Genomic DNA, 140667 nt, shown 5'->3' with positions numbered 1-140667 from the left:
TTCGGTGGGTTTATGCGAGCAGTTTTGCTGAAAACAGCTGCTTGCTGCACCTGGAAATGAGGCTGATGAGAGTGAACTGAGACAGTGTTGCGGGTTTGTCATTAGGAAAGACTTGTTTTGCATTACACTCAGTGGCAGGTAGACACAAGTGTTCTATCTACTCAGTGACACTATTATCAAAAAAGTGCTTCGATCCACACATTATGTAGTGACAACATCAACACCATGTATTGAAGTCTTTTCATCACCCTTGAGTGGGTTTAGAGACGTTCACGCCCGCAAGACATAACATTCCCTCCCCATCTCGTCTTTATTCAATTGATCTCCGTGCATAATGCATCTATTACAGTGAGTGACCTCCCTGCCAGCATGCTGCTCTCTCGTCCTTGATGAGCTCTTTGTTTTGATCCCCCGACACCAAATTCTCATCAGCTCTGCCTGCTTAGTTTTCTCTCTCTGCATGTCACTACTTCCTCCTCTGAAGCAGCTTCCCATTACTCTTATCACTGCTTTTCTCTCGGTCTTGCACAAACTCAACACTATTGTCTGCCTCTGCCTCGCCCACCACTTCCGCTCGCTCCCGGTTGCTCTCCCTCCCTCCCTGCATTGCTCTCCTTTTGCTTTGGCTCTTCTTGTCTCACAGCCAGGTTCATGTCAGTATAATGTGACGCTGTTTCTACCCACAGCTGAAAGCCATTTCCTTCTGCTTTGCTGTAATTCTCTTTTATATTGGCTTGTCTCTCACTTTTCTCTCTCTAATGCTTTATCCTTTGCTGTCTCTCACACAACGGAACAGATCGTGTCTCATTATGTTGACAATGATTTTATATTATACTCGGCAGCAAAGCAAGCTTTCTCTTTGCAGTCTGCAAAGAGAAATGGTCCTGAGAGGTGACACCCTGCGAGTGTCAGGGGGTTCGAGGTGTTGTGAAGCAGCGGTCGCTCCCGGCGCACAGTACAAATTATGAACGACAATGCAATCAAATTAAAGCTTGCATGCTTATGGGGTATGCTTAACTTTATTGTACATCGTCATAGTAAAAATCTACCTCATTGATTTGAATGCACCTGCTGGCCGGCATGCTAAGTGACCAAAATCAAAAAAACCTTGATGCGTCCTCAGGTACAAGCTTAGCTAACATGCTGCTGTCTGAGAATATACTGAGACTGAGACTTAATTGACGAGCTCAGTGGGACAGAGAGGCCGATTGGACTGGCTTTACTGGGACGGAGAGGCTGAGTGGACAGATTATATGTATAAAGTGTGAGTGAACGAGCAGAGAAGTTGAACCTGGAACCTGGCTGCTTTGGTGATGTTTTATTCTGCTTTTGATTCTATAAAAAAAAAAAGTGACAGGCTATGGTCGGTCCTTTTTGCTTCATTGTCTTTTGTCTTTTCTGATGAGTAAGGCAAAAACAGCTGAGGGAGTTGTTTTTTTTAATTATAAATGATAATCAGTTATGCTGTATGAAAAGGCTGAAAAGTGCCATCAAAGGATTAATGGGCTTTTGTTGCTGATGTTGTTCCAGTGTAGGCCTATCCTCCCTCCCTCCTCCCTTTTTAAAAATATAAATGTAACATAGTCATTTTTACTGAGAGTACATTTTAACTGACCGACTTTCTTTTCTTTTTTTAATCAATCTAAGAACATTTTTACACAAGTACTTTTACTTGAGCAATATTCTGCAGGATAGCCACCGCTTAAACACTTACATCTATGCAGAGAACACTTTATTTTTAGCTTAATATTGCTTTAACTTGAACAATATTGTTACATGCACATCCATACTGGACAACGTCGCAGAAGCACTGGGACAGATCTTCAGCACTTTTTGTGTGTTTTCAGAGGTTCCTCTCTGATGTCCTTAATGTTTCAGCTAACTGATGATATTACAAACACCCGTATGACCTCATTGAATCCAGTACAATAGACCTGCAACAAAGTATGCCTTTGCAAAATTAAAGTGCATTTTATTTTTTGAGACTGTGACACAGTGCGTTGCATAATGAATCTTCTGCCCCCCCATCCCCACATTGTTCTCTGCTAATTGCCAGACAGTGACATGAATGGTGTGTATGGTGAGGGACTATCGCTTGGAGCGTTCAGTAGAGTATGTGTCTGAAAAATATCCTAAAACACTCAACACTGTTTTGTAACTGTTCAACATAAATTGAACATTATAAGCTTCAAATGGAATCGCTGTAGGACCACTGCAGTGGATTGCATTTTATTGTGCTGGTGTTAGTGACACTGGGGGTTTTGGAAATGGTGTCATTTCGACTCAGCAGGAGCGGTTTCTCACATACTGACACACTCATTTTGCAGCACATCAACAACACTATGTTAGTGGACTAACAGAGGGTTCTATAGACATATTTCCCTCAGACATGTTTCATCACCAGTCTTTCGCTTTTCATTCAAATACATCATCCTGCATGGCAGCTCCTCTGTATCTCTACTCTGCACTATTTTCAGAAGTGGTATATTTTGATGTCCTAATGGATCTCAACAAGGTGTGAATTTACAAAGTTGCGCATTGTAAACCACTTTCCCAGGCTGCCAAATGGGGGAAAGGAAGATCACAGAGGTCACATGAGCTGAATGGGCATAATGGAGCCACTTGTTGGTTTGTTTTAGTCATAGATAGCTACATTACAGAATGAAATGTAGGGGAGGAGGGTGAATGAATGATAACATGTTCCTTTATTTATTTATATTGTTTGCTTTACATTCTTTCTTGCTAAAAGGGGGTAAATATCTATTTTGAGAAAGCATCTGAAGATGAGTCAGGTCTGAGTGATCGCTGTGTACTGTACCTCTTCTTCTGTCGCTCTTTCTCTTCAAGAACAAAACCCACATTCTGTCTCTATGAGTGTTCACGAGTGGAAAACTGAGCGCGATTGACGTCAATAAGATTTACAACTCTATTTCTGTCCAACTAGCCGCACGGCTAAATAGTACATTGATGAAATAATGTGAAAAATTGTGGAGGAGGCTAATTTGGCGACGATACAAAATACGGTCCAGTGCCAGTGGGTAGATATATACAGTGCAGGTGTGAAACTGTGCGACCTTGTGGTACCAATGAGCTGACCTGCCAGTGTGGCTGACAGTCTCGTGAAGTGTGTATGTGTGGTTCCGGTGTAGATTTGTTCCTGGATTGTTGGTGCACCAAATGAATGCAGATCCCAAATGTCTCTCATGTCCTGCTGACAGTCGGGATGAGCAGATCAATACCAAAAAAAAAGAATAAATAAGAGAAAAACGTTTTGTTATCTTCTGACAACACTGTGACATTAGGTCTTTTTGTTTTGGCCCTGTAAACACACTTCTTAGAGCATGCACTCTGCTGCTAACGTGTGTTCACCCTCATTAGGTCAGAGTGGAAACATTGTTTGGTAACACTACTTTAACCACTACATAAGTAGTTTAAAAACATCTATGTTTTAGATGCAATAGTAGAAACTATTGGAAAAAGGATAATGAATGACAATATAGTAAAACATATACATGTGTAAGTTGTAATTATTACGACTACATTATGTTATAAAATGGTTATTAAATGTTTATGTAGTGCTTGTAAATGCTAAATAGGGGGCTTAAAGTAAAGTTTGACCCATATGGATAAACCATATAAATACTGATATAGCCCATTTGAAGGGCATTTAAACCAGTTATTCGCCTTGTGTGAAGCCTTTTCCACAACTACAGTCTTGGTCAGCCCACAACAAGTTTTAACCCTCTCCATGAAATCACAGAACCACTTCCTGTTGACTCTGTTCCACCTTGAAATAAATTAAAAAAACCCTGCTAAAACTGCTAAAACTGCACTAACAATTCAACACCCACTGCAATTTCACTCGTCTGATATTTTAAACATTGGCTATGAATACTTTTGGCCTGAATATGTGCCATGATTTCAAAATAATTTGGCAAATTGAAAATAAGACGACTCTCAAAACACCTCTTCACTTTCAGTGACGTATTGCAGTTTCATTCAAAGTTATTTAGGGCCTGTGGGTCTCCGGAAATGTTGCATATGGACTTGTAATGATGGAACAGTTTGTCTTTTTGATGAAAGTGTACTGTTTAGCTTGTGATCAAAAATTCTAACTGTAAAAGAACCACAAACTCCTTCACACTGTTTATCACTTGCATTCACTTTGAAATTTGGTCCTCAGACATACATTATTAATGAGTTGATGACCGAATGTTAAGTTTATACTTTTATTCATACCTGTGATTTTGAAACTGAGTTCCATATCAAGTTATTTGAGAAATTATAGTTAATTTACTCAAAGTAGATGTACACAGCTCATATATATTAAAACATCTTCTCCCTGGTGAGCATGTCTAACAGGCAATTTCATAGAAGTTTTGCTTTTCATAGCATTCTCTACTGTTTTTGTGTTGTTAGGAACATTTTTTATCTATTGCAGTAAGTGGATGCGAAAAGCAACAATAGTTCCCAACTTACTGTGAATCAAAGATGCTGGTTTTACATTAGCTTATTGATCAGTTAGAAATATTTCCTCCTGGTCCTTTTAATATTTAGAGCAAGTTCACCAATAATATAATTAAATAAGAGAAAGTACTTTTTTACTTGGATGTATAGTTTGGTCATTTGGATTGTCTATACTGTAATGTTATTATGTCAGTCTATTCCGTACTTAACATCTATTGAACGGCTGTCATCGTGGGAGAGGGATCCCTCCTCAGCTGCTCTTCCTGAAGTATCTTAAAATAGTTGTAAAAGTAAGTCATTGTTTGCAGTTTTTGACAAGTTGCTTTGAGCAGAACTTTGTGTGCATCTCCAGTTGTAGTAACTGTATATGTAATGCAGCTTTTTTTACAACAATTGACTCAGATTGTTGGAGACTGTAAACGTGTTCCAGTTTAAGGGTGACAATTCACGATTTTAAATTTTTCTCCATAAAACCACTTTGCAGAATGGAGCACAATTAAGTCCAAGATGCATTCATTTATTTTTCTTGTTACTGGCAAGTCCATGTGTGAATAAGGTCGGGGAGATTGTGTAAACACTGTCACAACAACAAGCAGTTGAGATGGTACGGGATGATAACAGTGCAGCTGAGACTGAAGGTTTGCTTATTCAAATGTCAAAGATCATTTTTGTCTTTGTTAGATACCCACATCACATACAGTGGGCTGGCAGTCTGATTAAATCTGACCTTTGATGAATAATCAGCTGATAAACAAGTTGATGTTTTGATCATTGTGAACTGAAGGCTCTCTTCGTCTGCATGTCAGAAGTTAGCTGTGTATTAGTTTTTTAGTGTGCAGGATTTTTTCTTCATCGTGCTAGGATTTGAGCTGAGGGTTATTCTTATGATCGTGCATGTACTATCATGGAATATTTATTTGGAAAATAGAACCACAACCATGCTATTCATAATTTGAAAAGGCAGCGTAGTAAGCGGTCAAGATTTTTCTCATATGGTCCATCTGAACTTTTACAAATGGGGAGGGTAGAGTTCAGCCTGAGAGCTGCAAAGAATTACTCACTGGTGGGAGCAGATTGGGTTAGAGGTGTGTGTGTGTGTGTGTGTGTGTGTGTGTGTGTGTGTGTGTGTGTGTGTGTGTGTGTGTGTGTGTGTGTGTGTGTGTGTGTGTGTGTGTGTGTGTCTGTACAAGCTGTTGTGCACATATGCATGTTCACACATGTGAAGGTCATACTTGCTCTCACACACACCCATCATAATCTGCCACATACAACGCTATACCCCCCCCCACACACACACCCGACTTACATGTACAATCACACTCTCACATCAATGCTCAGGCTATAAATTATAACTTCCCCCATACACAGTTTTGCACTTTCACATACACCATTGTACCCGCTTGTAGTACATGTAAGACAAAATTGTTCAGCATAACTTAGGCCTTGGTTACAGTCTTTTCAATGGTGCATTTGTGCTCGGATGCACCAGATCAGAACTCGGATGTGTTCGTATATGTGTGTCCACCAGGACGGAACCTCAGGGTTTGAGGAAGCCAATACGGAAGTGCTTTAAACTCCTCTGGTTGCAAAAAGAAGAAAATTACCCTACTTCTCACTTGATATTTCATGTCAGTAAACATTCGTTATCGTCTCAATCGCTAGATTCAAGTCTTCTTCAATACAGCATGATGTTGATTTAGTAATTTATGCTCCCATTTAGAATATAATTGACGATAGATGAGGATATGCACAGTTCCCATGTGTTTTCAGTTCATGAAAGTTAATTCCAACATTTCTGTCACCTAAAATTGTCTTACTCCGTGTTCTGTTGTACTTAGCTCCACCCTCTTGTGTCCCTTCTGGTTGCAACAACAACAAAAAAAGATAGTGACGGCCAAAATGCCAAACTTGAGGCTTCTTCAGAACCCTATGGGTGACGTCATGAAGACTATGTTCATATTTTATACAGTCTTTAAACTACACAAGACTCGGACAGCAGGTCTCAGCTGTTCTTCAGCCCCGGTTTTCCTCCTCTCCCTTCTTTGCTATTGATGGGAGAGGATGGGGGAAGATGATGAGAAACCAAAGTTCGATATATCATCCAGATTGTGCCCACGTCCTATCCACATCTCACTGAGCTCTGAACTCAATGCCACCTCGGCATGTGGTCTGAGATTTCAATTTGAGGAAGGACATGCATTCAACAGTTGAGAGAACTTTATTGTCAACCCAATCCATATACATTTTTGTATTTGTGAGACCATTGGTGCTACATTTAATATTTAAGCGGCGCAAACAAGGCAGACAACAGCAAAAGGGTAACATGGGTAAGGTGCCGAGACAAAACAAAACAAAGACAATGCAAGAAAAGACAATATAGTGCACACACAATGTGTTTTATTACAACACTCTCAATGTAGACATTAACATTTGTTTGTTTCAAGACAACCCCACAGGACGCCAATAACTAAAACGAAGGGTGGTTTGTTTGAACAAGAAGGTTCAAATTCTCAATTCCTCACAGACATTTTGCTCGACAGCCTGCTGGGAACTGTCTGAGTCAGATGAACACTTAAATCAACCTACAGCTGCTTTTAAGGATCCCTTTCTTTCTTTTATTCACAACCTTTCAAGAATGTAAGCCAGCCAGGGACCTCATCATATGAACAAATTAAACATCACCTCTCAATATAATCCTTGCTCATTTTCTCATACTCTGCTGGTATATGGGTGTTTTTAATTAGTGTTGTGTGTGCTTATAATTGTGATCTATGGCCCAAATGGTTGTGTGTGTCAGAGAGTAAGCTTTTGCATGTACTGTAACAGTGAAAGTCTTAATAAATTGCTGTTTTAAAAGCTTTTTATTGTTTAGTGAGAAGTTTGCGTTCAAAGGTTTGCTTTAACATGTTGAGGACAGATTGTGCTCTAATGGGTTTTATGCCATCTGTATCCTTCACAACTGCAACCTCACATTGTTGGTCCTACAGACCCAGATGGACAGGAGGTATAGGAGACGTAATCTCACTGACGAACAGATCAAAAGGACAACACTGACTGAGCATGCCTGCCAATTCTTTGTTGACACAAGTGGCCTTCACCTCACCAGAATACTCAATCCTGCAGCTCCTTCATGCAACCTACTTGTTTCTCTTATTATTTTGCTCATTCAAGGAAATATAAACTTAAAAAAAAATGTCCAAAGCACACGTGATTTCATTTACAAATTTCTTCCGGATGACTCACAAACTCATTTCAAGAGACAAGCTGTAAATTCTGTTTGCATGGTTGTTATGGAAGTTGACATTTCAAAGGCTGACTTGTTAACATTTCATCTACATCCAGTTCCTTCCTATGTTATTTTAGAAGCATTGACAATGGGGAAAAATCGACCATATCCCACTCACTAAGTGATTCATGCATATTTATGCATATTTATGAGGGAGTAATCCTATTAAACGTGGCTGTAATGCTCCACTGAGCCATTTTGAATGTATCACAAAGGGAAAAAAAGCTGCTTTTCTCTTAAAATATGCAGCTTTTTGAGAGTGAATACAGTTAAAGGTATCCGGCTGAGATATGACACTTGGCAGGCTTGGCAGACATTATGTTAATGAGAGTAGATTACAAAACAAACAGTGTTGCACTGTTGGATAATTTAGTTGTCAACTCAATTACAACTCCAGAGGGATGATTAGATCGGCAAGCAGGTCTCCACAGGGAGATTTTTAGCCCCTTTAATGACTTTATCTTCGAGCTATTCATATTATTATTTATTGATATTTTCTGTATAATATCCGTCCATGTCACTCACAAGAAAAAAGACAGTAGTGACAAAAATTCAATTATCCAGCATTGTTACCTGCCCACAATTTAGTGTGGCCTGCAGTTCCACAGTCATGTTGGATACATGCACATTTAATATTGTGAATTATTTATACACAATTATACAACTTATTAGCTGCCAAAACACCCTTTGCAGCAAAATGACTCTTTTGGAATAAGTGTGCATTTACAAATAATACAGCAAATGTGATTTTAGGTGTCAATGATAATCCGCTGTTGTCTATGTGAAACATTGAGACAGGGTGGTGCGGTGTAGAAGGAGAAAGTGTTGCTGATTTTGTAGCTTTTGTTGTTGGTCAACGTTACTGCATAACCCTTTAAACAAATTATTACTAAAAAAATAATTTACTTTACTCTGAAATATTTCATGAAAAGTTGTCTTAAGGTCGCAGTACATCTGCCAAAAGAAGGATGTGCGTAACTGTTTCAACTTGTCTGGCTGTATGCCCACGCCAGTGTTGAGTAATTTTGTTGATATAGATCTTTTAGTCTAAATGAGTTGGTTTAGTGTATATTTGAACATCTGTATTGGATGCTCAATTAATTCCAAAATGACTAATTTTTTGCTGCTCTGGTCCCCTGTCCATAAAACACAGTTCTTTTTATCAAGTTTAGCCGAGTTTAGACAAACATCAATACTTTGAAACAAAACTGATAGTGTGAGACTCATAATGTGAGCCTTACTTCTCAACGAAGTGACCAAAGATCTTTTTTTCCTTTGAGGACCTTGACTCTTCGCTGGGCTGCAAGGTTGTTTGTCAAGAAAACATAATTATGGATTATCTAGACTGTTTTGACAAGCAACCAATCCTGTTGAGGTAATAATCTATGTTTGCACTTATTATAAATTGGCCTTTATCTGCAATAGTTAGAAGGAAACAGAAATAGAGATGTAATTTAAGCACGACTAAGTTTAGTTGTTTTTGTCTCACTTATCTTTATCATTCCCATTGGAATATGAATATCACTAGATGCATGCCAGCTCCCGCTATGACGCATGTAAACTCCATAGAGCAGTTGGGGGTTGGCAGGCTGATGGTTCCCAGGCTTTACGTGGTAGCCTGATTCGTAAAATGTTACGCTATTTCCAGTCGCCAAACCCAGACAAAGTGCGTATGTGTGATGGTTTAAGGGAGATGATGTAAAGATGTGGGCGACAATATTATGTGCTGGTATTGGCTAAAGCCAATATCCTCTTGGCTGCTAGTTGAAAGAGACACTAAATAGTAAATAGGATGGATTATGAGGGTGGTAGATGATACACAAAATTGTTGTCAATTATTGTTTTTTTCAAAACTCGTAACTGGAACAGCGCCCCTGCATCGTTTTCAGTCAGTTTGCACTTTGCAGGACTACAGAAATTTCAATGACAGCTCAACAGAATAGATGATATTAATTTAACACAGCAACCATATAAAATGTGTAAGACAATAAAATAGTATTGCAATCCTTAATAAAAGAACCAACAGAGGTTGATGTGTCAGGGCTTAAGGACCCTCATTAACCAAACGTTGATTTATACATATATATACATATATATATACTGTATATATATATATGTATATATATACTGTATATATATGTATATATATATTATTATTATTATTTTATTTTTTGTTGTGTGTGTGTTTCATCGTTCCAAGCTGTTCACAAACATTGACAATGTATTTGTCAATGTGTGATGAAGTCGAGGCAGTTTAAAATCCACATATTTATCAATTTTAAAATATTTTTCTCTAACTGTCGTTCAAGAGGCAATTTGAGGCAAATGTATCCCAGCTGAACAAAATGGGGTAAAATGGAAATCAATAAAGTTGTACACAATTGATCTATTTAAATAAGATAAACAGGAAGAGGGTTCCCCTGAGTCGCCATGTTGAGCTAGAAGTAGTTGATCCTTGTTTTGTTTCTTAATAAGTTAATAAGTTTCCTATTAATATTCATCATGTTACTAAAATAATGTCAATTTCTTCTAATGTGGAGGTTTTAATCACTTACTCTGCATGTTGCCACAAATAATTAAGTGAGTTATCATTTGAATTTTGAGAGAGAGTAAAGAACAATTTTCGATATGTTAAGTATATTTAGTCAGGGCTTACTTTGATGTTATTATCTAGTATGATGTACAGCATTAGATAAATATATATCCATAAGAAGAACAGTGACTAAGTCTGTTTGTAAATGCAGGTCAGGTTTTTTATTGAGTGTTTAGATCCAGTGCAGAAGATCGATCGAAGAATGATTCCAGTTGATGGCGATCCTCTCAGTTGGATTTCCAGGAATCTGGACATTGCCACTGGAACAGCCGGATGAACTATCTGCTTTGTGGTGGGAAAGTAGCAGGTGACTGAATTCACTTGTTATGGTTGTGGATATTGCACAGAAAATGTAGCTCCTTGAGAACCTAGAGCGAGGTGAGTTACACAAACAAAATACAAACAATTACACTGATGAAAACAGTCTAAAAATACAAAGTATGACAATGTAGGGAAAGAATAATCAACTCAACATTCCAACCAGGATTATTGTGGTCTGCGCCAGGCTTTATTTTAGGAATTTACTGTTCTGACCAAAATAATTATTTTCAGCAGAAAAGATCCCCAGGCAGCTATCAGTTTCTTTTCATTGCAGCACAGGATGATCTTCACTTTTTATTAAACAAAATCTTGTCTGATCGGTGCATCATGTTCAAAAAGAAACCCATCTAGTCTCCTGAAATCAATCCATAATGCATCCATTTGGACTTAATTCACTTGGTATTGTGCCATTTATTACATGGCAAATGTACTTGAAGCTATCCTTACATATATACAACTGCCTGAGTTACTTTGTGCAGAGTGACACTTTGCAGTGAAATGCTGGTAAAAGGACTCAAATTGGAAAATGCCAAGAGAGTTTTAAACAGTTATGATCAAGGCAACAAACTGCTGATTGTGATAAAGTACCAAATGTCAAGTCTCTGCATGTTGAATTTATTGGCACAGGCTTCAGGTCAACATGGACAAGAAGTCCTTAATGAAGTTGCTGAGTGAAGACTGTGAGAAATTACATTCATGCACAAATTATCAGAGGCCTGGATATTAGTAGTTTTTCATTAAAGGAGTAGGTTGACATTTTTGGAAGATATTTACTTTCTTGCTGAGAATTAGATGAAAAGACCAATGCCACTCTCATATCTGTCTTCTAAATATGAGGCAGGAGCCAAGCTATGATTAGCGTAGCTTAGCATAAAGACTGGAAACAGGGAAACAGCAAGCCTGGCTTCATCCAAAGTTAACACAATTCATCCACCAGCTCGCTGATTAACATGTTATATCTTGTTTGTTTGATCTGTAAAGTTGTAGTTTCACAGTTGATTTTGTGCAGGAATATTTATTGGCCCGGAGCAGTGACTTCCTGTTAACTTGTCATCCTAATTCCCCGAGTATTATATCACCTCACTGCTCCATGCATGTGCTAATGCTAATCATGAGGAAATGATAACTGATCTTTTTGTTCAACTGGAGTCTCTTGCTTTGATCTCGGCACCGCTGACCCTCCCTCCCCTCACACTGGTTGATCCTGCGATCCGCCTTGTTGCTCCCCTCCCATCCTCCGCTCTCTCCACTTCACCCACATTGAGAGCACTGTAGTTCCCCCGCTTCTGACTAATCACACGGCCTGGTGTGTGAGTGTGTACGAGCAGTGAGTATGCATATGAAGTGTCTGTCAGGGGAAGGATCAACGAAGTCCACATGGCTGCCCACTCTTTGTTATTAGGTTTTGGTCTCTTATTGACCCCACGGCAGGAACATTACCGACGGGTTCCTCTGAGAGATGCTTGGGTTTCATCAGGCTGGACAGCAAAAGATAATGAGAGAGACCAACAAAAAAGTGGCAGAGAGAGTTGCAAATTCGAAAAGATAGGTAGAAAGAGAGGTCACATTAGAATTGAGAGGAAGGAGAGAAAGAGATGGATAGTCAGACAAAGTGTTAGTCACTCTGTGCCCCCTCTTTCACAATCATAATCAGGCAGGAAAAGTTGCATAATGAATATAAATTGCGGTGGAATACATTAAGGCAGCCCATCTATCCCACACACTGCGTTTGCTGACGAGACACACACACACACACACACACACACACACACACACACACACACACACACACACACACACACACACATAATGATGACAAGAAAACAAAGGTAGTGGTCTAGTGTTTTGTTTTGTCAGGCCAATGAGCATGTTTAGGGTGTGGGAGTCGGACATTGAAGAGCCTGGTCTTTTTGATCCATGTGTTACACAAATCATGGAGCCTTCAGCAAAGTTCTTTCCATTTTAATGGCATTGAATGCGCTCACCTCTGCAGGCTGAATGTGCTGTTGTGCGTCAATTAAAAGCTGTTAAGGCACGTGTTTTGGCACCATTTTACACTCGGTCAACAGTTTTATGCAACTTGCGTCTACATTGAATCTTGATTTGATTTGACTGCATTTACACTCGGTGTCAGATGCATCTCCACTTAGCTAAATTACAGTAGTGTGATTGCTAAGTGATGTACTTGCAGCATTCAACTCGATCAACTAGTTTGCTTTTCTCCTTTTTACACTTTCAGCAAATTCACCCTGCCAATCATCACATACCCACTTCCTGGTTATTATCTAACAATTCGCTACTGTACCCCGACTCAGCTTGTTTACCACCATGCTTACCGTGCTCTCTGAGAGATTATCATCTTCAATTTGGGCCATCTGCTTTCTGTTCATCTCCACCAAAACCCTGACAGCCTGAGCAGACTTTGCAATGAGCTTCAGTGATTAACAAAGGTTGAAAAGTAAACAGGTCTTGTGTGTGTATGTGTACAGCTGGAAAGACTGTGTTCATGAGGAAAAGTGTGCATAAACCCATACATGTTTGAAAGGCAGAGAACGATGAAACGCATGAAGAGGTCAAGCAAGTCAGACATGAGGAGTAGAAATGAAGGCTATGAAAGATAACAAATTGCATGATCACATTTGCATTCATCCACAGTTCAGACTGACGGGGTCCTTTACTGTGAGTTTTCGGCATTAGTCTGAGGGTGGGAAGGGTGTTGGTTCTACATGTGAGTGTGAAGGTTGAGTCTACTGAGCATTCGGTGAGGCTCTAGTCACCAGGCGGAGTGTGAAGGTCTTGTGGGAGTGTCCAGATGTTACTGCGAGAGACTCGGTCCAACTCACCACATTTTCTAGAAATTGTCTTGCATGACATTCAAAGGTCCAATAAGCATTTCTCAAAGGAAGATGATGATAGTGATTTAAAAGGACAAAGACGTTAAAAAAGGATCCCAACGTGATGTGTTAATGTAACAGTCTCTTTGTGTAAATTATTGGACTGTCAGCAAAAAAATTCACTGGTGAGACAATATATTACAAAATTCTCTAGAGAAGCAAGGCAAGCCCTCAAACTCACAATTTTAATTCAGTGGCAAAAATTTGTTGTAGAACCCATCAGTTATGAGAGGACAGTAAACTCTTCTTTCTCTATCATTAAACGTATCAACTCACCTCTGTTTTCCAGACAAATATTAATAGTATGTGAAAATTTCTGTAAATACCATCAGCGTTTAAATAAATTCATTGGGAATATTTATGTAAACGTCACCTTGTCGGAATTACAAAGAGCCATAACTTTAACAACTAAAGCAAAAGCAAGCAATGTTTCATACTCCATATCTAGGGCATGGCGTCATTGTTTACACACAATTTCAAGAAAGGCATTACCTGAAAACACTCCCTGACAGTGACAACTTAGAAAACGTGTTGTACTGTAGTTTGTTGGGATTAGCATGAATTTCCAAGTACAAAAAGGATACGAGTTGATGGCTCTTTGTGCCATCACTGAGACTCTAATTAAGAGGGATCCACTTGAGGAAAAAGGTTACATAGCCAAAGGTGTCAAAGAGGCCCTTGTCCACCTACAGACTCCCTGAGACTTCCTTGTCAGGGACCACAACTCATCTGAGAGTAAACAGTCTCTGATTACATATGTATTGCTGTTTGATGAGAGGTTCATTTGCACCCAGGCATTGCTTACTGGTAACAATCACTGTCCACACAGTAAGGTGAGCAAGCAGGGCGAGAGCAGGTTTGATGGATAATGAAGGAAGGTGGAAAATCACTGTCTCCCATAAATCAACGGTCCCTCGTCTCTCACTTTCCACACATTGCATTTATTGTAGACCAATCAGGAATAAATTATTTTAAAGGAGATTAAGGGAGTGATAGAGAAACAAATTGACTTTTTCATTATTAGTCCATAAAGGATTATGACAACTCAGAAATTTAAACTTTAAAAGCGGGTCAGAGTAGCTGAGTTGTTTGTTATTGATTAGGATTGAATGAATAGCTTGGAAATATGCCGGCCACAGTCATTCCACCACTGGTGATAAACGAAGTAATCAGAGCAAAAAAGGACTGTGATCCTTTCATATCCTGTTGCTGACTCTCAGTTCATAACCTGATTCAAGCTGAAAGACAAGCTTTTCTTTGAATTTCAAGAAGAGAATATTGCTGTGAGGCTCAGGGAACTGGTTGACGCCATTCCGACGCAGGTGCATGGCGTTGTCATGACAATAAAGGGATATCCTGTTCCCGAGCACAGCACATATTACCATCTGATGAGCTCTGCACCCCCACAGGTGATCCCCGGAAAGTCACCTCCTACGTTCACATGCAGATAAGAGCCCTTCAACACATGGACAATCCCAAATAGTTGTCATGAATGTGAGCGCATTACCTTACCTCCTCCCACTGCAGTCTGTTTGGCAAGACCGAGGGCTATTCATTAAATTATTATTTGTAAGCTTTTGCTTCAGTCATTCCTGGTGAAAAAAATTATAATCATTCACCACCATTTGCTGTAAACTCTGATACCTCTTCTAACAACGAACAACCCACTTGTAGTACCCACTTTTATGCAAAAGTAAGCTGTCATGTACTGTGCATAAGTGATACAGAAATATGAATCTAACTCTATAAAAAATTAGGGTCAGCAAGGCCAGTGTTGGAAAGTAACAAACTACATTTGCGTTCTTGTGTTTCCGGGAGTAAACTGTGTGGCAAACTTCTCTTTCTGCTGTTAAACGGGTTAGACCCAGCGCTACACCAGCCACACACACACACACACACACACACACACACACACACACACACACACACACACACACACACACACACACACAGGGAGTTACCCCGCACTGCGTGTCGCTTTCTCAGTCTTCAATCCACAACTCAAAATGTATTAAAGAAGGTAAAAGTCATATTTTCCAAAATTCACAACATGTTTTTATAGAACAGAATATTCTTCGTCAAGCCATATTTGTTTGCGTTTAGCTTTTTTAAAAAAATTGAATGGTGAAAAACCATTTTCACCACAATCCATAACAGTTTACTTTCCCACTTGCCACTTACACACAAAGGGAGGCACACTACTGTATTAACAGACATTCGAAACATCATTTGAAACCTCAATAGAAGCTTTGAATGTAAAAAAAAATAAGACGATACAGCCCTAGTGGCTCGGTCCGATCCACTTTTTCCATTAACCGAGTTAGGGCACACACCAAGAATATAAAATGGCACATGGTGTTATTTTTACCAGCTCAGAGTTTCTAGTTGAAAGAGTTTGTTTGAAATTTGAGAATTTTTGCCCTATCTGACATCCGTACTAACAGTCTAATAATATAATATAACACTGACAGGATTTTGAAATGTAGGACTTATAATTGTGTATTTTCAGATTTGTTGTATTTTATTTGTTGTACCCCCTCTGGCAATACTCCCCGCTTATGGTATTGCAATAGCTGGGCTTACTGCATCACATTATTGCAGTGCATTTCTCAAGTAATTTCAGTTTGTTTCAGCTTTATAAAACAAAGCATTCTAAAACCCAGATCGTTTTATATTTGTAAAACCATGCCCCTCTTTTCAGAGAAAATGTTATTGCAGTCATTATCCTGGAACAGGAAGTGAGTTATGCAGCTGGATGATACAACCAGTATTTTTCTTCTCTATTTCTTAGCACTAAATCGTAGTAACTTAGTAATAGTCACTCTGAATAATAAATGGTAATACAGTATTCTGTATTTGAATCCATCTATTGGCACATGTCACAATTGGTAACCAGGCCATACAATTACCGTTCCTGACTGTGCAACCCCAAATATTTTGCTGCTGCTCTTATTTTGTCATCCATTCATGTTTAACTGAGAGGAAAAAGCCTCCTGTGACATTTGTCAGTCTTGCATAAGTATGCTAAAAGGCCAGGGAGGCGGTGTTTGTGGAGTTTATCAAAGATGTTGACTTTGTGCCTGTCAGGACGTAGGTGTTAGCACCATGTCTGGTGCCATCAGATCAGAAATGCTGAAAATCAGACTGTGAATCCAAACACGTCTCTGCAACCTCTCACACAGGCGCAGACATTTTATTCTACAAACACAAGAACAACTAATGACCTGGCAGAGGCCAGGCCTGTCTTTCTGCCTGGTGTTCTCATCAAAGGCCTTCTCGCTTTGCCTCTGCTTTTTTCTTTAACACCTTCATATCTCTTTGGTTCCTCAGTAAACACAGTCACAAAATTTGTTACACAGTCCTGCCCTGGTGTAAACACACAAGGCTACATTTAATCAATTGTATTTGAGGACAGTTTGTTGTTATTTGAATGAACATTAACCAATCTTGTACGATGCATGGTTTACTCTGGTTGCTTTTATCATAAATTAAGTTCAAGCGGCTATAAGAGAGGATCACTCCTAGTGACAATAATCAATTATCAGCTGACTCTGCAGTCACCAGCTTTATGGAGCTTTTTTAGCATCTCTCAGCTCATTGTTTTCATTTTCTGGGCCCACAACACCTGTTTTAACCTCGCAGCCATTTACGCAAGAAAGCTCAAAATAAACCTTCTGTACACTACATGCCCAACACCTAACAGCAGACAGATAGACAAAAAGTGATTAACTCTTGAACACAGTGCAGCATTTAGCAGCTAGAGAGCCAGGTATTTACATCAGGAGTTGTGGAATTCAAAACAGAGTTCAAAGAGAGTTATTATTGAACTTATTCATCAGGTGACCAGGAACATAATCATTTCCAATGTTGTTCTGTATCTGCTGAATCTCTAAATAGGCAACTAGTTGCTAACATGTTTATCATATGAATACGATAAGGTGACAATATGTCAATTTTGCTTTGGCCAAAACATAAATGAAGGCAGAGTTAAGTTAAGTTAAAGTGAATTTTCCATCACGTAGATACAATTTCATTAAATCCTAAACAGTAACGTTACGTTAACATTTAGTGCAAACTACCAAACTGATAAAGCATATTAAACTAACCTGGCAATTAATTTCACAATATTGTAAGAATATGTTAGTGATGCTAACTGGAAGGTACATTTCACCATCCACTACATATCAAACACTGCATCATTGGATATGACTGTGAACTATTTTAAAGACTCTGCTGTAAATCAGACATTAAAATCCTTAAACTCTAAGGTAGCAGTGAAGCGGAATGTTTGAAGGGTGTACAGTTACAAGTAGGATTTAAATCAAATCCTTCGCATTTAATTGGACCGCTGAAAAGTGGGCGTGCTTCGAGTTTAGTGCAATTCGAAGCACACCATCCTCGCCTGTTGTGAGATCAGAGAGGACGAGGGAGAGATGAAAAGGGAAACTTTGCCTATTTTCAACCGGCTCTGTATCATTGCAACATTGTCAGTTAATGCAGATGAAAGGCTCCATGGCCTCCCTCCATGCTGGCCAAACTCCATCGGTCTTATTGCATCATCTTCATGTCCTGCCCGTGTTGCAGTGACAGAGACGATTGAGAATCAGCAATGTTTCCCTTTTAATGAATCAGTCATCAGCCACATTGTTCTGTAAATGGCAACAACGTTTTTGCCCACCGATAGCTTCCTATCTGTCCATACTGCTCCGTTAGCTATACTACGAGCCACAAAGTGCAGCTTTATATGCCTGGTGTGGCTAGCTAGTCGCCCAAAGTCTATATGATAAGATGAATTTTTTTGCAAACGCCCCTGAGCGCAGGATGAGTCAGCAAACATTTGAAACAGTTTTACAGAAAAGAAAAGACAGAATTTGATGTAAAAATACTCAAATGTTTGTTTCTTTGTTGCTGTTTTTTGGGGTTTTTTTTTACAATTATTTGGCATATAACAAAAGTTACATGCCAAATAATAAATTAACAAATGAACAATTAACACAGGAACAAAGGATTGAAACTAGAAAAAAATATGTATTTCATTTCACTGAGACGTTAAAGGCTGCAGAGTAATATCTGCTTTTTTCAAAACATTGCAGACTGGCCACCACCATTAATGTGTCAATGCAGGTGTTTTTGTCTTGCAGCTTATACATTGATTTATCGTGTTTGACTTAAAATACTTTTTTTCCAATTTGGAAGCTGGACTAGGCTTTCGTCATTTTGGATGGACACGTCAGTCCCCATGTTTACTTGGACCTATTCAAAGCGCTCAAAAGTAAGAAGCATGGAACCTTTCATAGTTTTTTATAAGCTAACTTTGCTGTTCCAGGAAGCTCTCCTGCTGACTCACCTCGTCATCAAGTTTTATTTTTACATTATTTTTGTCCCGGTTGGCGTAGCAACTGGATAATGAATAACATCCCAGCAGTTATTTTTAATGGACTTACCCTAATGGTATTATCATGTTGCTTAGGAAGAGGTTTATACAAGAGCCAGCACATCATGTTTTGCTCACCAGATGAGATCTCTCAAGAGTCTCAAGTTTCCAATTGATACTCTTTTGTGTCTACCAGTGCATCTAATCAGCTCTGTGAATGGAAAACCCCAGATCAAAGAACTTTGACGCAATTCATTTTTGAGACCAATATCTCTATTTCCTCCAAGTCCAAATTTAAACACTGTATCTACTAATGGTGACTGAAATGGAAGAAATAGATGCATTGTTACTCAGTACTGTTCCACTTCCAGCAAGGAAGGCGGGAGCTTAAAGTTCTCCAGGGCTGATTGGAGGATGAAGCTCTTCAGTCCTGTCCAGTCAGTGGATTATGTAATTGTAGGGATGGACTGAACTGACATTTTCATTTGTCGGATCAATTCAAATTCAAGTATTTAATGTATATAGTATATAAGCATATACTTTAATTAGGCCCCATTGCCACTGGTACCCAATCAAGCTATTTTAGTCAGTATCGGCATATCAGTGCATCCCAGGTCAACTGTGCTGCACAAAGGGTTACAATGACTGAAAACTTTAATTGTAAACTAATATGTTGTGTTACTCGTTCCAACAAAAAGTAACTTTGTTATGCTTTACCCCCATTTTGATAACTCCACCTGCTGCTGCAACAAGGATTATATTTTGGTGAGCATAATTAACAGGTTGCAGTTCAATTACAAAGCAAAAATGAAAGTAGAGATGTGATTGCACACCATAAGGCAGTACGAAATGACTTGATAACAAATCAAATGCTGGGCACAACAGCTTCTAGGGACAAACAGCCTAACACCTTTGAAGAAAGCTGCTATTAGCAGATCAGGGGCTTTTTAACTGTTTTTAAAAGGAAAAGCACAATTCACACATGATCCCCTTCTGATAGATATGAGCTGTGAAGGCTACTTACTCTGAGATGCCTTCTGGTTCTTTCCCACCACAGGCTGCCAGGAAAGAACAGAAACTATTAATTCATACTGTAAACTTGCCAGTACCTTTGAAAAATTGCCATGCATAAATCTTGTGAAGTTGTCATGGCAATATCAGAAGAAAAAGATGAACTTTTAGAAATAGAATAGGAGTAGAATGGAAATTAAACTCTTTTCCATAGTCATTTGACCAGTACAAAAGAAAATGGCGTTTGTTCATAATTGCTATGCTGTCGCAGCTGGGTAGGAAGAGAGCGGACCTAGCTCCGAGGAGAAGGGTGGCTGGCTAGTCAGCTAGGAAGCTTGTTCTTCTCCAGAGCGGCGGGGAGTGAGGCGGAGGCACCGTAGACTACTCCTATTCTATTTCTATGGATCTATGGACTACTGCTTTGCATTTAAACATGTCATTGTTCCACATATAGAACATTGATAACAGATATCAGAGGACAGCGAAGGAGGTTGTTTTGAATGAATCACCAGGAAGCTTCCGCTCTGTTGTTGGCTGTAATGTTCCAGTGCTGCGAGGGCACACTGTGATGTCAGGAAGATGACATCACCAGGAGATTCCATGGCAAACTGCTGAAGCTCGTCCCCCCCACAGCCTATCTGTCTCGCTTTCTCTGTTTCAAGTGGTGCTCCACACTACTTCTGCTCCTCCACGCTGATTGCCACATTAGAGCGTAATCACTGTTTCTCAATGTGGCCCTGATCATGAAAACAATCGAATAACCCTTTCTCAGTTTTCCTGTTTTTCGCTCCCTCACATTTGTAGTCCAACCTCCACACATTGATATATGATAAAAATCCATGTATTCTTTGTAGTAAGCTCATACTGTAATATCCTGGATCTGCTGCATGAAAAATAGGATACTCTTCAGTGTGTGCCAGCTGACCCCGTCACCTGCCCTCTTCCCTCTTCCCTCTTCTCTTCCGCTTGCCGCCTGCTTCAACCCGCTAGGACTTTGCCTGCCCTCGCAACGCACAGTGGGCATCTCATGAAGGCGACCCACACATAAGCCCAGTTATAGTTAGCACACATCTATGACGAATCGTACAACAAACATAAAGACACCTCATGAGAAATGTATGAATGGAGGGTGAGAGGGAAAAAAAGATGCATCACCCTGGAATTGATAAGAATTTGTGTGAGCCGGATATCTCTTTGTATGGTTGAGTCTCCTACACACATTCTGCTTTTGAATGACTCGCATGCGAGTGTGTGTGTGTGTGTGTGGGGGGGGGATTCCTAAATGACTATTTTAGGTATGTGTATCAGATAAATCACCAACTCACATAATTAGAAGAAAAAAAACAAGCAGGCTGAGGCATGTTATGTAAATGATCTGTTGACCTGCAGTGAGTAGAATGTCATGAAGGAAACATGAATGGTGCACATTCATCAAGTTTGCTTTTTCCAGGCCACACCAAAGACAAAGAGCAATTTTGCCCCCTTGAGAATACAAGTCATTTTGTTTATTTGTGCTAAATCAGTTTATGTATTTCTCATTTCCCTTGGTGAATTTGATGTATAAGTGTTTTTACAGTTGGCATATAATGAGAAAAAGCAGATTGTAACAGAAAGAGCTGGGGTGTGCATGTGTGACTGTGATATATAGACTAAGCTGTGTCTAAATTCCACAATATAGGTACTAATTCTAAGCAGCATACACTAGGAAACTGACCAAATTTAGTATGTATAGACCATTTCACAGCTGTAAAGATATAATGTGTCCCAGTTTGTTTCCTGTTGCACTCTCATAGGGTCATAGGCTCATCAGCTGACAGGAAGTGAACAAGGACCCAAGCAGTTGCCTAGCAAAGCGATTCTGTTGAAATGGACTGTACATAAAAAACAGTTATCATGCATCCTAAAAAAATATTAATTTTTGAGAAGTGCTGTAGGTGTACCCAATTGTCCTACCATGCAATGCACTTAGGAAAGGGGGGCATTGTTCACAGCTGTGGATGGTGGTGTGAAAAGTTTAAAAAGACCTTGAAAACTAAGATTGTTTCAGCTTCTGAAAAACATTTGTCTTTTTTTTTGTGAAGATTGACCGGTAGTGGTGTTCTGAGGTTTTATAAACAATATTGACACAAAAACACAAAGAAAGAAATTCAGTCCTGGATGAGATGACCCAATAAGGCCTGCACTGCCTAAACCCTGGTATTAAGACAACTTCAGCAACTCTTTTTTTAATGTGCATCTTCCCTGTTTGTTCTTGGGTCCTCCATGATGCATTTGATACAGTCAGACCCATTATGAGTTATTTGCCAATCACAGATGCATCAGACGTTAATTTGGCAAGGACAAATGAAATTGAACTCCCAACATTCATTACAAGAATGACGCATCATGTTCTCATAATGCCACAGTCTGTGGTTTACTGCTGGTTTAAGCAGATTGGGGAGAAGTAACACTGCGCACTTGTCTGAGCATCGCTTGTCCCAAATGGCAAATTTGTGTTCTCTACTCCCACAAGTGTGAAAGGTGTGACGTTTCTGACACAACTAGGGAGGAACTTAGCAGAAGGATAAGTGTGGCTCAGAATGGACTCCTATCTGAGGTCCCAGTGCCGCTATAGACCGCTGCTTAATTTGACATAATGGAATGGGCCATTTATGTTTTGATCTTTTACACTTTACCTTTCATTTATTCACATGGAAATTACTTTAATTACATAAAGGCCTGTTAAGGCTCTAAAATGTCAAGATTACATGGTAATGCTGGGAATTCATTACCTTTTATTATTGTCAACAAATCCCATGAAACAAACAAATCTGCATTGAATCTATCTTACTAATAAGAATCCACCGTAAAAGAGAAACACATCTGGTGACATAATGCTTCATTACAATGGACCTGAGCACACTGATATTTGGCTCACATACAGCTGCTCGACAAAGAGGAGAGTGTAACAAAAAAACAACACAGACCATGTTTATTGTATTTAGGGAATATATCACAAAATTCAACAATATAGATTGTTTAATGTTTTAATTGATGGCAGTGGAGTCCATGGCTTTACCTGTTTTGGTAAAGCCATGGACTTTGGTTGCACAAAGGATATGTGTAACCAGGATTAAGTCATTGTTGGTTTTGGTCCACTTAGGGTTTTTTTCTTCTTTTTTTTGATGAAACAATACAAAGTAATGCCAGCCTGATGCTTTAATAAAGAGTTATGGTTGTTTTTGTCAGTTAATACACATACATTATTTTCAAATGTGTGGTGACTGAGCCACGCAAGTCATTTAGAGATCAGATAAGCTATTTATCAAAACTGGAACAAGTAAAGTCATCCTTCTAAAATAGATAGATTTTACATTTCTTTGTTGCACTTTCCCCTCTGGGTTAAGTTGAATTCACCCTGAACAGGGTGATAATGAACGACAGACTTATTATCCTTATATCAGAACTGGAGTCAAACGCTGGGAGTGAGTCAAGGTGGCAGCAGATGTGAATGACTCAGGCACTGGTCCATGACACATTATCATGTTTGCTACCGCTGCATATTGCTCCCTCATTAGCTCTTGTTAGGACAGACTTGTTTTGTCAATTGGATAGATCTCAACACAATGATTGTACGTCACTTATTAGGGCTTGGCAGTTGGTTTGGTGGTGCATTGATATCAAATATGGAAAAATACAGCAGCCAGGACAGGATGGATGGTACCACTAGTAATGCTCTAAGCCAGGGGTGTCAAACTCATTTTCACTCTGGGCCACATCAGCATCATGGTTGCCCTCAAAGGGCCGGTTGTAACTGTAAGACTGTATAAATATAACTACTCCCTAACATATTGTTAAATAACTGTCTCTGCATTTGATTGTTGTTTATTCAAGTGTAACAATATTGTACATGCAGTTATATAAATGTAAAAATATTTTTAAGCACATTTCTGTTATTATAACATAAATCATTTTAATTTAGGCTTAAGAAACCCACATTTCTCTATCAAAGATCAAACTTTTAAAGAAAATAACAAAGACAAATATCATCAAACACAAGTTATTACATTCACTTTGTTCAAAGCTATTTTTGTCACCTCTCTGCATCACTAATGTCCCCGTCGTCGTCACATTCATGCAGCTACATCCAAGAGCTCCTCACTGATGGTCAGGTCTGCCTTCAGCCTCTTATAAACACTGATAGATGATGTATGATGTATCCGTGTTGTCTGTGCTTTCATCAACAGCTAATGAAAAAGACAAGTACCTGCTCGTCTCTTCAGCTAGCTGTGTTGTCAGATTGCCTGCTAGTTCCTGAGCTCGGTCTGCGATGGTGTTTCTACACAAACATTCTTAAAAGTCTGTATCTGGTCGGAGCTCACCTGCTCACATACCTTTAGCATGCACTGCTTCAAAAATGCACCCATTTACCCACAGATTTCATCTGTTGTAAAGCCACGTTTAAAGTAGTCTTCAGTGCACTCACAATTCATTTCTATGTCAAATATAGGGTAACCTATGAAGAGCTGCTTCTATGACTGTGTTAAAGTATCTTATATTTTTGACTTTCTATCTCATAATTTTGACTTTCTATCTCATAATTTTGACTTTCTATCTCATAATTATGACTTTCTATCTCCCCCTTTCGACCATGGGGATATTTTTATTATCAAATCTAACTTTTAATTGAATTAAATTTAAATTTTTTTGCTGGCGGATTCGCGGGCCACATAAAATTACGTTGCGGGCCGAATCGGCCTTGAGTTTGACACCTGTGCTCTAAGCCATGTGCAAAAAGGGGCACCAGCCTTTGTTTTGTTTGAGGAAACTGTCCTATTTCCACATTGACAAAACCATGATGACCTTATTTTATCGTGCTTTTATTGAATCGATTTTATCTTTTTCTTTGGTGTCATGGTTTGGAAACCTATCTTTAATTAAAGAACAGAAACTCTCTGCACCAAATTGTGAAATACCAATCAGCCTGCTAGACTGAGTCACAGCTTAACCCAGAGTCCCTGTACACCAGACAGTTAACAACGGATAACCGGCTCCATTTTAAAGGACGACTCCCACCCTTTGCACAGGGAATTTCAGCTTCTTATCAGATATATAGTCCCACGGTGTAGAACAAAGCGGTATAAAAACAGCTTTGTTCCAGCAGCCATCACTCAGGTGAACAAATTATAGCAACAATGCACAGATGTTATAGAAGCAACATTTGTGTACTTATTTATATTTTTAACTGATTTGTAGCCTTGTGTACTTTTATCATGTTTGTCTTGTTGTCTGTGTTGATTGTAATGTGTGTCGAGATGGATGCCTCGCCTTCTATTGTACAAATAAAAGTAACCTGAACTGTCACTAAATTCAGCTAAAATCAACGCAGAGAGTACATTATTGCTGATATATTGCTTAACTCCTAGATTGAAGGTCATTAAAGCAACAACTTTCCAATAAAAAGCTACAATCAATACCTAAACCCTTTAAGAAAAAAGAAAAAAACAACCACAACCGCTATCATCACTATTTAAGACCATCGTCAGAACTTCCCATGGAAAAGTGGATCGTGATTCCCATTCGGTAATAAACAACTCCATTACAAAAAGAGCGTGTGGGCATTACAAAAAGACAGAAGTCACGAGTCTGGCAGAGAGTAGGTACCCAGTTGTCATGTCAGCACTGGATTTGATATCAGCACCACGACCTGTAATTTGAGCACAGAAAAGCAAAACCATTACAGGTAATCTTAGTGTAAAGCTGAGGCAGTCGCCCTCTCAATGTCCTGAATACACTGACTTCACATTGATTGCATCTTCTCATCTCGGAAAATAAAGGTAATTACTGGAATTATCGGTCCTGAGGTTATTTAGTACAGCAATTACTATGTACCACTAAAAAGAAAAGAAAAATATTTAATTTCAGGCTCAGTTTTGAAAGTAAGCTGTTGCAGATTTGAAGGACTTCAGTTTTTCAGGCGCATTAACCAAACCTGCTTCATTATTTCGATTAGCGTCTTAAGTAATCCATCCTACTACATTATATCTATGACCCCAGCAAATATGAATGCATCTCGTTTTACAGAACGGTTGGGAGAAGCTTCTTCGATCCACATCTCAATTATGATTTTAGCGACAGACGGTAATCCAAGGCAGACAGACAAAACAGACACGGAGCAAGAACAAGAGGAAGAGCATACAAAGGCCACCAGCTGTGGAAGAAGCCGTAAGGATTAAACAGATTATATTCCTGAACTGAGTACAACTGCTTCTTCTCCCAACAACTGAATTAAATCAAAGTCTCTACAGCGATGGCCTTTGAATGTCTGCTTCAGTGTTTGAGTTTACTTTGTACTCCGTGTGCGTGGTTGGTTGCACAAGTGGGTGTCTGTGATTCGTGGAGATATTTGAGTGTCGGTATGGAGGTGTGCACAGGTGTGGGTGTGCAGGTTGTACTTTAGCATGCATCAACCACCTTTTCTTTTTGCACGACAACACCAGATATAGTCAGCTAGTCCCTTTAGCAAAGGCGGGCAACCCAGCTAAAGGAAAACAAGTGGACTATTTGTAATTGGTAGACCCTTACAGTTAATTCAAACATACTTTTGGAAGGATTGATTGCACTGTTGGACACCCAGACTGCTTTGAGAGTCATCCTTTTAGAGGAATAGTAGGACATTTTGGGAAATACACTTCTATGCTTTCCTGCTGAGAGTTGGATGAGAAGATTGATACCACTCTCAGAGAGTGGTATCAATCTTTTCATTTTAGTCTTGACAAGAAAGTTATTAAATGCTTTTACAGAAACTATTTAATTTGTGTACGTGGACTATTTTCTATATATCTATCAATATGGATATTACATGTTCATATTTGTGTAATTTTCCGTAGCATACCAGCCTCAGAAAGTTCTACATCCTGATTGCGTCCCAAAGCGAGAGCAGTAGGTGGTAAATGAAATAGCAATAAATAAATCCAGTTCAGGTCCCCCAGAAGACCACGTTAATGACTGCATGAATACTGAACACAAATACCATCATGATAAACCGTAGGAAATACAGTGGGTGGCTCCCTGTGACGTCTTGTCTACTCAAATGAGTCCATATTGGAGCCACCCTTAGTGATTGTGTGGGTGGGAGGCCCCGGCCATTGTGTGCCAAACCCACTGATGATTCAGCCCTTATGGCACTTTCTGCAAGGAAGACGACTAAGTTAGAGTGGTCCCTTGTATCAGGGACCTGCCAGTCGTCAGCATCCAGTTCTGGGCATTTGGCCGAGTTATCAGTCACAAACCACGTGTACGGACCGATGGGTGCAATGTATCATACAAGTGGTATTCTGGCTGAGATGGACAGCGAGTCAGGCCTGAGCCTTGGACAGTGTGGGAAGAGGTGTAAACTAAATCATTTACTCCCCGCTGTGGTGTTTCATCACCACACAGAAGCTCAAGGGGCAGACTATTTCGTCACTGGTTGTCTGAGCAACACCTCACAGTATGGTCATGTTGTTATTTTGGGCCGTGGTAGGATACCATTTACATACTGCGTAAATAAACATGACAGTAAAAAGGAAGAATACACATGTAGGATGATGGTGTAAGGAGGGTCAGAGTAACTTAGGACGTCACAGTGCAGAGAAAACAAATCAAGGACCACTGAGTTCAGTAAAAACAAAGGTAAGCTCAACACAAACCCTTGTCTGTACACTACCTAATGGGTAATAAAACAGTTAAAATGAATGACTACAGACTTGATGGCATATTAGAAACTGCAGAAACCAACATTTATTTCAGAAATATTACCAAACAGAGAGGATAAACACCTGCCAAAAGGGGTTTTAGCAAACTGGTAGCCTAATGTTTTTGTTTGTTTTTTTGCCAAGAGTTGGGTCTCAACTTTTAGCTTTATCCTGTATTCATGTGTTTATTTGTATAAGTGTTTGCATTTCCTGTGTCTTTGTGTGTTGATGTTGTTGTTAACTTTTTCACCGGTTGCTTGCAGAGCAATTGCATCTATAACAACGTTAGATAAAAAAACAGCACTCATTTCGTTTGCACATTACATAAATACAAATACTGTATATTGAGAACAACTTCTGAAGTGTGCCTTGGACCACAAACAAGTCCAAAAATACTCGGCCCCTGACTGAGCTGTGTGTAATTTGCCCTTGACCCTGCAGAGAGCAGACAGCAGCTTCCACTGATTGGAAACACTTGACCGATTGCGCCAAAACAGAGACAAACAATCCATTCTTTTTTCTTTTTTTTTTGACGAGGGGTTGTGAGGGGAAAGAGTCCTGCGATGAAATGTTGGTCTGGCCACATCTAGTACTTTTAAAATACCTTTAAGTTTTCATAGAGAAAGGTTCAAGTGGTTGGATTTGATATCCTTGACATTACAAGCAAAACATACTAAATTCAAAATATTGTGACCAAGTAAATAAATTCATTGAAATGGCTGAAAAATAACGGTATCCCACTGTACTCGGTCTTCTTTTTTGTAAATATTTTTCTCCACAGGTCCTTTTGGCCTCTTTATCTTTCTTCAGACCAACCAGAAAGGACATATTGTTTTGTTTTATGTTCTGTTCTTCATAAGTATGTAAAAGGACATCTATCTATATAACACATTTGATACACATAATACATAAATATACATTAACCTAACAGTGTCCTTGCGCAGTTGTATTGAGTCTGGGAATACGACTTGATCAGTGACGTGCGATGAGGTTGGTGGCTGGTGAAGTACTGACACTACATAAGTCAGATTTACAAATATATGAACCCAATAGAGAAGCTTAAATCACCATTCAATTGGCAGCTTGCACATTGACTACTGGTTGTTTTTCATATTTCATATCAGCATTCTTTACACACACATAGGTAAGGTACATATTTGATTCCACCGGGAGCGTTTCAGAAGCGGAGCGCTCGCGGAGAAGAGAAGTGTAGAAGAAGAGCAACGACAGAACAAGCATGAACCTGACCTGTGGGCTCTCGTACGCCCCCTTCAGTGAGGCAGAGGTAATGTTTGCCTCTCTGTGCTTTTTCACTGCGGTTTAATGTCAGATCAGCAACACTAAATATGTTCTACACAGACGTGAAATACATTACCTATTCTATGGAACAAAAGGACATATAATAAAAGTGTCTACAAATATTACAGTGTGACAAACAATGAGAAAGCAAAAGGCACGCGCTCAACCCAGTTTGTGAGGGATTCACAATCTGAGGTGAGGCACAGCTCGTCGCTGCCTCACCTCACGTGTCTCCTCTGTTTGAACAGGACATGCGCTAATTCAGCGATTTTGATTATAAAAATGCTTGAAATGATTGGAATCATACAGAAATTACATTTATAGCACAGATCAGTAGAGAAATATTAATTTTTATTTTATTTTATCATTTGTTTTTTACTTTTCATGATGACAGGAGAGGCTCTGCAATATTTAAGATGATTCTTTAGCATTTGTTAGGGTGCTTTCACACCTGTAGTTCGGTTCTTTTGGTCCGGACCAAGGGGAAAAAATTATACATTTTAGCTCCGGTCTGGTTCCTGTTCACGTTGGCTTTTTACAAACCGACCAAGAGGAGTAAACATGAAGTTATACAAACTGAAAGATATCTTGTTGGTTGGACAGTTTTGGCAATTGTCATCCTGCATGATGGGGCATGTGGAGAAATCAGGTTCTGCTCAAATCAGTGTTGCAAAGCTCATGAAGAAATAATTGATTATAAGCATTAAACGCATTTCCCATATGTGAATGTCGGCATGCATGAGGCGTATTACTATGGAATCGCTGTCACAAACTTTTTTTTATTGGACTTGATGATCAATAAGATCGCTTCCTGAACAGATTTCACGATCAGCAGATGGATTTTTTTGTAGTTCAGCAAATCAAAGCAGGTTTAAATAGACCTTTAAATAGAAGGAAATAATGTCAGTTATTCACGGGACTTTTAGACTTTTTGGGATATACACTTATTCACTTCTTGCCGAGATTTTCATCACAACTGTAATGTTGGAATGTTGACTATGGAGCTACACAGCCAGAAGTAATTTAGCTTAGCTTAGCATAAAGACTAGAGCCAGCCTGAAGTTCAAAGATATGCCAACCAAAACCTCTGAAGCTCACTAATCAAGAAGTGATATCAACCTTTTTTAAATCTGTACACCTAAAGAAATGTGTGGTTTTACAGGAAGTCAAGAGCTGTAACTATTTCTTGGTGAACAACAGCTGGGAGCAGTGATGGCTCGACAGATGGATCAACTGCTGTTCCTCAAAAACACCATACAACGCATTCTAAAAACCCACAAATCATCATTTGCAAATTTCTATTTGGAGCCATTTGGAGCATCGCTATTTTGATCGTAGTCCTGACAAGAAAGTCAATATGCATACTCAACAAAATGTCAAACTATCTTCTGATAACATCTCTTAACTCTATATTCCTCAGTAAGACATAAGAAATGAGTGAAATTACATTTTTATTAAAGAAAATGTGTATTCTAATGGCACACACACTTCAGATTGACAATAAACCTGCATCACATCAGTAACAACACACCTTCTGCTGCTCTCTCAAAGCCTTTTGGATTCTAATATATGCATCTTAATCTTTTTTAACGTGACTGCATATGTGATTGCACTAACCACGACGTCAGTTGCACAGAGAGCACTCTTTCCTGACTGTCAATTACAGGCAAAGAAATCTGCCCTTGATGGGAAGTCATGACGCACATTTCCAAGAGCCAACGGTACCTTCAAACAGGGACAGTCATGATGCGCTACATCTGAGTGCTGAGGTAAATTCCCTCCTTGGCTCATTTAAATATCCTGTCGTAGTACTTATTGCTTCTGCTTCAATCAGGGGGTTTAATGGTCATAGCGACTCTCATTCTCTGCAAGAGTATGTGCACATAAGAGCAACTATGTGAATCAGTGAGGGAGTGAGAACGTCTCTGAGCCAGGAAGTACACTCACTGACAGTACAGTATATCAAAGGGATTTTCTAAAAGTGATTTCTTCTGCGTATGTAAGTGTCAGTGAACAAAATATCAGAAATACACTTCAATTTAATTGCTTTCAGAACACCTGACAAACTGAACTGTTTGTATTACGGTCTACATAGTCCAACTTAACTGAATGCAAACGTGTGTGGACTGCTGTACTTTTACAGGTATTTTGAACAATGCAACTTGTACAAAAACGTTATACCACGCATCGCAAGTTAATGCAACCCTTTCTGCTGTACTCAAAGATTCCTCAACTTTAAGCTTCACTTCTCTGTAGAGCTTGGGCATGGCTGTGTCGGTGAAAAAACGCTGCGACGTTGTCACATACCTGGGTTTGTTTTCCACAACGTTGTATGGACGCAGGTCTTTGCACATGAAGTAGGTGATCGATTGTGTTATTGGAAGGGAGCTTTGTCAAGCTAAGTGTGTCCAGTGTTGGTTGATTTTTCGGTGGAGCTGATTTAACGTTGGCTTGGCAGTCATTGGTTAACATTATCTCTGGATGGTGGCATGTGAGGTGAGCCCTCATGTTCATAGTATTCCCAGAGTATTTTATTTTCATACAACACTCCTTGCAAATCGCATGTCATGTCCATGTCCTTCTTCCCTTCCTTGTCAATAAATCCAAAATTCAGATTTCTTTCTCCGATGTCTCCATCTTTGTTTTGACCAACTTCCTACCAATCACGCTGACCCAGGACCTCTACTGACCTCACCAGAGAAAAACTCAGCACCATCTAGTGGACTGAAAAAGCAATTGATTTGTATTATTCTAGTACCAAAAAGTTTATTTTCTATTTGCAATATTAATAATTTATATAATAAAAGATCGATACTTGGCTTCCGTGTATCAATACAATATTGCCACGCAAAATATCGCAATACTATGCTGTATCGATTTTTTTTTTTTCCCCACCCCTAATATTTTACGTAAAGGTCATGAGAGGATGTGTTCAGTATATTCAGTATATATGGAGATGTGAATATGAGGTCTCTGCTGCAAATACCACGAGACAGCAATAATCTCGACAGAAGACAAAAAACATTTTATTAATCAGGTAAAACTGAGTTTTTGTGTTTTTTTTAACGAACACTTTGTGTTAGATCCTCACTCATCCTGTTGTTATGTCAGGTGATTCAAATAGGCCTCATTAATAAAGATGCCGCTGCTGTGCCACGTGGGTAAAATGCGCAGCCGCACCTCTCTCAATGTGGAGACGTCGATGCTCCTGGAAAGACCGGAAGCAGCTTATTTAATGAACTCGATGAGAAAAGAAAACGACATATAAACAGTAATGATCGACATGAAGTTGCAGTATGGACGTGAAGGATTCCACGGTTGTTCCAGAGGTCAAGAAAAGTTTTTTTAACAAGTTTCAGTTGATGATTTCATTCAAATTCTCGCTTCTACTGAGGACTTGTTGCATCCTGACAAAGACTAAAGACTTTGTAACATAAGGTTAATGTTTAGGCCTATCTATTACAAACTATAGGACTATAAAGAAGGACATAGCTTTATATTTATTAAATAGTTGTTATAGTGTAGGCTATAGATCAGTTTTTAACAACCGCTTTCGGGCAGCGATTGAAAAGGACATGTTGCTTTTCTCCTCTCCCTTCAGCGTGGACCCTGATGATGCTCCACCTCACCTGCAGCTGGAGCTGATTGAGCTGCAGTGTGACAACGAATGGCACAGCTGGTAACAGCATCTCTGTCTCGTGCATTTTTACCGGCAGCTGAATGAAGGCAGGTTTCCGGAAATGCAAACAATTGCAAAGAAAATGCTAAGCTTGTTTGGCTCCACATATTTGTGTGAGCAGACATTCTCTGTTATGAATCTAAACAAGTATAGTGTGAAACTGGGGGTTCGCATGTGCCTCACACATGTTAACATATCAGTGCAAGTCTTTGCACACATGCTACACGATATCATCTTGCTTCAGTTAAATGTCTTTTGTTAACAAAGATGCATTTTCAGCTTTAATGTGACAAAAGGAAAACTTGTGACTTATAGAACAACAAAGTCAGTTATTGTGTTTTAGCTAAACATGGCAATACTAAGCTAATACAACAATACCATAAGTTAAAATAACAGACTTTCCTATGTGATGAGCTGATTACGTTAGGTGAAGAAATTAAGCTAAGACAATGGACCACAATGGACCAACGTTCAACAATAAAATTAGTTTGATCTGGTTTTAATGTTGCTCTTGGAATAACACACACTAACGTTAGTGTTAGCATTACCTCAACTGTTCATCATCTTGAAAACTTCGACAATTTCTGGTCCGCTCTCCATTTTAATAATCGTCCCGTTTGCCGTTAACTTAACTTGCTATGCTGTTAGCTAGCTAACCTTTCTAAGGCTACTTGAGCTCGAGCTAGCTAATGTTACAGAGTTAACGTTAGCTCCACCAATATTAGCAATCTAATTTAATGAAACAGACCAAGTGAAACATTATCTGAGATGTTAACAGTTCAATAATCATGAAGACAAAACAATAATGGAGAACTTTGAATTTCGGATGATAAGCATAAGTTACCTTGGCTCCTCGGTTGATCTCAACATGGCTGCTCAGAAGGATGAACTGAAGCGTTTGTGTCCAGAGTCACGTTCAGGAGCAGTCGGTCACGTCTTGTCACTCAAAAGTGACTTGTAGGCAATGAGCAGTTTGAATAATAAAAATCGTCATTACAGACACATTAACCTACAATAGACAGTACAATGTAGATGGATCGTGACTCGCTGAACTTGTATAGTTGTATCCACCACTTCACAAAAAATACTGTATTATGCTGATACATTTACAGTAGTCTGCCGTTATGGTTAATTGACGGCATTAACTGTTTACATGCGAGGGATGAACATTTAACTGTATGTTACTGTACAATACTGTAATACACCATTGAAAATCCACCATAAATGTACAGCAATTCATTACAGTGTATTAAATCAAAGACAAAATCTGCCAGCCCTCTAAGGTCAAATGGGTTCGGTTTGCCTTCACTTTGATTACATTGTGTTTTTAAAATAACTTCAGTTTAATGCAGGTGACTATGCAGGTTTTAAACAACAATATGTGTTTGATTAATTCTACATTTGTTAGGATATTTGCACCACTAACAATATAAAATTAAGCTGAGTCCTGCATTATTAGCTAATTTTACAATTCCATCTTTTCTTCTCAAATGGGAAATTTAGTTTTTAGAGCATTATTTTAGTTATTTTATTTATATTTATTTATATTGTGCTAATGTGAGGCATATTCTGGAAAAAGTTACAAACAAATTAAGTATTCCAGCATAGGAGTGCACTGGTGGTTGCACTGAACTAACTGGGAACATGGAGGTCACAGGATACATACACAAAAAGGGACACACTGATTGATATGTAGCTTTTGAACATTTCAACTTTAGCTTATCTCAGTCATACTTAGTCATGTCTTTGCTCCGGAGCCGCTTAACAGGTTCATCCAACCATGGGTTTCAGTATTCACTTTGAAATCTGCGTCTGAAGACCTTAATCTATTAGATCACATTGCTGTATGCTGATGCTCAGGCTAAAAACCGCAATTATATCATATGCTTTGGCAACCCTGTCTTCTATTAAAAATGTCCTCTCCCACTCTTTCTCTCAATTTGTTCTCATAGCCTGAATGCAGGCTGTGATTAGATTGCATTCACAATGCGTCTTTATGCTTCCTAACATGTTGAGTGATGAAAAGCTGTTTTGAAATTAGTGTAACAGTAACGACCTAATAAATGCAATTATACTAATTTCAAGTGAAATTTGGTGGCCCGGAGGATTTCAAAGGACTCTGACGTGTTTAAAAAAAACAAAAAACTTTATTCTCAGCGTTTTCTTTGCTTCAAAATCTAGTACTCTAGAGAGAACAAACAAAACGCAGGGGAATCGTTCCCTATTATTTCACAGACAAAATAATGCTGAGACAGAGGATCAGACAGACAGAAGACCTTTGTTAAAATTGGATTAATCCACGATGCCACAGCATTTCCACATCCAATACTGGCTGATTTAAGAGACAGCCGCCACAGCCTTGTTTTTCTACCAACAGCCCCCCTTGGTGTTTGTTTTCTTATATTCTTTACCTCACAGATGCTGTGTTGATGTCCTGACACTTTCTTTGTTTTGTTGTTTTTGCATCTTTTCTGCACACTAAACATGTTATTTGAAGTACACTGTTTCAAGGAATATGTTTGGCTCTGAAAAATGAGTATACAGAGTAATTGATTTGCCACCACTCTGTGCCATCAGTGGTAATGTTTGTTTTTACTTCTGAAAATAGTCAGCAGAACATTATGGAGAGTCCAGATAGCAAAGTCAAGTTCATTGTGTCTAAACTGACCTTGGTTGAGCCATTCAGATGTAAACAAGTCAAATGAGTCCAACCTTACTTTTGCATCTTTTGCACTCAAACTACTCAAAGTAGTAAAGTATATTTTTCAGCTATAAATGGTAAAAACTACAGACAAATAAGTCTTTTTATGTTTTAATGTGCATCCTTCTCCTTTTTCACTCCCTATGTGTGCAGATTTATAGCTAAGTATGTGTGAAGTTTGATACGCAATTTTATTTTTGTCTTTGTAAAAAAAGATGAATTGCATAGACACTCAAGTTAAAAATGGAAACAAGGAACTTTATGGGGAAAAACATGTGATGTAAAATCAATCTATTGAAAGCCACAATAACAATAAACCCAGCTGAGCAGGAGAAGGATGACAAAGACAAAGCAGGAACATGATTGGAAAATAAATAGTTTGGCTTTTTCAGCAGTCTTTTCTCTGCCACCCACTTCACACCAGTCTCTGTGGGTGGGTTTGGCAAGCGGCCAAGCCAAACCAAATTATATTTTTACCACACAGACGCAATATGATCAGATGACTAAATGCGTTATCAAAATGAGTAAAATGATGGGTGAAAATCCACAATCAGGTCTTCAACTTTGTAAATGTGTTTGTTACAGGCTGTAATACTGTGTAGTACAACAGTTTTGAGTAACCTACATGTTGAACAGCCTTCTACTATTCTCTTAAGAAAAGATTGTGGTTTGGGTTAAAATAAGTACGCATGTTACCTAAAATAACTGTGTTTGTTATTTTATTACTACACGGCTAAGCCAGTGGAATAAGTCTACAGATGGAATGTCTAACAGTAGACCTCATACAACATCAGTGCAAACATAAAGGTCACAAGTACAAAAAGAAAATAATATATCGTACACAACTCCACACATACAATTACCATTAGGCCAACTTTTGTGTATTGAACAACTGCATGGCCTTGCTTTTACTCTTCGGTCTTCAAGTGTCTCCATTGACAAACATCATTAATTAAACCTCTTATTAGTCATTAAGACCATTGTTGAGTCGTTTTTCGTCAGGAAATCAGTTCCAAAGATGAGGTTGAATCTTGGAATTCTGTCTGAGAAAGCCTATTTGAATTAATCTGGTTTAAAAAGGCATGTTTTTCAAAAATTCTCCTGTAGCTGTGCCTACGGTGTGTGTGTGTGTGTCTGTATGTTAGTTAGTTAAGTGATGGTGGGCATGGGACACTGCCATCAGTGTATGAATGAGTGAATAATGACAAGTAATGTGAAAGCGCTTTGAGTCGTCGGAAATACGAGAAAAGCACTATACAAGTACAAGTCCATTTACCATTTAATCTAGAGCCAGGCTTAATCCCTGTCCTGAACTGGCCAAAGACTATTTGAGTGAAAGATGAATTAGGAGTATACAAGGACTAACTCTCTCTCCAAGATTACAGTAGCCCCTTTCAGAGCCAGAATCAGAAACAGTTTATTTCCAAGTATTTTTGCACATACAAGAAATTTGACTTGGTGATTGATGCATAATAAACACAGTACATTTGTATAAAGACTAGTGCTGGGCAACGATTACAATTTTGAATCGCGATTAATCGCATGATTTCTTTGCGATGAACCGCATTGTTATGCACAAAGTTCAATAATTAATTCAAAAGTAGTGTATTGCACAGTTTTATTTTAAAAGTACTGCTATATGAACAAAAGTGCAATAATATTTGGTTTGCAAAGACTTTAAATAAATAAGGTGCTTTTTAACAGCAGTATTCCCTTTACACAGTAGCAGTTATATTTCTTGCACTATCTGTGCTCAGTGTGCTGACTTTATTTGAAACGTTCCACTGCTGTGCAACATGAATAAAATGTTCCACACACGTTTCAGCAAAATGTATGTCTTCTGTTTTCAGATTATGTGAATGCAGCTCCCACTGTTCATCAATATAATGCACCGGAAACGAAAAATACACAGTCTTGTTTGTGTGCATCTGTGTGTAAACATATAGCTTTCTTTATCTGTGGACAAATATATGAAATAAAGCACATAGATCAGTACGACCTTAGTGCTCAGAACAGTTTGGTCACATTGTGAGTCAAGATGTGAAAATGTGATGTGTTGGTACAAAAGGCTTTGAATACTTGATGTTTCTCTGTAACTGAACGAAATCTGTCAGTCTATTTAGTTCTCTGTTTTCTCCTTCCTTTCATTTGTTATGTCCACTGTGTGTGCGCACAAAATGTGTTTTAGTGTTCTTTAAAACATCAGAAATATGGCTTACCATCAACAAAAAAAATCAGGTTGGCACAAATTGATTCAGTAAATCTGATTTTAAAAAAGGGAACATTAACAATATGGACAGCCTGTTATTTTTGTTTTTCTTATCTGCCTAATGAATGGAGTGATTCTGATTTTGAATCAGTTTTTAGCTTGTGTTTATTGTAACGATAGATTTATGCATGCATGAGTTTACATCTGTTTGTGTGTGTGAGAGAGAGAACACTTATGCATATTATCATGCCTGATCTAAAATCCGTAAATGTTAAACGTTCCCTCAATAAAGAAATGCCCATGTAAATGTGGACCAGTGTTTGTCCTTGTGATGATAAAGACACCTCGTTGCTCGAATTAGAGGTCATTCTTCTGAAAAATCACACAGAAGGAAAGAAAAAGTAGAAAGGAGCTCATATTGTCTCCGCACTGTCTGCTTCTCTCCACTAAACAAGTGCAGAAAAATGGATTTCCGGGCAGCCCAAATATGGCCAAGCAAGGATGAGGTGTGCAACAGATGAGTCATCCTTCAGACTCCCACAGTCCCCGGCCTTGCATGTGTGCAAGACAGAGAGGTAGAGAACGCAGAGTGAGACAGCAAGAGAATAAAAGAATAAAAGCTCTGCAAGAGCTGTGTAGGGCTAACCTGCTCACCAAGTAATGGTGTTCACATTATGACAGCCGCACATTTTCACTGAGGAAATAACAAGATCAGAGAACAACTGCAATGACTGAATAACATTAGTCTCTGCACACAAAACAGCTGCCTATTGGTCCTTTGTTTGACTTTAATGTGTCATGCACTTATGCAGAATAGAAAATTAAAAGTCTTTGGCCATTTGTGCAATCAAGACTAAATTAAAATCTCATGATCATTCAGAGTCACATTTTACCACCTTTCCCTGTACTATAGATTTTTAAAACTTAAAGTTTGATATCCAAATGCAGTAATGATAACTATGACTATGCTAGCGGCCCTTTGAGAATGGTAGTCTGCACACACTGTAAAAAAAAAGGCTAAAAAAAATGAAGATGTTTCTTTTATTAGATGGTTAGCCAACAACAAGAGGGACAGAAACTTTCAATCTTGGCCTGAGTGACGAGAGAAATAAGCTCATTATTGGCTAAAACTAGCATGCTAACAATTAGCATTTGAACAAGTTTACTTTCATAAAAAAAGTATTTTTCTTCTTTAACTTTTCAAAGAAAGAACAAACCAAAGTGTGTAAACATAGTTTTACAGAGGGTTATGTGACAAACTACTTCTTGGCTTAAAGCAATAACTTCCTGGGATCTTCCCTCTGAAATTGATCAGATGAACGGTTCGCGAGAATTTCGAAGGACATACCCAGATACGGACAGACAGACAGACTGACAGAGATTCCTTGATTTAAAGTTATAGAACCCAATGCAAACAGAAGGTTAGACGCTCTGTAGTATTTGTTATTCAATTCAATTTATTTTGTATAGCCCAAAATCACAAATTTCCCTCAGAGGCCTTTAGAATCTGTACACATACAACACCCTCTGTCCCAGAACCCTCGCATCAGTACAGGAAATTATTTTATGAAATTCAGTGATACATTACACAATCAAATTATTGCCACTAATCATGTTGTAACTCCATTTAACTCCCAAGACTTGTGTCACTCTTTTCAAGAACTAGAGTCGCAGCATCGAGGTCAGCCTGGCTCAGCTTTTCACTGCTTTCTCCAGTTTCCAGGGACTTACTGGACTAGTCATCCTCAGGTAACACCATGTATGTCTTTCCTGCAGCCATATCAGTTTCTTTCCTGGGAACCTGTTGTTGAGAGGCCTTCCTCTGGCACTCACTGTATCGAAACTCCCGTGAGTCATTCTGCTACATGTCTCTCTCTCTCTCTCTCTCTCTCTCTCTCTCTCTCTCTCTCTCTCTCTCTCTCTCTCTCTCTCTCTCTGTCTCTCTGTCTCTCTGTAAATCCACACCTGCCCCATCAATTCCTAGTGAATGTTGTTTCTTTCATAGATGTGACAGTGACTAAGAACAGTGTGTGCTTTTAGCTTGCTGTTGTTGGTGAACAGCAGGGAAGTGATGATCAGCAGGGAAGCCGCCACTGGATTAAAATGGGCTTTGTGTTCTTGGCAGAACCCTTGACGTCCTGATATGAACCAACACAAACAAATATGAAGCATTTGCCTGCAGCCCTGATTTTCCCTGTTGACAGGAATGAGTTTACCTGACCTGGCATGGTCAGGTAAACTCATTCCTGCTGTCAAGAAAAAGTCAGGGGGTTCATGTGAGCTCTGCTGTGTGTTGCATTAGAAGAAATCAATTTTCTGCCTCAACTGAAATGGCAGCATTTTGGGGCTCTTTTTTATTTCAATGCATCCGTATTGATCGCCAAAACAATTGCACTGCCATCCAGGATGTTCAGTAGAGGCAGCATTACATGGGAAACTGAGATAGTGGCAGAGTTTATTACCAGCTGATGAGCCCTGTGGGACATTGATTATAAGAGTGAGACTCGGTCTCAGTGTCTGTCCAGTTGGGTCTGAACTATATGAGTGAATCTGAAAATATATGAATCTTTAGACCTTTAAAATGTTTATAATGCTTAAGACACTATGCCTCTGCCCCCTAGAAGTTAAGTTGCCCTGCAGTGACTGTGGCTTCACTTGGATAAGAGATGGAAGGTGTCTTAATATAATTTGGACAGCCTTTTGAAGATATTCTCTTCTCTCTCTTTCTCTGGCTCTTCTCTCTTTCTCAGCTTTCGTCATTAAGAAGGCCCCCTTTCGTCGCTGAATGTCTTTAGCTTGTATTTGTAAATACATTGTGCCTTCTATTCTATATTGTACAGTTCCCTTTTATTTGTACAAGTAAGGTAGTTATGAAATTGGGTCACCTGCCCCCACGTTCTGCTCTTTCAGGAGAGCTCTAGGAGTGAAGAAAGAGGGCATCCTGTACCCCTAATGATACTTATAAACCTGTTACGGAGACTCCTGCTTCATTGAGGGTGACTGCAGGTGAACAGAGGAAGGAGGAGCAGGTAATTGTAAGCGAAATTAGGTAGTGGTTAATTTTCTGCCCGTCTCTTGGGATGGAAAGAGCTAGTTTTTTTTTTAATTGGCCTTCACCAGTGAAAGTAAACAAGATTGGAAATTCATTTTCAAAAGTGAATATCACATCAAAAAATATCACAAAAGATGTTTTAGTAGCATTTTAAATCCATGCAAAGCAAAGTAAAGCAGTTGGAGGACTACAGGACCTCTCACGCCTGCATGCCTCACCCACCTAATAGTTCTGTTTTTGTCTTTTGTTTCACACTTTGTCTTAAATCGTTGCTAAGATATCTCGGCCAACACTTAACGTAAAACCACACATATACACAACACACAAAACAACACATGACAGGTTCTTCAAACCTTGACATCAAACAAACTAGACATCCTGGAGCTCAACCCGATCTCATGGAAAAGCATATAAATAGCATGACATTTTCCGACATTTCCACGTGTCATTAGTGCGCATTTTTGGCTTTTAGCGTGTCATTTAAACGCCACGTGGTTAATGTGTCACAGTTCAGTCATCCAGCCAGTAATTTTCCATTGATCCTGCCTCTGCCCCACTCAACCTGTCAGCCACGCCCACCTCGTCAGTTCACTCCACTCACCTGTGCACACAGCTGCCTCTCATCACATGCAATCAGCCCAGCATATAGTCACCAGCTCCACACTCACTCCTTTGCCAGATTGTTCTTTGCCATGCGAGTCTTTCCAGCGTTCTCCTGCCTGTCTTCCCGGTACCGACCTCGCCTGTCCCTGATTCCCTGCCTCGTCTGCCTCCTGGTTATTCAACCTAGCCTTCCGTCCCTGACCAACAACTTTGCCTCTCTTCTCCTGATTCCTGTTTGCCGGTTTCTAAACCGTTTGCCTGTCTGCCGGAGTCTAAGTAAAACGTTGAACTTTTTACCTCTGTCTTCTGAGTCCTTTGTACTGCAATTGGGTCCATACACCACCCGTTACATAATGTTGGGAAATGGGTTATTGCGCGTCACTCAACGCCACGTTGTGACCGCGAAATGGTCTCTGTCATTGTTTCGTCAATAAAACTAATTGTTAGGTTTATGTAACACAACCACTTAGATGGGTTTAGGAAAAACATCATGGTTGGACTTAAAATAACTACATGAACTAAGTGAAATACGTGCATACGTATGTATCAACTAAACATAATTAAGGAAAAACTAATTTAACTTAAAAAAAGAACGTGACTTTGAGAAACCGGTCTCAAACACCAGTCTCCTGTGTTTGATTGACACAACCAAGCTGCAAAATTCACGAGAGGGGTATTTACTGACATATTTTATATTGTAGAACAAAACATTCAAATCTCTTAAGCTTGTGTTAACCGCAGACCTTTTTTCCAGGCATCCAACCAAAATCCCATTCAAATAACCCATTGACTTCAAGATGAGGCAAGCGAAAATTCTAAAATGTTAACTCATTTCTAGGTTATAGAACTCATTCGTGCACCACTCAAATGCACAAAAAATTACTAACAAATTGTGTCATTCATATGCCATTTGGTCAATAACATTCGGTAGCTATTTGCCAGTTGGATGGGGTGATGTTGGATAAAGCTGTGTATTGAATATGTACATAATGAGGAGGCTGTTAATTTGATCAATGATATTAAATATTAATGACATTAATCAGAATAAATGTTAGGAAATTGGTTAGTATGCAGTGTCTGGGAAATGACACAGGTTCATTATGATGTGTAACAGTCTGCACTTAAGTGGGTAATCATTATCTATATTTAGTTCCTTTATTGTACTGACAACTGGACTGAGACCTCTTAACAGAGTGGAGCTCTGCCTTGTTGGCGAGTAGTGATTTGCAGACACAGGTCAAGGTAATTGTTTTTTGGACAAGCACCAACTTGTTCCCCTTTTTCCCCCCTCTACCGTGTTTGCTGTATTTCTGCTCTTTACTGTTGAAAAGTGAAAAAAAATTTTTTATATCAAATGTGAATTCAAAAAATCCTCTGAATCACTCTTCCGGTGACTCTCCCTCAGTCTCCCTCTTGCAGACTACCGGTCATATTGAAGCTGTAGCAGGTGTGCAGTATGAAACAGTTGGACTTTAAAACAATCTGCTTCTTGTACATTTCATCACAGGGGTTCAACACACTGACACAGTTGAATTGGTTATGCAAGCACCTGTAGAATACACACTTTGCTACCCTAGATGTTCTACTATTAGGTCGACGGCAAATGGAAAAATGTGAGTGCAGACTATAACCTGAACATCAGTTACTTTAACTAGGCATCAATATTGAGGCTTAAGCTTCTTTAAGTCTCTTTGTGTTCCCTTAAAGTGCAGCACAGAGTGCTTCAAATGCTCTTGTGTCAAACTGCAGCCATCTTGTGCAACATATTTGGTAATAATCCCCGCAAAATGTTTTATTTCTCACTATACTCGCCATGCAAGTGACCTAGATTCTGCATGTAAAAGTAAATTTGTACATCTTTGTATTTCAATATTCTTCTTCTTCTCCGTACTTAACAGTGTATGTACATGTGAGGGAACAGCCAACTGTGTGTTTTTAAATGTTACTATAACTGTCTGATTATATACAGTATACATATTTGTTAATTGCTTTACGACAATTTATTTCCATATTCTATATATTGGTTTCTCTCTCTGATCAAGTAACTCTCCTCTCTGCTGGTTTACACATGAGCAGAACACAGGCACAACCTGCAGCAGCCTCATCACGTTGGGAAGCATCTAAAAACAGCACCATCTAGAGTCCAGATACCCTCATAGCTGCAAGGAACGTGGACCATGAAGGCAAAGCAAAAATGAGAAATTGTATCACTTATTTTGGTATAACTCAAGCACAACACGTACTGAAGGAGTCACAGACAACACGGGCACATTGTCAAAAAATAAAATAAAATGAAATGATGGAGAAACAACTACTTAGTCTTACTACATAGTCACCGTTATGATTGTATGAGCCTGTTGCCGTTTTTACACCAAAATCAAACAATCCCAGAAAGTCTCTCCCACCTCATGTGAGGAAACTACATCCTGTGATTCAGCAGTATGCGGGGATTTGCCTTTTTCTGGGTCCTTGAGTGCTTCATCCTGCCTCCAAAATACTTATGTAGTGAGAGGGCTGTCCTGGCTCCTGTGGAAAGGAGTGTGGAGGCGAGAGGGTCAGTGGTGATTCCTCAAAACTTTTTTTCTCTTACACTCACTTATATGGGCATTTGTTTATATAACTGTGCCTGCAGCGGCCCACGCCTCCCTCTAAAGGGAGCGCTGATAAACCAGAAGGCCTTCAATGTTCAAATAAGCAGGTGCAATGATTTTATTGGAATTATATTCATTTTTATAAGCATGTTGTGTGTATTTGGTAATTACACTCACATTAGCTGCATGCATTACATGCTCACACCCATAGCTCTGGCTACTGAGCAGCTCTGGTTCAGCAGTTGAAGGTTAAATAAACGGCAGTTTAGCAGTAGATGGTGAGCAAAGAGAGTAATTTCCAGACTGTCTGGAAATTTTCCCCCAGAGTGACTACCACTGTTTGTCCAGTTTATCATAACAAACATCAGTTTATCGTCACAACTCGTTATTACTCCTGGTCCCCTGTGACCCCGGTGTCAGTTCATCTGATTACAGAACTAAACCTACATCCATTGAGAAGCTCTCTGCTGAAACAGCGGAAGAAATAAGGAGTGAGATGTGAGCTAAGATTTAAGAGGATTTCTTCTTGGGGCCACAGATGATACCTGCTAGTTTGGGAGTTAAAGACATAAATGAACATGCCACAGAGATATTATTAAGGGTATGAACCAGTATATGGGGGGAGTCGCTTACCAGATTACACATGGTTTTGTTGATTGATAGATCTTTTCTACTCCGCAAGCTGCAAGAAACACCCAGCTCACTAACAGAGATGGTGATGTGTACATTAATGACTAATGTCATATAAAAGCAGGGTAATAGCAGGGTTAGAATGAAATGAAAAGGATTGTAAAGTACAGTAGAAATGTGTGGGATCAAGTCATTATTTGTGACAAGCTGCTCTCCGTATGTAGGACATTACTTATTGTGGAATTTGTTTTATAGTGACACATTTTACTCTGAGGCTGTACACACGTGTGAAGCATTCCCAGTTTCTCTTTCTCTGATGGTGCCAACGTCATAACCCTGCTTGTTGACTCCAATCCAAATGACGAATGCAATTTTGCTGCAGCTGTTCTCATAACTCATAACAGTGCAACTCACTGAGGGGATTTGGGTTGGCTGTCTGCTCGTTGAAATATCCACGCTGTGAGGATGGCAATAAGGCAACAAGATGGAGTAGTAACTCTACAAGACACATTTACTGCACCAGTGTGTATGCGTGTAAAAGAGAAAACTTTGAAATGATTTTTCATTGCTTAAAGTGACAGTGGCAGTTTTAATGATTAGAACAAGTGATATCTATTAATGTTAATTATCATAACAATAATACGTTGTGTGTGATGTGATACAAACCAACATTAATTCAAAGATAATACCATGGGGGCTTGATTCATTGTTTGGACTGTAATCACAATTTGTCTTAAAAAGATTCATGTTATGTCTGACCAGCAGTCCATAAACGATGGATATCCAATTAACAATGATATAAAGCAGAGGAAAGCAAAAATCTTTATCTAATGAATTATCAAAATAGTTGATGATGAACTGTTTCAGCAGTCAAAGAACGCACAATTCTACATTTTATTTACTTTTGAAGGTAATTCTTAAAGGGTTTTTGTTTTTTTAAAGAGCTTAAGTGGACACCAACTTGACTGAACTTCTGAAAATATAGCAAGTGTTAAGGACACTTAATGCAACTGTCCCCAAACGACTTGTACAGCCTTTGTCATACCAGGTAGGCTTCCCTAAGAACAGATGTAAAGGCTTTTTTCTGGAAAAGGAAATGTTCATGACTTCAATCAGGAAACAATTGTGTCTCAGTAATAGCAACCTGACACTGTATGTGTGGAGTGTCCAAATTTGGTAAATGTGCTGAAAATAGAGCATAATTTCCAGTCCTGCTGGTCACCGTAACTACGAAGCTATTAGGTGAAGAAATCCCCTGCCCGGTACAAATACATGCTCTGAATCTAAAAGTACATATCTTTAAATACACCAGGCAAACTAATTAATGGAGGAGGAAATTACTCTTTTCATGTTGATGTTGCTAATTTCCCCAGCAAGTAGGATCTAAAAATTCCCATGACACCACAGCACAGCATGATTCCTAACTCCCACCAGCTCAGTTTTCTTGAGGAGACTGTGGGACAATAATGAGGAGGAAGGACAATGACTGATGATCGCTCATAATCAGTTCCTCTGTTTTTCTGACTCACGTTGTTTCAACAGTTATGTATTAATTCTAGATTGTTTTCTCCCCTCTCTCTCTCTCTCTCTCTCTCTCTCTCTCTCTCTCTCTCTCTCTCTCTCTCTCTCACTCTCTCTCTCTCTCTCTCTCTCTCTCTCTCTCTCTCTCTCTCTCTCTCTCTCTCTCTCTCTCTCTCATAGCTTAGGTGAAGAGGAAACGAGCCAACATTATACAAACAGGCAGACGCCCACATTAGGTTATCCCTTTCACACTTTGAGAGAACTACCCAGATCCGCCCACATCCCAGGAGAGAGAGTATGGGGTGAGAGAGGAAACAGGGAGGGATGGAAAGGAGGGTGTCACCATAATTCCTGTGTGCACGTGTTAATTTGTGTATGTGAGTGTGTGTGGGGTTTTCTTTTTTTCTTTTTTTTTTCGAGAAAGCGAGAGAAGACAGACAGACAGACAGACAGACAGGCGGAGTGAGGGAGTGTTTCCTCTCCTGCATTACTGAACCGTCGGCGCCTCGCCTCTTTTAATTGGACGAGGAGATACGGTCACGATGACAGCCGCCGGAACAAGGAATGCTCTCTTCACAGCCGAGTTTAGAAAACACTCCAACATGACTATTCAATAACTCTGATTGCCTTTTAATTAACCCGAAGGAGAGAATCCCTTCAATCCCACAATTAACTGGCGAGTGAGCCAGAATCTAACAGTGTCTCAAAATGTATGTGTGTATTAAATTAAAAGCACTTCTCAATTAACAAATGAGCTATACTATTCATATTTCACGATTAATGTATCATCAAGTTGCCAGGGCTGAGCAAAGCTCTCTGTGCAGTGTTCGCAAAATGTAAATCTCACATGGCACTTGAACAATGAATAGTCCCTTGTTTCATCCCCTTTGAACAGACTGCTCCCCGATTCCGCTGATCCTCTTTCCGGTACCTTTGGCTCTACGTTGATATCTGCGTAGTTTGCTGTTCATAATCGTTTGTCTCTGTCTCCCTCCCTTCTCTTCACATTCAAAGCCCCTCCCCTCCCTCCCTCCTCCGTGCGCTGACATAGTCACTCTCACACTTACACACGCGCGCGCTCGCGCGCACGCAAACACTTCTCCCCCGCACACTCCCCCCGTCTTGGTGCTGTCTCATTCACTTCAGTACGCAATCCACGCACTGACTCCGACTTGGAGCAGGGGGGGCGGGGTTGGATATATACCTCGGAGAGGAGGCCACAAGCTACACTGAGACAGGACCCACTTGCAGTGCAAAGACCACAAGCAAGAAGACTCCGAAGCCGGGAGTAGAAGTACCAACATTTATCCTGGAGCCTAGATAGAAAAGACAAGCGAGACCACGGCGTTTGGTTTCACGGACTGTCTGCTGGAGCTCCGATACAACCAATTTGTCACTTCGCTATTCACCAGTTTCTCTGGACATAGCAGCTAAACAACGTTGGTAGTAAACTCTTTGGAGTTTGGTTAGAGTCACTATTATTTCTTCGCTTGTGAGAGTGGACTGCACTGAAACTTGGGATCGACCCGTCTGGGGTCGGGCTTGGACCTGGCGCATCCTTTTTGCGGCATTGAACACTGCGAAAGTTTTGGCCAGATCTGAAGACTTTGAGTCGAGTCAGACTTTTGAGTACACGCTCAGCAGCTGCTACCCGAGCCCAGCTCCAACACACCTGGGCGACCGGATAGAGAGCCACTGACAAGACGTCCAAGAAACGTTTTTAAGGTAAGGAAAGACGACCATGCCTTTCTTTTGTGTCTTTGCTTTTACCTGTAAATGTCGGTTTCCTGTGAATACGGGTTTGTATGTTTAAGTGTTGATGGACGAAACATCGAAAGTTACACAGTGAGGATGAGTGATGAGTGTATGCATGTTGTCCTGCAGCTTCGGAGTTTGTTTCAGCAGATTTGTCTGTGTGAACTCGTCTGTCGCTGTCCGTGGTGCTGAAATTCTCTCGACCGGCTTCGAGCAGCGTGCATGTATTGCACACATGTGAGCTATCTGGTCACCATAATGTCTGTTTATTTTCAGATTTTTTTGTAATTCTTTTTTTTTTTATCGATAGTTCCAGCACCATATCGTACCATTACTGTAGTGCTGTAGTACGTAGTGATGCCGATATGTGACGATTTCATAGCTCTGCAGCAAAAAGTTAGAATGCAGCAACAGGTTGCTGTCTAGAACTTTCTGATTTTCTCGTATCACTTAGATTATTTGACATATTGGGCTGCGGTTGTGGAAGATGCTACAACGTTATGACCTGTATGATGTGAAACCATAAAGTTTCATGTCAGGCATCTGCTGTCCAATGAGGATGCTTTTGCAATGATGTCTTGGAACAACCTAGAACAACCTTGTAGGTGTTTAAATTAAACACAGTTTTAATCAAGGTTTACACAAACTTGCACTGCAATCTGTTGGCAGACTGGATTTTAATTCCTTTGCTTGTTTCCCGTATCTTTAAGGAGGGAAAGAATCCTGCATACACCACAAAGATACCCATGATTCATTTTAATGTCTCAAGAGGCATGGAGTGTCTGTCAGCAATCTGCAGTGATTTGTTTAGTTTTGCTGCTTGTTGTTTTTGCTGTCACATGGATTTGCAACAAAGCTACCAAGTGGTCCAGTTTCCTGCACACATGTGCAAGTATCTGCACCGGGCGCAGTAGAAGAGAGCGTGAGCAATTTGTAGATGAAGGATGACCTTTAATAGCTGTAAACTTGGCTTTTCTTATGTTTTTTTCAGCAAAAAAAGAGAGCATTCTTGCAAAGACAAGAATGAAGTCATTCGGACAGATTATCTTAGTTGTCACAATTTACCAGTCTGGCTGGAAAAATCATATGACTCATACCAGCCTTTCAGATGTATGTCTATGTTTTCACAGCTTTCTGGTTCAGTCATGCACATTACTTAACAATCTGCACACAGTTATCTGCAGCCAGAAAAAATATCACATCTCATCAAATGCTTGCACATTTCTAATTTGCAACTTCTTTTTCTTGGATATACACCTAATATGAATTGTGTATCTGTGCTGAGACAGGCTACTGCAAAACTGTGCACGGCAGCTTAAATGCAGAGCATGCCGCTGATGACAATTTTGCAGTTCTTTACTGCTTTTCACACAGAATCTGCAAAAAATAAATCCTGTCTCCATACAACAAACGGCCCACTTTTTGGGCTGCCTGCTTTGCAGAATTGTTGTTGACGACAGCAAATGGATAAGCAAGAGAAAAGGACATAAAGGTCGGGAGGGAGGGAGGGAGGGAAAAGAAGAGCAACACAGAGTTCTCCTACGACAGCTGGACCTCTTTCTTTTCACTGTGTGCCTCATCAGATGCCCATTCATGGAGCTTCCGGTTGTTGAGAGGCGGGAGAGCACCTACACAAAGCAGAGGTCTTTGCTGTGTTGCTCACAGAGAGGCGAGGCAGAGAGGGAGGGAGAGATGTGAGGAATGTAATTATGAGTTCTGTGCATGAAAAGTGCAGGTGCTTCTCACAGTGAATGTTGATGTAGGCATCAATTGTTCTGCTGTGTGCAATGCCCCCTCTCTGTGATCGAGCCTCACATACAGAACACGCAGGCATTTATTGCTGAGCATTAACTAACATCTTCCTTCATGCAGACATCACTGTCTGTTTCACTGACAGAAATCAGTGACAAAGGAAAGAATAAAACAGAAAACACAAAAAGGAAGAATCCTGAATGCCTGTGAAAGATGTTGCTGAGCAACAGTGTTTCCTCCTCTCTTCTGTGCTCCAAGGAGCATCCAACATAATTTCAGCCAGTCCAGTCAGGTACAGAGATCTTGATATTAACTCTGCTCTCTCTCTCCAGACAGGGCTAGTCATGCCGAGTTTCTATGAGATTAAGGGAAGTCCACATAAAGCAAGTTTGCAAGTTGAATTTTGGGCTTAAAGATGCATCATTTGAGTAGGTTTTAGTGCTGCATCTTCGTTACCCTGCATGCATTTGAGTTAATATGCAAGAGTGACTGTCATTTGTCACTCTAGATGCATATTTCATTTAACTCTGCTCTCTGGTATGCAATGCAGGAAATATTTCCAAAGCAATTTGAGGCACCACAGCAGTGTATGCACTCACACTGCGCAATGGATACAAAGTAACCATTTCTCTAGTTTACTGCTCAAAAGGGGAGTGCATTGCACAAATAGTGGAACTAATAGGCGTCTGTGGTTGCCAGTGGCAATGCTTCTGTGGACGTCAGACTGACGCACATGATTCGCAGTTCGGTGTGTGGGAGGAAAGAGCAAGAGCTTGGAAATACCAGCCTGCTGTGAAGGACTGTAATTGCAGTGCTAGAGCAATTATGTCCCCGAAGAACGGGGCATTTTAGATCACTGAATCTGCCCCGAAACGCTATGATACTGATCAGTGGTAAATCCCTAATGTATAAATATCAGTTCAACAATAGGTCCAATTAAAATGTATCTCATGAATATTGTGGGGAAAAAATGCATTTCATTTGCAGGGCTCATACTGATGTGTAGAGTTTTGTTTGGATTATTGAGATGTTGGAGCACTCTGACAGATTTGTTTCTTCTTTTTCATTCTCTCTTTCTGTGCAGCTCCCTCATTGATACAGACTGTCTGATTCCCTAAAGCCTACAAATACAACAGTTCTTCAGAGGGGTTTCATAGATACATCAAAAGATCGGAAACAAGTGCAGTAATTTGCATCAAAAAAGACCTTGTCAAACCAGCAATCAAAGAAACAAGAACGACAGCGTCCTCCATATAAGCCGACCCAATGGCGTGGTCAGCTCTTACCGGCCCCTGTGTGGCCCTCGTACTGCTCTTCTTCGGTTTGACCTCCTGCACCCCCTCCGGCCCAGCCTCTGCCACCTGCGCCACCCTGGAACAGAGTCGCTTCTTTGGCGTGTTCTCCTCGACGTCCACCCTGCACTCCACGCCATGCTCCTGGACCCTGCAGAACCCTGATCCTCGCCGCTACAACGTCTACATGAAAATCACCAAGCCGACCGACTCCTGCGTGCCCCGCCAGATCAAGACCTTCCAGTTCGATTCCTTCATCGAGACCTCCCGCACCTATCTGGGCATGGAGAGCTTTGACGAGGTTGTGAAGCTGTGCGACGCATCCACCACTGTCACCTACCTGGAGTCCAGCAAGCAGTTCCTGCAGATCCGCAAGGTGGCCGCGAGAAACGGCGTGGAGATGTTGGAGGGGCAGAATGATGTCAGTGAGTTCAAGGCTGAGTTTCTGGTCGTGGGGAAGAGGAACCCAAGCATGCCTGCCTGCCAGATGCTGTGCCAGTGGCTGGAGAAGTGCCTGTCCAGTAGCACCCATGATTATCCCTGTGGCATCATGAACACACCCTGCCAGTGCTGGGAAGCCCCAAAGAGGAAGCCAGGGAGCTGCTACAGAGGCGGCGTCTACGTTGAGAAATGCATTCCTGTTCCCCGTGACAACGGACGCGATGCTGAGATCATCAGTAAGTTTGTAACATGTTTGGTTATTTACCTCTAGAGTGAACTTAAGTAAAATCTGAAAGACAGTGAAAGAAAAACTAAATTCTCCAAAAATCTCGCCTTTAAAGAAACAAACAGAAAGTCTTTTCCCGATCCATTTGCTGTGTTGATGTAATGACATCCATAAGGCTGGATAAGGGAGATCATGTTCTCCAGGACACCACAGCTCTGCTGGTGGCCTCCAGCCCTGTTTTCTCTCCGTGTTTGAGTGTTAGGAGATGCTGAGGGTAATGATCCATGTCTGTAGAGCAAAGACACAGGCGGAGGATGTGCACTCCGCCGCCACAAACTAATGAGAAGTAAATCAAAGGTGTTAGAGTAATTGTGCGTCTTCAGGCCTCATTGGCGAGACTGCCTGAACCGCACACATCACCGGTTCTTCATTTTGTAGAAGGCATGCATGTTTCATTTAACGCTTGGCAAGGAGTCTGGGTTTTGGGGAGGGATAGAAGGCATGTGTGTTAGGTCGGGGAGTGAGAAAGAGCACAAAGACCTCACAGTCAGCTGGCAGCGGAACTCAAAGTGCAGCACTTGTGGTCGTCATAGCAATGCACCTGTCAGCCTTACACACCACTCTGCACCGGTTTAGACCAAGTGGTTAAAAGGAAACAATCACCATTTCAAATGCATCATCTATCGAGTGCTCGTTCTGCTCACAAAGAATCGTCCTTGCTCGTTCACTGCACATAGAAAAATGAAACTCACTTCCTGTTCTTATATTTGAAGTTATAGAAAGAGGATATTTGCTGAGTCACTCTTTTGTACACATAAAACTGTATTTTTTACTTTTAACTGGGTAACTGTAATTCCTTGTAACAATATCAGTATCCAACCTCGCTCAATATCTCTCCTCTTCTTCTCCCTTCCCGCAGAGGGCTGGGCAGGTTGGGGCCGCTGGTCAGTATGCAGCCAGGAATGTGATGGTGGAGTTCAGGTGCGCAGCCGAGCCTGCCAGCCCGAAGACGTTGTGTGCGAGGGAACCGTTGAAGAGGGACGGGCCTGCAACCCTCAGCCCTGCATTGGTAAGCCCACCTGCCATTTGGTCATTAGATTGGGAGCACTCGGCTGCAGGTGGCTCAGATTCAGTGCAATAATCGTGCAATTTTCTAATTTTCTCAGGCAAAGAGCGCAACAGGAGCCAGGGTCTGCGAGCCATCGTCGGTTTGAAGAGAGACAATGCTGATGATTCTAACCATGGAGTTGTTGCAACCCAAACAGGTGAGAGGAAGGTCTCGTTAATGGATGTTTTACACAATATCTGCAATGCAACTGTTGAGGGCCTGGTTTGCTGACCCTGTAATTCATGGTTTTTTGTTTTTTTTAACAGTAGATTCTAAGACAGATGAGTGGTCCCCCTGGAGCGCATGTTCAATCACCTGTGGAGAGGGCTGGCAGAGCCGCACCCGCGTCTGCGCCACTTCCTCCTTCACCACCCAGTGCACGGGACCACTGCGTGAGAACCGGCCCTGCAACAACACAGCCGTCTGCCCCGGTGAGTGCCTGGTTCCTCCTCTCAGATTTGAGCATGACAGGGGGAGAAAAAGAGAAAAACAATTTCAACAGTCTTTGAAGTGCACAATGGAAGCAAAAGCCATTATCCCTTAATGATTTCCCTCAGCACCAGTCAAAAGGGGAAGTAAATGAAGAGAAGCACTTAGAGAGGCATTTTTGAGCTTTCACTAACTGAGATTTGGATTCTGGGAAAAAAGGCTGCAATTCAAAAGCAAGTAAATCTCCTGTATAGTTTGTGCATTTTGTGTTAGAGACCATGTGAAGGACTGCTCTGCCTAGTGGAGAGTTTGAACAATGTGCCTGTTTGTGTGCAGCCTGTAAATTAAAAAAAGTAGTTGCACTTCTTAACTTCCATCTTCATATTATCCCTCTGTGTTACCCATGTGTAGTGGATGGTGCTTGGGATGAGTGGACCCCCTGGAGCCTGTGCTCCTCTACATGCGGTCGTGGTTATCGTGATCGTACCCGCACATGCAAGCAGCCCCAGAATGGAGGAGAGCCTTGCCGCGGCCCTACAAGACAAACCAAGTTCTGCAACATCGCTGTCTGCCCAGGTGAGTCATGAAATTCTTCTTATTGCAGACTTGTGGTTTGATGATATACAGTATGAAAAAATCACATTACTTTAAAAATATATATATTAATATTGTGTTTCTTTTTGTACTACCATGTTTAAAAATCTATGACAACTGACTCTGGCTACCGCACTAGACACTTCAGCTAACTGATTCTTAAAGAGTGACAATTAAGCCACTCATTGGCGTCCCCGTCATTCCAAACAGCAACTGCAGTGGCAGGTTGACATTACATCTGACGCATTGACAGAATAAAAGCCTCTTTGGGCATTAGTCAGCGGCTTTGTAATAACCACAGGTGACTCATGCTGTGCTCATGGTCACCCAACATATTAGAAGTTTTCTTATTCTGCCACCTACTCTTGTGCGGAAATGATTTGACTCATTTTGAAGTCACAGCTGCAGTTTTTGCAGTTAGTTTTTTTCCCACTTTTTCCTCACCAAGTTTGGTAGTTCCAAAAAGGGATTTCTCTATCTATCCAACAGTATCTTTCCTTGTTGCAATTGCATGTTACCATCAGCAGATGTCTCTCTGCGCTACAGCTGAATTATTGTTAGTGTCTGAAAGGGAAGATCTGCAAAGTCATTACTGAGGGATGATTACGCTTTTCATTTGAAACTGAAAGGCTTACAAAATTGAGTCGCCCATAATGGCCCTTTTAGCGTGATAGCATTTTTTTCATTTTGACCAATTTTACTTTTTTTTAAGACTTTGCACTTTATTCCATCTAATTTACCATCTTACAAGGTAGCATTTACTCACAATAGTGATAAACTTTTTTATCTTTTCAAGGCTTTTATTCCTCCAAATTAAATCTGGAATATGAAAAGTGTTTGCATGTGATCAATCATTATTCCTTCACATTTGTTTCTATGCCATTTATTAAAAAAATTGCCACTCTAGAGTTTATTATATTGGTCTGTTGGTCCATTAGAAAATGGTCTTCTCAGCTAAGTCAAGTGCACTAACCAATGCTCATCATGACATAAACTTGATTTTAGTTTTGAGCATAGTGGATCTGAGGGTTAGAAGCAAATACAGTCATGCTTGAAGGGCAGATAACCAAGCTCTAACTCTCTGTTTCACATAACCTTGGCTTATGTGGGTCTTGTGAATCGTTAATAGCATTAGTGAGTGTGCGGAGATGCCTGTGGCCTGAAGGTCCGTCTTGAACTTGCACTCACTGTAACACTCTTGTGTATTTGTGTATCCTCTGCCTCCCTCCAGTGGACGGATCATGGAATGAGTGGTCTATGTGGAGCGCATGCACCACTTCTTGCTCCAACGGCACCATGCAGAGAATACGGGAGTGCAACGGGCCATCCTACGGGGGCTCCGAGTGCCACGGCAGCTGGAAAGAGTCAGCCACCTGCTTCCTGAAAGAATGCCCTGGTAAGAAAAAAAAAAAAGAAACAAAATTCTCTTGTTCAAGAGTCACTCTCCAAATAAAAGATACATGAATTGAACATATAACAGTGCAGAGTTCATGGTGTGAAATGTTCTCTTTAGTTGATGGACGCTGGCATGCATGGAGCTCTTGGGGCAGCTGCAGCAAGACTTGCGGTGGTGGCATACAACAGAGACAGAGAGTCTGTGAGGGTCCCTTCTTTGGTGGAGAGCCTTGCCCCGGTGAAAAGGGAGAGCAGAAGCGTTGCAATGAGAAGAGATGCCCTGGTTAGTGACTCCATTGCAATGCATAAAGGTGGCCACACCACAATACTATTCAAGAAGGAAAGAGAGTACTTATCCTTCTACTTATCCTTGTTACTTTACAGAGCCCCATGAGATCTGCCCTGAGCAGAACACCGGAGATGTTGTGTGGAAGAAAACCCCCGCTGGAGACATGGCCGCTGTTGCCTGCCCTGCTGATGCTTCAGGTACAGAGACAGCGAGGATAGGGCTACACTTTGTCTGTTTTTCATTTGTACATGTGAAACTGTTTGTCATCCCCCTTTATGCCAACTACAAGTTTGTACTTTCTCTCATTAACAGGTCTGATTTTGCGCCGGTGCACACTGGATGCTATAGGTCTTGCCTCCTGGGAGAGCCCAACTCACATCAAGTGTGTCTCCAAGAACTACGAAAACATTCAGATGCTGGTATGCCCCGTATACATGGACCCTGATTAAAATGCTAAATGCCTCATCTGTTGTGTCCTCATACGGCTAATTTCCCAGTAGTGAAGTCAAACCAGCAAATGTCAAAGATTCAGATTAACCTCTCGACCTTTCTTCTGCAGTCAAGGGACTACAACTCCAAAGCACAGATGGGGCAGAGTGTGGATGGGGTTGCCGAGGTGATTTCACGCCTGAGATTCTCCTCCGATGAGGGGGCCAAGTACAGCGGAGACCTCTTGGCTGTCATGGAGGTCCTGAAGAACACCACTGAACAGTACAAGGGAACCAGACTGAGATTGAGTAACGCTGATGTTGAGGTAAACTGAAAAGTGTAAATATCAGTGAATAATATAATACAGCAGTCTCTGACACGTGCTTCTCTGACCAAAAATAGTTTCTAATTAAGCTGGATTTGGTACCTTCTTACACCTTTGCCTCCATTTAATGATCTGCAGAACTACGTCCAGACAATCAGCAACTTACTGAAGGAAGAGCATCGTGACAAATGGGAAGAGGCACAGCTGGTACGTGATAAGAGAGTGTGTGTGTGTGTGTGTGTGTGTGTGTGTGTGTGTGTGTGTGTGTGTGTGTGTGAGTGATCCAGAGTAAATATGAGCAGAGGAGAAAATATGTTTTTTATGCTAGCTTTCCTGCGAGGGGATGACTGTGTTCAGGACAAATTCAGGGAGAGAATTGTCAAGGTGTGCATGCAAAGTTTGTGTGAAAAATGTGAGCGTTTCAATACTGGTACGCTTGCAATGATTAACACTCCACCAAGTGCTAAAATGATCTCAGAATAGACAAGTACACCATTAAAAGCATTAAATTACATGTCTGATGCTCAATTTCTTATCTAGTTCTACCTCTTTATTTAGATTTGTTCAGTAGTTATAGTTACAACAGACTAAACATGACTTTGACTTGTTCGACCACCTGTTGATGTACTTTCTTCAAATCAAATTAGTGTTAAGTTCACTTAGGTTAGCGCTTAAGTTCAGTGCTAACAGTGCTAACAAGTGTAGAAAAGTTAGACAAACACATATTTGTGCACAAATTGAAGACTGGATTGCGAGTTTCGAAGGCCTCTGCGACAAGAGAACACTTCAAGGTGAAAGGGGGGGGAGAGAGAGATAAAGAGGGAGATTGAATCAGGGAAAATCACTACACCCACTTTGCAATCTGTGAGTCTCTATGTCATCCCACATACCGATGGCTGTTGTAAGGAGACACGGACAGCACATCGCATACAAACACACACCTTGCGCCCACATCGCTGCAGTTCTGCGTCAGAGGCACACACGTCAGGCAGCCCTCCCTTCCACCGAGCGAGAGGGAGAGGACAAAAAAACCGAGTATGATTCAACAGTCTGCCCATTTATGGCCTCAAGGAAGTTCTGAGGTTGCATAGCAGCAAGCAGTGTGTTTTTATTTTTTCTTCTTTTTTCACCCCACTGCTGAGTGCACTGAAAGTACAAGCTGGACTGACATGAGAAAAGGAAATCTAGATATGGGCATGTTATCAATAAACGGTAGTCTTGGTTAAGGGCTCAGTTATGCTAATTGTGTAAATTGCATATCATGGATGAGCCCCTGCTGCTTTTTACCCATTTTCCCTCTTTCTGACTTCTCCTCCTTTCCCTTTCTTTTCTTTTTTTTCTTTTATCCAGATGGGTGCCAACATCAAGCAGTTCCTCCGCCTTGTTGAGGACTTTGTGAACATGATCGGTATGCAAATGAGCGGCTTTCAGGACATTTACGAAGTCACCGAGAATTTAGGTGAGCCCTAACTTCCCCTGCCAGCTGCTCTCTGCTCATGTCTAGTCAGGATGATTTGTCCCCTCACCAGCCGGAGAATGCATCAATCTCAATCTTGCTTGAGAATCTGAGTCCATATAGGCAGCAGCAGAATGCATCAGTTATCACTCTGACAGTATATCAGCTACACCATATTACTTGTGCCATCTCCAAAATGTTGTGCAAGTATCTTTTGCATTGCACACATGGCTATAACACAAACCTATCAATCTGTCAAATACTGCAAATAACTGTAAACTTCACACTCTGAGCCTCTCTCTGTGACTTGTGTGACTGTTTGATCTCAGTGAAGGTGACATTCTCACAGAATGTAATTGAGAATGACTACCCCCCCCCCCCCCGCTCAGACACACACATGACGCATCAAACCAAAATGTCCTTGGCATTAGTCGACTCTTCAACTAACACAGTGTACAAAAAAGCTGTGACCTCTAAGTGCTGCTCACTAACAAAGCCCCCCTCCCGTCTCTCTATCTCTGTCCTTCTCAGTGCTGAGCATCCACAAGCGCCCGACAACCACAAGCACCAACTTCACCTTCCCCGTGAAGGGCTGGAGGGGCATGCTGGACTGGGTCAGGACCTCTGAGGAGAAGATCTCAGTGTCCCGTGATGCTCTGTCCATTGAACAGGCTGGTAAGATTAGACAGACATCATTTTTCTGCGTCAACCAATGTGCAGTCTTGTGAAATTGAGTCTAAGCAGACTTTTTGGTCTTTCCAGATGGCAACGAGGCTTTTGTGACCGGCATCGTCCTCTACAGAAACCTCGCCTCTATTCTGTCCTTCCAGAGGTAATTTGATTACTCTGCTTTTAAATGTATGCAACTGGCTCTCCATGAAATATATTATATCGTCACCAGATGGCGCCTCACTCACTGCACATTTACTCCTGTGTTCTCACTTACACTTTTTTATTGTAAGGCCCTGCAGACAGCTCATGTCAAACCATGACCATATTCCTTCAACCATAATGACTCACATGGACGACGCTGACTGTGTAATGTTCTCTTTCTCCGCAGCAACACCACCCTCCTCAACTCCAAAGTGGTGACAGTGATCGTCAACCCCACCCCGGCTCTTCTGTCCACCCCCGTTGAGATCGAGTTCCCCCACCTCCACAATGTAAGTCCCTAATGGTTACCCAATCTAATGGAGCCCTACGAAAAATATCAACCCCCCCTCTGGGTGTTTGCTCACCGCGGTACACGGAGCCTGACATTCTGTTGACATTTGCAGTGACACTGTGACTTTTACTTATACTTGTGTCGGTTGAAACCCGGCAAAGATCACAGCTGAACCAAACGGCCAGTTGACGATGATGAGAAATCATGCGTAGTAATTAGTCCTTGCAGCCGAGAACAAGCTGTTTTTAGTTTTGTGCATGCATTACAGTTAGGGTGGCGAGAAATGTGGGCAGGTGGCTGGCAGCAAGTTGTTGCATCTCGCACGTTTCTAGTCCGCCACCCCAACCTACACATTTCCCTTTTCTGCAGAGACTCCTCACACTGACTTCTCCATCTGCCTCTCTTTTTTTCAGGGCACCATGAATGAGACATGCCTCTCATGGGACGAGAGTGAAACGTAAGTGTTGACCACAGTTGTTTTTCTTCTTGAACGTGCATCCAACCATCTATTTTCTGTCCCGGGTGGCCTTGTAAGCCACTCCGGCGCTTGTTGTTTTTTGGCTCCTCACTTGTAACCGACGTCAGTCATGCATCTGTCACTGCACATGAACATGCAAACCCCCCCCCCATAACTACACTCACCGGAGAGAGAGCAATAGTGTTTAATCCTCGGCTGTCTGACATACTTAATGCATGACACACAGATGCAAATGAATGACAACCTCAGTGATCCTCAGTGGTTCTCATTGAGTGGCACTTCACTTCGATGTAGCAATCTCCCGCATCGCATTAAATGAACCACAACCTGCGGCGGGAAAAACACATAGGCATCACTTTGAACCTCGTCCCATACATCAGTGAGTAAACCCATCGCAGCGTACGTATAGGTCACACTGCAGAGTGTCAATCTAAAGACAATGACAGCCCTCCCTCCTTCGCCTCTAAGTCATGTTCATACCTCACCTCCGGGGTTAATGGCTTTGGCACGTGGGAGTTTTTAAAGATGCTTAGATACATTTGAACAACTTATGACAGGAGCTCCTGCTGGCCTGGATCAATCAGCCCCAGGCCCACTCTGCCCTCCTGAAGAATACACAGGTGGACCATTAGCATTTAGATAGTTTTGTACACTTGTGGAGGACAGAAATGAAAATGCAACTGAATACCCCCCACCACCACCACCACCACCACACACACACACCTTTTTACATAACCAGAGTCCAAGCATAAGCAAAAGCAAAAATGAATTGAGGGAAAATATATTATACCACTGCGTGGTGGGAAGCGTGCCTCCAGTCAAATTAGATTCATTTTTGACAGCGGATGTGAACAATGGGAGGATAGAGACAGTGGAGAGGAGGAAGATCTGGCTGATGGCAGAGTTTGGGGTCAACGCTTCTTTGCAGAGCCGCATATGTCTGATAACAGGAAGTGCTCCATTATCTCCTCCGCCAATGAACTTTAACCAGATGGATACAGATAAAATGCTCCGCAGCTTTTTGTGACAAAAGATATGGAGCCATTTACAGGGCCACACTTCTTTTGGCTTTCTTTGCATCATGCAACATTTAATCCATCTGCATGATACGACAGCGCGAACATAACACACATTAAACTGTGCAGCCAAGCCTGCTCAGACGCCATTCCAGTTAACCGCCACGATGCCTTTGCCCCAAGTCTGAGCGCCCCATGACACTCTGCACCAGGCTGGCTCTACTGACTATGATGCCCCTCTGTATTCACCAGTCAGTCAGAGCCTGAGGGTGCCGCTCATGGCCTCGACCTCCTCTGTGCTCACTAGCATCTGCTGCCAATGCTGTTTACACACAAAGTCAGATCTCAGTACAAGTTCTGAACAAAATTTTTTGGATTCAGTGATTTGTAGAAGCTGATGTGTCACCAGACTACAAGTGCATCTCATTTAGAAGATGGCCTCAATGAAGCACGTATTGATTTTACTTTTTGCTTGTAAGGTAATCATTTTTGTCTGATCAGGCTTGGCACAGTATTATTGAGGATAATCGTGACAGCTGTATTATGTGAAAAGTCATTTCTATTTTGTTATAGACTGCATAAATACAAACATGAATCAGTTGGAGTGTAGATTGTGGAAGATTTATGGAAATTAGATTATCTTCACATTCCCCACCATCTTTTTCAAAAGAGGGAACATGTTGTCCTTTGTCCCCCCAGTGCACAGGCCAAGTGTTGCCAATCATCTCATGTCTGCTGAGGAAAGATTGCCTGTGACAATAAATTATCCAGATTATGCTAATAATGAGATTTATGAAGGCCTATCATCATTAATCATGGTGCAGGTGGCTATTAATCACATAAATGTGAAAAGCCATCATCAAGGCTTTCCTGCATTAGATGCAGTTAATTGGAAATAATATTTATTTTTCTCACACTGGATCACAAAATATTTAAGCATTGCATTTGTATATAACAATGTGTGCTTGTCTGCGCTGGGCTAATTAACATTCAAGTCTTATGTTCTAAATATATGTTTTCCACCATAAAGCCCCAAATGAGAAAAATGTGACATTCACATGAGAGATTTGTCAGATCTCTCCTTTCCTTACCCGTCCTTTCCCACTCCTTCCCTGTGCAGTTCTTCTCTGCTTGGGTCTTGGTCTGCTCGGAGCTGCAGAGCGGTCCCCGTTCATTCATTCAGAACCAAATGCGTGTGTGACAGCCTCTCCACCTTCGCCATTTTAGCGCGCGTCAACTTCGACTCGGTAAGTCTTCTGTCTTTTAACAATGTGATCGTGTTTTTCTTGTCAATCGTTTGTCTTAAATGTTTCGTGCGGTGTTGCGTGTGAATGCGGTGCATTGTGAACGGACAGGACTTGTTGTTTTCGAGCGGTTTGCTGTCGCGCTGCCTGCCAGCAGCTCTTTGTCTCCGTGCAGGTGCTGCCGATCGGAGAATTACAGCCTGGCTGTTTATATTAAGGGGAAACAACCGAGCAACATGTTGATATGGAGGAATTGCATTTCGGTTCTTAAAACGAAGACGTAATGAATTGCATATTGGCGTGTCGATTGTGCACGACCGCGTTAATTGGTGCTTATTGCTGGCAATCAGCTGCATAATCGACTAAATAAATATTATCGCAAATATGGGAAATAGCGAATGCAGTTGCTTGCATGAAAAATATGAAACATTGAACCCCAATTTTTTTTTTTTTATTCAATCACTCAAAATGACTTTTTAGATTATTGTGCAATCAGGGTTTCTATTTAATTTCCGATTATGCATGCTTTTTGACCAATGTATGTCAGATTAAGTAAACAGTGTCTGTGCAGGGGGAACTTGTGTGCTCCGAATGCTTTTATTTACGAAATGTGTCATTACGCATCGATGTGTTTCATGCGCAAAGACAATGTGTAATGTTCCCCCGTAGACTGTGTTGGCTCGAGAGCTGCTCGTTCTCCAGTTGCCGTGGCAACGGCTTCTGCAGCGCAAACTCGGCCTGTGTGATTCTTGATAACTGAGATTCTGAAGACACACACACACACACACACACACACACACACACACACACACACACCATCTCTGAACAGCCCCCCAGCACAGAGGAAATGATCTGTCCATCTCCGCTGTGCATCTGACTGCTGCTGCACACACACACAAAACAATCAACAGATGTCTGTTAGTTTGAGGAAATGTACATTTTAAATGTGCATTTTGTTAATTGTCTCCTTTATTTAGTGTGCTGTGAGTGGCAAAACAGCTCATGATTATGGACTGCAGTGTTTTTCTGCTACTAAGCCCATTCTACTGCTTTTCTTTCTCCCCAACCTGTTGTTTAAATGTAGGATTTGATTTGTCTTGCTGTTGCCAGTCTGGACAGCACCTCCCATATTTGTTATATGCTGCACATACCCCCTCCTTTCAACCTCCCGCAACAGTAAAAAGGCAGCTGCGCCAATCATTCCAGTCTGCCAGTATCTCTGAATTCTCGATTACATCCACCCCCCCAACCGCCCCACCCCCCTTATGTGTTCCTTCGGCCACAGCAGAGAGGCTGAAAATGCCAGAGAGGCGGACCAATGAAAGACAGGCGTCTGGTGATGCATAGATGGTTCCTTCCACCTCTCTAGCCATCCTTTGATGTGTGCCGGGGACATTTTCAATAACGTCGTTCTACACGCTGTATGAAGAACACCAGCGAGAGACAGACAGAGAGAGAGAGAAAGGAGGTGTGAAAAACAGTCAGATACTGCAGTGTGTTAGCGCTCATTCGATATGGTCTGATTTCAGGAGTCCTGTAGCCTCATGTGTATTGGAAGCATGATGGTCCAGTGGGAGCATCCCACACAGTTACAACAGATGCCCTTGACCACTGGGTTAATCAATAAAAAAACCAGCAGAAAATCTGTGTTGGTTACGGGTCTCTCTGCACATTTGTTTAAAATGAGAACATGTGATTCGGTCAAGGACAGGCAGAAGACAGGCTTCATATTTAGGTCAAACTGGCTGTCTGAATTTCACTCAGAGGCCCATGGTGCAAGCATCAACCCAGATACAGAGATTGGGAAGAGAGGGAACAGAACATACTGTATCGCCCTTGTTATTTTGTTTCTCTCCCCAGACTCAGTAAAGGCTGAAGCAAAAAGACAGCTCACCGCTCTGCTATCTGCCATCTGTTTTTGGGCGCTTCTGATGTAGTTGGATAGATTTTGAAACAAATTTGCCACACTAAATTAGTCTTTGGCTGCCGTGGGCCGGACTTCACCAGCTGTGCTTGGGTATCAGAAAAGCCTATGTGGAGCACATATTGAGGTGGAGAGAAACAGTCATTTGAGGCTCAGTATTGCACCATGTAAATTCTCTATTACAATGGCAAACGTAGTTGAAGCCAAGCTTCACATACGCTTGCAATATGAGGATTTATGGCCATCATGAATCAAATGAAGGCCAAAGCACTGTCCGTTCCTTCCCCCTCTATCCGTGCTAATTTGATACCTGCAGATTTATTAGATCTGAGGACATTTTCTCACTCACCTTTGGAGCCACTTAGCCCTTTACCCCTCTTTCCACCCTCAATGCATTATCAAAAATATAATCACACATTTGTCAATTATCTGAAGCCTGAACCATTTTCATCCAGCTTGCACGTTTTGCGGTGATGACAACATGATCAGAGGTGTTAGATTAACTCAAAACCGTATTAAAGCCGCGAGAGTAGGTGTGAGACGGATGAGATTATGGGCGCAGTGAAACCACACAATTAGCTGCTGGGAGTTTGTAGGTGTGATAGCCAGGCGGCGAGTGCTTTGTGAAGTCTCAAGGAGCTGAGATTTGTGTGTGCAGCAGTGACCCGTCGACCCTCCAGGTGATTGGGCAGCAGGGAAGCAGGGCAAAAGACAATCCCTCCTCGGTTTCCTCCCCCAGAGATTCAGTGCAACGGCTGTTTGAAACATGGGACGGTCACCACCGCTGGCAGTGGCAGGCACTAAGCTGCTGTCAGAGATCAGAAGGGCAGGTGGTGGCAGATTAATGCCCAGGTGATAATGGTCCACCTGTCCACTCCTGCAGAGACGGGCAAGGAGCGGCTGGTCGGCACAGAAACACCAGCCTAGCGAGAAAAAGCTGAAACACAGCTAAAGGCAAGAGAAAAAGAGGCGCTCAGGATGTCCGTCTATGATTAGACGGCTGCTGTAGCAGCTCATACTAATGACTGACCCCCCCCCCCTCTGAACTGCCCCTGGGAATTTAACAACCCCCCCTCTTTGCTTAGTGGAGAGAGATATATGTGCAGTATCCTCCTCGCCTCATTTGCTGACTCAAAAGCTCACTGGAGATATGCAGTGACCCTGACCATTGGTTTGGTTTGCCGCTCCATCTTTCTGACACGTTCACCTTGGGGTCACCTTGCCTCAGCCATGGCCTGATTGTGCCATTCAATGGTTTGCCTACAGGGAGCTGTCTGCTCTTCCAGATAGCGCACACCCAGAGGCTTCGCTAGTGCACGCATGTGTGTGTGTGTGTGTGTGTGTGTGTGTGTTTGTGTGTGTGTGTGTGGATCTCAGTGTTGGTTTCCTCTCTGAATGAATGCGTGTGTGTTTGTAATCAGCTCTAACAGGCATATTTGGTCTTGTCTCCTCTCTGTAGATCATGGACAAGGCACTGCTCCCGTCCGTGACTCTCATCGTTGGTTGTGGGGTCTCCTCTCTCACCCTGCTGCTCCTCATCATCATCTACGTCTCCGTGTGGAAGTAAGTAACCCTACCAGCAAAGTCCGCCATGTTGGCCTCTAATGTTATATGCTGCACCCTCTGGTTTCTCTCTCCTCTACCAACTCATCCCTAATCTTTTTCCTCTCCCTTTTCAAAATCCCAGGTACATCCGCTCCGAACGCTCCGTTATCCTCATCAACTTCTGCCTCTCCATTATATGCTCCAATGCCCTCATTCTCATCGGACAAACTCAGGCTCGCAACAAGGTAAGGCACTCTTCCAGCCTATCCTAACCTCTCTTTTAAACCTCTCTGAAACTCACTGCTTTGGGGATTTTGGAAGCAGCAGCGCCAATGACACAGATTTCTCATCTTTCCTCTCTATCCCTCTATCCCTCTGGGCTCCCACAGGTGGTGTGTACTCTCGTTGCTGCTCTCCTGCACTTCTTTTTCCTCTCCTCTTTCTGCTGGGTGCTGACAGAAGCTTGGCAGTCCTACATGGCTGTCACTGGTCGTCTGCGCAACCGCATCATCCGCAAGCGCTTCTTATGCTTAGGCTGGGGTAAGAGCACCTGTCTTTCTGTTCATCTCTTCCACCTCTGTTGCATCATTTTTCTCGCAAGCATTTTATCTTCTCAGGCTCTAACGTCCCCCCCCTCCCCCACCCTTTGCATATTTTCTATCTTGCAGGCCTTCCCGCGCTGGTGGTGGCTGTGTCTGTCGGTTTCACCAAAGCCAAGGGATACGGCACTGTCAACTAGTGAGTCTAGTCTCAACCTTTCCCTTTTTGGGCTGTCTCTTTTCTCTGCATTTATTCTGAAAAGCTCTTCCCTTAGCACAAACATTAACATTCTCCCTTCTTCTCTTTTGTAGCTGCTGGCTGTCTCTTGAGGGCGGACTCCTCTACTCCTTTGTTGGCCCTGCTGCAGCTGTTGTTTTGGTACGTTTTCTGACTTTGACGTCCCAATCCATCACAATACGTAGTCTGCTTGTATAAATGCATTAACTATTATTACATTGTCTCATCCATTTTTTTCCCCCTTGCAATCACAGGTGAATATGGTCATTGGTATTCTGGTCTTCAACAAGCTGGTATCCAAGGACGGCATCACCGATGTGAAGCTGAAGGAGAGAGCAGGGTAGGTCCTATTGATCTTCTCTGTACACCAGAGTATTGCGCTTATCGCCCTCATCAGTGCCATTACAGGTATATTGATGATGTGCTTTGATATCAAGCCTCACAATCAAACAACAGGAGGGAATAGAGCTCTGGCAGCAGAGAAACAGAAGTTTTTTTATTCTAATCTGTTGATTTTCTTCCTGCAGAGCATCACTGTGGAGCTCCTGCGTGGTTCTGCCTCTCTTGGCCCTCACCTGGATGTCTGCCGTACTGGCCATCACCGACCGCCGCTCTGCCCTCTTCCAGATCCTCTTTGCCGTCTTCGACTCTCTGGAGGGTTTCATCATTGTCATGGTTCACTGCATCCTGCGAAGAGAGGTAAGGAAAAACATTTAGACGAGATAAAGTAAATAAAAAGGAATGTTGGTTCTAGTTGTTTGTTTTTCTTGATGAAGTCACATGAGCTGTGATCTGAGTGCAATTTCCTGAAGTTTTCCCTCCGTCCATTAGGTTCAAGAAGCTGTAAAGTGCAGAGTGGTTGACCGCAAGGACGACGGCAATGGAGACTCTGGCAGTTCCCTTCACAATGGCCACAATCAGCTTATGGTAAATTTCTTGGCTTATTGCCTTTTTAATGTCTTGAGTGCCTCTTGCATTTTATCCCTAAATGAATATGTGCATACATTTCATGCACTGATAGAATGTTTTTATTCTTTTATCAGCAGTCTGACAACGAAAAGGATGGAGATTCAAGCAGACAAGGTGAAGCCCCTTTTACGTCAGCGTTTTCCTCATGCTCTTAACCATTTTCCATTTGCATTTAAATTTCTGTGAGCCTTGCGTTTAAAACATCTGATCATGCATAAAAAGAGAACATATTTATTTGAACAATTTTTCAAAGGTGGCGTGGTTCTTTATTGTTTTTTAACTCTCTCGTACCATTTCTTCTAAAAGGAATGAAGAGCTCCTCTGAAGAGAAAATGCCTCCTCCTCAGCTGCCTCTTCCCATGGGCTCCAACTTCCACACCCTGCCATCCAACCTGAGTAAGAGCCACATGCAGGCAGTCCCCGAATATTCCAGCCACACCCTAACCCTGAAGAGAGAGAAGAGCCGACTGGCGGGAGGAGTTGACCCATCCTGCGGGAAACCCGTGTACGTGTGCGAGGGAGAGCTTTTCAAGCAGCTGGACGCCGATCTCGCTCGGGCTCAGGCCGAGGGAAGCATCTCCGATGGCAGCAGTTACGTCCTCATGCCCAACACCACCTCCACCCTGAGGTCCAAGCCCAAGGATGACCCCATGAAATACAACATCAGCGTGGAGCAGCTGCCACAGGCCAGACTGATGCACCTCAGCGGGCCCTTTGCCGAGCCCCAGGCTGCCTTCGGTATCAAGTCCATCCCCCTTGACCAGGTCAGCGTGTCATACTCAGAGAGAGACTCGCCCATCCAGAACATTCACAACATGTCCAGTGAGTCTCACATCACCCACAGCAGCCTGGAGAACACCTTTGAGTCCATGAACTCCATGATGTCCAAGAGTGAGACCATCTCCACGCTGTCCATGAGCTCCTTGGAGGTAAGAGGAGATGGAATAGTGTGACCTCTTGCAGAATACTTGTTTTATGCATTTGTGTGTAATGTTTCTAACATCTATCTGAAACTAAACCAACTTTCTTTGTCGTTTGTTGTCTTTGCAGAGACAGAAATCCCGCTATGCTGAGTTGGACTTTGAGGTAAATATTGTTTAGAATCTGGCTTTGAAAAACATTATGAATGGAATGTGATGTATATTGAATTTGTCATAGCAAGCATTTATATTTTGAGAGTAAAACGTTTTCTTTTCATTGTCTTCTCCAGAAAATAATGCACACAAAGAAACGCCACCAGAACATGTTCCAGGACCTAAACAGGAAGCTACATCATGCTGAGAAAGACAGGGAGTCACCTGCTTCTGACAGCAAGGTAACATATCATTATATGATGCTGATCATCCATTTGCATAGGCATTCATTTTCAGGAGATGCAGAACAAAACACGGGAAACATAACAGAGGCAATTCTAATGTTAAACAACATTTTTTTGATGTAATGACCTTATAAAACAACCAGTGATTTGTGTATTAAACTATGGTTGTCATTACTTTGAGGTCATTTGATTAAGGATGTATTCTCTTCCTTCCTTCTTACAGTCTGTGAGATGGAGTGTGTCTTCAGGAGGAAGTGACAAAACGAACCACAGTGTGAGTGTTTATATACAAACTCACAATCTCAAATTTTACTGCCAGACACACAATCAGATATTACACTTTGCCTCAAGGAGGAATAATTTCCCCAAATCACAAAAATTACTTTCATTATTAGAAAATCCCCTCTGATGTAATGAAGCCCATTTCATTTTGATTAAATCAGGAATTTTCTATTGGCTGATGGCTGACACCAGTGTTAAAGTGCCTCCTCTTTGTACCTCAACAGGACAAACAGCAGGGTCCTCTGGAGAGACCGTGGGAGGGAGTCCGGGGAATACAGCAGTCGCCCCCTGCATGGGTGCGTAAAGACCTGGAGCCCCTTGCTGCCTCGCCTCTGGAGCTGCACTCTGTGGAGTGGGAGAAGGCCGGCACCACCATCCCTCTGGTGGGGCAGGACATCATCGACCTGCAGACAGAGGTCTGAGGGGGAGGAGGGGGGCTAGAGAAGCCACCTGATTTTACCTCGTTCACCTTTTTGGTTTAGGAATGGGATCCTGTATGGATAGAGTAGAGGAAACCGAGGATGGGAGAAAGTAGGTCCCAGAATCAATGTCTTCAAACCCTCAACCAGAGCAGGAAGGAAGAGAGAGAAGGAGGGCTGGAGGAGTGGATGTGGTGGTGATGGGATGTTTAATGTAGCGTCTCTGTGTGGACTTAGAGCATCTTGTGTTGCTCTGAATGTCAAAGGGTTAGCAGAGCGATCAGTGGTTTCCATTGACCGGGACTGGCTATGGTTCCATTAAAGCTTCCCTGGGAGTTTCCTGATCTCTTCAGCCTGGGTTCGGAAGATGTGGTCAACATGTCTGTGCTTCTTTTTTCCTTCAACTGAACTTTGGAGAAAAATGTGTTGATGTAAAGCGGCGTGTCCTCCCCGCTTCTCGGGAGGAACAACCGTAAACTCTTGGCTGCTCCTATTCCAGCCAACTTACCTTCCAAAATAGGACAAGGCAAGAGAGCATAAGGGACCAGTTTCATGCTTGGAGTCCAACACACTGCACTTTGGTAGAAGGGCACACATATTTTGGTTTATTTGTTTGTTTGTTCTGCTTCACACCTGGAACTGCTTCAAACAGCCTAAAATGAACCTCTTCCATGAGACTCTCTGTACTGAGAAAATGACTCTTCTTCTGGAGAGCAGGCGTAATCATATGGGTGGAGCGTCTCACTGCTGTTTTTGCCATGGTTATTATTATTATTATTATTATTCCAATGATTATTTTCAGTGTTATGATTAGCATTGTTAGTGTCATTATTGAGTATATAGTCTATATTTAGATTTTTCTTCCCCTTCATGACTGTCAGGCACAATTTATATTGTTGTTGTGCTGTGACCCACAGCATTAGGCTCCAAAAAAAAAGAAAGATTCAATGCATCTTTAATGTGTTGTGAGCCCATGTGGACTGCATCGGGACAAACATACTGAGCGGTGATGGAGTTGGTTAGTTACCCAAAATGTTCTGGTTTCTCCAGCATTCTGCTTCAATACCAAAACACCAGCACCAGGATGAACACAGACTCTCACACAGGAAGAGCAGTGCACTCTGGGGAAACGCTGGGTCGAAATGTGAGGAGGTGTGGGGTGGTTGGAAACCCAGCCCCTCTCAGCTGGCACAAGATGCAGGCTCTTCCATGTCATACATGTGGATTCAAGGGGTCAGCGAGACCTTTCATCAGTGCCCTTTTGTTTCTCAGCCTTGCAGGACTCCTGGACCGAGCAGAGGTTCCTGGCGCTGATATGACTTCCACTGCAGCGCCAGGTCCTCGAGACTTCAACACATTTGTGTTTTCCGCCATCAGTGTGAAATAGTGCAATATGATGGGCGCTTGATGCTCAAGCAAGACTGATTTAATGATTTAGGCAGAATTCTTTCTTACCAATGTTTCAACACTTTTATACCATCTTCCTCATATTTACAGAGCATATAGATGCATTCTGAGAATATTGTATAACAAATCTGTATTAGTAATTCAAGGAATTTATTCACTAGGAGATTTGTTAGCGCAAGACTCCATATTTGGAGCTCTCTGTGGCAGGTAGATAATTGTACTTATATAGAATGAATGATAGCCTATGAATATAAACTGTGCTTCAGGATATTTGTTATTACTCTCCGCCTTGTAGCGATGAGTAATTGAACCTTATGTCTCTGTAACAGTATGTTTTTGATAACCTTGTCAGTAACTCGATAGTATGTACTACCAGCCAAATTCCCTGCCCCATCAAAGTCCTATGTCCCAATCATACCTCGAGTTACTTGTACTGAATACCCATTTGTATATCCTTGTCACTACATTGTTTGTGTTCTGTTTTACCTCCTGTATTGGTACAGTTTTCACAGCACAAAATGAATGTGACTTGTTTCTAATAAAAACAAAACTATATTACATGAAGAATCCGATCCTTGATTATAATGGTGAAATACAAGTTGAAATCACGGCTTTTCTGAAGTCCAATAAAACAAACTTCTCCTGCAAATATCTAAAACATGAAAATCAGATCAGCACCTAAAAATAGAAGTTCAAAAGTGGAATCACAATCATACAAACAATTTGTTTTTCTTTCTTTCCAGTCCACCTTGCAAATAAACACAAGTTTCATACGGCAATATGCATAAAGAGAGACATTACAAGTATAAATGATTTTGAACCCATGCTGTTTTAAAGCCTCTGGCAAACATTTTGCTGTCTAAATATAGTCATGATTTGCAGGTACAAAAACAGCAATCTCTTAAGATGATAAAAGTGCAATTCTCCTCTGTTCTATTTTCATGCTTTGCAGGGAGGCAAATCATTACAGACGGAAAAAAACCTGTGAAGTTGAGTAATGAGAAAACAAACATATTTGACAGGGGCCAGAATATGATTCTGACCTCTTTAAAAATAGGACATGTTGTCGACAGTATAAATTTAGTTTTGTCTGCAGTATTGCCACTTTGCTTTCTCTCTCCTCCATATAATCAGCTCTCATTCTTCGTTTTTATTTAACCAGTTTGCTGTAATTCTGCTGCAAGGCATATGCAAAAGGAGATTTACATCCTGCATTTGTTTAGCGCAGCTCATTTTGTGAAGTCAGCTGGAGAGCAGACTGGCTTGTGTGCAAATTATGCTTTACTGTTGATGCCATCGTTCACTGCATTTCACTGCGTATAAAGCTATATTATATATATACATTTATGGAACATTTTGTGCTAATTTATTTTCACACCAAAAGTGTGAAGTCTGCACAGCCTGCTCATGGCAAATCAGAGCACTATTGTGCGTTTTGGAGTCAATTTTGCAGCATCTGAACTGTGACTCCAAAATAATACCATCGGAGTGACTGTGGCCCTTCATTATTTGTATTTCCTTCATGCCATGACCTGAAGAAAGTTGCAATCAATGAGCAAGAAGGCAGACTGACTGAAAATGGATGAACTGGAGACAGACATAATAGATAACATGCAGAAAAAGGGAATTTACAAGTACAATCTTTATTCACCAATGTTTTGTTTTTTATTAAAGCATGAATCTGCAGCCTTTCTTCATCATGACACACAACTTCCCTTCAAGGTTCAATTGGTTGCAACTGTCAGTTATAGTGTATACCAACATAAACACACATAGACAGTTTGTTTGCAGCTACAAAGAGGACTATTGCATGTGTAATATCTATAAGGATGCAGCCTCTCTCTCCTCAACAGCCATTAGAAAATCAAATCCAATCAAAATCACAATAATTAGTATATGCAAATACTGTCTGTCTCTCTTTCTGTGTGTGTGTGTGTGTGTGTGTGTGTGTGTGTGTGTGTGTGTGTGTGTGTGTGTGTGTGTGTGAAAAACAGACTCCCAATGCTAATAACATCCTAAAGCTGATGACTAACCACCCCCCATCATCTGACACACACACACACACACACACACACACACACTCACACATACATACATACACAAAACTCATACTTCTCATCTCAACCCCCTACCCCTCGCGACGTGAAATCCAGTATCAATTAGCACCTTGCTGGCAGTAACAGCGAGGTCCTGGCTGTTTCTTAATTGAAGGCTGTTGCTATAGAAACAGCAGATACTAATCCTTAAGACAGGCGAAGAAGAGAAGGTCTTTAAACTCCCAAAGAGAAGTGAAAGAACAGACAGAGAAGGCGCCATTTCTTTCCACCGGCAGCAATGTCCTGTTAATGATTGTCAGCAGTACATGAAATTATTATAATCATCGCGTAGAGCGCAGCAACAAGGTTGAACTCTGAATTGTTTTCATCTCCTGTGGTTAATATAATTATTAAACTTGAGGAAATTAAAAACAATCAAAACATTATCGTTTTAGTTAACTCTGAATAACAATTTGTAATTTCATAGGTGGTATTTTAATGTATTTTAATTTCTAAAGAGGTATTTATTGTTATTACAATACAGCACAATGACAACAAGAAGAGGCTGAGGGGAGCAGTGAAAGTAAATATAGCTTTGGCTCTTTATGCATGAACCCATTAATGCTGCGATCTGCATGTCACCTGTATGACATTGTGAGGTGACATTTTATCTGAGATGCTGGACAGAATCAGTAATTAGAGACAGTTAAGGATTGGTTTATGGATTAAAGCTCTGGAACCAGTCATGTCTTTTATATTATCAGTGCAACCTGTCAACAAGCAAGTCACTGAAGTACCACCTGCTCACTCAACATCAGCTTTATGCTTGTATATGTTATGTAATATACTATTATTTACATGGAGGTGTGAACACAATAAAAGTATCACAAACTACGATTCCAGCAATAACATTTAGAAACAGCAATAGGTTCTCGTCACAAGGTCCATTTAGTAGCTGTTTTGGAGCTTTCAATCACATGACACAGTCTTTGTCAGCAGATCGAATTTGTCAGCATTGTCATGGAATTGTATGTTCAGACATTATCAAGTCTGGTACCTTATAAAAAAAAATTGACGATAACTGGGAAAACTCCTGAATATGCTGAAGAAGATCATGTGATATGAACCGCTGCTAAATAGAATATAGAAATTGTTTTCTTGACTCTTAATTCTTTTGTACTCCCATATCATAAGAACTATCTTATAATCCTATAAGGTTATATATTCATATTATTAATATTGAAAGTATGAGTTTAAAATGTATAATATTCATAATTACACCCCACAGAAGTACTCAGAGATAACCAGTCTTAATAACAAGGTACTGTGTCCTGCTGTGTTTGTTACAAAACTGTGGGTTTCATATGCTTCTTGGAGAACAAAATTTGAGCTCTGAAGATTAGCTACACCCATTGTTTTCAGCTGTGGCACAGCATGTCCTTCAACTCAAATGATACTCTTGTTTCCCAGAGCATAACAGATCTGAAAGCAAGGCTTGTCTGCTTCTCTTGACTGTCAATACATATTTAAAGCAATCACGGACCACTCAGGAAATCAGCACAGGGAGCAGGAATGATAAGGACTGTGGGGCTGATTTTATATGGTCACTCACAAATTTGAAATCAGCACTTACACATATCTAACACTATTGGTGTGTCTTTCTCTCTCTCTTTTACACACATTCTCTTTTTCTCTCACTTTCCCTCCTGATGTGGCTCCTTTACCTCTGAATGACAAGAAGTCAAATATGGTGGATTACAGCTGTGTCTGTGCGTCATAGCTAAATGCCAACAGTCTCTTGAGAGTGGTTTTTTTTCTGTAGGGTATTACCACTAGTCTTACCTTCAGACCATATGCTAACTCCAGGGGTTGAACTGCAGGCATCTTAAATATTGAATTGTGGAAGCCATTTTGTCCAATAAAATTATCTGGAACCAAGAGGCTCAATGTGGTCACAAGAGACAATAGTGAGTATGTAAAAGCGGTCTGCAGTTAATTTTAGTTAATCCACACATATTCATACCCCCTTCAGGATGTTTGTAATACTTTTCTAATCCCTTGACTTCTCATTAACACCATTTTCAGGTCAAGATGACCAATTACCATAGAATGTTGACATCAGCCCCAATTGTAGCCTACTTTATGTTTAGTGCTATTTAGCAAATGTCAGCAAGCTAAATTAACACACCAAATTGCTCTGAAGTAACAGAGTAGGTTGCATTGCTGTAGAATATAGAATATTATAATTTATAATATACATGTTTGTCTCATCACTATTCCAGACAATTCTGTGATTGTACATCATGGCCAATTATCAATGTAATTAGAGTGCAAGCTTTAACATTATAATGCAGTTATTAATGAATGCTACAAGCCCCAGGTGTAGTCTACTTTGCGTAAAGTGCTAATCAGCAAATATTAGCATGCTGAGCTAACACGCCAAATTAAGACGTTGATGATGGTATACATTATACCTGCTATGTTAGCATAGTGACATTAGCATTCAGCACAGAATTATAGCCAAACCGAGCAACTTCATATACATGTGTGTCTCACTATTACAGTCAATTCTGTGATTGTACAAAGTGGCTAATTATCAATGTTATATGATGCAAAGCTAAATCTATTAGTAAATGCTACAGCAGCATTTTTAGGGAGCAGTCTGAGTCTGTGCTGCCAAGTTGGGGAAGTTGGACAAACTGATTGTCTGTTTGTGGACGCACATTAAACACCTTGTAATCAGTTTACTAAATGAGTCAATTCACTGTTAATTATTGCAAGGCTGCCTGTGAATCCGGTAAATAGCCTAATGTCCAAAAGACCCTGTGTGTACACAACACAAACAATCTGGACCCCTTTATCAATCCTGATAGTCGCCATGGCAACAGTGGCAATATCCAGGCTGCTCATGAGGACGATTAGGAACAAGGAGTTTCAGCTCTAGCAGGTTTTGAGAATTAGACGAGCTGAATGCACATAGATGAAACCAAGAAGTCTGAACACTTTAAAATACCAATAAGGGTTTATGCTTACAAAATAGCAGTGTACCTTTTCCTGCATTGCAATTCAAATTTCCATTTATTTGATTGTTTAAAAATGTGCTCCACAGGCATCTAGGATATTAATGTATTTGTCATTCCAGTACCTTTCTAAAGTGACTCAAAACCAACACAGTGCTATTAACTCAGCAATAACCCTTTCCCTTACATCCCCAGGGGTATCAACGTGGATTTCAGATAAGAGCTCTTTTCAATACAATTATTGATAGTGCACTGGTAGAAGCAGGCACATTAAAAGCATTATGCATGACATCCAAACATGTGGATATTAAAAAAAACTGAACCAAAAAGTCTCTTAAATGGAGCCTTGCAGGAATAATGTGTGTTCCCACCAAATGTTATACGGAATAATAATGCAAAATTGCTGAAAGCAAAATATAATATGACACAATTATAGTGAATTTCTTGCGAGCAGAGGCTATGAAATGAGTTGTTCAGGAATATTGTACCACATCTTGTTGTCTGCATGACCTTACTTTGTCTTTGCTCAGGTTAGTGCTGTTGCCAGGATACTATTTCCTATGGCAACACTTGAGCCTGCGAGGTGAGCAGCTCTGAAAGGATCCAGTTAACTGGCTGCTCTGAAACCAGTGGACCGGAAGTCCATACATGACCGTAGAAAAACATGCACAAACGTGCACGGCCACACACAAAAAAGTCCCTTAAAAGTTCAGTTGGCCTTAGTGTGTTAGCTGATATTTTCTCCCAGACGCGACAAATGGACTTCCGGTTCTACTCAACAATAATTCATTGTATACTCAGAGGTAAGAGGTAATTTTACATTAAAATGTATTCAAATAGGAATAACGTGTCAAACGGTTTAGGATCAAGGATGCGGCCCTCATTACTCTTATTATCCTTTTTGAAAGATGTATCAGTGATTTTGTTTTCTAATGCTGATATGCAGCACAACCAACAACCTCTGTTAATATTGGATGAACATATATATTCAATGTTCTATGTGAAACTCAATTTTTACCCTCATTTGAAAGCAAAATGAGTGCAGCACATCCATTACAAGTGAAGTTATACATGAATGCTCTATGAAGCTTATCACACTGCAAAAGCGTGGCTTGTCTCCATCTGTACGAGGGTATACTGCCACCATTTGTTGCAAGGGTGTTACTACCTCTCTTGTGCAGTTTTCTCTTACTGATGTGCAAAATGTAAGGTAATGTCCAAAATGTATCTTTAGGTATTCAAATCTAACCTGGAAAAGCAAGTAACCTCCTTGAGTGTTTTCTTGTTGTGCACACGCTTTCATACTTCCCTTGTCTTTGTTTCTTATCTTCATATTATTGACCAAGGCTGTTGCATGGCAGAACACAGTGGCTCAACAAGTATGCTTCTTTTTTCACTGGAGCTTCCGGATCATCATGGTCATTGCCGAACTTAAACAAATTTGACAGGATGCAACACGTCATCACAAAAGCGCGCCTCCTACATTTGCTCATTGACCATCAACTCTGAAGGATTCAGACGGTGAAAGGGGAGTGACAGGCACCAAAGGTGAGCTCATACGACACTGTGCTGGGCTGTGCATTGTCTAGCAGGGAGGACTCTTTTTCAATGGGACTCCATTATGACTCATCTGTACTAAACACCCACTGACCTCCCTTTACTGTGCAAAGCTTCTCTTTGTGCTGCTGAGTGTGCCTCATCCAGCAGTCCACAGATGAGCACCGGGTCTTATCCTTTTTTGTTATAAGCCAACAACACAACGATGTCACAGGTCTGCAGACAGTGCTTACAAAATATGAGCATGAAATTAATTAGATAGGTCTGTGCAGCTTTTTAGTAGTGATAGAAAGATAAAAAATGACTATAATTTTGTGTTATGTATTGTTAAAAAGCTTAGGTAACGTTCTGTATAAGACAGGCTTTTAAATCAGTGAAAGCCTATGGCGTGTGCTTGTTTTCCTACTGTTTGCATGGTGCCACACTTATCTTTCTTGGACTTGAGACCTGGTTTGAAGATCTGTTTATGCTGCTAGGTTTTGAAACAGGAATCATTGGTTGAAAAGGGGGGGGGGGGTGAACAATTCTCTAGCTTTACATTGTGCTTATTCAGTTCCATATAAGTGCTGTGTGAGAAATATGGAATATATAACCGAAATAATCATAAATCCCACCATGGAATATATAAAACATTCATACTATTTGGAAATGTTTCGAGGAAAGACCTATTTAATTTATTGCTAATGACAGGGGAAATGGCAATGCTGAATTAACATACTTCAAATTAATAATTATAATGAATTGCTTGTGATAGCCAGAGAACATTTCAGTCAGTGCAGAGCAGGTCAGTTGAACATGTAAAAATTTTATTTTTATTCTTTGGGCAAATCATTCAAAATAATGAATTATCCAACAATAAATGAGTATGGGCATTTTACTTATATGTATGTTGTATTTCAAAGAAAACAATCTATTTACTGGCCTGTGACAACAGAACAAATATCATTTACAAATATAATTGTATCTAATCTGCATGGTTTAATATATTGCGGTTAACTAATTGGCAGTTTATTGCGTGTTTGCAAATGCTGCTGAATAATCCCAGCTGCAAATTTCAAGTGTAGCCTATACAGCTTTGTGCAGAGCCCACTGCACATAACTCCTGCAGTTCCTACCCCTCGCCGCCTGGCGGCAGCCACAGGCATTCAGGAGGGCTGGTCTTCATCTATACATCCATGCTTTCCACACCCACATGATACGTCTATTTAACATTTCCGCATTTCGAGCTAGGACAGAAGGAAACACCAAAGTGGTCTGTGCCCTGTTGCAGCTGCAAATAATAATATCAGCACAATGTCAAGGTTTCTTCTTAGAGGAAACATACGGAGATGCGTCGCCTCTCAGATTAGAATGGCGTCTGATCAGGTAACACAACGTCCAAATGCATTGGTGACAGATGACTTCTTGAATGTTAGCATTAGCTTGCTGATATCAGTAAAGTTGTTGGTGTCGGACGAAGTTAGCCCCGGCCAGCTAGTTGTTAACGTGTGCGGTCAGGGATCAACTCATTGTGCGGGGTCATTGATGACTTGTCTGCGTTTGCACGTCGAGGCTGCAGCATGTTGCATTGAATACAATGTATCGTTAGAAACGTTGCTAATCATCCATTCTCATAAAACAAGCTTCTGTATTACCGGTAACTGTTAAATTATGAAAGATTCCCGTCACGGTCTGCTGGCTGTATTCACACACAGTCCTATCTGAATGAGGCGCAAACAAAGTGGCTCGCACCGACCAATGAATAGGTTGATTATCAGTTATAGGTTTGCATTCTACGGCAGAGGCAGCGTAAAAACGCAATGAATTAATAAGACATTAAATGTGCTTCACCTTGTCTTCCGAAAGAGCGATGAAGTTGTTTCCTATGCTGTTGCAGAGATTGTTTAAGGATTGCATAATAAAGAGTCAAAGTTTAGGAAAACTTAATTTTTTTTTCATTTATAGATATATTCCCTAAACAGATAAATAACTTCAAAGACTGTCATCAAATGTTTTTGTTTTATTGTTAGTATGAGCAGATGGAAACAATACCATGCAAAGAGAAGTCTGTACAACCTTTTTTGAGTACCAACAATAAATGCATTGATTGTGTTTTAGGTTTTCTCAATGAGTGAATAGGATAAATACCTTTTTTATATTTTCTAATTTGTTAAATATGTTTGGTAAATGGACTGCACTCATGTGACACCTTTCCACTTTATTACACAAAGTGCTTTACACATTGCCTCTCATTTCACCCGTTCAAACACACATTCATACACCGATGGTTTGCGGGCGGTGAATTGTGAGGATTCATTCTGCTTATTCCAGCTTGGCGAGTTGGGCAAGGGCGCAGGCAAAGGTGGAGGCGGAGGAGGCGCTGTGAGGGCGGCAGGTGGCGCATTTGGAAAGCGAGAAGTGGCAGAGGAGGAGCGGTACTTCAGGTGAAAAATTATCCGTTTCATTTTGAAAAGTCAGCTTTTTAAAAACCAACATGGCTCAGTTCAAAATTTTGTTACGTTAAGTAACGGGAGCACAGTCAGGAGTGCAAACCAGGTAAAGGTTTGAGATCCCCCCCCAAAAAATGGGAAAAGGGTCCCCCGATGGCCACTCATAGGCATGTTTTGTAATGACAACTATAAACCCCCTTAAACCTCCCATAAAGGCTTTATACAGTGCACCAGCCCCCCCCCCCCCCCCCCAAAAAAAAACAACAACAACAATAAAAACAAAACTAGACTACTGTACAGTGTATGACAGCTGGATACCTTTTAGGACACTCAGATAGCTACTTGTATCTCATACACATTCACAGATGTTGCTCAGCAGGTAGAGCAGGTCGTTTACTAATCAATCCCTGGCTCCTCCAGTCCCCATGTTGAAGTGCCCTTGGGCAAGACACTGAACCCTAAATTGCTCCAAGCATTGTTCTGCACCATCGGTGTGTTAATGATGTGATTACAATCTGATGTGTAGGTGGCACCTTGTAGGACAGCCTCAGCTGTGTGAATGAAGCGGTGCTCTATAAATGCAACTTGATTTACCATTTTAAAAATGCCCTGCCTCGATGGAGACCCCCAGAGTCTAAAATTGCCACTGGTGAAAAGCATGCCGTTATATTAGTAGTAAACTGGTAATAACCAGTTTTTCCACCTGCAGGCAGAAGGAGAAGGAGCAGATGGAAGCGCTGAGGAAGCATCATGTGGAGGAGATTGAGCACCACAAAAAGGAGATTGAGCGCCTACAAAAGGAGATTGACCGTCACAAGGGCAAAATCAGAAAGCTGAAGCATGATGACTAAAGCTGGGAAGCCTGTTGAAATTTCTCCTTCCGATCATCTGATTGCCTTGTCAATCGTTATCCAATATTGATTTATTTACTGCTTGTCAAGGCAGGTCCTGTATGACACTTCATATTGACATCATAAATATCAATAAACCAATAAAGCCCTTCATTTTTGACATTTCATGAAAACTAATGAACATGTCTGTGCATCTTTGTATACCTCTTGATTATCGTCAGTTGTGTATTGGGATTTGAGTAACTGTAGTTGTTCGAATAATTAGGCTGGACCTGTACATAGACTGCATATATGTAGTCGGATAGTTGATGAGGCGCTCGCTTTGATTCACCACGCTTCCCGCAGCCACTCAGCTGGGATGTATCTTTAAAGTAAGCGTATATCTCATACATGTCTTTGTGTAGCCGCTAAGATTGTGCTTGTGTTGTATTTGGATCAGCTACGTGCTCAACATAAAGCCACAGAAGTCAGCCTCGAGCACTGTATGAACAATGAGTCAAAACGAACCCACCCGCCCCTCAGCGCGTTATTGTTCACATCTCGCGATGTTTGCTAAGCGGTTGCGTTGTTCGGGCGAGCCGACGACGAGACCATAGCTGTCTGGAAATTTGTCTCGTGGTTTAGACTAAAACGTATTATTCATATTGGACATTTTTTTGTACGCGCGACAAGATAATCGTTACACATTTTAACACACGTCACTGTTAGTGTCCCGAATTAGACCGGTGAGTTTTGCTAACTATCTGTTTGCACCTTATACGGAGCGTGTGTTTGTGTGTGTGCATGAAAGCTGTCTGCACGATGAGGCCTAAGTAAGAGCAGCTAGCCTGCTAACCACTGTTATTGTTAGCTCAACATAAAACATGTTTGAGAGCAATTTTGCTCTGAAATTTGTTTTTGTTTTTAATGCATTTGACGTTTGAAAACTGCGTTCGCCATGTAAGACCCTGTGCATGTAGATGTGGAGATAAATGTGTCCTCGTTAGCTAGCTGCATGTGAGGGGGGCGGGACGGTAACGTTAGCTGTCTGCTTTCTTTAAGTGACCGTGTTATGTTACCGTGCGATAGCTGTTATCACATCTATCAGGAACTGTGTTTTTAACTAATACGATTACTGCTAGACGGGTGTTACGGTTTTTAGAAATGCCTTCTATTGTTATTTATTGACAGTAACAATGCTTGTAAAGTTATATGGGCCATCAACTAAACATCACATCCATGCGTTTGAAAACAATTCGCTTTATAGCAGTTGTATACAAAAATAATTTAAACACATTTATTTTTGGATGATGACAATGACGATCCCAGTATTTGTGGATCTGTCCTTATCAAGAAGAATACATTCTTATGTTGAACTGAATACATTGTATTTCTTCATATTACAGGACGATGGCTGCTGCGGAGGTGAACGGCAGCTCTGCTCCTGTAAAGGAAGAAGAGGAGCCCATGGATGTGACTACAACACACACGGAGAACTACCAGACGCTCGTTGACGCTGGGCTGCCCCAGAAAGTAGCCGAAAGTCTAGATAACATCTTCCAGACAGGTGGGTGATAGTTGTTTTGACTCACAAGAGCTGCCGCTGCTGTTGCTGAGCCTGGTAGTGAACATGCTTTGTAATTGTAGGCTTGGTGGAGTATGTTGACCTAGATGAAAGGGCCATTGATGCACTGCGTGAATTCAATGAGGAGGGAGCACTTACTGTGCTGCAACAATTCAAAGAGAGCGACCTGTCCCATGTACAGGTAACCACATGGATCAACAGCATCTCTTTTTGTTTTTGATTGGATTTGTATGTCTGTGTACACTATAGGTAACCTAATTTGTTTTTATTTTAAATGTAGAATAAAAGTGCTTTCCTTTGTGGAGTGATGAAGACTTACAGACAGAGAGAAAAACAAGGAAGTAAAGTGCAAGAGTCCACCAAGGGCCCAGATGAAGCAAAAATAAAGGTAAACAAAGTCATGTGACTGAGCTTTGTTGTGCATGAATGTCATATAAACATGCCTCTGCAGCCATGCAACCCAGTTCATGTTTTGTTTGTTTGTGTTTTTCAGGCTCTGTTGGAGCGGACTGGATATACCTTGGATGTCACCACAGGGCAGAGAAAATATGGAGGTCCCCCACCTGAGGATGTGTTCAAAGGAATACAACCAGGGATTGGAACTGAGGTAGATACAGTGTGTGTGTGTGTGTGTGTGTGTGTGTGTGTGTGTGTGTGTGTGTGTGTGTGTGTGTGTGTGTGTGCGCTGCAGTAACATTCAGAGTCCTGCAGAACATACCGCATATTGGACTTAACAAATCCTTACACTTGCTCACCTGTTTCTCTCTTCTTCATCAGGTGTTTGTCGGAAAAATCCCGAGGGATTTGTATGAAGATGAGCTGGTGCCGCTCTTTGAGTCTGCTGGTCCCATCTGGGACCTCAGGCTAATGATGGACCCTCTCTCTGGTCAGAATAGAGGCTATGCCTTCATTACCTACTGCAATAAGGATGATGCACAAAAGGCTGTAAAGCTTGTAAGTAGAATAGCACGACTTTGGAAGAAGTATCTCAAACCATATAACAACAGAGTTCGTTTTTAAGGACTACTCTAGACATTTTGAAATTAGTCTGACTTGATCTCTGGAGTGTAACTTTAAAAACAAGAATAATTCAAGCTTCATATTGCTTAATGCTTTACGGAACTGTTCATGTACAATGAATTTCACAGTTTTTGGCCTCCGTTTTATTTTCAGTGTGATAACCATGAAATCCGCCCTGGCAAGTACTTGGGAGTGTGTATATCTGTTGCAAACAATCGCCTGTTTGTTGGATCAATTCCAAAGAACAAGACAAGGGAAAGCATATTGGAAGACTTTGGAAAAGTTACAGGTCAGTTTCAAAAGAGACAAATCCGTCTCAGAAACCCATTAAAACAAATCCTCAGTCATTAAGGGTGATAGACATGACAACTGTTTTGGAAGTTAGAGATGGTATTGTTGTGTTGCACAGAGGGTCTCCAAGAGGTGATATTGTACCACCAGCCAGATGACAAGAAGAAAAACCGTGGCTTCTGTTTCCTGGAGTATGAGGATCACAAATCTGCAGCGCAGGCTCGCCGCCGTCTAATGAGTGGAAAGGTCAAGGTGTGGGGGAACCCCGTCACTGTAGAGTGGGCCGACCCTGTGGCTGAGCCAGACCCGGAGGTGATGGCCAAGGTTCGTCCTATGTCTTCCTCTTTAAAGGAGCTGTATTTAACATTCTAAACATTAATATAGCAGAAAACAACTATTTATGATGAGATTTGGTGGAGTTATGTCTAGCTGAGCAGAGAATGAGGTTGTTCTCCCTCTGTGTGTGTTATCAGAGCGTTCTTTGCTGTGCTTACATAGCCGGACGGGCCGTGCGTGCATGTTGGTGCACACAGATGTGCATGTTAGGGACTGCTAGTGCATGTGAGCGTGGCTCACGGTCAGAGTAACAAACCGCCTGTTTTTTTGTCTTTATAGGTCAAGGTGCTCTTTGTAAGGAAACTGGCCACAGCAGTGACTGAAGAGCTTCTTGAAAAAACCTTCTCTCAGTTTGGAAAGCTGGAGCGAGTGAAGAAATTGAAAGACTACGCTTTTGTCCATTTTGAAGAAAGGGATGCTGCTGTAAAGGTGGGTGTTTTCATGCTTTTGACAAGATATTTAGCATTTCTGTTGATTGTTATGTATGCTACAGTTATGGATTGTTTTATTTGTCTAGGCAATGGATGAGATGAATGGGAAGGAGCTAGGGGGAGAGGAAATTGAGATAGTCTTGGCAAAGCCCCCAGACAAGAAGAGGAAAGAGCGCCAAGCAGCTCGGCAGACCACCAGGAATTCAGGGTGAGGGAGACATGTGACTCGTCAGCTGCCCGACTTCTTCTCTCATAAGGAACGCATTAAATGTAGCTCTATCCTCCCCTCTGCAGGTATGACGACTACTACTACTACCCACCTCCACGCATGCCGCCACCTGGCCGAGGCAGGGGTCGTGGTGGCCGAGGGGGCTATGCCTATCCACCAGATTACTATGGATATGATGACTACTATGATGACTACTATGGCTATGACTATCATGACTACCGTGGTGGCTATGAAGACCCGTACTACGGCTACGAAGATGTGTACAGCATGAGGGGCCGTGGCACTCGTCCCAGCAGGGGTGGACCTCCTCCGCCTAGAGCTCGTGGAGCACCCCCGGCACGAGGTCGGGGGGGCTACGCCCAAAGAGGGCCCCCCCTCGGTGGACCAAGGGGCGGCCGAGGAGGGCGCGGAGCCCCTTTCCAGCCGCAGAGGGGTCGCGGTCCTCGCGGGGCCAGGGGCAACCGTGGCGGTAACGTCGGCGGAAAGAGGAAGGCAGACGTGTTTAACCAGCCTGACTCCAAGCGCCGCCAGACCAACAACCAACAGAACTGGGGGTCCCAGCCCATCGCCCAGCAGCCCCTGCAGCAAGGGGCCGACTATTCTGGTAACTATGGTTACAGTAATGACACCATGGAGTTTTCACAGGATTCTTATGGGCAGCAGTGGAAGTAGATGCACCCAAAGGTATTTGGCAAAGTGACAAAAAAAAAGAAGAGAAAAACAAGTTAAAAAAAAAAAACACAGGAGATTGGCCACAATTTTTTGATTGACTTTTTATTCTTCACCCCTCATGAAAAAAAAATCTGTATATATCTGAGAAAAAACGGACAGACCCCAGAATTGGCTCGAGGTGATTGGCTGGAAAGCCTTTTGGCTGAAGAAGGGAACGTAACCGTTGTGGTGAATCATTTCTTACTCCTACGGTTACTTTGGGACATGTGTCTTTAAAAAAACAAAAAAAAAAACACACACAAAACACTTTTATTGTTACGTTTTGTTCCTGATTCTTTTAAAGCCAACAATGAACATTTACAAAAAAAAGTGGACATTCGTTCTCAAAAGTCTGAGAGGACATTAAATAGTGATATTGCCTAGCAGGAAGTTTTTTCCCGTGCCCCTTTCCTCCTTCCCCTTCTTGTACTCCCTTTATTTGTGGTTTCTCATAGTTGCTTAGGGACTTGCTTGTAAATAAATGCATATGGTTAGAGCTTCATACTTCATTTTTTGCAATGGTGGAGAAAAGAATCCACAGGAAGGAAGAAATCAAAGTTTTGTAATGTTCAAAGTGTATGCCTAGCATTTCTAGAGATAGACAAATTGTGTTTTTTTTTAAACTGATACCATAACTTCCTATGTTTTCTTTGAACTTGCCCAATAGAATTTGGTTTGGCTTACCTTAAGAGCCATAGCAGTTTGTTCTGATGTTCTTTGTATTTATAACTTTTACGTTTGTTCCGTTTCAATAAAACTAAGCTGAGCATCAGTCAATTGTCAGATACTCAAATTCAGTGTTGTCATTCGGTATTTGATTATCAATTCCCGTATCTGGATGAAGATCTTCTTTTCCAAGTCAAAACGGATAATTACAAAAGACTGAAATTGCACAAGAGAATTTGAAAGGTGTTTGGATGAACACAGGATTTTAACCCTTTAATTTCCAGTGCATGTTGCATCAGACTACTGTCATTTCCTGCACTCAGAATTTAAATTGTGAATATTAAAGAAATTTAAACAACTGTTAAAGGACCAAACTTTTGGCAATTTTGGCTTTCAGTTACTCAAGATTGTACCCGTCTTTTAAAATTTGTGTGCACAGGTAAACAGTGTATGCTTTAGTAAATGTTAGCTTGCCCTCACTAAATGCTGTTCTCCGCAGTTCATGAAGAAAAGGAAAACACTGAGTGCTCCCTAGAGGTGATTTATTTTTGTTAAATTTGAGAATGCTTCAAGAAGAGTAGTAATTGAGTAGGAGAACCCATGGATTCTTTTCACAGGTGTGAATTTGCTGTGCCTTGTTTGTTGTTTTACACCTTTTTAACCTGAATGGTGTTTATTAAGGCAGGTTGACATTTACTGAAGCATATACTATGTTTACCTGTTAACGCAAACTTTACAGGCATGGACAGTCCTGTATAATGGTGAAATGTCACTTGCACTGGTATGGTCCTGATACTGACACCCTAACAGTTACAACACATTTGACTTTGAATGGATTTGTACTTGTGTGCCGAGTTGTTTCCAATTTTTTTAATTTAAAAAAAAAAAATCTGCACATCATCTCAACCATCTGCTCTCCTTTTCGAGGACACCAAGGATCTGACCATCCAAAGGGGTTAAAATTCTAAAAATGTGCCTTCTGCCATAGCAAGCGACCACCTGTCAGAATCTGTTTACTGTAAATCGTGTTTTTGTCTTTTGGTACCATGGTATCATTGTATTTTGTTTCATGTGTCTGTCCTCTTATTCCAACCTGCCTAGGTGGAGAAGCAATGAGAGCGGCACCCCTAGAATGAGGAACTCACCTGAACGGTACTCAAGGGTGAGCTAGCCTTGCACAGAGTACTGTCTCCTCTCCTGTAGCACTTGTAATCACTCGAGTAACACTAGCCATAATTCTATTTTGTTCCTTTTGTTTCCTTCCTAATTTACTGCACTGCGAATCGAGCTTAGTAGTGGGATTTTTTTCTTCCAGGATATGAAGAACACGAGTCACTAAACTTGACCCGAGAATCATTGGAAATGTTGAAATTAATTGTTTCCAGCATGTTTCTGGGGCGTAGAGAACACCGGAGCGGTGCATTTTTCCTTCACAGCAGTGCATATGTGTCCCTGTAAGCCAATTGAAAAGTCAAACACTAATTTAGAGCCAAATGGCCGTTCCTTTAGACTGGATTAAGCAGCCAGAAGGCATACAGTCAAGGATTTGGTAAGCGCTATAAACCCCAAAACCCTGCAAACATCTGTTGCCTGTCGTTGCTCACTGCACCAAAACCACTCCTCAGCTGTCTGCACACATTCTGTGAATGGAGGGTGGTGGCGGGCATTTCCCCTCCAGTGCCGCTAGAGGTAGCAATTCCACACCCAGCATGACTAGAGATCCATTGTTCCTTTATCCTTTACGCTGCTTTTATTGGCCATTTTGAGCTGAGCTGGAACGGTGTTAATTAATACACATATATTAAGTAGAGGAGCTGTTGTTGAAATTGATTTAAATAGTAGTCGGGATAGTAAATGAAAAACGGATCAAATTGGCTGATGTTGGAACAATGGCTGTGCATCAAAACAGATGTCTGTACCCCTGAACGCCACACGATGGCAGTAGTAGTGCTACAGTGTTCATATTGCACAGGTAAGACTGAAACAGGGATCACAGTATTGCATCAGAAAGCTTATTGTATCGCACATTCTGGTTTGTATTGAAGTGCCATCAAATGCTGGAGTTTCCTTTACATTTTCTCACTTCAGAATTGTGTCTTTTATATGTTGCCTCTTGTCACTAGGCAGTAAAGGAGCTGCCCCCATCCATGTGAATGAGTTCACACAAATGGAAGGGACTGATTGGTAAGATTGTTCATTATCTGTACTAATGCTCAGAAGGTCTCAACATGTTTCTCCTTTTACTTTTTGGTATCATTTAGAATGTTATACCTCTTTGCTTCCCAGAGACAATTTGTTCTGTTAGGGTTAGTTTTCAGAATATTAACTCTGCATCAAGTCACAAGTCTGGCTTCTTCTTTTTTTCAGTTACAGATACATTACATCATGTTAAAGACGATGCAGTCCTCTGGTCATGTTGTTGGTGTCAATGGTCATGTTGATGCTTGGAAGCTGTTTGACCCAAGATTTGTCAACATGCCCTCGTCTGTGTGGCCCTTTTCTAGCTCCGAGTCAGGAGACCGTCCTCAGCGAGCTGCGAGCCAGCATCGTCACAGGGTCCACACTTACTGGACTGTACACTTGAGGTCCGGTACTCATAGGAACACAAACTGGCTACCATGTTCCCTGCTCAGCAGACTGAACAGGTGAGGAATCATTTTTGGATTAGTGGAGCTACGTATGTGTAGGAGAAACTTTCCAAGTCTCAATCAATGTAAACGTCATGTTAAAACATTTTTGGATTTGATTTTTCAACAAAAGTTGTAACAACTATAACTGGGAGTCATAAGAGGTGTGAAGAGTAGTGCATTAGTCTTGAAATGCCTTTATTCTAACGGTTAATGTCTTTCCACTTACTCCAGAAGCGTAGGAGGATACAGTTGATGGACATGTCATAATCAAGAGCTCCATCCAGCAGACTGCTCCTTCCTTATCCAGTTTAAATCAGTATTCATGTAAAGGGAAATGATCTGTTGCTCTTGATTGTTCAATACATGTTATTACCCAAGTAAAAATGTGTGTATGTATGTTTATTTTATTATTATATTCACATGGACCTAGTGATATGTAATTTAAAAACTACAGCATGTGCACAACTTCTACTAGAGTCTTCAAAATGCAATGTCTTGGTGGTTCCTATAGTAAATGATGAACATGTTTCTCACCAGTCAAACAGATGGAGATGTCAGGTGGGCATGTAAACCTAATGGGTGGACTACCGTAACTGTCAGTGGTCTGCCTGTACCGATCTTCATAATCATGGTTTATTTAAAGCTGTATACAGGGTCAGGGCTGTCTCGGGGATTGCAAGCCTTAAAATTAGGATTACATTTTTTAAAAATAAAGTAGTAAATTTATGCCAGAGAAAACACAATGCAAGCCTCGCAAATTGATATACTCTGTAAAGTTTAAGTTGATAACAAATGCAGCCATATTGTGCATAACGCGTATTATCGAGCCATTCTAATGCAGCATTGAGTTTATATTAATCCCAGTTAAACCGATAGTTAAAATATTTTTGACGTAACGACAACGTTAAACTCATTCATATAGATGTTCTTCTGTATAGAGCGTGCACTGTTAGACGCTTAGCATTAAGGAGACCTCATGGTCACGTGATGCTACAACGTCACATGTAGATCGGGGGGGAAGATGGCGGCCGCCGGAGGAGAACCTTCTACCGAAAATGTGTCGGATGAATTGTTTCAAAACTTTTACACGGAGGTACGATACATCTTATGTGAGTTTATGTGTTTTTAAAGTGTCGCACGCTCTCCGTGCATCAACTGAAGTTACGCAACAGCTCTCGAGCTGAACACCTACAGGCCTCGCAGACATTACCTTCAGCTAACGATAAGGAGCTAACGTTTACTGAGAGATGTTGTGTGAGCAGACACGTCTTTCTGGGGTTATTAGGACACCGCCAAAGCTCGTCTCTGTCTTTTAGTTTCATTTTCTCTACCGCCACCAGTCACTTAATGTAAAATGCTTCTTAAGGCGGGTGATTTCAGCCCTCTGTCTAACGGTAGCAGTGTCGAGTGTGTCTGGCGTCACACAGTTTCATAGATATCAAATGAATGAGGTCTGACTCCCAGAAAAGATGCAGAGCAACCTGCTGTTTGATCAGATTTCACTCCTGAATGCTGGATTAACTAGTGCATCATCAGGACAACGTGCTATTAGCAACAGCACCAGTAAATGCAGCTGGACTTTTGACTTTGGCTGTATTTTGAAAGTTGTCATTGTCTTTTTAACAGGTGAAGCAGATCGAGAAGAGAGACTCCGTGTTAACCTCCAAGCAGCAGATTGAACGACTGCTCAGACCTGGCGCATCCTACTTCAACCTCAACCCTTTTGAGGTAAGTGTGCCACCGATATAGTATTTTTTTTTCTCATTGATATTTGTATTTATTATTTTGTCAGTTTATCAATGTCATTTAGCATGTTGGATGCCGATCACAAAGTTACTAGACCCAAAGGTAACTTTGATCAATAGGCGAATAACTTTATTGATAATGTCATCAAATGTGAGGAAAACAAACATCATATCTCAAAAGTAAAAATCTTTATTTAATAAATGACTGGCATGACTGATCAATGCAGCAAAACTGTATTGATTGAAATTAAATTCTTGACTTAATATGTCAGATGTCTTTATTTTTGTTGTTACATGATGTTGCAACCATGTATATTTCCCAATACAATATCGGAAAAACAAATAACTCACATGTTGACCTTTTGGATGGATTTGATTTACAATATGCTGACAAATATGCTGTTGTCGAGCCCTCACAAAAGTATGAGCCACTATTGCTCTCGTAACAATTTGATATCAGCACAATAACTATTAGATTCTCTCTTTGGATAATATACCCCTGTTGAATAAACATACCAATGTTCACAACATTTCCAGGTGCTGCAAATTGATCCTGAGGCAACAGATGATGAATTGAAGAAAAGATTTCGAGCGGTGGGTGAAAAATTCCAACCCAAAACATTTTATCAGTCTCCTCTGTGAAGAGGTGGCATGCCTGCTGATTTGGTGATAGTGCCATAATGTTATTTTGTTTCCTAATTCCTAATATTTGCTCTCCTTTAACTGTGCAGTTGTCCATTTTGGTCCATCCAGACAAAAATCAGGATGATCAAATCAGAGCACAGAAATCCTTTGAAGGTACATCCCTGACTACATTTATGTTAATAATATACATCTGCTGTCTTTAAACTGAGGAGCTTGTTTCATGTTGCCCAATTTGTGTTTTGGATGATGTTAATCAACACTGTAAAAATGAACTTTAATTTCCCCTGAATGTCTCTCTGTTGTAGCTGTGGACAAGGCATACAAACTCCTACTGGAACCAGAACAGAGGAAGAGAGCCTTAGATGTGGTCCATGCGGGACAGGAGTATGTGGAGCATAACGTGAGTGTTAAACACATTTCCTTACAGTTCAAATATTCAACGTTACTCAGCTCTCCTGAGCTGTATTTGTCTTAACGTTTTATATTCTGCCAATATGTGCTCCCGACAGGTAAAGGAGAAAAAGAAACAGTTGAAGAAGGATGGGAAGCCATTGGATGTGGAGGAGGACGACCCTGAAATGGTAAGTCAACGTTGTAGAAAAACACACTGGGACATTAGTGTTGAAAATAGATATTATTTAAAAAAAATTATATTTTCCTTCACTTTCAATTTATATTAGACTTAATTTCAGTCAAGATAGTAATTGGTTTTATTGGATATGCAATTGGTTATAGCGGTCAAAACATTAAAGCATTGTGTATTTGTCATGCTACCAAATAAGTGTTACACAAGACTTAACTTGTCCTTTTCCAGTTTAAGCAGGCCGTGTACAAACAGACCATGAAGCTGTTCGCAGAGCTTGAAATCAAGAGGAAGGAAAGGGAAGCAAAGGACATGCATGAAAGGTAAATGACACACAGTATGTTTACAACCAGTTTTTTGTCCTTTAGGATGTAAAAGATGGTAACTCCCATTCTCCTCTTTATTTAAATGTATGAATCATGTAAATTGTGACTCTAATATCTGATAAAAATGTCATCACAGATTTCACTATTGAAACAGAAAAGCACTTCATTCAGAATATCATGAGTTTTTTTAACCCTTACAGCTGTGGTTGGAAGCATTATGTTTTCGGTTTGTTCGTCTGTACGTACCTCTGGCCTGAAGGGACATTCTTAAAATTTGGCACAAACATTCATTTGGACTCGAGAATGAATCGATTAGATTCTGGTGTCAAAAGTAAAGGTCGCTGTGACGTCATGAAACCCGTTTTTGGCCATAATTCAACAATTTAACACAAATGTCTAGTTAAGAGGTACATGATGAAGTAATGACATTTTAGACAGACATTAATTTTAAACTGCAACTTGACTGGTTGGTGCATGCGGAAACTCTAGTTTATTCTTTTATTCCTCTTCATTTACCAGGAAAAGGGCGAGAGAGGAAGAAATCGAGACGGCAGAGAAAGCAAAGCGGGACAGAGAATGGCAGAAAAACTTTGAGGTGTGTTCTTGTCACTGTGGTCACTTTTAAAGTGAAACACGATTGCTTTTCTCATTCCTTAAATGACCATTTTTTGGCAACACATTTTGTCAGGAAACAAGAGATGGGCGTGTGGACAGTTGGAGGAGCTTCCAGGCCAAAGGCAAAAAGAGCAAGGAAAAAAAGAACCGGTCCTTCCTCAAGCCCCCGAAAGTCAAGATGGAACAGAGGGAATGATGCTGTAAAATGGGACTTTTAGATTAAACCCACTGTTATGAAAAACCCCAGTTCTGTGTCCTCATCTCGTCGTCTGCAGTCCACTGTGAAGTCGTCATCACAGTCATTGGGATACTTGTCGTGCGAAAACTTCCTCATCCTGACAAACGTAGTTTTGTACTTGGTTTTTCTAATGTACATATTTGTGATCTGGACCCAGAGATCATACCTGCCTCATGTAAGAAAGAGAAATTATGGATCTTCCTCTTCCGTAACTGATGAGAAAAATGTGGTTTGTCATTGTTTTTGTTCTTTATTTTTTTTTTTTTAACTAAATAAAGCTTGGTGTTAAAAAGCCTACGTTACACTGGTCTTCAAAGCGGAGTCTAACGTGTAGGTATGACTACATTTAGATGTCTAAAAGGTATGTAGCATTCGTTTTGAGAATTTGGTTGCAATTACAGATGCTACCAAGCAGAGCCAACACTGACCGGTTTTACACACACAACCTTGAAATATGCTGTCAGATCGGAGCAGAACAGGAAAATATTTGTGGACCATCCTGCAGTTCACAGAAATAAGTCAAAAGTACAAATGCAGGTTTTGCATTTTGTGTCTTAGTTCTGCATGTCTTAAATGTATTAATTTAAATACTGTCAATGAAAACATCTGACTGGCGTTTGTTGCACAGAACCTCCAATTTATGTTGAATAAAATCCAATTGCCTGTTTAGTTTCTGCTTTGGATTTCAAATGACACAAAAGCAGCTCAGCAGTGAGAACACTGGACCAATACAATTCCAGGCCAACGTGTCAGATTTGCTTAATTGTATGTATTCTTTTTTCAAAAAGGAGACAGACATTTTACAAAGACTAATGAAGTGCATTGCAAAACCATCAAGGAATCCAGAACAAAAAGCAATATTGTCTTTAGTAAAAAGAAGAAATGAAGACAGGAAGCCAAATCATTTTGCCTTTCCCCTTTGTCTTGGGTTAGGGTTTTATTTTCAACTCAAAACACCTTCCCTCCATGAGCCCTTTGTCCTTGAGCATTAGGATCATTTGAACAGTCTGATTGTCCTTAAATGTTCCTCACATAACTTTGCACTGATCTCCACTAACAGCAGGCATCGAGGCAGCGGGAGACCCACTGCCGTCTCCCAGCAGTCCATCCAGACTGAGGCCTTGGAAGGCTCCGAAGAAGGACTCGTCCTTCACCGGGGCTGGTTTTCTGGCAGTGGTGGTCTGCTGCATGTGGAAGAGAAGGTGATTGTAAGATTTTATATACTGACAACCAAACGTCTGTCATTTTTGATTTTTTTGTTCCCTTACCCTTGGGAGGCAGTGGTGGCTCCTGAAGTGAGTTCTTCTAACTGTCCTCTCTGCGTTCTTCTTGGCCAGTATGGCTTGCTGACGTTTCCTTTGGCAAACGGCGCAGAGCAACGTTAAGAACAGCACATGGGAAAGCAGCTTATTCATGTAAGGCACAGCCTTAGCCTCAATCCAAATGTGGCCTTGCCAAGAGTCTCAGCTGGATAACAAGACAATAACTGAATTTCTTAATGAGTTGTCACACTGTCAGAAAAGTATTAAAACCCATTCTTTAACAATTATTAGCACAAAAATGGATAAATCACTGGATGACAAATTATCAGTTTGAGACTAGAATGCCTGTTTCAAAGCGGATGACTATGAATAAACGTGTTACCCTATACCTTTCTCTCTTCAGGTCATCCTGGTACAGTCTGAGCCAGGAGTCGGGGACTTTCTGGTTGCTGCAGGGAAGGCTTCTCCTCCTACTGACGCTCTTCCTGCGGGTGAAGCTGAGTCTGCGGACAGACTGGCTACCCTTGGCCCCTCTCTTGGTGGAGGTGCGCTTCCCTGACACACAGCTGGTGAACTGCTTCAGAGGGGCACCCAGCGACATTAGGGAATCCATTTCAAGAGTTGTCCCGTGTGGAGTAGCAGGTGGGGTTTCCCAGGCTTTGTAATAGCTCACAGGATGATACGCTGAGATTATGACCTTTTCAAAGTCCAGGACCAAAAGTCTGCGTTGTTGCTTTTCTTTACTTTTAAACCAGGAATGAGGTTTTTATCTGCAACAAATAATCACAATTATGGCCACTTACAGCAATATGTTCTCATGTTGTCTTCATTTCATTTTTTAAATGTCATGGAAGTAAAAGCACCTGAACGTCATCTACCTAAATTTACAGTTAGCGTCTTAAATCAACTTATAGTCTTCTACAAATCCGTCTTGTTTCTGTGCAAAAGTGCAAATGAACACAATTCACTGTACAAGCCTATAATAAAACAATGGGACTCACCTGCAAGTGGTATCTCCTGTAGACACAATCAGCTGATAGTATCCATTCGTTGCATTGCTTCAGTACATGTAGGCTACACAACGCTGTCACCGACTGGTCTTATGGGGATTTGACTGATGACTCCCTGATCCTCAAACAAGATTAGCTGAAGACGTAAGAGTTTATCTCATTAACAGCTGTCCAGGAAAACAGCCAGTTTGTTTAAATTAGACCATTGAAATAGCTCTCATAAACCTGTTTACAGTTGGAGGTTTGACTTCTAATAGGCTGGCTGGTCTTAGTTCAAAAGTTACATTCTGAACATCAGGAAAGTCTAAATTCATAGTACAGTATTAAAAAAACAAGTGCACTCGTTAGCAGGAAACACTAAAGCTGAAAATATAAAGTCCAGCGCAAAAAGTTGAAAAGCCGTTAATCTGACAGCTGTGCCAAGATTGTCTATTTTTTAAGTATTTCACAATGAAATAGCCCTCTGTTTAAATCCTTCTTTCTTTTTGCTATACTATCACTTGTTGCCAGAAAAGAGATAGTATAGTGTCATTCAAAAATCAAAAGTTGTGAAAAGCCACAGTATAGCTTGTCACATTATGTAATAGTATAGTATGCCATAAAAAGTCAGCATAATATGACAGAAAGTTATAGTGAAGTGTCCATTAAAATGTCAGTATAGTATGTCATTAAAGAAAAGCCATAGTATCATTTGCCATAAAAAGTCAGAGTATGTCAAAGTATAGTACGTCATGAAACGTTTAGTGTTTCAAAAAGCCATACAGTGTATGTCAATGTCCTAAAAAGTCATGAAAAAGACATAATGTAGCATGTATAGTATGCCAAAACAATCGTTATACAGTGTGTCATGAAAGTCATAGTATTGTATGTCAAGTCATAGTGTAGTAGGCATCAAAAGACATAGAGTCATAGTACAGTAAAATAAGTCATTGAGACCTCAGAGTATAGTATATCAAAAAGTCATACTATAGTATATAAAAAGTTGTATATTATGCCATAAAAAAATGTTATCATAGTAAAGTAATTAATATAAATAATGATAGTAATTCAAATGTTTCGTTACGATCGTCATACAATAGTATGTTATAAAAAAAGTATTTGAGTAATATGCCACAAAGTTAAGAGTAAACTGTCAGTCAAATTCTAGTATGTTATACAAAGGTCATGGTATAGCATGTCATAAAAGTGGAAAGAATTATAGAAAAGTCATTGTATTGCATGCAAGTCATACAAAAGTCTTAATGTATAAGGACATATATAGTATGTCATAAAAAGTGATAGAATAGTATAGTGTATTTAAAAAAGTCATAAAAAGTGATAGTATAGTATGTTGAAAAGAGTGATACAAAATGTATTGTGTAGTAAGTTGAAAAGTTAAAGATAAATAAATCTTATAAAAGTGTAAGTATGTCAAAAAAATAAACTATACTGTCTTTTTCAAGTACAATGTATAATATGTTGAAAAAACTATACTATGACTTTTTTCAACATGCTATATGTGTACAGCTTTATGTACACAGAATATTTATTATTATATTTTACTGTATTACTTTTAAAGTTGCAATATGAATGCTGTGTACATAAAAGTGATATGACTTTTCGACATGCTAAACAATGATTTTTTTGACATGCTATACTAGGACTTTTCACAACATGCTATATACACTGACATTTTTCATACTATGAAAGTCTTTTTATAATATACTGTCGATGTCGAAAGAAGTTATAAAAAAGTCATATTATAGTATTTCGAAAAAGTCCAAAAAGCCATAGCATGTCGAAAGTCCTAGTATAGCATGTTGAAAGTCATAAAACAGTCCTAGTATAGCATGTTGAAAAAAAACATATTATATGTCAAATAGAGTCATAAAAGTCTAGTATAGCATGTTGAAAGTCATAAAACAGTCCTAGTATAGCATGTTGAAAAAAAACATATTATATGTCAAATAGTCATAAAAGTCTAGTATAGCATGTTGAAAGTCATAAAACAGTCCTAGTATAGCATGTTGAAAAAAAACATATTATATGTCAAATAGAGTCATAAAAGTCTAGTATAGCATGTTGAAAGTCATAAAACAGTCATAGTATAGCATGTTGAAAAAAAACATATTATATGTCAAATAGAGTCATAAAAGTCTAGTATAGCATGTTGAAAGTCATAAAACAGTCATAGTATAGCATGTTGAAAAAAAACATATTATATGTCAAATAGTCATAAAAGTCTAGTATAGCATGTTGAAAGTCATAAAACAGTCATAGTATAGCATGTCGAAAGTCATAAAAGTCATCGCATAGCACTTCGACAAAGTCATAGTATAGCATGTTCAAAAAAAAAAGTCATAGTTTAGTATGTCAAAAAAAGTCCTAATATAGTCTAGCCATAGTCATAAAAAAAGTCCTAATATAGCATGTCGAAAAAGGACAGTTTAGTACGTCGAAAAAGTCATAGTATATGTTGTACTAAGTCATAAAGAAGTCATACTATAATATGTTGAACAGAGAGATGATTTGACAGTCCGTTGTTGAGTTCATACAGACGCTGATACAACTGCTAGGGGACTAAATCATAACGGCAGTTAGACGTTATTGTGATGTACCGGATCTTTGCATGAGGAAATTCTCTCTAACTGGACCTCATTAAATATTAATTGAATACCCCTGATATAGTATGTTGAAAAAAGTCATAGTATTTCGAAAAAAGTTATAGCATAGAATGTAGATAAACGTTTAAAAAAAAGTCATAGTATAGAATGTCAAAGATTTTTTTTTTTGGTATAGTATTTTGATACAAGTCATAGTACTATGTCGAAAAAAATTAAATAAAAACAAGTCATAGTACATAGTATGTCGGAAAAGAATGCGTATAGTGTTGTAGTACTGTATACAGTAGTATGTACAAACAATTCAAAAAAGTCTAACAAAGGTCAAAGTATAGTATATCCTAAATAAGACAAAAAGTCATAGTATGGAAAGTCAAAGAATTTCATAGTATAGTACGTTAAAAATATTTTTAAAAAGCCATAGTATATACTATGTCATAGTATAGTAAGTCGGAAAAGTCACAAAGTAAAAGTCATAGTATAGTACATTGAAAAATGTCATAAAAATTAAATGGTATATTATGTCGAAAAAAGTAATACACAATTCACAGTATAGTATGTCGAAAAAGTCACAGAAGAGTGATTTTTCTTTTTTAAGTAATAGTAAAGTATGTCAAAAATAGTCTAAAAAAAAAGTCCTTAACAAGTCATTAGAATATATAGTGAAAGTCAAAATACAGTCGCAGTATAGTATGTCGAAAAATGTATTTGTATAAAAAATAATGAGCACATTCTTTCTTTAGTTATAGCCCAAAACTTGCTCTGTGAGGTTCATCTTTGAGTCCAAGTGGATGTTTAATATTTGAAGAAATTTCCTTCAGGCGTTCCTGAGATATCGTGTTCACAAAATGTGACGTTATTACCGACAACTTGAAAACAGAATGCCTCCGGCCAGTATGGTATGTTATGAAAATGTTATAAAATAGTTTGGCAAAGAAAAGTATTTTTTAAAAATCATAGTGTAGTATGTCATAAAAATGTGTAGTATGTTGTAAGAAAATGCAATAAAATAATTTTGACCCAGACCACTAACCTCAAGGGGCCCTAAGGGTCCCAGCATTAATGTGCCAATCTAAGTACACTTTTGACCCAGTGGTGGGAGCCCTATATCACTTTGTTCAGTCTCAAGTCCTGTCCTTTGGCAATATCTGGTCTTAATGCCCTACAGCCACAGATAATAATTAGGACTGTAGAGCCCAGAATAATCCACTCATTCACAGAACAGTGGAGGGAGAAAGGATGGGGACAGTGAGTGAGGCGCTCTGCTTACGTGACGAAGCATTGATACAGCAGATCTTCCGGGTTTTCCACTCTTCCTGTAATGACAGGGCGACAGCTTAACGTAAGTTTTGTAAGTGAGAGAGAGAGAGAGAGAGAGAGAGAGAGAGATTAGCTCCCAACAGTAATTAACTAACAAGAAATTAAGTATAAGAGGAAGCATACAATACCTGTACATGTGACCAGCAAAATCAAAAGTAGTCTCACGAATAAAAAACAATACTTTAAGAAAAATTAAATATGGCAACAAAATCAACATATGAATATCTTAACCTAACTGTATACTGGTCTGCACGCCTGAGCTGCTTCCTAGAAAGACAATGAAGTGGAAAAATATGTTTTTCTCAATAAAAGTTAAGTAATGTTAATTTTCTTCAAGCAATATATTTATCTGAATTAATTTTAAAAACCAATTAATGAGTTCACTTTGGATAGAACAATGTAGACACCACCTTCACTTGCATATTTCAGACACCCCTGACTTTTGAACATCATCCAGCAGTGGCGTTAGTCAGAGATAAGAGATGGACTCAGACACAGTGATGGTATGTAAAGACAGAGCGCCTCCCTTTAGCTACCAGAGGCCTAAACCGATACTCAGAGCACCATAAAGCCTTTGGCCAGGAGGACTTAACTTTAATTCTACACAATCGTACATATATACATTTTTATACGCTTTAATTTCATACAAAAAAAAAACAAGTCATGTACAGGTGGGGGTTGGGCAATATGACCTATTATAAATCAAATAAATACCGGCAACAGGACTTGTGTGTGTGGCTCATCAGCTACAACCAGGAGCTGTGTGCTTAACCTAAATAAGAGACTTCAGGTCGGACCAAATCACACACGGAAAAGGCAGTTTTGTGTGTTTAAAAGTATGCGAGAACATTCCCATGACTAATGCTGAACTATTCACTGAGCAAAACATGAACGTCTCACTCACACCATCCCACCCCTACACACACATAAGAAACATAGAACTATCAATAAGACAATAGGCCTGTGTGTGTGCGGGGTGTCCGTCACCATTATCATCTCATCGGCAAATAATAACAGACCCATCGACCCAAGATTAAGAGTCTCCTCATAAGGGATAATCCTTTTAGATAAATAAACAAACATGAAAAATGATTTGCAAAGCAAGTGTTCACTTAACAAAAACGTAAACAAAAACCAGAGACATTCGTCTCTGCTGGGGATACTTGCCCAAGGAAATATGACATTCAATTTGAATCTGATGTTAGCATAATAGAATATCTTGCATGTCTCCATGTTTAGAATAATGCGAGTGAGGACTTGCGCTGCATACAGCTTTCTCTCCTTTTTACCCTTTCCTTTGACTTCAGAATAGGAAGACATTTCTTCTCCGAAAGTGAGTTTTGGTGTAACCGGTTCTGTAGTGCTTATTTCCTTATAAATGTGAATTATTTTCTTTACATGCTGATGAAAATAATAGCCGGACGGACGGAAGGGAGAAAGGTAGTTCGGAAGTCAAAAGGAAGACAGGCGCTGCATAGAGGGCTACTTTGGGTACAAACAATCTTCCATATAATTGTCCTCTATTCAGGCTGTGACGGCTATAAAAGATTTATTCTTTTCAACTCTCCTCCAGTCTTTTGTGGGTTATTTTGGTCTCTCTGCTGCAAAAAAACATGCCTCTTGTGGCTGCAGAGGTGGACGTCAGAGGAGTAGGGTGGTGGAGCGAGAAGTTATGGTGTCCATGCTTTAATGACATAAGTCAGAAAACACCAGAAGCTCCGTATAATTTAACAGTTCACCCGCTCCATATAGAAAAGACTTGATCTCCCCTGTCATTCAGTCTTTGGAGGCTCATGGGTCACCGGCTGATGTCCCGGTTGCCCTCCCAGTTTTTGCTGCTTCCTGCCTCGCTAATCGCTCCGTTCTCAAAGAAAGGGTGTTTGAGTGAGTCGGCCAGCGCCAGCCTCTTGGAGGGCTCGTACTCCAACATGCTTTCAATGAGGTCAAACAGCTGGTGGTGCTCCTCCGCCTCCGACAGCAAGTACCGCTGATGGCGGGAAGAAGGAAGAGTAACAAGAAACAGAGTAAGAGGAACACTAAGAAACTCTCATGAGAAGAACTGCAGTACAAAATAAAAAAAAGATTTTGTTCCTACAGTACTAAGCACCATTTTCATGTTTCAGTCCTGCTAATCATATTTCATCCTTTTCCCCTCCACATCCATCCCTCTTACCCGTAAGGGTTTGCAGTTTTCTCTGACGTATTTCCCTGCTGAGGAGCTCTCGTCCCAGTCCAGACGGCCACGATAGAAATACTTCTGCTTTCTGAGAAGGTTCGGAATTCAGTGAGCATGTTAGGTTAGGTTGTTATGTTGTTTTGTATTTAAATAAAGTTGTATTAATGTGTGTTACAGGCACTTGTATTACTTTGCTGAGTTTGTATGTTCCCTCACCTCGTCTTACGAATCATCCTAGAGGGCACCGGTCCCAAGATTCTCTCCATCATGGCCAAATGTTCCCTGTTGTCATGAGTCTGAAAGAAATATGAGTAACACAACCATTATTCAACAGACAGAGATGTAAAGACTGATTCAGAAGATAATCAGGGTTTAACCACTGCTGGTTCTGCTGCTACACATAGTTTCAGAGACAGTCAGAGCTAAGAAATATCAATAACAAAGTAGAACAGTCCTAAAGTAGTCTTAACTGGCCCAAGTCTTCGCTGCAGCAGGGTGCAATTGTACCTGAAACAAGGTGAAGCCCAGGTAGTACTCAAAGAGGATACAGCCAATGCTCCACACGTCACAGGGATGGCTCCAACCCAGCTCTGAGGGACGACCACATGTATTGAATGAATGAAAACATCTACAACTAGAATAACCACCTCGTGGTCGCAGTTTACATCCATGTCTGTCCAAAACGTCATCACTTCATCGTTTTATCCTATTGAACATTTGTGTGAAGATGTCATAATGGCTCTCAACTATCTTTTTTCACCATCCTCACAGAATCATCCCAAAATATAACCTAAGCTGTCCCGAAAGAAATGTGGACCGTCCCAAATTTAAAAGTTTTTCTATATATTATCACAAAAAAAATCAATCATCATCATCGTAAGTAGTAAGTAGTAACATGATTTTGCTGTTGCAGTTTTGACTCCTCGGCTGCTGACTGGTTAGCTTGTGGTAACTGTGATGTTAGAGTTACAATCAAGCAGTCTAACATTAGCTTAACTGGTAACGTTACCATCAACACTAGCAAGCTTGTCACATTGACTTAGGTGTGTTTGTGTGTGTTTATGTTGTCACGGTTTAGTAAGAACTGTGTGCTACACAAAACATAACTTTCATTGTCATTCATTAACTTTTCAACTCTTATTTGAAATGTGAATTTCAACCCAAAAATTTGTTTTATCCTCCCCGATCCTATCGTTTTGGCTCCCGGGACCACAGGACATCCTTAAGCTTGAGGCCTACTAATACATGTCGCCGGCTTGGAGGCATGAAAATTTGTCATATGTGGAGACTTCTCCAGACTGGAGTCGACGCTTGCCAACATCACAAAGAATTGTTCATGTGACTCAGCCTTTAAGCTACATAAGGCAATCCTGTTTATTGCATGAATACCATGTGCTTCCAAGAAAAGATTGGAACATAGAGGGCATTAATTCATAGGCTAAAGTGATGTTGTGTCAATTTGTACTCCTTACATTACCTGGGCCAAATATTTTAGAGTTTAACAATAAACTTCAGTATTTCCCCTAACATTGCCAGACAGAAAGAAATTTTATATTTTAATGACCTACTTTATGTGCACTCGTTTTATTTTCAGCTCATTGTGAGTCTTTACTGTCACGCTAGTTTCTGTCCTTTCCTCCTCTGTGTCACTGAGGGCGGATCTTTGTGCACAAAGTGAGTGAGAGCGACAGCATTCTAACGACTGGCACTCCCTTAACTTGTTGCCCTCGCTTACAATACTAGCTGGTCTTTTTCAATAACGTTACACTGAAAAAAACGTACAAGTTGGCTAAAATTCAACCGTGGTGTTCTGTCAAGAGATGCACCGACTTAAAAACAAGTAAGAGGAGAAGAGCTATGAGTAAGGACAAGTCTACTAGCCACTAGGCTAATTTAAGCAGTGTAAAATGCCATGGGCTTAAGCTAGAGATGATTAGCGATCGGGGCAGCTCACATTTCCCATCATGCCTCCCTAGTGCCTAGTGCTGGACTGAGTGGTTGGTTAGGTTTGCTGTTTTCTGTTCCAAAAAGAAAACATTATATCTCTTGGTATTTGAAATGTGTAACTGCTTTTAGCAAGCAGCCTGTCACTTTACTGTGAGTGGTAGTGCACTCTGCTGGAGAAACCATGGAACGATAACATTTATGAATTACTCAAGCAGCACTTTCTATATTAGATTCTTTAAATCGGCAGACTTATGAATCTTGTGAATCTATGATGGATGCAAAAAAGGAGGCATCAACTTGCAGAAATGCTTTTCAGCAGAGAAATACTGAACTGCTTGTAGAACGCAGACTGTTTCTACAAGAACTTGCCGGTAAATCTTTGGTCGACAGAGCAAAGTAGGAACGACGACCGACTTGTGCCGACTGAAATAAACTGCTGTCCCTGTTGAATGTCTGAGACTGTTTTAATTGGAACCGAGATAGTTGAAATAATCCTAAAATCCAGTCTGAGAAGTGGTGTTTACAACCATTTCCAGGCCCAGAGCCCGTGGACATCCTCACCTAGAATGACCTCAGGGGCCCGGTAATGCCGCGTGGACACAATGGTGCTGTGGTGCTCATGGTCAAAAGTAGCACTGCCAAAGTCCACCACGCGTACTGCCGTGCTCTTAACCGTCCGCTCCTCTCGCTTCTGCAAGAAAGAACAGTGTTTCTCAGAACAGTGGAGTTTTGATGGACTTTCCTACAAAGTTTTATGTAAATAGTGTCTGTAAGTAGCGCTGTTTATGGAACATTTTAGTCCAGACGTTTTTTAATAAACCGCAGCTGTGGGTTAGAAGAGACCTCTAATATATATATTAGCAACATTTTCACAAAAGTTCAATAATGTTCAGTATCATAGTAAAAATAGTGTTGGCTTTTCAGTTTGGAACCGACCTGCCACTAAAGTCAATACACAATAAATGTCTTTCACCTTTGTCCTTTGTTATCTATTGCTGCTTACCTTCTCGACATTGAAGGACATTGTAAAGTCTGAGTTGACAAACAGGATGTTCTCCGGCTTCAAGTCTGTGTGTGTCAGCTTATTGTCATGGAGAACTGAAGAGAAGAAACATAAGTAAAAGTGGTTAATCAGTGTATAATGATATAGATATGGTGTAATAAATAAATAGGGCATGAGAAAAACATCTGGAATAGATTGTCGTTTGTTGCAAAACTAAACTTATTTTAGGAACATTAATGCAAAAATACAAGTTCCAGTTATGAGAGTCTCTTTGTCTACACTGAACATGCTAAATTGGTTGCTTTTACTTGTTAGCAATATGTTGCGAAACATTTGTTGCATTCTTTATTCCCGAATCATAAAAGTTTCCTTTGTACTAAAACCAATTAAAAGACATTAAAAATAAAAAATAAAAACTTACACTTCACAGCAAGACAGATTTGGTAGGCCATGTGTCTGACCTGACCAATTGAATAGGGTAGGTAGTTGTTTTCCTTTAGAAAGTCGAAGGTGCTGAGAGCTAGCAGCTCAAAGGAGATACACATGTGACCGTGGTAGTCAAACCAGTCATACATCTGTACACACAGGCTGCAAGATAAACAAGATACAGGAAGTGTTACAGTGATGTTAGTGGGTCGTTCAGCTAAATCAAATATTTTTCTTGGCTGATGAAAGCTGCCAGGAAACAATGAGGCTTTTATTGAACAGCTAAACTAATGTGAGCACAGGTAAATTCTAGGCTTATGGCAAAGTTCTAATAATAAAATTGGTGTTGGCTATACTCAGTCAGAACTCACAATTTGTTATCAGGGTCCTTTTCATTGATCTTCTCAAGGACATTTATCTCCAGGCGAGCTGCTTCCTTGTACTTCTCCACATTTTTGATAATTTTCAGAGCAACAGAGGCTCCTCCCCTGTGAAACATATGATAGTATGAAGCCAAAAACAGGAAATAAAATATAAAAAACATACAGTGGGACACTGAGTCCCAGAAAAGGGCCATACTGAATTCCAGACACAAAAGTGATTTAACTTTACAGTAAACACATAACACTAAATAACATGACTGAGACAGCAAAGTCTCTGATAGCCATTATAGTTACAGTATATGATGGAAACATGAGAACTCCCTGCTTGCAAAAAGCATCTTGATGGCATGAACAAAGAAACTGCAAGTGTAACTTTCTTAAGGCCCTGACCATGAAAATGAAAATCAAACTTGCTTGATGTACTTTTTCTAGCACAAGACAATGCATCTTCCATTATGAATCTAACAGTCACACAAGGTTAATAAACAATAGAGCTAATTTGCCTACAGTAGACTGCACCATGCTATCAACAAAGGCAGCAGGGAGAAGAACAGAACCTTGAAAGCTGTATAAAGTCTAATGTAGCTGTTTTTTAAATTAAAACAACCAATGTAAAGATGGAAAACAATGGTTGAATATTCTTTTCATGATCTCATTAGGCTGATTGAGCACAATGAGGAGGTGACAGCCTTTCAGTGTCAACTGACACATACCTGCGATGGTCTATGCACTGCATCACCCTCCCAAAAGTGCCTTCCCCCAAAGTGCTGACAATCTCATCTGCAACACACCATAGAGAGAAAAGGAAGAGAAGGAGGGGGGGAAAAGAAAGAACGATAGCATTAGACATGTGGCCATAAGCAGGAATACATAATGCAAAAAGTGTAGACAGGCGTATCAATTCTAGCGCCCATCCCTTTTTCAAATGGCTGCCTATTCAATCGGGCAGGCGTGAAACAATCTGAGGTAATCTATGATAATTATATGCATTGCACTATGATACATGTGAATAAAATAAGGGAGCGTATGTAAAGCGCTCCATTCCGATGATGACCAATTTGCAGTCATCGAAAATAAAATGTGGCCGTTTTTGCCCCAAAGGACACGAGGGTGTTGAGTGAAACAGGAAAAATGATTAGTATTTCTACTGAACATCGCATGATAGTGAAAATGACAAACGGGTTACATTCACTGTCTAAATGTGCGCTGGTTGTACTACGAAGATATTAAAAGTGATGTGCATGTTAGATTTCTACTAAAAAAAAAAAATAAAAAAAATCCCTGGAACCCTCATAGTGGAAAATAGCTATCTTAAGTTACAGATATAGAACTGTAACCAAGTTTTAATCTGCAACGCAACAGAGACAATGCCTGCAAATGGGAATCTATGTTTAAGAAAGTCAAGTAACCTGTGAAACACAGAAAATGCTCCACAGCTTAAAATCCTAGAACAAAACGGAGAAGGTATCTAGTCCCTCTCAAAATCTTCAACATTCTTGCAATCCACCCTGCTATTTCAGCTAGAGCGAAGAGCATTCTAGCCAGGCATCATCATCATCATCATCATCATCATTAGGCACTCCCATGTCATGTAAATGCTCTATGCTTTAATACTCATATGGAGAATGGTTACGATAGAGTAGTGGCAGTGAGTACATCTCTCTTGCAGGACGTCCCCACTCCGACAGATCAGGTGCCCTTCCTCGTCGTCCCTCACACTCAGTGCCCGCGTCCGGCTGTCGCTCCGCTGTTTTCACACCCAAACCGCCATCAGCAGGTCACGACACGACCGGAGGGAACAGGGGGTTTTCAGGGGCAGCCGCAGCAATGGCGTCAGGTGGACGAGGAGGGAAGAGGAGGGTGGTGTTGGTGGTAGTTGTGGTTGTAGGTGGGTTTGGTGGTCATGGGGCGATTCACGCATGACACCACGTGAAGGAAATATATAACGATAGGGATATAGTGCAAGGGAACAAGTCAAAGATTACATGTTGTCCTCTGCTCCTCTCCTCCCTCTATCTTAAACCACAGCTGCTTACAAACAAGGAAGCAACTGGCATATCCATTCATCAACGCAAAAACCAATAAAAACAGTAATATAACTAATGCAAACTTATGAGGTTGACTTTTCAGAGCAAACAAGATGGAAAATAAAATGAGAGGACCAAATGTAATCAAGCAGGTACTATTTAAAGATAACCCCCAGCATGTATACTAAATCAAATTCAACCCCTTGCTCACTTAAATTTATATTACTTAAAACACACGTGTGGTCAAATACAACCCACACAAAAAATGCAAAGACATTTCAAATGTCAGTAAGTTCTAACAAAAGTCTGCATTCTATTTCAACCTAAATGTTGCAGTGTTTGGTAGAACATTTTCACTTTTTTCAGCCTATCTGCACTAACGTTCACAAGTGGCCAACCAACTGTTACCACAGGCATTTAAGCCTTTTACAAAAGACGTGACAGCATACACTAGTAAATCTTATGAAAGGTAGGGCCACTGACAGGAATGAAGTGTGACCAGGTGGAACTAGGCTTTCAAACAAAAAGTTAGGAAAGATGTGATGAGCATGTATCTGAAGAGCATCAAGAATTAGCACTTGATCATTAATGAACTACTGAAAAACTATCTGCATAAAAATGAAAATGCTCTGCCAAAAAAGAAATGCCAATTTAAGCAAAAACCCACCTAAACAAAAACAAAAAATAAACAAAACCCCTCTGAAAGGATGAAAACAAATCATAAAGATTTTACTACTTACCAATTCCTGGGGCTGTGGGGAAGAAATGGTTAGAGAAAAACAGAGACAGAAAGAGCTGATTGGAAGAGACAGAGATGGAAGGAGAGAGGATGAGGAGAGTTAAAACACAATCTCGGGACTGGCTGTACTCACCGAGGAGGATGGGCTATAGGACCTGGTTCTACGCCGCCTTCGTTTGTGCTTACGCCTGCTGCCTTTCCGCCGGTACGACTCCCTTTCACGGCCACGTCGGTAGTCGTACATGTTTGGGGAGAAGTCGCGTGGATAGTAACTTTCAGCAGCTCCATGCGGCTCCCTTTCTCTGTCGCGGTCTTGATCTCGGTTCTGATCCAAGCGTCGGTATCCCTCGCAGTATCTTCGGTCAAATGGCCGGTGCTCCGTTGAGCGATTGTCATAGCTACGACTGAATAATTGGACAGAGGCGTACATTGTAAAAATGACAACCAACCAAACCCCCCCTAAAAAAGATCTGCAGTTTGTACTTGTGGTAGAAAATGATTGTCATGGTATGTAAAATTATAGTGTAACAGTTGAACCAAATATGTATCACGGTACACATAAACATACCTCCTTGAGCGTATAAAGCTTCCTTCCTGTCTGTGTCCCCGTACCCTTCTGTCTCGGTCTCTGTCTCTGTCACTGCTTGAGGAGTAGGAAGGTGATCTTCTGTGCCGGTGTCTTCGTCCTCTGTCTCTGTAACGGTCTTGGTAGCTGCTTCGACTGTCTCTGTCCGAAGACGAGTACCGTCTCGTGTGAGGCATCTGGTGGATTATTAGGACAAACAAAACATTGTAGAGAACTATTGTTTATAAAATGCTTGTTGAATTAAAAACTACGAGGAACAATTGAAGACCCCTTTTAATATGTTCGCCTGTTCACATTTTACTTCCTGCCAAATATTGACATCAGTGGGACAGCTGTCCACTGCCAGACACTAAGTGATTTGTGGGGGTCAGTAGGTGGGCAATAGTAGGAAACAATAAAGTACAAACTTCATTAAAAATTAACTGAATAACCAGCCTGAAACACACCTTTCCATTTGTATGAGAAGTCGTACTACATTGTTCATTAAAGCTAAAATCGAATGGCTCTTTAAAATCATATCAAATAAGCTGATTGACGACAATAGCTTGCTCAACAAATTTGGATTAATCAACCTGGTTGTATCACAGACCAAACGTTACATTTGCGTTACAGCTGATCACAGAAACACCCGTTTAACACCAACTCTTACGAGCATACAGATGAAGCATGCAGCCTACAAATCTGTGCAAGAATAGCTGCAGCAAGACAAGACAACTTGTACACCTCAAATTATGTGAATAGAGAAGAGGGATCAACTGCAGGGATGCATTTTTTTAAAAACCCTGTTGATCATATTTAGCCAACTGTTAAAAATCCCACCACAGGTTAGCGTAAATACACCGTTTACGCTAAGACGATGCGTTATTGACACTGCCGTTGACTCTGTTAATGTCCGTTAACACCGAGGCATGACGTACAGTCAATAAACATGTCCCGTTTTCAAACACCAGCACATTAACAGCCAAAAATTGCTTTAAAGTCGAACCAGCTAACGGACCAACAGACGACTTACTGCCTGTTAGCATGCTCTGCTAACATAAGCTAACGTAAATACTTTGACCGCCATCTTAGCTTAGCTACGTTCATCAGCTAGCACAACAGACACTTTCGCTAGCTGTCGTACTAACCGTATGGTCGGAATGCGGCTTACGTAACGGCACAAAACGGCCCGTAACTGTACTTTACCGTTTTAGCAGCGAGGCCTGTGCGTTTGTCCCACAAGAAATCCGTGATGGCGTTCCAGTTTTCTCTTTTATCTTCTCGCTAGCTCGATGTTCAAAGCTCTGTTGCTAGCAGCAGTTCTCTATTGCCTTCGCTGTAGAGCTAGTTCTGGTTCAGACTGGTGGGAACGCCTCCGTCATTCACAACCACACAACCACATGACGAGTTAGTGCAACTCTGAACCTGCAGAAGACACAATTAATTCATGTTTTTAATAATCAAAATGGCAAAGTTGCAAAGTTTTGAGTAATGTGAAATGTGATTGATATATTTTGCCAGACTGTCATTAATGTTACTTGTATTCTATTGTATCTTTAAGTCAGAATTTGATTTGAACTTGCTTCCTACAATTTGTTCTTAAATCAAGAGTTGTTCATCTAAGACATTTGAAAAGAACTATGATAATTTTGACTAAGTCTATACTGTTAACTTGGACACAATTGATTTCATTATTTTTTACTTATCTCACCATTTTACTAACTTAGTTGACTTAGTCATTTGGACTCACTATTTTTATAATTTTGACTTGCCATGAGTGATTTTGTTTTCATCATGTCCAACAATTCATCTAATTATTTCTTCCATGGTTTGCATTTGTATGCTCATGTAGCACACATCTGGAGTAGATGTTCTTCTTAGTTAATAGATACAATAAACTTGATGAAAATGAGACAATTCATTTTTATTTAAAAACACAAAAACAACAATACAAGTACACTTGTAAAAGAACAATGCATTCTCTTTGCGTTACTCAGGAACGGGCATTGACCATGGCAGGTGGCAACGAGTCCGATGAGTAATAATACTAGTCTCTCTGGAGTTACAAAAACAGCCATATTGGCTAACAGGAGACAGTCAATATAAATACAAAAGCTAAAATAAAAATGCTCTCAACCGGGCTTAGCCAGAGGACAACTCAAGTGTGGATGCTCTTTGGTCCTTTTCAGTGTATTCTTGGTGAGCAACTTTCCATGGGACACCATCTTGGAACACAGCATCCACTTCTCTTAACACATTCACGGTCCCATCAGTGTGCTGGCTTTGATGACTGAAGTATACAAGACATGGAAATACAGAAGCGATAAATATGATTGTAGGAGTAACTTAAATAAAAAATGTTATAGTGTTAGAATTTAATTTACCATCAACTTAGAGATTTATTCTCCTGGTCTTGGTCCTTTTTCAACACCAAAGGCCCCCAAATTTTAGTCATGTGTTCCAAGCATGTGGACCCTCGGTAGATCATCAGCTTATGTTGATCTGTCTAAGATTGATGACACACACACACTATTATGAGTCACGCAGTCTTAATAACTATAACAGGGAAAAATACACCAAGAATCCAGTTGGAAAAAGTTTAAAGAATGATTTTCTTCGTATACTGACCGAAACAACGATTTGTATCAAGCTGCAGTCGACCATATGCACCTCACACCTCTGCATGACTCCATTAAGGTCTACATTAACTGTCTGTCCAACCCTGTACTGGGTCTTGGGCGGGTAAGGCCAGACCTTCATATACCCCTGGATGAAATTCTTGTGGAAGCCATCTGGAATATCGTCCCAAGGGTCCTTCACTGTCACAGGGAAAAGTAAAAAAGTCTGTCACTCTGCTTACTGGCGGTATAATAGTACTTACAGTGGACAACTGTTTGACAGGTGCAAGAATTTTGAGCTCTGATTCCATTCAGGGTCACCTTTCTAAAACCTGTACAAGCTGTCTTATTGTCACACTGTCATGGTTTACTGGAACATTTTAATAGAACAGAGACAAACTAATGTTCTAGACCAGAGTAGAGCAGAACAAACAGCTTTCAAACTTGACCAAATGTATGTAACTTTCTGTAATAAATCTTCAAACAGTAAGTGTCTGTGAATAAAACACCCACACTTACATGGTCGGCTCACCAGGCGAAGTAAAGGTAAGCCAACATAGACCGGCCTGTGATCGTCAATGAAGACCAGGAACCTGGAAAATAAAAACATGTTTTTTTCTTTTTACACCAAAACCCACTTGGACGAACGCAACTGCATTTTATCTAGGAGACTGTGACTTCATCCACATTTTAAACTGACTTTGTCTTAAAAGGTTCTCAATTACACACACAAACCTCATGCGGTTTCTTCTGCCAGGGAGCTCTCCCAGGACACCGGGGCTGAACCGGCACTCGTCTTTTGCTGGAAACTTGACCACCACACGAGCACCGACAAACAGCTGATCTACCTTTGGCATGTAGTCAAAGGCGATGTGGTGACCAGAGACTAGGCTCTTCCCCTTGTCCTTAAAATGGATCTTGTATTTCAACCTACCATCTTCTGCAAAAAAAAAAAACAACACTTCTAATAAGCGAAGCCCTTTTTAAAATACGTAATAACTCTGCACTCGTAACTTGTGGTGGGTACAGCTAATTCCTCATCTTTGTTGTGTTACGGAAGCCCTCTGCAAAAGATAAGTGATGTTTTAAACTTGGCCAACACTTGAGAACTTTGTAATTCAGTCAATTAAAGGGCTGTTCATTACGGGCCTACAAACACATCTCAATAGAACAGAGTTTAGTACAAGTTTTACATCTACGCTGGGAGTTTTAACTTGTTTTATACAGTGTTCGTATGTTCTGAGGCAGATTGACTGGTTCGGGACAGGGCCAAAGCACGCCCAATCAATGACACTGTGTGGTGCAGCCAGTGCCCCACAGTCTATTTTTTGTGAACAAACAGCTCAGTGTAAATAGATGGCCAAAAACAAAGGGAAAATAGAATTACAGCCTCACAGTTGTATGCCTCCCGCAACAATCACGTTGCAGTTTACATCCATGTCTGTCTAAAATGCCATCACGTCATCATTTTTATCCTATTAGTCATTTGTGTGAAATTGCCATGATTAGCATTTGACTTCTTTGAATTATGGCCAAAAACGTGTTTTGTGAGCTCACAGTGACCTTTTACCAGCAAATTCCAGGTGGACGTTTGTCCCAGGTTTTCCTGAGATATTGCGTTCACAATAATGGACCGGAGGGACGGAAAACCAGAGATTTCGCAGATGCATAAAAATATGCGTTTTACAGATGTATTTGTACTAGTGTGGACATGACCTTGGTTACACATGAAAGTACTTTCAAACAACAAAGATACCGAATTATACACGTTTAATCCTATGATTGTATTACAATTTGTTTGCTCTGCTAGAATCCTTTTTACTCACGAGACAAAGATGGGCATACCGACATATTCAGCAATATTTGTAGTTAGGCTACAGAGTATATGCACACTCTTATGATGACTAGTGGTGTGTTGTATGACAGGCAGTGTGCAATTTGTTGGTTGGTGGCAGTCTGTGCATGAACAGTAGGTGTGCACTATGTTTTTTTGTATTTTCTAAACAGCAGATACTGTATGTGTCCAAGATAAATGTACTGGGGTATCTTACTTGCATTTATGTTTAGATGTGCACGGAAACATGGAACTGGATAGCTAGCTAGTATAACCTATATTTAACCAATTCCACACATGAACATTTGTTGTGTACACACTGGTGACTACTTTGACAAACCTGTTTTTTGCTAGCTGAGGCACAACTGCATACTACATCACACAACGAATGATGCATTGTTTTCTGTATTGTGCAGAACAGATCTTTTTTTTCTTTTCTTACCCTTTGTTACTTTTTCTAGGATTTTCCCCTGCTGCCAGCTCATGGCCCTCCTTCTGGCCAGAATACACATGTTCACTTTGAGCTCTCCTTGTGGCATTCTAGGAGGGGTCTTGGTAGCTCCGTCAGAGGTTTGGCAAAGAGCAGTTGTTATGTTCACGGGCCCTACTCCTGTCATTGAAAAAGAAACATAATATGTTAATATCAACATGGATTAAAATAAGTTAAATACATGTCTAGTCATACAGTACCTGTATACTTATTTTAAAGTGTAAGAATAAAAGTTGCATTTAATAAGTGAAGTTAATAAATATCCACCAAACCAGGCATCTTTAAAACAAACAAACTGACATGGGAAGCTTTGTTAATTCAGTTAATTGGTCCAATAAGATGGAATGTTCTCCCATTTGAGGCTACAAAACATGTTATAACAAACTGTCATGTCACTGTTAAAGTGTTCCTATTGTTTGTTCGATAGGAAAATAAGAGAAATAAACCAAAGCCTAAAAGGTAAATGACATCATAAAATTAAAGCTATGTTGACAGAAGTTTTTTTCCCCACAAAAGGTGTGATATGAAAGCAATTAAGTGTAATTCTTAGTACCAGAAATAAAGGCATTCATGCAATTAAAGTGTTGTTTCTGGAGTGGTAGGGGTGTTGATGTTTTTGTATTTGTGACCGTTACCGTTAGTGGTTGCTGCTGGTGGTGTTGATGTTTTAATTACGTTGCTCTTCACATTGCTATTAGCATTGCTATCAACATTGCTGTTTGTACTGGCTTGGGGTGTTGACATTTTAGTTACGTTGCTCTTGGCCCCAGTATTTGTTTTAGCTTGGGGCGTTGCATGACTCTTAGTAAGCTTTTTATTCTTTTGATCTATTTTTCTCCTCTTGTTGGGCACAGTCTGATTACTTGAGACAGCAAAATCTGAATCACTTGAGTCTTCGTTTGGTTCCCACTCAGAATCAGAATAGTTTGAGGATTCTTCTTCACTGTTGTGATTCTCAGGCATCTGAGGACGAATAGATCTGATCTCATGTGCCGAAAGCCTGGTCAAGACCACAACTGGTTCTCTCTTTAGACTGATAGAGCTTTTTTTGCCCTTCTCTCCATGGAGCTTTGGTAACAGAGAAGTTAGGCCATTAGTAGAGCTGGGAACAGTGTTTCCTACAAAGGAAAAAGAAAGAACAGGTCAAAGAAACAAACTAGGATAAACCAGATTGCAATTAGCAACTGACACAGACGTACAAAAAGTACGTGTTTTCTTACCGCAGCCTGTCGTATTAACGTCATCATCAGAATCAGTGTCTCTGTATTCCCAGCCCAGCATAGAGTAGTGTTTCTTCACCATCGCTTCACATGCTGACACAGACCTGAAAAACACCAACGACAAAGACAACATGAACCAAGCGAAGAACATAGAGGAACACTGTACTTCAAATATACAGAAGGGACCAGTAAGTAAACAAAATAAATCAAAACAAGAGCATAGAGTAGATAAAACACTCACTGGCAGAGCCTCAGGAGGTGGTCGGCCTGTTTCTCCCTCCGTTCCAGCAGAGACTGCAGCAGGTTGCATTTCTCCTGCACATCTGAGGACATCAGGTTGTTCTTCTTCACCTTCTCTCTGATCCACATTTGGAGCTCCTCTGTGCTCATCTCAATCTCATCCCCCTCCATAATCACTGCAACACACAACGTGTGAAATCATGTGCCACGGGTACAGTGTACAGCAGGGGGGTTGTCGAGGGGGGCGGCAGTTCCTAAATTCTTCTTACAAAAGGATATTCTGTTGCTCATGACGCACGTTGCCAAACTAAACACTCAAATTTGAATAATAACACTTCTGATATTTGCCATGAGAGTTAGGGCTCCGGGCGCACCTGCAGAATGACATCACCAGCTCACATGCCATTATCCACATGAGCAGCTTATGTTTCTGGACAACGTTTAATACATCGCCACGTTTTTTAAGTATTTCTTAGTCATAATGCATCGTAAGGTGGTTAATAGGGCAGTAGCCGAGAGAAAAAGAAAACATTGATAAATATGTTCTGATGTTTTCTAAGATATGCTCAAGGTAACCAGTTGTCAAAGATCAGCCCAACCCAAAATGTAACATTATATATATATGAATGCAAAAAAAAAAAGTCTTCTGTGATGTAAGTGCTCACTTAGAATCATATTAGTCACAGTTGATATGACATGCAGCCTGAAATTTTGACTTACTATCTCGAAATTTTGATATAGCACAACAGCTTGTGACCACTTAAAGCGGCTTTCAGTGTCACGTTCACAGTAGTGTAAGAAGCGGCTATAAGGCCGTATAGACATGGGGCAACAAAGACATCAGCCCATAACTTAAATCTAATTTCCACTGGCCTGTATTTCAGATGGCATTTACAATAAACAATTCAGGACATAGATATATACAATAGTAGGCCTAGCTGACACTTTCTCACAGCAAATACTTCACTCCCCCAGCCCACCAGTAAGCATTTGATGCTTATGATTTAATTTAATTTCATACACATCAGACATTGCCAGGTTGTGCGCTGCCATGAGGTCCATACACAGGTGAAACACGTCCTCTTCACAAGGACAGTCCTTAAAACAACAGTCCTCTCGACATATTTCAATTCAACAGAAATATATATATATAATGAAGTATGTGCTATGAGAAAGTGTCAGCTAGGCCTACTATTGTATTTCGAGATAGTGAGTCGAAATGTCGAGATAACAGGATCTGCATTTCTTCCTCACAGTGGCAGGAATGTGCTTCCATAGACACCACAACCGTTAATGTTAGGTAAACAACGGGACGGACACCAGTTGGGACGTAACAGTCCTTATCCTACACTAAAGTAACTTCAACATGTAAAGTAATCTGCTCTGAGTAATAAATCAGTTGTTAAATTCCCTAACGTTAGTTAAACAATATTAATGTGTTTAAATCATACTCTTCTTATAACGAGGTGTGAGACATTACAGAGAAACTTTCTCCCCTCGACATATGGCTGTGTAATCGCTCCTTCCCATCATCACACAACAATGGAGACGTCCTGGAGTTTGGTTTATATTGAAGTTACAGCTGAGAAGTGCCCGGTGCTAGCTATACTATCAGCTATACTATCCGCTATACTATCAGCTATACTATCCGCTATACTATCAGCTATACTATCAGCTATACTATCAGCTATACTATCAGCTATACTATCCGCTATACTATCAGCTATACTATCCGCTATACTATCAGCTATACTATCAGCTATACTATCAGCTATACTATCCGCTATACTATCAGCTATACTATCAGCTATACTATCCGCTATACTATCAGCTATACTATCAGCTATACTATCCGCTATACTATCAGCTATACTATCCGCTATACTATCAGATATACTATCAGCTATACTATCAGCTATACTATCCGCTATACTATCCGCTATACTATCCGCTATACTATCAGCTATACTATCAGCTATACTATCCGCTATACTATCAGATATACTATCAGCTATACTATCAGATATACTATCAGCTATACTATCAGCTATACTATCCGCTATACTATCAGATATACTATCAGCTATACTATCAGCTATACTATCAGCTATACTATCAGCTATACTATCCGCTATACTATCAGATATACTATCAGCTATACTATCAGCTATACTATCCGCTATACTATCCGCTATACTATCCGCTATACTATCAGCTTTAATACATACAGATGTCCACAGGAATATCCTACGTCAACGTTACATGACTACCGTTAGACAGACCGCTGATGGGTTTCTTTCTTGTAAAAGTAAATCTTTCAGTTTACTAAATCTTACCCGTGTAGAATGAACAGCTTTAAGCGGGTTTTGCAGAGCGGTGTCTTCTTCGTCTCGTGCTTCTGCAGCAGTCCGTTAGCTCACTGCTGCCCCGTGTCCGTGCAGAGGAACAACACGTCTTTCGACGTGGCTTTTTTTCTCACTTTATTCAAAACCCTATAAGCAAATTAAATGAATGTATCAGTAAATAATAAAAAATCACTAAATGTATTACATAAAATATGTATGAAGTGGCCAGTTTACTGGGTACACCCATTGTCAATACAGCCCAGTAATACATTTAATTAGTGTCACAAACTACAGCAACAAATTCAAGATAAATCAACACCAGGAATGGAAAGAATATTCAGATAATTAAAAAAAAACAATCCCACAATGTAGAGAAAGGCGTACTCTACCACAGGTATAATTCCTGCATTGAAAATGTTACTTGCGTAAAAATATAGAATGGCAACACTTAGCCAGTTTAAGTATCAAAAGTAAAAAGACTCATTATGCATATATTTTTCATGCTATACTATTATAGTATTGGATCATTATAATAGATGCATCAATATATTGGTTGTTAGCTGGTTGAAGTTAATTAAATGCTTTATGTACTTGTGGGTAGTTCAATGTAAAACAACGCATCATATTTTATAAATGTACCATATGTTTTGTAAGTAAATCCTTAATCTGAAAAGTAACTATTAACTCTAGATGTGAAATAAATGTTGGAGAGTAAAAAGTAAAATATTTGCATCTTAAATATAGTGGAATAATAACTAATACCTCAAAATTGTAATTAAGAACAGTAATCTAGTAAATATACGTTACTTTCCACAACTTATCACATCTCTCTTAAACAGTTTCAAAAATGAACATTAATTAAAGGAGGATATCATTTGTTGCCGGGACGTTGTAGAGCACATTAATTCAAGCTGGGTGCGCTAAAATAATACGTTTATTTAAATTAAAGTAACCCAGAGATTCCTTCATTTGTTGAAGGCCAACACTGCTTAAACAAACCCTAATTTTAAATATAGAAGATTCAAGGGTTATGCACATGACTTCACCCTCAATCCATGAAGTAAACAACTATTTGACAAACTTACCCGTAACTGTAAAAGCTGAGCTGTACAAGTTCTCAAAAAGGCAAAAAGTAAACTCCTCAAATGTGCCTTCTTTTCAAAAGCCCTTAATCAGCTAATGAATCACATTTGTTAAATATCATATCAGTGTCATTAAATGATAAAGTCGGCCCTTTAACCCAATGTTAGTTTGTTTATTTAGATAAAGTCGAAAATGATCTTCTGTCTCACTCAGTTTACTGTCACTTCAACAAGCAAATCTTTTTCTCTTCTGTTTATAAAGAATACTAATTTGTTTAAGACAGTGGGCTTCAATAAATGTGTCCTCTCCACTCCTGATATTTATTCACTCATCTAAGAGTGTGTATGTAGTGCATCATTACAGCTATTCTGTGAGGACTGGTGTTTTTTCATGAGGTAACCACAATTGCACTGAGGCAATTCATTCATAATCTCATTTCATGTGTTCCTGCATTATTTCAGGTGTAACTATGTTCTACATTGTGCTCCCACTTTCATGTCTAAGAGTGATGTTGGTGCATGATGTGTGAATCATAAGTTTGATATGAAAATAAATACATATTAAAAGCAGCTTTAATTGCATAAAGAATTTTCAGAAAAGTGAGTTCAGCAGTTTTGTCACCAAATTTGATATAATTGAATGTTGTGTTTCTTGGAGGTAATTTCATATTCTCGAGTTCCAAGTGTTTCTTGCTTACAAACTTTTATTTATTCCTATTTAGTTTTATCATGTGTAAGTATGGGTAAATTGACATTATGACATCTTAATTATTTTACAATAACCTCCACATTCTAATCTAAAATCATCATCACATCAATAGTCTTTATTTATGAATCTAAGAAGCCATTTGTATGTAAAAACCCATTCATGAACACTTCACAGTAGACCGTCTGGGCAAAAATGTAGCCTTTTAAAAGAACGTGTTTCTCCAACAGTTCCTAATATAGATTATAACAGCTTTAAAGAACCAAATAATCCAGACTCAAGCCCGGTTATTTACGTTTTAGGAACGGGGTCCAGCTAAATGACATTACAGTCATTTAGCAGACGCTTTTATCCAAAGCGACTTACAATTCAGTTCTATCTACACACCGCAGACGCAGCTACGGGAGCAATTTTGGGGTTAAGTGTCTTGCTCAAGGACACATTGACATGAGACTTGCAGAGCAGGAGCTGGGAATCGAACCCTGACCCCGATTGATCCTGCTCTCCACTTAGCGGTCACCCGCTCAAAAAAAAAAAAAAAAAATTGCAGATGAAAAAGCTCAAGATGTTTTGCCGTCTTGGCTCCACAATGGTGGAACAAGCTCCACGTCTGCATCGCAGACTGTAAACACATCTGTTCACTGCACCATCACCCATACAATTTAAAATAAATGCAGCACTAAAAGCAGTTAAGCATATTTGATGACATTTTGGTTGGTCGAACGCACCAATTGTAAGTCGCTTTGGAGAAATGTCATCTTAATAAACTATGTGTTGTGACATATTCAAATAAAATTATACAACTGAAGAATATGCAAAAATATTTACTGGGAGGTCCAACTCTATTTCCAACTTTCCAGAACTTAACACCTACAAAACAAATATCACTACAAATATTTAAGTGACACAAAGTCTGCATTAAACACATTATTTAAATCAGGGAGTGTCAAACTGTGAAATAAACATTAAGATAGGAAGCTTATAGAATATTCTTGTCCGAGACATGCATAGTTGCTTGTTTGAACTTACGGTAGTTTGTAGGATCTGGTGTCATCTAACTTGCAACATCTCCCGTGTGCCAAACGTGTAGGAGAACTATGGTGGATAGTTTCCCTTAAATATTACTTACCGTAAACTGTTCTTAAGATAAATTTACATTTCTGGACAAACTTGTTCACTATGTTTTAATGGCGCAAAACTTTACTTAGAAGCGCAACAATACACCAAGTAGCTATATCTTGACATATGTACAACAAATTAAAGTATTAACAATAATAAACAAAAGGATTGGAACATATGTCGTTCTGGAGTCACTCCTGTGCACTCATCACATCATTTACAAATCTTACTTTGGGCTGTAACGGTTCAGCTAATGATTCTTAAAAAAATCAAATGGCACACCCCTTCAGCATGATAATGATGGATATTACGGAAAATGAATTCCTTTTTTTCTATAAATATGTTAGCCACATTATCACGATTTCTGTCGGTGGGCATTTAGACAGAATCATTTCTGTGCTCTTCCGCTTTCATTTCCAAAAATCTTGCCATGTGTTCAAGTCGCATGGAGCCTCGATGGATCCACTCCTTATGTTGAGTATCCTGAGAGTGACAAAAACTACATTTTACTACAGAAATTTAAACAAATATTACACCAATAGTTTAAACAGCAGTGCTATACGATACTGACCTGAAAAACAACCTGCATCAAGCTGCAGTCGACCATTTGCACCTCACACCTCTGCTGGGCTCCACTTAACTCAACATTGAGGCTCTGTCCAGGCCTGTACTGGGTTAGATGTGGGTACGGCCAGTCCTTCAGGTACTGTGTCATGAAAGACTTGTGAGGACATTCTGTGATGTCATCAACCACATTTTCCACTGTCAAAAAAAAAAACAAAGTAAGAGTCTGACACTCATCTTAAACCCCGTTCCCACTGTCCAAAAACAAAACACTAACAAGCAATAACGCCTGGATTTTGTCTGCTGTGTGAAAGGCAACAATCTGCATTCATTCCTGGGACAAAGGACTCTGGTGGAGTCACAGGTATTCATCAGCTCAAGCTAGCAGTGATAGAAACATGACACTTGGATGGACATGCTAATTTTAAGAGTGTGCATGAGTAACAGATATTAAAAAAAGAAGTAACCACCTTATCTTTTTTCACTGGCCTGCATGCTGTTTAGTAACCATGTTTTGCAGTGTATTCGTGACGTCGAATGTCGCATACCAGAAAAAAAAAAAAAAAAAAAAAAAAAAAAAAAACAGAAAGGCATATTTGCCTACTGGAAGGCTAAAAGGAGTCTATTGCCTGTTTTAGTAAACCCACCCACGTGTTTTTTATTTATTTATTTTTTTTTTAAATTGCAAATGTTTGTGGGAAAAGGGTATTACTGCAGTGTCTAAAAAGGAGCCACCCGCAGTCTTGCAGGCTACAAGACACGCCCACTGTGCTACACGACACGCCCCCTGAGATATCTTTCAGGATTAACAAATTTATTTGAACCTAAACTATAATTTTTACCTAAACAAAGTATTTTTTATGTTTAAACCTAACAAAGTAGTTTTGGCACCTAAAGGTTTTGGTGCCAAAACCTAACCAAACAAACCGTGTCGAAACCGGGTCTTTGCAATATCACAGACATTGTAGTTTGTTTTCATTTTGCTTCACTCCTCTCTTCAAAAACCTCAGCAAAATTAGTATCAGTGTCAATTAAAAATGCCATTAGATTCAGCCAGATACGTTAGTCTCTAGTGATTGGTTAGGTAAGTTGCACACATCGGGACGCAGCAATTACATGTGTACAATACAAACAAAACAGGCACCTGCACCACGATGCAACTAAAGATCAAAAACTCTCCACGGTACCTTAAAAGCACCAGCTGACATTATATGAATAATGGACGAGTGATACAAAACTGGGAAATAGAAATAAAGGTTGATAAAGTCTTGTTCTCTCTGTAGTAGAGATAAATAAAAGGCCCCGGACAGGACATGAGAATTTACAGTGACGCACAGGACAGTTGTATTTGGGTGTGAAAACTGACAAACTTACGTGGTCTGCACACCAGGTGAAATAAAGGTAAGCCAACATAGACCGCCACGTGACAATCCAAAAAGACCAAGAACCTAGAAAATACAAAAAAGTATGTTTTTCATCAAATCAAATCTTACTGAAAGCATTTAGATTTTCTGTAGGGAGGCATTAGTTTCCTCTAAAAATCCCTAAAACACATGGTGGTTCATATGATGTAGGGATAAACACTCATTCAAACACACACCGTAAGCGGTTCTTTCTGCTGGGGAGCTCTGCCAAAATACCAGGCCGGAAGCGGAACTTGTTATCTTGACACCTGACCACCACACGAGCACCAACATACAGCTGCTCCAGCTTCGGTGTGGTGTCAAAGGCGATGTGGTGGCCAGACACCAGGCTCTTCCCCTTTTCTTCAAAACCAACTTTGTACTTCAACCGTCCATCTTCTGCAAATAACAAAATGTCAATGAGTTAAATCACCATTGTTTCATTGTGCTTCAAATGAATTAAAGTGAACACTGTTCTCTCTGAATATACAGTGTTGGATCTGCATGTGGAGAATATGTGATCCCAACATTTGTGTTAGTTGTGTTGTCAATTAACCTGCCATTTATTTTTATCAGTTGTCATTTAGTATATAAAATAGTTTAAAAAAAGACCCCACTACGTTTTACAAGATCCCCTTGTCATGTCTTCAAAATTGTCCAAAACTCAAAGATATTCAAATTTCAATCAATCAAATAACCAGTTAATTTACTACTGATTTCAGCACTAATAATTATACATTAGAGTCTTCACAAAGCTATGTTCCTTTGTACTTAGTTCAACCAACAGTAAGTATATCTAACAATACTTAAGTAAAAACTCATGTGTTCGATACACACTGAATACAAGGCACAATTTCCTGCCAAAAAGATGCACAGTCTTACCCCTCGTCACCATATCCAATATTTTTCCACGTTGCCATCTCATGGATCGCTTCCTGGCCAGGACCACCGTGTCCACTTTGACCTCTTCTTCTGGCAAGTTCGGGCGGACCTTCGTGGTTTCATTGGAGCAGTGAGCGAAAGCCGATGATATTATTACAGGGGCTTGTTCCGGCGCTGTGGAAAAACACAAAATATGTACATTGAAATGTATGAGCTGGAGGGATTGTAAACTATGAATGAGTGGTCTTGAGTGGTCATAGGAATTTTCAGGGAAATAATTATGACCTAAAAATCAGGTCAGGGCATTACCATTGAAGTTGTTGTTGTTGTTGTGGAGGTGGTTCATCCTGCTTGTGTGTGGTGCAGTAGCGTGTCTTCCAGTTCTCTTTTTATTGTGTGAAAGCGAGAATTCAGCGTCACTAGAATCATCTTCTGGTTCCCACTGCATATCAGAGTCAGAGCTGCTGAGGGAGTCGTCTTCGCTGTAGAACTGCGGAGGCGTAGGTGGTCGCAGAGCGCTGATCTTATAGTCAGGAAGTCGGGTCAAGACCACCACAGCTCTTTTTACATTGAGCAGGTCAGGACCATCCTTCAATTGTGTCTCCTTGCTGGGAGTTTCATTTGCAGAGGCAACAGACTTGCATGGGAAGTCTGACATATTTTCTGAATAGAAAAAAACATTGATGAGAGTTACTGTGGTTTTGAGCTGCAAGAATTAATCAATAGATCCGCTATTTGTAAATTAGGGGCAACTATCTTGATAATTGAGTGATTTTTCAAGCAAAAAGGCCAAATATTTGCTGGTTTCAGCTTCTTAATTATGAGAATTTGGAGCTTGTTTGCGTCTCAGATATATTGTTTTAAACTTTTCCATTACAAATTAAGGACAACTTCGTCATAGACGAGACACATTATTGTCAAGAATGGCCCTTTCAGACAACAAGGTTGAAGTTAAACTTGGTAAAAGGCAACCATGTTTCAATTTTAATTAAAACAATTATGTTTTACCTTCATCGTCTCCCTTTGTCTGGTTATCGACCCTCTTGTCGGACTCTTGGAGCTCCATCTCGTCCACCTCCATAACAACTACAACACACAGGCGTAAAATAAGACAAATTGACGTTACAGGAGCTTCGGTGTGTTCCGTATTTTAACATTTCACCAGAAGTCCGAAGAGTAGCCGTTTAACGCTACTTAGTCTCGTTTTATGCAGAAACCGACACGTTAGCCTTGGTCAATACCATACAAAACATTCGCAACTCACCTGATGTGTCCTTCGCACCACAGTGCAGATAAGCGAATTGTTATGTGTGTCGTTACAATTAAAAAGGTGAAATGTGGCAGTAGCTGAAGCTAGCTTTCAGGCTAGCAACGGTAGCATACACCGCTAGCTAGGAAATGCATCAGGTTCACCTGAGAAGCTCGCAGTTAAACCGTTGTCTTGGTTTTGTGTGACGAATGTAGAAGAAAAAAGATGCAAAATGACTTGAAAATTTATTCTGCTAATAAAGTGAATTACACAAGATTAGAACAACCAAGTCAGCTTTCTCCATTTTGGACTTCTGTTGTTCTGTTTTTACCGTAGCTATTACTGCTGCTTCTTCCTCTTTGGGTTTCTCCTCTATTGTGACTGCTTCTTCTTCTTCTTCTTCTTCTTCTTCTTCTTCTTCTTCTTCTGGCATCCAGTGAAAGGTGCATTCCCGCCACCTACTGTATTGGAGTGTGGACCAGAGTATCTATCCCCTTACATCAACAACAACAACAACAACAACAACAACAAAAACACAAACACAAACAAATAAACAAAACAAGACTAATAAAATTAAAAATAAATTACATTTAAAAAAAAAAAGAGTTCTATCATTTCGGTCACTTAAATTCTTTTACTCAATCCAGTTTCTTTTATGTATTGTAGTACCTTTCCTGCCCCCAAGGTTAATGCATCTTCTAAGTTTAGTTCTTCAACTCCCTGCTTCCTCTTCAACCTGTCTCGCTCGAGTATGAATTTCTGGCAATGACAAATTACATGGTCTACAGATTCTGGTATTTGGCAGTGCTCACATAGTCCTATTGGGTGTTTATTTATTAGTTGCATTGTTTTGTTCAGCCTTGTGTGTCCAATCCTCAGTCTGGTTAGCATGTTTTCTTCTGTGGTGCTTCTTCTGGATGTCCTCCCTTTGCCAACTTCTTTCTGAACAGCATAAAGATGTCTTCCTGTTTCTCCTACGTCCCAACTATGCTGCCATTCCTTGATAATGTTTCTTTTGATTATTGATTTAGCTTCTGCTTTGCTAAGTAGAATGTCTGTCTTGTGCTGACTTTTTGACTGACTTTGTTTTGCTAATTTATTTGCTTTAGATCCATCTGTGTATGCTGGAGTCAATGCTTGATATGTTGTCTGTAGTCTATCCTCCACCACTCCTGCCATGATATCAATGTCTTTAAACGCTTGGGTTTTGTCCAAAAAATAATTATCAACTGACACTGATGGAAATAGCCACGGTGGTGTAGTTGGTAACGGTACTGTAGGAGTGAATGTTACCTGATCCAATGACATCTCTCTTGCTAATGCTCCACTGCTCCATGCAAAACATTCCTGTTTGGCCCTTTCTCTTTCCCAACATGGCAGAAGCACCTTTGTGGTCGGATGATTATCTCCAGAATGTCCTTGAAGATTGGCCCAGTAGTTTATAGTTAAGAGCTTGCGTCTCAAATGCAGCGGCATCTCACCCACCTCCACCTGAAGAGCAGCCACAGGACTTGTCTTAAAAGCACCACAACACAGTCTCAGAGCTTGGGATTGCAACACTTCCAGCTTCTTTAGTGAAGTTTTTGCAGCTGATCCAAATACCACACAACCATAATCAAGGACTGACCTCATCAGCGCGATATAAATATTTTTGATTGCAGACCTGCTGGCTCCCCATTCTGACCCTGTTAGACACCTCATTACATTTAAAATCTTTTTACATTTCATAACTATCCTCTGAATATGCTCATTCCATGTTAATTTATCGTCAAACCACACCCCAAGAAAACTTTCACTTGTTCAGTCTTTTGTCTGTACATCTTTATCTGAACATCCACTCCTCTCTTTCTGGTAAACATGATTGTTTTAGTTTTTCCCACCGAAAATTTGAATCCCCATGAAAAAGACCATCTTTCTACCACATTCACAGCCTCTTGTACTTTCCCTTTAATATGGTTTATGTTCTTCTCCCTCTTCCACAGTGCTCCATCATCAGCAAATAGGGATCTCCCAATATCACCCTGAACTTGAAGGAAAACATAATTTATCATGATGGAGAACAGAATCGGACTGATGACACTACCCTGTGGTGTACCATTCTCTACCAGGTATCTTCTAGATAGTGCTGTCCCAATTCTGACTTGAATAAATCTGTTACTCAAAAAATCTTTAATCCAATTATATGTTCTGCCACCTATTTCTATCATATTTAATTTAATCAATAACCCCTCCCTCCAAACCATATCATATGCTTTTTCCACATCAAAAAACACAGCCATCACTAACTCCTTATTCTCCTGGGCCTTCTTGATTTCTGTTTCTAAACAAATAATTGGGGCCATAGTTCCCCTACCTTTCCGAAAACCACTTTGATGAGGTGTTATCATTCCCCTGGACTCCATATAAAATGTTAATCTATCTGTAATCATTCTTTCCATTATCTTACCTACATGGGATGTTAATGCTATGGGTCAATAATTTATTGGGTTTGATGAGTCTTTGCCTGGTTTCCTGATTGGGATAATCACAGCTTCTTTCCAAGAACTAGGTAGTCTCCCCACTTCCCAAACCTTATTATAAAAAAATAACAATTTCTTCATAGCTATACTACCTAAATGCTTAAGCATTATATAACAAATTTCATCCTTCCCTGGCGATGTAAGTCCTCCTCTTTCTATTGCTCTTTTCACCTCTTCTAAAGTAAATGGAGCATCATTTGAACTATTAGTATTTCTAGTGTCGCTTCTTCTTCTTCTTCTTCTTCTTCTTCTTCTTCTTCATGTGTTTTATAGCGGTAGCAAACACCAACATGGCGCAATACCGCCACCAGCTGGTAGGGAGCGGATGGCTCGCTCCGGATTGTAAACGGTCAAAAATAACATCTCACAAATATACATGACATGCAGACAGTTTATTGTGAAACATAATAAATATAATTTCTGTCGTTGATGTTTTTTCTATGAGCAAGACAGCAAATGCAGTTTCAATTTCCTCTCAGACAATGGATTTGTAAGATTTGCAGGATAGTTGCACAGATGTGTGTAGGCCTGCTACTGAAGAGGATGGTTCAGGTCTCTTCAGAGAAGCACATATAGTAGTCGCTGCTGTTTTTAACTGGCTATTCCCTGGACAGATTAGATTTACAGTGAGTGGTCACAGACATGTACATTTCGTACCTTTTTTCAAAATATAGAAATGTAGGCTTATTGCCTACCTATGCACAATGCAGCTTTATTGCATATTTAAAAAATAAATATGTAATAAAAAATTGATGTATGACTGCTCTTAAGATTGGCTTAATATTAACAGACTCAGATCATTATCAGGCGCAAACAAACGTGATAAGGACACTGTATTTTTGACGGAGCTCTTTGACTTTCTGGCTGGTTCAGGACTCTTGACGTCTTGGACCCCTGCGAGGTCCATTGAGTAATCCACCCATGGGTTATTTGAAAGGTATTGAAGACAGAAACACTCACACAAAACCTGATACATGTCTTGTGACTTCCATGAGCGTAGCCTAACGATGACTCCCTTTTGTTCAGAAGTGGCATGTCTCCTGTCTGTGATGTAGACTTCAAGTCCAGTCAAAACGGCATGGTCTAAAAACATGTATTAACATAACAGTGAGAGTGAGTCCTGCAGAGTAACTGACTGATACCACCCTCTTCTCTCTCAATTTATCTGCTCCTCCTGGTAGGTGGAGGTGGAGATGGAGCCGTAAGGATCCACCACAGTCTGGGCACAGCGCACCACCGTCACCAGCAGAAAGAAACACAGCAGGAAGAGGAAGAAGATAGCGAAGCCCAGGTCCACGTCCACCTCAAACTGTGATGCAGCTTGAGGAGCCTGGTCCATGTGGGCGATGGCGACTGCTGATCCTTCTTTCACTGTTTTCTTTGTCAGCTCAGCACCACCACTCTGGGAGAAGGACAGGCGTGTGCATGGCTACTCTTGAGATGATGGTGATTAAGCTACTTGATGCCAGAGATACAAATCAGAAAAACATACAAAGATTAAAGAAATTACAGCTTCTGAATGCAGAGACATCACATAAGTCGTGTTACTTAAAGCGTGGTCCTCAGCATCCTGGTGGGCTAGTGTATATCTATGTCCCTTGTTTGATTCTGGTCAGGGACTTTTGTTGCATTTCATCTCTCACTTCTTTTTTTTAAAGGTGTAAATGTATCAATTACAGATTAATCTTCTTAATTCTTTTCTTGATTAAATTATTAATCCTTTTGTCTGTAAAATTACCAGCACAATATCCTGGAAAGATATTGTCTCTAAATTGCTTGTTTTGTGCAATCAACAGTCCAAAACCCAAATATTTTTGGATCACTATCCCATTAAACAAAGAACAGTTCAAATGCTCAATTTCATAGGACATGGAACCAGAGAATGCTTAATAGTTTCGCTTCAAAAATGACTAACATGCTTAACTGATTATCAAAATATGTGCTTTATACCTTTTTTGTCGAGTTTACCCTTAGATTATTCCACTAATCTTTTTAAATCTATTGCTTTTATACTGGTCAAGTTAGCGCACTCATAACATATTGTTCTGGGATATTTACGTCAGTGTTGATCATTTTTCTGTCTGTTTACAGGAATACAGCAAAACTTTTCAGGTTTTAATAAAACCGACGGATTAGATCACAAAGTACATTATGGAAACTTGATGGTGAGAAACAATTATCTCTTATACTTTTTAAACATGTTTAAAGACAAGGTCAGCATTACCACAGGGTCATGAAGTAGTTTGAATCACTGTAAAAGCTGACAGCAGCACATGATTTTAAAGAGAACCAGATTAGCGAAAACTGATGAAACATATTATCACTTCATTTTACAGATAAGATTTCAAACCAAACTCACCATTCTGCATTGTCATCTGGTGTTTGTTGCTGCAGTCTCATTCAAAACTTTTAAAAGCTTTCATAGCATCTCCGTCTCGGCTCCCTCTGAGGTTCCTCATTACTTCAGTTACATAAGACAGTCATCCGTTACCAAAGACTTTACTGTCCCCCTCCTCTCATGATCATCACAGGAAAAATGAGCAGCCCACAAATTAGCTTTCTGCGCACACACACACACACACACACACACACACACACACACACACGCGCGCGCGCGCGACACCCACGCATACACTTGCACCTTCCGACCTCCCCCTGGCATGTAAAGCCTTTATCAATACTTAAACAGGAATTGAATAACAGTCTACACGGTTCACAAGTGAATCAAACACCCCAGCGCTTTTGTTCTCCTGTCACAAGGACCTCCATAGCTGTCACCAATTAGACTTCACACCACTATAACTCAAGCACCTTAGGCGACACTGAGCTTATTCATTACACAAGGCTGAAAAGGCAACAGAGGAAGGAGGGGAAACGTAATGTGAAAGGAAAGGCAAAGATTTAAAGAGGAGGAGTAAGACTGGACACAGAAGGGGGTACGTGTTAAGGAAAGCTCAGACGTTGGAACAGCAGAAACAGGAGATGCATTAGCAATTAAATTACAGAGCCAGATGCGAGAGCAGGGTGGAAATTGACCCTGCCGCTTTAGAGCGGAGATTGTTACAGTGAGGCTGCCAGTGACAAGAACAGCGTGGAGGCACCGGGGTAAAGTGATCCCGCTCCATATGCAATTAGTCAAGAAGGTCTTTTCGGCTGAAGCCAAAAATACTGTAGGGGAAAGTGGCAGAGGAAAGGAGGAAGAAACGAGAACTGGTTTCTTTTTAGAATGGATGGAAAAAGAAGTTGATGAACTCTCTCAAACTTTCAAGCTGGATGAAGACCAACTCCTCCACTCAGGATGATTATAAAAACATTCGAGACATATTTGGCAGCAGTGGGCCTTCCAAAAGTGTGCCAGCCAGGTGCTGCTCAGCGTGTCACCACACTGTGCCATCTGATATTATAATCGCTCCATGGTGCCTTCAGGGCCACTCTACACCAGCGGAAGCTGTGACTGATTGATGGTGCTCATGCCAGACTGTGTTTGCTTCACTTCCGCAGTGACGGAATTACTCCAAGACGGTGCGTTTATGTTGGTGTCGCCAATGAGAGGCACATTTATCAGTTCCTGAATTATAGGCTGTAGCCTTTCATTAGAAACCTTTAGACACCCAACAGACATACAGTTGTGGTCAAAAGTTTACATACACTTGTAAAGAACATAATGTCATGGCTCTCTTGAGTTTCCAGTTATTTCTACAACTCTGATTTTTCTCTGATAGAGTGATTGGAACAGATACTTCTTTGTCACAAAAAACATTCATGAAGTTTGGTTCTTTCATGACTTTATTATGGGTTAACAGAAAAAGTGATCAAATCTGCTGGGTCAAAAATATACATACAGCAGTGCTAATATTTGGTTACATGTCCCTTGGCCATTTTCACTTCAATTAGGCGCTTTTGGTAGCCATCCACAAGCTTCTGGCAAGCTTCTCGTTGAATCTTTGACCACTCCTCTTGACAGAATTGGTGCAGTTCAGTTAAATTTGATGGCTTTCTGACAGACTTGTTTCTTCAGCATTGTCCACATGTTCTCAATGGGATTTAAGTCAGGACTTTGGGAAGGCCATTCTAAAACCCTAATTCTAGCCTGATTTAGCCATTCCATTACCACTTTTGATGTGTGTTTGGGGTCATTGTCCTGTTGGAACACCCAACTGCGCCCAAGACCCAACCTTCGGGCTGATGATTTTAGGTTATCTTGAAGAATTTGAAGGTAATCCTCCTTCTTCATTATCCCCATTTACTCTCTGTAAAGCACCAGTTCCATTGGCAGCAAAACAGCCCCACAGCATAATACTACCACCACCGTGCTTGATGGTAGGCATGGTGTTCTTGGGGTTAAAGGCCTCACCTTTTCTCCTCCAAACATATTGCTGGGCATTGTGGCCAAACAGCTCGATTTTTGTTTCGTCTGACCACAGAACTTTCCTCCAGAAGGTCTTATCTTTGTCCATGTGATCAGCAGCAAACTTCAGTCGAGCCTTAAGGTGCCGCTTTTGGAGCAAGGGCTTCCTTCTTGCACGGCAGCCTCTCAGTCCATGGAGATGCAAAACACGCTTGACTGTGGACACTGACACCTGTGTTCCAGCAGCTTCTAATTCTTGGCAGATCTGCTTTTTGGTGGTTCTCGGTTGACTCTTCACCCTCCTGACCAATTTTCTCTCAGCAGCAGGTGATAGCTTGCGTTTTCTTCCTGATCGTGGCAGTGACAAAACAGTGCCATGCACTTTATACTTACAAACAATTGTTTGCACTGTTGCTCTTGGGACCTGCAGCTGCTTTGAAATGGCTCCAAGTGACTTTCCTGACTTGTTCAAGTCAATGATTCACTTTTTCAGATCCATGCTGAGCTCCTTTGACTTTCCCATTGTAGTGTTTGTGGGCGTTTGTATCCAATGAGCCCTATTTAAATGGCCTCAGAGAAGTCACCACCTGTAGTCACTCATAATCACTCACAAGAAGTTAAGAGGCCATGCTATGAAGCTCATTTCATTGACACAACTTTCTAAGTCACCAAAATTGCTAATTCATGTTGCTGTATGTATATTTTTGACCCAGCAGATTTTGTCACTTTTTCTGTTAACCCATAATAAAGTCATGAAAGAACCAAACTTCATGAATGTTTTTTGTGACAAAGAAGTATCTGTTCCAATCACTCTATCAGAGAAAAATCAGAGTTGTAGAAATAACTGGAAACTCAAGAGAGCCATGACATTATGTTCTTTACAAGTGTATGTAAACTTTTGACCACAACTGTAACTGGAATTAAAAAGTCCTTAGTAGTTAGAGTAAAACTAAAAAGTATACTTTATAATCGCATTATGACTTCAGCCGTTTCTGGTTTTAAAGAATTAAATTGCTATAATGTTTTAATCAGTTAGTTCATTGACATACAATTTGGATAATCAATTCACTATTTTAGTCATTAATAATCACACAAAAATGCTAAACTCATTCTGGCTCCAGCTTTTTAAATTATGGCAACAGATGTTGATGATGAAATCACTAGTAGCCCTTAGTTGTTGACAAAGATTGCATCTCCTCCACTATTAAGGGAAATTAACACTTTCTTCAGCCTTTATTTTCTCAGTAAATCAATTGGTTAAAAAAGCAAAGCTCGATTTCCTGAAGCACTAATAATGACTTTGAGCGTTAAATTGTCATTTCAGATCTTGGTGGCGAAAAGAAAACCGTAAAAGACAGAATTGTTATCCACAATTATCTTTATCATCATTGTCATTATGATTTTACATCTCAGCAACATGTAATGCAGATTAAAAACCATTTCTGTAGAAGCAAAGCTCTTTAGAGGGAGCTGCAAGTGATTGGTTGTTGTGAGCCGACGCAGGAAAGTTAGAGGCCCAGAGCGTTACAGTGCATGGAGTGTTGGATGTGATGGGGCACAAAGACAGCAGAAATAAAGACAAATGGGACGGAAATAACATTTTTTCACAATAAACATTTGAAATGATGAAGGCACTTGCAAATCACAAGGTAGTAAAAAATGTAAACCATACTTTGGTGTTTCATTTTTTACCTCTTTACTTAAGATTTAATTCAACTTATTTTCGTTTTCTTTTTACAAAATGTACCAAAACACTGGCAACGAGAAACATCTTGGGTAGATAATAACAACAATAAATATGACAAAAATTTAAATCATACCCTCTAAACTAAAAAGGCAATCTGGTTTGAATTGACATCAAACATTATTACTAAACTTGTTTACAAGATATTTAGCCAAGGATCTATAGAGGGAACCATAAAGTGCATCTTTGGATGGATGGGAAAAAACAACACTGAATGGAAATGCTCTCGACTCTTTCAGCCCATAAAGAATTCATAAACCGTTACTGATTGGTTTGGGATACACTCAAACAAACTGCTCCCAAATTTAAACCATTGACTAGACTGAAAACAAAACAAAATAAAATCATACAACTAAAACGATATTAAACATAAACAAAACATTTAAAATGATCTCGGCGCGTTCTGCTTCCCAAAAATGCAAAGCATTCAAGACAAACTTCCATTTAAGGCACATTTCAACACACGATGCAGATGTAGCACCTTATCGCACGTTTCTCAGACTGTTAAAAACACTATTTACCTCAGATTATTTTGTTTTAAACATTGAAACAAATTCAATTTAGAAAAAACTGGCAGATGCAATAACTGAATCGCACAAATTTGTTATCAACCTTAAGGAAATAGACTTAAATCAGCTTATGGTCCATGACAAGACATCACCTTACATCTCCACACCATGTCACTGACTTCAGCGTGGTTATTTAGACCAAAAATCAGTCAGGTTTAAGGGCACTAATACTCAGAAGAGTTTTAACTGACTGTGCAGGAAGGGAGTGCCCGTCCTAACCACAGCAGCTCTTTAAAACACTCCCATGCACAAAACATAAAGCTAGATTTGGCATGTGGCAACTTGGTCAGCAGCACAAAATCTTAGCATAAAGCAAAAGGAGACAAGAGAGGTGAGGAAAAAAGGAGGTGTGTGTGTGTGTAATGAGATAACCACTCTGCTGCTTAGGTGCTAAGCAGATCATTGTGGTTCTCCACCACAGTCTTCCTCTCCCCATTTAAGTTAATGTAATCCACAAAGAAGTGAAATTATCCACTTTGGACTACTAGGGTTTGAGAAAAGAGGGTAAAGAAATGAGTGTGTGTGTGTAAATATGTGTGCGTGTGTGTGTACTGCCGCCTGTCGCACTTTCAACATGCCACGCTCCCATTCTTTGGCTTTCAGGTGAGGGCCACATGTGAGGGCCCATCGTCACTCCTCACGCAGCCTCATCTCCAGCTCTCACAGTCCAATCAGTCCGCCTTACTGTGGTTGTTGTTCAGGAGAGTGTGGCCGTTCTGCACATGGCCGTTCTTAAACTTTCCCCTCCGCTCACGACCATTGTCTTCATCTTCCGACTCTGTCTCCTCTTTATCGCTCCGCTCGTCCTCGACAATTTCCTATTGGGTAAAAGAAGACACAACAGGTGTACAGTAGCTGCTTTGACACAAACGTGCTATGTGGCGTTCGAGGGAAAGCCGAAAGTGGCAGTTCGTACGTTGCCTGGCAGGAACTTGACGACCATGCGCACAATGAGCACTGCCCAGAAGATGTGCAGAGCCTGCAGCACGAGCATTAGCCCGTTGAAGAAGTAGAAGCCGAGGAAGGGGCGGTAGAGGGTCAGGGGGTACACCCCCGTCGTATATATGATCCTGGACGAGAGGACAAAGGCAGAACAGAGAGTCCAGTCAGAGCCACCTACAGTCTCCATCAAAAGCCCATTGAGAGGAGCCAGAACTGTACACAATGTGTCCGTTGTTACATTTCCATTAAATTGTTGCTCTAGCTTTAAGCTAATTCATGACGTATCTGAAAAAGGAAGGAGGGGGGGGGTGTTCAGAAGTGGGGGCATGTTAGTGTCAGCTTAACATGATTGTGTTAGTCTTAAATATTATAAAGGATGATGCAGGTATTATTCTATATTTTTCATATTACCAGCAAAAATGTTGTTGGTGACTTCTGGTGAATAGCTGGGCAGTTTAAAGCAGATATTACTATTTGGGACTATTTTCAGCTGCAGATTAATACCCATTTGATGCAGTGCAAGTGTGATTGCCTAAATAAACCCATTTTTATCAAAACATGACAACATGTAAGCTCTATAGCACAGAGGAAAGCTATATCAGACTTTGCCTACACAGACAACACTTATTGTTGGGATACATTCATAGTTTGAGATGGCCTTTTCGTGAGATTTATTGACAATTAGCCTTCGTCACATCTTCTCTCTAGATCAATAGAGATATGCCAGCCTTTCCACCTGAGTCAAGAATAAAAGCCTTTTTGAAATATGTCATTTTTTTTTCAAATTCCTGCCTGTAAATCACATATTTGGAAAAATATGTGTCAAAATGTTGCACACATTTCTCAAATGTTCCCATCATACAGTAAAGTCAGTGACTAATATAGTGAATCCTGTAACATCGTTCTTACCAGAAGGGGAGGATTACGAGGCGGGAGATAATGAAAACTGCAGCAAACACAGTGAAGCTGATGTTGCAGGTTTTCTTCCATCCTGCGTAGTTGAACATTTTGGCTGACTGCAATGAAAGGCAGAAATCAGAGTTTCACCTTTTCATATATTCTCCTCTAGAGGGCACCGCAGGGAGGGCAGCAAAATGTTTGCTTTAAAGATGTATACTGCTGTGTGATTGTAATTAAATTCAAAATAAATTGGCAAATATGTGGAAAAATTAACAATTTATTTAATTATTTTTATTTACTAAAAAAAACTTATATGTGTAAAATAAAAACCCATTTAGGCCAACTTTTATGAGTGAAACACCTCTTTTTCTGTCATATTAGCATGTTGTCATACCTCCATGAAATAGTCGGAGGCATCATGCACCAACATTATCAAAGTCCCTGCCCGGATGTAGTTGACCAGCCAGGAGAAACTGATAAGGGAAATGGTGGCTACATGGTGAATTATTTGCTCTTTGAAGTCCTGGAGAGAAAAAAATAAAAAGGGGACAGAGAGAGAGGGTTTAAAGCCAAAAATCAAAACCCGTTTGGTCACTTATTGATCGAGCTGTAAAGATTGGTCACTGATCGACCAGTGCGTGTTGTGATTGATTGATGCTGGATTTACAAATGATTAACACTCTGCACATTGCAGATTATTTGGCTTCACGGCTATAAAAAGAAACTAAATCCATTTACAGAAGCAAATCCTCACATTAGAGGTTGATTTCAACACTCTGGAAAAGTCCAGAAAACTGCTGTTTTGGTTTAACAGATTAGTTCCTCACATTTGGTGAGCTTGAGTTAGAAAACAAGAGCTGGTACAGAGGTGGCGGGCTCGAAGGTCTGACACCTTTCACAACAGTGTTTAGACCTGTGGACAAAACGGTGCATCAGTCTCTCCGCAGTGTGATTTCACCAAGGAGAGCCGGTCACACATGAACTCACAGGGCGCCTCATGATGCAACTTCCTCGACTGGAGAGACGGTTTAGTTTTGTTGCTCAATCACTCCGACTTTACCAAACTGACCAAGTGGAACGGATGAGTGGAGTTGAACATCATCTATAATGTTCCCAATGCTGACCGCTCCACTCAATACGATGCATAAAGTCAGGACATCTTAATGGAGAAATCAATATCCAAACCTCAAAATACACTGCCAACACAACAGATCATTCTTATTATTTCATGCACTCTGAGAGCAATCACTCCTGATGGAAGGTTTCTGAGGGGCTGTAAAGATGCAAACACGGAATAACAAAGCTTAAGACGCAGCTCACTTACCTTACGTTTAACATCCGTTGCTACGCTAAAAACCAGCGAGATATAGAAGCCTAGTTCAATCATGTAGTACCAGTACTGTGAAGGCAACAGTGGCTGGAAGAAAACAGGAAGAAAAAGGCTGTTAGAATATGATGCAACCAATAGTTGTATCTATTAGTTAGTTCAGTAAATTGGTAAACAAGAGCAAGTTTCGGCAATTTACACGCTCTTTCAGCTTGTTAAAATTTAGGATTAATGAGAAAATATTTAAATCTAAACTCAATGAAAAGATGTTTCAGGTTATTGTACTGACATACCATTTTCGGGAAGTCATCCCACATCTGCTTCATATCATACAACCATGGTTTCTGAGGAGAAATGGATATTAATGACACAACACCACGAGCACAAACAAAAAACAATAACACAGTGGAAAACAGTGGTTTTGTGGCATCCAACAGTGTGTCCACTACAGTTACAATGTCAGCATAAAACTTCCTACGTTTCTGTACTTTTGTTTGTATGTAGCAAACAGATCCAACTTTTTTCTGAAGAAGCACCAAGTCAGGGAGACAAAAGTTGCCATTAGAACAAAAATGTAAAGCTAGATTTGTTTCAAGTTGACTAGAGTATGACTATTACATGGGATGATTTCACAAAGTGACACATGTAGTGATTGTTCTGCTTTTTGTGAAAACTTTGAGTGCCAGATTCTGCCACAGTACTCACGTCTATAAGGACTGCCAGGCCAGCAAAGAAAGCAATAAAGTAAAACGTAAATCTCCAACTGTAAGAGAATACACAGCGGTCTCAGAAATCCAATTTGGGGTTATGAAAGACAGATGAGGACAATGCATTTTATTGACTTTTATACTTTAAATCACAAGAAAAAAAAAACATTTTAAAACCACATGTCACAGACATTAGAAGCACACACACACAAACACACACACAGACACACACACACACACACACACACAAGTTTGAACCTCAACAAACGCAATACTGAATCGCATTGGGCAGAAAAAAATCCCTTTGATCACTGTTTTACAGTTTGCAGTGTTTCTATGCTTGAACGCACAGCATGTATCCTCCTGTCCTTGTTTTAAATACTTGGGTGCGGTGTGTCAAGGTTTTTTTGTTGCTGCTTTCACACCACCGACTGAGGAGTTGCCAGAAGAGCAAAATGCTAAAAAATGCAGAGATTAGAGCGAAGTCTGAAAAGAATGTATATGATTCTAGGACCTTTGCATTGCAGAAATATATTTGTCTGCTTTGCTCTCCTGTTAAAGTCACCTCATGACCCCTGAAATCTAACTTGTGAGCCCTTGACGGTGTCCTGACCCCTAGCTTGCGAAACGCTGCTTTAAAGAATCTGGTATTGGTAAAAGCAGGTCATGACAATGGTTGTTAATATTTAACCGTTTAATCGTTAACCGACAAAAATAATTTTGACCCATTAATACTATTCGTCAAAAAAATAAAATAAAACGAGAATAGCAGGTCCGCCTTAAGTGAGCATGGGCCAGAAAGACAGTGGAGCTTGGCTTGGGTTTTGATTGTGACTTCACTGTTCCTGGTCTTGCGCAATGTTCAGTCAAAACAAATCATGAAATAGAATCAGAGTAGAAAATCTTCTTTTAGAGCTTCTTTAGGATTCAAATTACAAGCACACAGAGTACAATGAAAGACAGACAATGGGGTTGGGGGTGTATTTGATGTCTGGCGGAGGATGTTTAGCTACCATGCTTCCCGAAACTTTTTGAGCTTGCTGGGTCTGTCCTGGTTTCTCCGCCGCCTGAACCACCTCTGGACCTGTCGCTCTGAACAGCCCGTCTGTTTGCTTAAACTCTCTATGGAGCTCTAAGAACAAAAAGCAGGACAAGGAAAGAAGAGTCAGTACCGTCTTTAATGTCTGGAGTTAGAAAATGATGAGCGGTTACACGAGGCTTGGGGTTTGAAGATCTAGGATATTTCATGTCGTCTCTCTCATCCATTTACACCTCATACATCTCTGAATTCTGTGATTAGGCTCAAGCTGTGCTATTGCCAGAGGACACACAGTATGTATGAAGCAGTGCTAGTTTCCTAAAGTAGGCAGGATCCCTACCTGTGTGGGATGCTTTGATGTGCTGCAGAAATAGGACTCCAGGACGGGATTTGGAGAAGCACGAACACGCTGCTTGTCACTCACTCCCAACAGGGAGGCGAGAGGAGTCGCTACCGCCCTGGAGAGAGAAGAACACCGCTTAAACATCAGCTCAGGAAGAAACATGCAAGTCAGAAAGGTAGAGAGGCAGATTAATGGGCAGACGACACTGTGACAAATCCTAAAAAACAGTCACCGCTGGAGACGACCCACCTCTCAAATATCTGTCTGCAGACCAGGAAGCACAGTGCGATGGGTATAGTAGCCCACAGGTCCTGCATTTTAGGGAAAACTTGGCCATCATGGTCCTTCAGGTCAGCCCAGCCGTGGCCTTCAGGAAACCAAATCCAGTCCGCCCATATCTGCTCACGAAGCCAGGACAACATCCTAAAAAGATGAAACGGAGGGAGAAAAAGGATTTGTGTTTTTTCGTATCATGTGGAAGGAAATTAAGACCGGTAATAAAAAGGTTTTGTCTGCTTGGTGATATCCATTCAGATTTTCCCATTTGATAAATATAGCAACTCACTCAGCTGTGACAATATCCTGAGAGAAAGAAGAGGAAACAGAGAGAAACGAGTATTGATTAGAGGTGATGAATCTCAGTGGGCATCTGCTACAGGCGCCGTATCTGGGCACTTCCTGCTCCAGATGGAGAGGAATGATGAAGTTCTTTTTTTTTTTTTTTTACTATGCTGCACACAATGTAATCAGAAAACCCATGAGCATTGTATTAGGCCCTCTACCCCAGACTGCAGCTTGGCACAAAGTCCCATTCCTTGAAAAACTATTTCTGCAGCTGGATGACATATTTACTCAGACACGTGTCTGAAATCACTCCCTGTATAATAAACGCTCAAAGAGGAGCAGTAAACAGCTGCTGAACAGCTGAATAAAGGGCCTTAGAAGTTAACAAAAAGTTGTAATGTCTTTTTACCTGATTTAATGATTTCTCATTTCTTCATAACACACTGTATTTTCGGGTCAGAATTCAAGTTTGCCCAATATTTATGACAAAATACCTGTCAGCTGTACTTTGAGTTTAGCTCTAATTAGCAAACGTTATCTTTTAGGGTAATTTAAGGTTCCTAAGTACAGCCTGAGGGACATGTTTACTGCTTTGTTATTGAGAGTGCAGAAAGAGCTTAAGATCTGCAATCAAATGACCAAAGATGACATTAGTGATGCTATAATCACTGGCAACTCCCCAATTGAACATTAAGTCACATGTGCCCTTTTACAATGTTGGATCAGCTGATTTTGAGACTGATCATCAGATTACCTTATATTGCCACCATATCACACTTTTTCAGTAAAAGTTTTATGTCTTTAGTATGACCGTCTTTCTGGAGCAAATTGTTTAAGAGGGGAAATTCCTGTTGTCACATATTTCCTAACAGATCTGTTAGTAATGAGTGTGGGTGTGTGGACTTTAACCCGTTGTAAGCTAACCACGAATGCACAGTAACTCATGCAGGCTGCCTTTGTCAGCAGAGGAGTTCCACTTTGACAGGATTCTCCTCACCCTTGAAACCACAGCGGAGATATGTCAACGTATGCTATCTTTGAAAGTTAATCAGTGTGGGGACGTTGGTGAACCTGCTGCCTCCTGTGTGTCACCTCGCATGTCAGCGATCTACCATGAGCCCTTACTTCTATTACACAAAACTGTCAAATTGAACATGTCTAACTTTACTTTATGTGTCCATCATCACGCTTAGATGACAGAAGATCCTGTTAGCTCTTTTGAATGCGTCAAAGAGAATGGGCTCTCTGTGAATAGTGCTAAAGTATGTTAATGGGTAAAAGTTTTGTATTCATTCCTTGAGTGAATTATGGGATTTATGCAAACAAACATATTTTTTCTTTTCTGTCCAACAGCGGGAACTGGAAACCACCCACGGGGCTGCAAAAGCTCTCAGGTGTACATCCCATTCCTTACATGAAAAGTACTTATTTGCCTGTAGCTGCTCTCAGCTAAAATGTTCACCATCATTGCATGTGACAGCAGATGAAGATTCCCCAAACTGCAGCAACCAGAAGTAAAGTGTGCACAGGTTATATGCAGTAAACATCACTGTGTTCCTAGATGCTTAAGCAGCACCAGCCAGTACATTATCTAAAAGAGTTTAACAGTTGCTGCTGCTGGTGTGTGATTTCCTCAATAGTTTACAGAAGAACAGGTCAGGCACCAGTGGTTTAGCAGGTGCAACTGCAGCAAGCTAAAGTAAACTTTAGCTAAAATTTAGTGTACTACGCTATGTTGACGTATCATCCAATATGAAGTGTAACAAATAGGTAGGGCTGCCCCCTCAGAGTTGATCGTTTTGGCCTTAGTTGACTAGGATTGCTTTGGTCGATTACTCATTTTTTTCGTAATGAATGATTTATTTCAAAGAAACCTTTGTGGAAAATCTAGATTTAAAGTGGTGCATTTGTGAGATTCTTTGTTGAGAAACTGTTGATTATATAGCCCGTTTGATTAATCCATCTACTAAAGAATTTCTGTGGTCGAGGACAACCCTACAAACAAGTAGAAACAGTAGACTGGTGCAAACAGCTTAGCATAGACCTTCAAATGAATCACATGTTGGATTTTATGTTTTTAAAAAGAAGGGTAATGTTTCTGAACATTTATGCTATTCCACTTGGAAACAAAACATCAGGCATGTGCAAACTGTATTAGTGAAGCAATTACTGCACTCTGTATTAATTGGTTTGTTGTACTGCCCCTCATATGTTCTCTGGCATTATCAGCTAATCCATTATCATTACTCGCCACTCAGCTAGTGCATGCACATCTCCACATTTTCACGACAGTGTTTGGAGAGAACAAAGTGCACTATGCCACTGATGGTATAATGTCAGGGAACAGGAGTGGTGTTTATGGACAGGCACCAACAAGAGTGACTTTGTCTTAATTATGTTAATTCACATTTATTTTCTCCAATCTCAGCAACAGTATGTACTGTACTAGAAAGAGTATAAAGCAATAACCTCACTGCTGGCCATCTACAGTCCAGCCTTGACTGATAACTATGCTTCCAATATATATATATATATATATATATATATATAT

The 140667-nt window shown here is 40.4% G+C and overlaps 10 protein-coding genes across 22 annotated transcripts in view; 4 read left to right on the top strand and 6 right to left on the bottom strand.

Annotated features, from left to right (window-relative positions):
• Positions 1-47188: 47188 nt before the first annotated feature.
• On the top strand, positions 47189-69146 carry LOC137872786 (adhesion G protein-coupled receptor B1-like). 4 transcript variants are annotated; one of them, XM_068711221.1, is made up of 32 exons: positions 47189-47671; positions 50538-51422; positions 52332-52481; positions 52579-52677; positions 52790-52951; positions 53361-53525; positions 54775-54939; positions 55057-55221; positions 55323-55424; positions 55540-55646; positions 55787-55981; positions 56120-56188; positions 57332-57440; positions 57969-58112; positions 58200-58269; positions 58498-58600; positions 59016-59059; positions 61217-61343; positions 64724-64827; positions 64952-65054; positions 65199-65349; positions 65478-65547; positions 65661-65727; positions 65841-65926; positions 66114-66285; positions 66418-66513; positions 66630-66669; positions 66862-67484; positions 67606-67641; positions 67766-67870; positions 68097-68147; positions 68380-69146. In XM_068711221.1, the coding sequence occupies exons 2-32, from the start codon at positions 50720-50722 to the stop codon at positions 68575-68577; spliced, it is 4581 nt and encodes a 1526-aa protein (XP_068567322.1). In that variant the 5' UTR covers positions 47189-47671; positions 50538-50719; the 3' UTR covers positions 68578-69146. The 4 variants fall into 4 exon arrangements, with proteins under 4 accessions (XP_068567322.1, XP_068567323.1, XP_068567321.1 ...); XM_068711222.1 differs by having other exon boundaries at positions 52787-52951; positions 66633-66669; XM_068711220.1 differs by having other exon boundaries at positions 52787-52951.
• Positions 69147-77794: 8648 nt separating this feature from the next.
• atp5if1a (ATP synthase inhibitory factor subunit 1a) lies at positions 77795-80051 on the top strand. The gene is made up of 3 exons (XM_068711219.1): positions 77795-77959; positions 78905-79017; positions 79733-80051. The coding sequence occupies exons 1-3, from the start codon at positions 77888-77890 to the stop codon at positions 79872-79874; spliced, it is 327 nt and encodes a 108-aa protein (XP_068567320.1). The 5' UTR covers positions 77795-77887; the 3' UTR covers positions 79875-80051.
• Positions 80052-80419: 368 nt separating this feature from the next.
• LOC137872783 (heterogeneous nuclear ribonucleoprotein R) lies at positions 80420-88124 on the top strand. 4 transcript variants are annotated; one of them, XM_068711216.1, is made up of 15 exons: positions 80420-80599; positions 81260-81420; positions 81501-81619; positions 81719-81826; positions 81932-82045; positions 82216-82392; positions 82612-82747; positions 82868-83073; positions 83365-83514; positions 83603-83724; positions 83811-84349; positions 86224-86284; positions 87246-87306; positions 87627-87767; positions 87984-88124. In XM_068711216.1, exons 2-12 carry the CDS (start codon positions 81264-81266, stop codon positions 86256-86258), a joined length of 1863 nt encoding a protein of 620 aa, XP_068567317.1. In that variant the 5' UTR covers positions 80420-80599; positions 81260-81263; the 3' UTR covers positions 86259-86284; positions 87246-87306; positions 87627-87767; positions 87984-88124. The 4 variants fall into 4 exon arrangements, with proteins under 4 accessions (XP_068567317.1, XP_068567316.1, XP_068567315.1 ...); XM_068711215.1 differs by having other exon boundaries at positions 87246-87767; XM_068711214.1 differs by having other exon boundaries at positions 86224-87767.
• A 613-nt stretch (positions 88125-88737) lies between these two features.
• Positions 88738-92201, top strand: dnajc8 (DnaJ (Hsp40) homolog, subfamily C, member 8). 2 transcript variants are annotated; one of them, XM_068711217.1, is made up of 9 exons: positions 88738-88845; positions 89379-89480; positions 90035-90091; positions 90229-90295; positions 90448-90542; positions 90652-90723; positions 90957-91048; positions 91571-91646; positions 91740-92201. In XM_068711217.1, the coding sequence occupies exons 1-9, from the start codon at positions 88774-88776 to the stop codon at positions 91860-91862; spliced, it is 756 nt and encodes a 251-aa protein (XP_068567318.1). In that variant the 5' UTR covers positions 88738-88773; the 3' UTR covers positions 91863-92201. The 2 variants fall into 2 exon arrangements, with proteins under 2 accessions (XP_068567318.1, XP_068567319.1); XM_068711218.1 differs by having other exon boundaries at positions 88758-88861.
• A 604-nt stretch (positions 92202-92805) lies between these two features.
• si:ch211-81a5.8 (uncharacterized protein LOC560648 homolog) lies at positions 92806-94258 on the bottom strand. The gene is made up of 4 exons (XM_068711211.1): positions 94168-94258; positions 93556-93936; positions 93173-93260; positions 92806-93088 (listed from the first exon to the last, which is right to left on the bottom strand). Exons 2-4 carry the CDS (start codon positions 93777-93779, stop codon positions 92933-92935), a joined length of 468 nt encoding a protein of 155 aa, XP_068567312.1. The 5' UTR covers positions 93780-93936; positions 94168-94258; the 3' UTR covers positions 92806-92932.
• clk2a (CDC-like kinase 2a) lies at positions 94221-108722 on the bottom strand. 3 transcript variants are annotated; one of them, XM_068711209.1, is made up of 14 exons: positions 108569-108722; positions 107366-107559; positions 106931-107201; positions 105688-105778; positions 104745-104811; positions 104020-104136; positions 103644-103810; positions 103223-103317; positions 102781-102910; positions 100780-100862; positions 100489-100568; positions 100270-100360; positions 98047-98092; positions 94221-94312 (listed from the first exon to the last, which is right to left on the bottom strand). In XM_068711209.1, exons 2-14 carry the CDS (start codon positions 107557-107559, stop codon positions 94299-94301), a joined length of 1446 nt encoding a protein of 481 aa, XP_068567310.1. In that variant the 5' UTR covers positions 108569-108722; the 3' UTR covers positions 94221-94298. The 3 variants fall into 3 exon arrangements, with proteins under 3 accessions (XP_068567310.1, XP_068567309.1, XP_068567311.1); XM_068711208.1 differs by lacking the exons at positions 94221-94312; positions 98047-98092 and adding an exon at positions 98598-100083 and having other exon boundaries at positions 108569-108721; XM_068711210.1 differs by lacking the exons at positions 94221-94312; positions 98047-98092; positions 105688-105778; positions 107366-107559; positions 108569-108722 and adding an exon at positions 98598-100083 and having other exon boundaries at positions 106931-107021.
• Positions 108723-109265: 543 nt separating this feature from the next.
• LOC137872412 (histone-lysine N-methyltransferase SETDB1-B-like) lies at positions 109266-116167 on the bottom strand. Of its 2 annotated transcripts, none has more exons than XM_068710624.1 (10): positions 116101-116167; positions 113766-113940; positions 113525-113628; positions 112940-113422; positions 112257-112424; positions 110716-110920; positions 110500-110573; positions 109991-110181; positions 109747-109868; positions 109266-109652 (listed from the first exon to the last, which is right to left on the bottom strand). In XM_068710624.1, the coding sequence occupies exons 2-9, from the start codon at positions 113933-113935 to the stop codon at positions 109749-109751; spliced, it is 1515 nt and encodes a 504-aa protein (XP_068566725.1). In that variant the 5' UTR covers positions 113936-113940; positions 116101-116167; the 3' UTR covers positions 109266-109652; positions 109747-109748. The 2 variants fall into 2 exon arrangements, with proteins under 2 accessions (XP_068566725.1, XP_068566726.1); XM_068710625.1 differs by lacking the exon at positions 116101-116167 and adding an exon at positions 115993-116055.
• A 1710-nt stretch (positions 116168-117877) lies between these two features.
• LOC137872779 (histone-lysine N-methyltransferase SETDB1-B-like) lies at positions 117878-123552 on the bottom strand. Of its 3 annotated transcripts, none has more exons than XM_068711207.1 (8): positions 123446-123552; positions 122874-122951; positions 122175-122528; positions 121866-122039; positions 121181-121382; positions 120955-121028; positions 119588-119778; positions 117878-119499 (listed from the first exon to the last, which is right to left on the bottom strand). In XM_068711207.1, exons 2-8 carry the CDS (start codon positions 122944-122946, stop codon positions 119395-119397), a joined length of 1173 nt encoding a protein of 390 aa, XP_068567308.1. In that variant the 5' UTR covers positions 122947-122951; positions 123446-123552; the 3' UTR covers positions 117878-119394. The 3 variants fall into 3 exon arrangements, with proteins under 3 accessions (XP_068567308.1, XP_068567306.1, XP_068567307.1); XM_068711205.1 differs by having other exon boundaries at positions 123130-123504; XM_068711206.1 differs by having other exon boundaries at positions 123279-123504.
• Positions 123553-126703: 3151 nt separating this feature from the next.
• Positions 126704-128072, bottom strand: LOC137872411 (cortexin domain-containing 1 protein). Its single transcript, XM_068710623.1, has 2 exons — positions 127993-128072; positions 126704-127088 (listed from the first exon to the last, which is right to left on the bottom strand). Exon 2 carries the CDS (start codon positions 126970-126972, stop codon positions 126790-126792), a length of 183 nt encoding a protein of 60 aa, XP_068566724.1. The 5' UTR covers positions 126973-127088; positions 127993-128072; the 3' UTR covers positions 126704-126789.
• Positions 128073-131341: 3269 nt separating this feature from the next.
• Positions 131342-140667, bottom strand: part of cers2a (ceramide synthase 2a) — an 11624-nt gene continuing 2298 nt past the window's right edge. Inside the window, exons 2-11 of the mRNA XM_068711204.1 lie at positions 137802-137975; positions 137550-137667; positions 137184-137302; positions 136169-136226; positions 135757-135807; positions 135461-135553; positions 134531-134659; positions 134146-134252; positions 133211-133364; positions 131342-133112 (exon numbers count right to left, since the gene is read on the bottom strand). Of these exons, the coding sequence (XP_068567305.1) occupies positions 132966-133112; positions 133211-133364; positions 134146-134252; positions 134531-134659; positions 135461-135553; positions 135757-135807; positions 136169-136226; positions 137184-137302; positions 137550-137667; positions 137802-137974 (1149 nt within the window). The 5' untranslated portion in view covers position 137975 and the 3' untranslated portion in view covers positions 131342-132965. The remainder of the gene's footprint in view (positions 133113-133210; positions 133365-134145; positions 134253-134530; positions 134660-135460; positions 135554-135756; positions 135808-136168; positions 136227-137183; positions 137303-137549; positions 137668-137801; positions 137976-140667) is intronic.

Source organism: Cebidichthys violaceus, unplaced genomic scaffold (genome assembly GCF_023349555.1).
Source record: "Cebidichthys violaceus isolate CVI_PGR_0920_01 unplaced genomic scaffold, fCebVio1.0.p SCAF_16, whole genome shotgun sequence".
Lineage (NCBI taxonomy): Eukaryota > Metazoa > Chordata > Actinopteri > Perciformes > Stichaeidae > Cebidichthys > Cebidichthys violaceus.
The sequence above is the reverse complement of the archived record's forward strand: the minus strand, read 5'-3'. Positions and strand labels throughout refer to the sequence as shown.

What these genes read in the sequence shown, in the direction of transcription:
- LOC137872786 (XM_068711220.1), top strand. Translation starts at nt 50,720, where the DNA reads ATGGCGTGGTCAGCTCTTACCGGCCCCTGTGTGGCCCTCGTACTGCTC. An exon ending in CTGCCCTGCTGATGCTTCAG is followed by an intron (nt 55,425 to 55,539) that starts GTACAGAGACAG and finishes TCTCATTAACAG; the next exon opens with GTCTGATTTTGCGCCGGTGC. An exon ending in GGATACGGCACTGTCAACTA is followed by an intron (nt 65,548 to 65,660) that starts GTGAGTCTAGTC and finishes TCTCTTTTGTAG; the next exon opens with CTGCTGGCTGTCTCTTGAGG.
- atp5if1a (XM_068711219.1), top strand. Translation starts at nt 77,888, where the DNA reads ATGTCAAGGTTTCTTCTTAGAGGAAACATACGGAGATGCGTCGCCTCT. An exon ending in TTAGAATGGCGTCTGATCAG is followed by an intron (nt 77,960 to 78,904) that starts GTAACACAACGT and finishes TGCTTATTCCAG; the next exon opens with CTTGGCGAGTTGGGCAAGGG. An exon ending in GAGGAGGAGCGGTACTTCAG is followed by an intron (nt 79,018 to 79,732) that starts GTGAAAAATTAT and finishes TTCCACCTGCAG; the next exon opens with GCAGAAGGAGAAGGAGCAGA.
- LOC137872783 (XM_068711212.1), top strand. Translation starts at nt 81,264, where the DNA reads ATGGCTGCTGCGGAGGTGAACGGCAGCTCTGCTCCTGTAAAGGAAGAA. An exon ending in AACCAGGGATTGGAACTGAG is followed by an intron (nt 82,046 to 82,215) that starts GTAGATACAGTG and finishes CTTCTTCATCAG; the next exon opens with GTGTTTGTCGGAAAAATCCC. An exon ending in ACCCGGAGGTGATGGCCAAG is followed by an intron (nt 83,074 to 83,364) that starts GTTCGTCCTATG and finishes TTGTCTTTATAG; the next exon opens with GTCAAGGTGCTCTTTGTAAG.
- dnajc8 (XM_068711217.1), top strand. Translation starts at nt 88,774, where the DNA reads ATGGCGGCCGCCGGAGGAGAACCTTCTACCGAAAATGTGTCGGATGAA. An exon ending in AGGAGGACGACCCTGAAATG is followed by an intron (nt 90,724 to 90,956) that starts GTAAGTCAACGT and finishes GTCCTTTTCCAG; the next exon opens with TTTAAGCAGGCCGTGTACAA. An exon ending in GCAAAGGACATGCATGAAAG is followed by an intron (nt 91,049 to 91,570) that starts GTAAATGACACA and finishes TTCATTTACCAG; the next exon opens with GAAAAGGGCGAGAGAGGAAG.
- si:ch211-81a5.8 (XM_068711211.1), bottom strand. Translation starts at nt 93,779, where the DNA reads ATGGATTCCCTAATGTCGCTGGGTGCCCCTCTGAAGCAGTTCACCAGC. An exon ending in GATGACCTGAAGAGAGAAAG is followed by an intron (nt 93,261 to 93,555) that starts GTATAGGGTAAC and finishes CGTTTGCCAAAG; the next exon opens with GAAACGTCAGCAAGCCATAC. An exon ending in GCCACCACTGCCTCCCAAGG is followed by an intron (nt 93,089 to 93,172) that starts GTAAGGGAACAA and finishes TTCCACATGCAG; the next exon opens with CAGACCACCACTGCCAGAAA.
- clk2a (XM_068711208.1), bottom strand. Translation starts at nt 107,559, where the DNA reads ATGCCTCACACGAGACGGTACTCGTCTTCGGACAGAGACAGTCGAAGC. An exon ending in AAGGACCCTGATAACAAATT is followed by an intron (nt 103,811 to 104,019) that starts GTGAGTTCTGAC and finishes TTTATCTTGCAG; the next exon opens with CCTGTGTGTACAGATGTATG. An exon ending in TGTCCTTCAATGTCGAGAAG is followed by an intron (nt 102,911 to 103,222) that starts GTAAGCAGCAAT and finishes TCTTTCTTGCAG; the next exon opens with AAGCGAGAGGAGCGGACGGT.
- LOC137872412 (XM_068710624.1), bottom strand. Translation starts at nt 113,935, where the DNA reads ATGGAGGGGGATGAGATTGAGATGAGCACAGAGGAGCTCCAAATGTGG. An exon ending in CACCTCCTGAGGCTCTGCCA is followed by an intron (nt 113,629 to 113,765) that starts GTGAGTGTTTTA and finishes GGTGTTTTTCAG; the next exon opens with GTCTGTGTCAGCATGTGAAG. An exon ending in CGTTAATACGACAGGCTGCG is followed by an intron (nt 113,423 to 113,524) that starts GTAAGAAAACAC and finishes TTTCCTTTGTAG; the next exon opens with GAAACACTGTTCCCAGCTCT.
- LOC137872779 (XM_068711207.1), bottom strand. Translation starts at nt 122,946, where the DNA reads ATGGAGGTGGACGAGATGGAGCTCCAAGAGTCCGACAAGAGGGTCGAT. An exon ending in ATTGGATATGGTGACGAGGG is followed by an intron (nt 121,383 to 121,865) that starts GTAAGACTGTGC and finishes TGTTATTTGCAG; the next exon opens with AAGATGGACGGTTGAAGTAC. An exon ending in AGCAGAAAGAACCGCTTACG is followed by an intron (nt 121,029 to 121,180) that starts GTGTGTGTTTGA and finishes TGTATTTTCTAG; the next exon opens with GTTCTTGGTCTTTTTGGATT.
- LOC137872411 (XM_068710623.1), bottom strand. Translation starts at nt 126,972, where the DNA reads ATGGACCAGGCTCCTCAAGCTGCATCACAGTTTGAGGTGGACGTGGAC.